Genomic DNA, 144,179 nt, shown 5'->3' on the forward strand with positions numbered 1-144,179 from the left:
TTTGCCAATCATTGTAATATACTTTTTGGTGCTCAGATGAAGGTGCAATGGGCTTCTGAGTATGCGATTATCATTGTCGAATTCACATTACCATCCATGCCTCTTGATGATCATGAAGTTGCTTATTGGTTATCGTTTCTGTAAATGCCAAATGAAAAATTTCAGCTTCTTTTTCATGCCTTGGTTTTTTATTTTCTTTTTTTTTGACACGAGAAATAAATAAGATATGAAATAAGTATGCATCTACTAATGTATTGTATCGTACAAATTGACGTTAGTAATCATTAAATTTTTACCCGCCCTACCCAGGTTTCCTGCCCGGCATCGCTTTCAATGATCACGTGACCCCATGAATACGATTTATCGAATTTACCAATTTTGACGTCACATAGCGTACATCTTAGGGATATACCGTTTCACGGACATCCTTAGGACGTCTCAACAATATACGATGTTACTGATTGGAACGTCCACAGTATATCAGATACGTATATCGAGTTATACTAGTTGAGACGTCGCACACTGGGGCAGGAGAGCTCAAAACTTGGCATAAATTCTCAAACGTAGTAAATATTTAAAAAATGACTAATTTCATATAAAAAAGTTGCCTATAAAAAGAAATGTTATTCCAAAATCTATAATAATAGTGCACATATTTAAAAAAAATGGGTATATTTTTTTGTAAACTTTGTATCATAATAATGTGGCTCAAAATATACTGTTAATATTGAAATCATATAATAATTATTATTAGTCATCATAATCGTCACTATTATGATTAAAATCATGAATATAATAATTATTAGTCATCATAATCATCACTATCATCATTATCATTGCTGGAAGACGGGTAGATGTCATCACTATCAGCATCATTGTCTGAGTCCAATGGTTCTTCGTTGTCAAGATCTTCATTATCAGGTGGGGGTGTAGATACTAGTAAATCCAGAGCTTCCCTTGGCAAACGTTGATATTTTTTTGTCAATATCTTCTTCTTGCTTGTTATTACAGGATCTGAGCTCAATAAAAGTAAATTGAAAATATCCTCATTGGATTTTTTACGGCTACATAGTGTTCTCTATATCTTTTAAAATCCTTGTTTCGCGCTTCTTGAGCCTCTTCGGTTAATTGGCCAATGGATAGTAAAGCATGGGCTAGTATTTCGGGTCCATGAATGAGGAATTTGTGGACTGTGGGGGGCATGTGGTACCAGGGGTACTTCTGCGCAAAAAGTCTTGCAGTATCATGTGCGAATTCTCGGAACTTGTCGACATTTATTTGTTGACCACTAGAAACTACTGTTAATATTGTATGCATGAGCCTGATCAGGTTGATATCAATATTTGTAATTTCGGCATAGAGCTCAGGGTTCTTGAAAAAGCGTCTAGCGGTATTCCCGTCATTCGAGTTGCCAAAACCAAAACAAAACAAAACAAAATTATTAACACTGCAAATTATAGTACTCGCTCGAGTTTTTCACAAATATAAACGAAAATGAATATGCATCCGAAAACACTAAGGCAAAAACGAACATACGACCTTCAGGGCAAACTACTTTTGACTGAGCGTGGCAAGTAGATATAGCGCGCTATTGGCCTAAGGTGTTTGTTTTATTGTAGGCATATATATTAGGAATACGAATAACAATATGGCGATTTTCTTATTGATATTTCATATATTTACTTTATGCCAAGTTTGGAGGTCATTGGCCCCAGTCTGCGTCGTTAGTATATCCGACTGTGAGGACATAGGATCTTATATAGATATACCAGTGGACCTTACTTAATTATTTGGTTATTTCCAACAGCCTATGATAAATACTGGAAAGGTAATGTCCAGTAGTCCGATTGGTTGTACGACTACAAAAATTCTGTCCCAGTATTTGGTACTCGCGTGTGATTTAATTAACCTATTGGGTACGGTTGGTGAAGTCATCACTGGAATAGCAGGCGATATTTGAAAAGCACTAGTTTTTTCCAAATAATTTTTAATTTTTAATTTTGCTTTTGATGGTAAAAGTGAAGGGCTGGCGATTGATACCATGAATAAAACACATTTTCTACACATCTGATTCTTTCTGTTTTAGATATGAAAAAACCTAACCTAAAGTATCTTAAAAATAGAGTAAGATACTATATCTTGAACTTGAAAGAATAAGTAGTATTTGACAGGTTTTCGGTCATTCTTTAAGGAAAGTAGTTTTTTTCTCACTATTTTTCAGCTATAGAATTCTAACATTCTTTTGATGCTTGTGATGAAAATATTTTAGTTTAGACAGGTTTTACATATCTGGTACATGTTGATCTTAGATGCTAATCTCCACGATGATGTAGGATACAGATAAGATCTCTTTTATGGGGGTAGGTACAATCGTGCTCAAAAAAAACTAGAACAAATATGACTTTTCAGTTTGACAGTAAATGCCTATTTTCATGCAATATTTTTTGTGAACCTAACAATTTTCCTAGTTTTTTTTGTTCATGATGGTACCTAACATCACTATGAAAACAAGCCTTAAGAAAATAGGAAACGCGTCTGGAATTAATACTTTGCTTTTGAGGGGTGATTCTTGCATCCATTTTAAGAAAAAATATACTAACTATAACAATATAACTAAAAATATAATTTTGTTCTGGGGGATTTTCTCTAACATGTTTACTTAAATAAAAAATTTAACTGCTCAAAAAACTTGAAGAGAAAGTGGATTTTATATTTTAAATCGAAATGAAGAGAAAGTGGATTTTATATTTGTGTTCAAAATTTAAGCAATAATGTAAGAAAAGAAGTCTAAAATCGAAATGAAGAGAAAGTGGATTTTATATTTGTTTTCGAAATTTAAGCAATAATGTAAGAAAAGAAGTCTAAAATCGAAAAAGATATCTAAAACGGTTACAAAAAGTCAGTCTTATCTTAACCCATTGACCGGATATACTGGGGATATTGTGCGGTGTCTGCGTACGCAGCGAGATGCGACGTGTCGAAGGGAGTACGAAAACCTTTTTGCAGTCGAAAAATGTATTTAAGAATTTTATCTTCTAAAATGACCCAAAATTAAGGAAACCAATATATACAGAAAAACTTGGAACCTTATTACATTCACCGTATATCACTCCATCGGTATCCGTTAACTTCGGCGCTCCCACACCCGAGCGTCGCTGCATCCTCTCTAACTAGAGTCCGGACTTATCACCGAACTGGTCCAGAATCTCATTCCGCCGCTTCCCTCCAGCTAGCGCCACCTGTCCGCTTCTTACGTGCTACGCGATCTCCCACTACCCGTAAGCGCCACCCAGATCTCGTTGCGGCCTCGCGATTGGCCGGCGCTCGTTGGCGCGGACCGCCACGGTTGGTCTCGAGCCTGCAACGAGCTCCGCCTCTCGCCGTTGATCGGATATCTCTCGGGGTAAGTGACAGGTCCCACCCCCGGGGATGTGCTCCGGCACTACAGAGTCCGAAGCAGCGGCATAACGGTGCTAGTCTCGCGAGATAGAGTCACGGGAACAATCCTATCGGGAAATGGCTACGTTGAACTAAGAGTGTGTCGCCTGAGACCGTCTACTACCGTCACGTGGGGTCAGGGATCGGGACGTTGTGACACGTGTGTGGGGTTTTTGTTATTTTTTCATTAGAGTTTCGTTGGTTTTCGGGTCGGACCGGCCGCGGCGGGAAAAAAGGGTTCGGAGGATAGCTGACGGGAATTCCTACAGTGGTAAATATTTTTATCCAATTTAGGCGCGAGGGTTGAAGGTTGTTGGCGTACACCCACCTGGCAGATTTTTCGAAAATAATATTTCAGGGAAATATCGGTTCTCCACATTTGATTTGCAAAATAAAGTAAAAAGACCAAATAAAACAAAAGCTTGGAGGTATTAAATTTTAAGGTTTTTATTGCACATGTAATATTCAAATTCGTTGCTTAAAAAAATCAGAAAAAAGTCCAAATTTTGAAATTTTGCTTGTTTGTTTCAAAAAAAAAACTTGCTAAATTTAATAAGTATATATATAAATAATAATAATATATAAATTTAAATAGAATTATAAATAAATACCATTTTTACTATCTTAATTATTACTAAATTTATTTACGTACTTAGTTACTATACTATACTAAATTTGTAGCATAAAATGGTAGATATAAAAAAGTAGGTAAAAACATAACGAAAGTCCAAATTTTGAAAAAAACATTTTCTTTTCCATTTTCATATTTTGCCTAATAAAATAAATGCAGTGGGGTGATTTAAATAGAAAATAAATTTAAATAGCTATAAATAAAGGATGGTATTGCCATTTTAATTATTACTCAAAATTATTTTCGTACTTAGTTACGATACTATGCTAAATTTGTAGCATCAAATTGTAGATATAAAAAAAGTATTTAACAACATAAAAAAGTAAGCACTGCAGAGAGTCTAAATTTTGAATTTTCGAATAAAAAAATGTTGTTTTATAAAAAAATATATTTTGCTGTTTAGCAGGTTCTGGCAAGCTTAGTAAATTACAGCACATTGCATTTTTACTATCGCGTTTCAAAATACAAAATAAATGCAGTGGGGTGATTTAAATAGAAAATAAATTTAATTAGTTATAAATAAATAATATTTTTACTATTTTAATTATTACCAAAATTATATACGTACTTAGTTACCATTCCATACTAAATTTGTAGCATCAAATGGTAAATATAAAAAAGTAGGTAAACACTGTATTGATGTGGGTCCAAAAAATTGCCTCACATCAATAAATTTAATTTATTTTTTTCTCGTCAGTAGTTTCTCTAATTCGTAAAATATTAAAAATACACCCGTTCTGTCCAAAATTATCCATTATTTTTGTTACTACTAATAAAATGAATGAGACCGGTCTATGTACATTTGATTGGAAAAATCAATGCCATTTTATTAAATTTTAATGTAATTTTTATTTTGTTATTATTAAAAGCAATACGTACCTTTTTTTTCTAAATTCATAAAATAAATAAAATTAACTACAATTTAAAGCTTTACATTATTTTTTTGTAAAATTAATATGTTATTCTGCACCTACGTGTTAAAATGTTAAAAATTAAATTAAGTATAGTGATTGTCAACTAAAGCCGGCGCACGAACGTCGACAAACAACATCACGTCAGCTTCCTCTCCACCGGCCCTATCGCCAAGCGTCAGTCCGTTTTTCTCTCCCGCAGTTGAATCAACAGCCCCAAGACGCGGTCGGACGAGGCAACGCCGGGCGTCCCGACGCCGTCTCCGTGGCCGACGCTCAGTCTGGAGCTGGACGCCGCAGCAGCGTGGGGGCGGAAGCTCTACCCCCCCGGAACGGCACCATCCAGGCCGGGCGCTGGGCTGATGTTCGGCCTTCACCACCATCAGGACGCTGGCGCCGGTACCCTTCACCATCACCATCAGCCCCGCGGTCCGAGCCTCAAAGAGGAACCGCTGGCTAGGGGTTGGATGCAAGGAGGGGTGGCGGATCAGAACGGGTGAGTCACTTTCTCAGCCTCCCATGTATTGACGTCCTCTCTGCGGCTGGATTTAAGGGAGAAATACTGAAAATTGCAGATGTTTGATGGTGAAATTTAAGGGCACACCACAAAACTATTTGACATATAATATATAGAAATATGGACTGTTCTAGGGAAACGTTTTCCTATTATCTTTAGACTGCATTAATAAAGTCAATTTTAAAAGTTCTGACCAATGAAAACTAATGAGCATTAAAAGCGCTTCGCTCTCAATATAAGTGAGGTTTTAGGTGTGGTTCGATAGTTAAATAAAAATACTTTATTCAGACGTTTCCTTTGGTGAACTACAGTTGGTCAAAAAAGTCTACGTACACGTGTTTTTCAGTTTTTTTTTAGTTTCTTCTTTCACTTACTATATATCGGAAAGCTCATTAAGAGTAATAAAAATTCAAAAAATTAATTTAGTGTTCAAACAAGCAGTAAAGGCAAGAGTTGTTAGTAATAAAAATTAATTGGACAATACGTTTTATGGTTTATTTTCTTGTAGTTATCAAGTTCCATTGCAACAGAAATGTCTTCGCCTTTGGCTAAAAGAGTTGACGAAACAGCTAAACCGTGCCATTCGATATTTACAAGGAAAAAACACCCAACTTTTAAAAATACGCTTATTCATTTTTAATAACTCAAGGCTCAAGGCTCCGCACTGTACTCTCGGTGTGACTTGTATTGTACAGTCGGTCAAAGGTCTCCCTACAAATAGTATTTTTTTCAGTGTTCATTTTGTTTCTTCTTTTACTTATATTTAATGAGAAACATATTTAAAATATATATCGGCAATCTCATTAAGAGTAATAAAAACAAAATAAAAACCATTTTAAACACTCTAATTAAACGATAAAAAATAAGGCAGTTTTAGAAGCAAGACACTATGTCAAGTAAGTTTCTCTACAATATTATTTCCTATGATAAATTGAAAAGTTTCATAAAGTCTAATATTCTGTACAATTGCCATATGGCGTTAAGTCTTTTTGGAAGACTTGAAACAAGCTTTCTTGTAACTTCTCTCGATATGCTTTCCCACTCTTATTATATTTTAGAGGTCTTCTTGATGTTTTTTCACTTGTCGCTCTAATTCTTCTCACATCCGGAAATTGTGGTGGTGTATGAAGTTGTCATTATGGTTCATCCAGTGACGTACAAGCGTAGCAGTGTGTTTAGGATCGTTATCCTGTCGGAATAAATAACGCCCCTCAAGGTTAAGTTTCTCAACAATTTGGTTTTAAATTATTCTTTAGGACAGTCATTTTCTATTTTCAGAGCTATTTTCTTCCAAACTTTATCCCGATCATCTGACCCAAAAAGATTAATATTTGTTTCGTCCCAAAGCTCCCTGGTTTTGTTAATGTGTTCTCGGGGAAATTCCAAACATTTTTCTTTTCTAATTCTAATCTGCAAGTTTGGAAGCACTTGTTTTAAAATTAGTTCTAATTTTTTTCACAACAGAAGTCTCTTCTCCTGGGACGACCAGAGCGTGGCCGCACTTTTTAAGAATTTGGAGACTAATTTGACATAGTTTCATGCGTCTAGAACTACCTAATTTTTTATGGTTCAAATAAAGTGTCTCAAATGGTTTTTATTTTTGTTTCTCTTAATGAGATTGCCGATCACTGGTCTGCAAAAAAAATTTTTTTTTCTCTCCTTCTTGTTTTCATGCATGAATTCATCTTATTTTATGCTCTAAACACGGAATCTGATATACAAATAAGTACCACACGTAGGTTTTTAATTTATTATTTATTTCATCAAAAAACAATATTATTAAAGTATAAATTGTTATAAGTAAATAAAAAATGTGGCGGCTTGAGTTTTACAGTAAAAAATCCTAAGTTATATTAACAAAAGTAATAAATATCGTCAGTTATTTCATTATGGAGTGGATAGAATTCAAATTATTTATTAGTTGTTTTCCTCTTCATAGATTCCATTGGAGTTTCTCGGTGAATTGACCAACAAAAATCAGCAAGCATTGGTGCTGACCATTTTCCATTGTAGCGTTTTTCAATTTGCATTTTATCCTGATGAAACCTTTCACCATGCTCATCTGATACAGCTCCAAGATTTTCAGGAAAGAAATATATAAGCAGAAAATAGCTCCCGAATGATTTGTTGATAGTTGTCATTCTTTGCGTTCCCAAGAAAATTATGACACACCTCCGCAAACGCTACCCAAGCTCTTTTTTCTGCTTTGCTCAACTTCGAATCAAAAACCTCATCCTTCATGAGCTCACGTATCTGCGGACCTACAAACATTCCTTCCTTCAATTTCGCGTCACTTTATGCGAAGGGGTGGCAGAAAAATTTTCTCGCAGGGCACTAACGATTTATGAGAAACATTTTTAAGTCCAGGAGTCAAACTTTTTCTTGATGGGCAGGTTTTTACTTTGTAATGTTTGTCTCTTGCGCGGCTATCCCACTCACAAAGAAAACAGCAAAATTTTGTGTATCCTCCTTGTAGTCCAGTCAGTATAGAGACAACTTTTAAATCAGCACAAATATTCCATAGGTATTGAGAATATTTAATTTTCTCAAGTAATACCTCAAGGTTTGCATAATTTTCTTTCATGCTTGTAGCATTGGCAATGGGGACAGATGGTTATTTATTACCATTATGAAGTAGAACGGCTTTCAAGCTTATTTTTGAAGCGTCAATAAAAAGTCTCCATTCACTAGAATCTTCTGGAAAACTTAGTTCTTGAAGAAGCCCTGCAACATCATTACAATATACCAAATCATTTTCTTTGGAGAAGTAACTTGTAAAACTCCGAGTAACTGTGCCTTAGATTTTGAAAGTCCCAAGTCTTTAACAAGATCATTTAAGTCGCATCGTTCAAGTAAATGAGGTTCTGTAGATGGGCATGAAGATCCAGATAAAGCGTATGAAGATGTCGATTAAGATCGTAGACCTGAAATATTTTTATTTTCAGCCTCCACATTAACTGGTGGAACTGGAGGTGGAGTGCCTTTATTACGAGGAATTGGTTTCTTTGCAGATAGGAAGTTCGGATAAACAATCTTATCTCTATTTTTTTTCGAGAATCCTCGTGTAGATGTCATGCAGAAATAACAATCATTCTCCTGATTTTGAGGCTCACTCCAAATCATTGGCATTGAAAACGGCATGGATTTGTGACTTTTGTCAAGCCAACCTCTCAAAGTTCTTGAGCAGCTATTGCAGCATACTTTTGGCAACCAACTTTTATCTTACTCATCGATAGAAAATGCAAAATATAGCTTATAAGCTGTTTTAACCAGATCGGTCATGACATGTCGCTGTGTTTTTAGTATGTATTCCCCACAAATGTAGCGAAAACAATCTGAGGAATTTTTACAAGTCCGTGGCATTTTGTAACCTAAAATCACATAAAATTAATTTTAAAACAACTTTCAAACTCCTATTTTATATTTATTGGCTCTACTTAAAAAAAAAAACTCAAACTACACATCAAATACTTATATCCAATGTAGAGAACATGAACTTTATGCAAAACTTACCAAAATATTTGATATAAAAGATAAACAATTAAACGACGTTTTCACTGAACTGTTGTAGTGTCACAATGAATACTGCGCGTGAGCGTATTTACTACCATAAAAATCACCTTCGGCACTTTCCTCCTTTCTCTTACAACTCTCTGAAACTCATTTTGTATGTATATTTACTTTTTGTAACGTTGACGAATGAAAAAATTGAAAAAAAAACCAAATTTTGAAATATAAAAAAAAATCTAGACGTGATAGAAAAAATCGGCCAACGGGGATAGATTCAAAACGTTTAAATCACTATATTATATATTTATCATAAACATCTTTAAAGGAGGATTTCAATGCCAACCAGTGATATGCTTGAAATACATCACTTATATTTAAGAAGAAACTAAAAGAAAACTGGAAAAAATACTATGGTTAGGGAAACCTTTTTGACCAAGTGTAGGTATAATACAAGTCACACTGAAAGTACAGTGTGGAGTCTTACGGGGAGCTCGGATGGCACCCATAGCAACGCTGATGTCGGGCACTAATCATGTCCAGTCTCGCCGCTAGGGGCGGAATTTGATCTCAACATGTTTACATGACCTTATTTTTATGTACAGCTAATTTCTCAAAAAACTGATACGATTTGAAAATTCCACTTAATATTTTGAGTTATTAAATTTTTTTTAAAGTTGAGTGCTTTTTCCTTGTAAATATCGAATGGTTCGGTATAGCTGTTTCGTCAACTCTTTTAAGCCAAAGGCGAAGACATTGCCATTGAAATGGAACTTCATAACTACAAGAAAATAAACAATAAATGTATTGTATTACTGTTTGTTTGAACACTAAACTACTGTAAACAATTAGATACATCCTTTTTGGTAAATTTTTGAAGATACCTTGCAAAACATGTATATTATGCCTAATATTAGATATATGCGTATTAGAGTATTCAGTATTTCATTGTATTGTTTATCGTTGTTCCCGAAAGTTTTATCACTCAACGTTTATTTAAAAAGACAATTTTCAACTTAAAAATAATTAGATACAGGTAAATGCAAGAACTGTAACAAATTTAGAAGATGGTTGATCCTTATCAGCAGGGGCTCAATATTTTAACATAAGTATTATAAGAAGAAACACTTGGTATCTGCATCAGCACAGATATAAAGTTTTCTTCAAGCGTTTTGAGTCAAAAATAATCTTCCATGCAGCCTTTTCACCATACTTTTTCGATTGTGTTGACGTCAGGACTGTTACTTGGCCGTGGTGAGGTTTTAGTGTTGGCATTTTGGTGCAGTTATGTAACGATGTTTGCTGTGTCGACAGGACGGTTCTCATGTTCGAAAAAATAATTATTGTCCGAGTAGAGCTCTTCCACACTGGGCACCATGTCAATAACAAATCTTCCCCCAATCCGCAATACCACTCCCACTCCTGTGAATGAAATCCATTCCCATACATTTACACTGAAACAGCCTGCAGCTCTGTACCTGTCGACAAATCGTTGGTTGCCTGATCTATACTCTTTGATTCTACAGTTTTTGGAAAACAGGAAGATCTTTTCATCGGAAGGTGTCACATCATTCTTACGCTTGATAGTTAGGAACGAAAATAAGCCGTGCTTGCTTCTGTTAGGAAGTGAGTGGTGTTTTTTGCATTTTGGAAAAGGTCATCTTTGACTATCCGAAACAGTGCGTTCTTGAACTGAACTAACTGTTTGTCTATGGGATCACCCTTTCCTTTCAAACGTATCTTCTTATCCCCACCTATTGTTAATGGAAAAGCGGTTATTCTGCTTACGTTAAAATGTTGAGCTATTGGTGATAGGTTTAGGTTTAGATTTAGCTATATTAACATTAACATATAAATAAAATACAGTTCTAAATAATATTTCTTTAGTCTTCATTCAAACAATTTGATATTACGAATCTTCTTTAGTTCACTCGGAAGCGAATTAAAGAGGAGAACACCTATTCCAAGCTAGTGTTTTTGGATACAAGATGTCCACTCGAAATCTATATTGAAATTGTTCTTTGATCTAACATCATAACTAAGCTTTTCACTTCTTTGGGTTAAGCAGTTTTGGTTAGATATGGCGGCACTAAATCTTTTTAAATCCATGTTAATGGAGAGAAATCTATTTGAGGGTACTAAGCCATTTAGACGGAGTCATTTCAGTCATTATATGCTTGCTCTCAAACACTGATACTATGGAGCTTTTAATTATTGTGCAAGCAAGTTCAAAACATTTTATTCTAATCTTTGTATTGTATCTTTGTATGTATTTAAAATGATATTATCTGTATGAGACACACACTGTATGTGTGACTTGGACTATAGAGTAAATTATTGAGGGTACCTTTATAAATGAAACAAATTGTGTTTTCTACCCAAATGGTGTCCCTTTTACGAAAAATGAAGTATGCACGTCATCTTGTATCGCTCTTATGGCAGCTGTGTCCACCAGGCGGACCCGATTTAACTTCGGTCAACTTTTTTTTTCGGGTCCCAAATCTGGAGCCCCCCCAACCACCGGGCGTGTAAAATTAATAGGAACAAACCAACCCGGACGTTTACCACCTTCATTAACGGCGTCCTATAAATTTTCGCGTCGGTGTATAATTCACCCTCTGCGGACGCAACTCCCGGGTCGACGCTGACGCTTTAACCTCCCCGAAAACGAACTTTTTACCCTTGACGGTATCGGTAGGATACCGGGAGCATTCGGAAAGAATTATTTTTACGACGCCCACACGGCAATATCATCTTTGTATTGTTGTTCCGTCCGTGGAGTTATATAGTATTTCTAGCACCTCCATAGCTTTTGCATTCGATTTCCACGTGTTATTTATGGTGGGTGACGGCAACGCCGGGAAATTCGTGGCAAAACGGTATACGACAGCGAGCGGGAACCTAGCGAACGCCCGGGGCAAACCCCTAATAGAGCTTTAAATGTCACTTCGGGCAGTAAAGGGCCAGTGCGGCGGGGACAATGGCGACGAGCCCCCTCGCCAACCCTTTATGGTCTTTTCGGGCGCATATGGTCAAACGATAACGCTCAATTCGTAATTTTATCTCAAATCTCGGAAATTGTGTGATCGCATTGTCGACGTGCCCGGTTCGAGGGGGAAGGGGATGGCGCGAAAGCGAAAAAAAAAACAACCATTTCTGAATTACCGAGACCGCGGGCGAGTATCTGGATTATTAATATGTGGACCCCATTCACCCCCACTCCCACCCGCTACTCACCTGATGTATTCCTGATGTATGTAATTGCATAGGAACTTATCGCATGAAATCAAGCAATTACGCTATATAGTCGAATTTAACGCCACCTATCTGCGATCTCCGTCATCTTTTTCTATATTTTCGGCTACGCCCGTAAACCGGTTATTGTCAAAACAAAAATCCAAAAGAAAACTTCAAATTTTGGAAGCTACTCGGAAAAACTATGAATTTGGCAGCCTTTTGTCATACATACATTTTTGCTCATCCAATCGACGAAATTTTAATTTAAATTTTTAAATACGGTTTTTAAATGTGCTTTTATTCGATGCTTTTAAAAATCCCTTTTTCTATTCCCTACTCTAAAATACCCAGTGCTGTTTTGCAGAAATTGACCCATGGTACTAGAAAAAAGTGCAGCATATATTCGCTATACAGACATGTTTATTTTAAATAATAATAATAAGTCAGTTCTTACATCTAACCCAATCACGAAGAAGTTTTAACAAATTCAAAAAAGAAATTATAATAACATGAAAAACCAATGATAATAACTAAAATAATAATCTGGCGGCAGTAGACAATTATTCAATAATTATACAAACATATGGAAAATAAGAAATTTCATTGTTCTGAACACTTTTTTCTTAAATTTTTGTTTTGAAACTGATTCTTTAACTTCAAGATGCAATTTATTAAGTATTTTTGAAATCTGGTAGGAGAGAGACCGTTTACATAATTCTGTTTTGTGGAGAGGGGGCATGGGGCGTTAGGGTTCCCTTAAATCGAATCTTTAAGTTGTGAACGTCAGTCCTGAAGCGAATCTGGCGATACAAATACCAGTTTTACCAGTCAAAATACAAATACAATTGCTTGCATTGAATTTTAACGTATGACTGACCGGATTGCGCTTTTGTATTACATAAATTAAGTGCACACACATACGCACATCTTATATATGTGAAAGGACCAGCGAGTCACACATCAGTGTTTTTACGCCTCTGATTAGGACATTTGTGTGTTGATATATCCGTTTTAACTTTATATAACCTCTCTGCATGCAACTTGCATGCTTTGTGCATCGCATATCCTGATCTAAGGTCGGTCTTAGATTTTTTAAAGTTTCATATAATTTAACTGGCTCACCCTGTATTAAAATATCGAGTTTGTGCGTATTTTCAAAATCTTTTATCTCAATCTTACTGCTTCGAGGTTTATTGCATGTTAACGATATTTTCCTATTTTTTCCTAGCACTTACTCTTTTCTCTGAAGATGGTGTCTTTTATAAACTCTGTCGAAAATAATAAATGAAATGTTTCACATAATAAAAAATATTAAATTTAAGGCAATAGGTGATTTGTTACACATGTCAAAAATGAATGTATATTGAACTCCTATTTTCCAAAAGGTCCTACACCTCTTCCTAAAGTAAAAAACGCCACAGAATTTAAGCAACTTTGGCAATTAGCATCCTTCCTACCTCTCTAAAGTTTAAAAAAAAATAACTGATAGGGAAATAAGAAAACTCTTAGCTCTTTTTGATATATTACCTACAAAACAATCTGGGTTTAGAAAAGATTATAGTTAAAAGAGTGTTTCGATCGATATTACTGATGATTTACTGCAGATGGATTTAAGGCAGAATTGGCACCCAAATTTTGTAACACTTAAGCAAGACACGATCAATCATAAATTTCTCATTTCAGTTTTATTGAAAATGTACGCGTGTTTTTAAATTCGTTTTTATCCGATAGAGTTCAACAGGTGTTCTGCGACAATGTGTATTCTGAACCACTCTCCGTTGAGTTAGGAGTACCACAAGGTAGCATATTGGGTCCCTTGTTGTATACAATTTTAACTTTGTCTGAGATTAAAATGAAAACTGATTTAAAGAACTTTTATAAAATTGCATTCGATCATTTACTGCAGTTAAATGTTGATTTTTGGAAATGACTCCCAGGTAAATAATGTCAAAAACAAAATTATCATAAAAATTTATGACACTCCTATCCCATACTCGGACATCGAAAAGTCTAGGATTGATCTTGGGCTCTAGGCTGCGCTTCAAGGATCACATTACAAACAAATTGAGAATAGTTAAAATTCATTCATGTTTTCTTCTAATTTTTACAAAGAAAACGCTTTGTGAATCTGATCAAAATCAAGATCATATTTCTCCTTACTTGGCTGTTTCGGGTTGGCTTAACATGTGGTATAGGTTTAGGTTTCACCGTGCTACATTCTATTTTAAATTGAGTATAAATCTCCTGAATATCTTTGTAACAAAATCACTTTTCGTACAGATGATGTTCTTGACTTGAATCTAAGAGAAAGTTTATTTATTGAGAATAACACAAAATGGAAAAGAAATGTTTAAAAAATCATTTTCTTATAATGTTGCACATGCAATAAATAATCTTACGATTTAACAATATAAACCAGAACTTTTGAAAACCGCTATAAACAATATCTTCTTGGAACTCAATACCTACGACTTCTCTTTTAATTGAATACTATATTTAATGATTAATGTATTATAAAAAGAAGTTTAAATACGCTAAAAGCATAAAAAATTCTCTTCACCTAAGTTTATACAACTTAATTCAAAATCAAGTGACAAATTTGATATTTAAAAATTTGAAAACCAAAGCAAAATCTTTTTTTTGGAACATTGTTTTTAGTCTTTAGAGGAATATAAACAGAAGATAAAAGATATTACCCGATTAACCCATTTTTGATAGTGGCCACTGTTTGGTTGTGTTCGGTATCTTCCTTTTTTTTCATTGTTATTCCTGTTTGGTTTTATATGTTATGTTTTATGCTGTTATACCTTTTATTATTGTAGACTTTATCGAATCGTATATGTACATGTATGTATATAGTTTTTGTTTTTTCTCTTTTGTAGTTAGAGGTGCTGTAAACATACCATATATTGTAATTCAGTGAAATAATAATCTATCTATCGATATCTATCTATTTTTTTAGATGACATAGCATTAAATGTGTTTATTATATATTATTATTATATAATAAGTGCCTTCGTCAGGGTAGTGTAGTTGAATTTCTAGGCGTCTATTTTGATTCTCAAGTATATTTATAAAAAATTGTGTAACTCTTGCAATGTGATGTGGAGATAACGAAAATCGGTTTTCATAGATCTTTTACTTATATTTTATTTTGCCTGAACTATAGTATTGTATGTTGAGGCAACCTATTATATGATGAGAAGGTATTTAAAACCCTTAGAACAATGTTCTTTAACCCTGATTATGTTATGAATGTTAAAAACAATCATAATACATCCACTTCTACGTTCCAACCTATATGTTCAGACAGAACATGTTTTAATTGTATGAACATCTCTTAATAGATTTTGTTTTATCCCAAATCTTTGAATGTGCTATTAAACACTCGCACCAAATCACACTAGTGAAAAAAAATACTTTAAGAAAATTTTAATGACAGTAATTTTAATCAGTATAATTATGTGGTCGTTTTTGTTTCAGCTCGACGGTGGGGAGGGCCCATTTCGAGAAGCAGCCCCCCTCGAACCTGAGGAAGTCCAACTTTTTCCACTTCGTCATCGCCCTTTATGACAGGGCCGGTCAGCCCGTAGAAATCGAAAGGACCGCCTTTATCGGCTTCATCGAGAAAGATCAGGTAAAAATCACTTCAGCAGTTACAAATCGATTATTTTCGAAAGCATACGCGCTCCTCACTAAACTCCAGATGTCGGTAACGGTTGGTCCTAGGAGATCGTCATTCGCACAGTCTGTCCGTTCTCCGTTCTCTGCACACCGAACACATTTATCTCCATAACTTTCGAACGGATTTAGGTAGGGGATTGAAATTTGTCTCCTTTTTTACCGCCCACAATACGCACAATATACTAAATATGGCTGCGATCGGACCTTGGCGTCCATCTTTTTTTTCCATTTTCGACTGTTTTTTGAACTTTGCTATGAAAGATAAGTGTCCGAAATTTGAAACTATCAATTTGAAATTTTGCAAAAATAAAAAATTGAGAGGGATCGGTTAATGGGGAGTATTTTTTAAAATTCCAAAAGTTTTTTTTTGTTCAAAAACCAAAAAGTGACTATTTCTCGAAAATCGTTCATCGGATAGAAAAAATTCTTGAACGAAAAGACGCAGAATAATGACTCCTATAAACTTTTATTCATCACATTTTTTTAAAAATATACAGGGTGTGCCGGTATTACCAAAAATCTGAAAATTGAGTTACCTTCGGAAGGAAAATTGACTGTAAGTGGAATAGTGGTACCTAGTCGGCGGTTTAGCCCATAGAGAGAGCTATATAGTATTTAAAGTGGTGCAAGTGCCCGGAATTTTCAACTATTGACTTCAAATTTGCCACGTTAGTAGAAGTCCACCCCGCATGCAAATTATAAAAGTTTTTGGGCTGTACAAAAAAATTCATATCTCGAAAAATATTAAACCGATCGGCAAAATTCTTGAACCGTAAAACGCAGAAGGTCGAGGACTACAACTTTCATTTAGGAATTTGTGGACAAAAATCTAGAAGACCATGAAAATTGGTTTTTAATATAAAAACTTATTAACCGTAAATCAAAATTCGTAAAAAATTAATTAATTAATCGGTTTAAACAGTGTAATAGGCGGCACCAAGGGCTACAATTTTTGTATTTGTATTTTGTATGTAAATCAATATGAAAATCATTATCTCTCGCTCTCAATCTAAACGCGATGACGTCATTTATTATTACCACGTACTGCATCGTTTCAGAAAACAATCATATACCAGGAAACGTGGGAGATCCAGGGTTATTGGGAACATTTGTTTGAATTATATACAGAGTTTGCCATTTATAGTCAAAAAATCTAAAACATCCCAAAAAATTTCCGTTTTTGTTGGTACATTATTGGGGATAAGTAAAAAGCTACTAAAGATGCGATAATTTGATTTGAACAGTATCGTAAACTGTATCGACATGGAGTTTCGGATTTCATCAATTATACAGGGTGCGCAAAATATTTGATAAAATACCATTGCCATTACAAATCTACCAAAGCTTGCCGTAACTTTGAAGTTAGGCGAGACGTGAAAGACACTTTATACAGGGTGCATACGCAATCAAATTACATCGATTTTGAGAAAGTTCCATAGTGGTCCGCAGGAGCACGATAGAAAAACAATGCGTCCCTCCAGCACATGAAACCGCGAAAATTAAAAGCTGCTTCACCCTACGGGCTACGAACTTGCTCGCCCAGCGACGATTTTTCGAAAGCAATCGTGTTTCCATTTTTTGCTGCTTTTGCTCCACCATTATTATCAAAAATCAGAAAACTAAAACCGCCCGGTACGGTGTGCCCCAGGGAACCCACCCGGGACCGGCTTCGCATTATTATTTCCTTTCGCACTGTCGCCCCTCGTGATTTTCGGCGTTGCCAAAACTACGACGTCCCGTAACCCTTTTATGATAAATGTCCGGCCGAAAACGCAATTAACCGCCCCCGTAGGCGACCGCCGCCGCCACCGCCGCCCCCGCGCTGCCCCCGGGCGCGCCGCCGCGCTTATATTTGCTCGCCTCACTTTCTCTCTGCCATTGTGCACTTGGTAAACGTGGCGGCGTTGCCTTGGCAACCCCCGCGGAGAGGGCGCCCTCCCCGTCACTTGGGTCCATTTTAAAACCTGTATCTTTCATGGAAATTGTGTACCTAAACGATGTTTTCCGTTTTCTTTTTTTTTTCCTCACTCGTTGGGTATTATTTTTCTTTATGCGGACGCGTGAAACGTAACGGCTTCAGGGGTGTATCGGTTGGGGAACTATCGGACGCTGAAATAGAGGTTCTCTAACGTCAGAGTTAAAGGAGACAGGTCAATTTATTGATGTCAATCCGTTCCCGTGGAAAATGACGCGAAAATGAGAGTTCGCGCGTTTCTTGAAACTAACTTATGAATAGAGACTGAATTTGAATGAAAAAAAGACTCAGTCTGATCTAATATCGCAGGTGATCTTCTTTTGTTGCTTCTTAGTTTCTGGGCAGGTATAGTCTGTCTCAATTTTCATCGTGTTGGCTTTTGACGGATTCTTCCCAATATTAACGACATTATTACCTATTGTGGTTGGAAAAAGCCATTAATAAATAATTTATTCTTACCTAAGTAACAAGGTATTGGTGGGCCAGATATATTTCTTTCTTTCTGATATATTTCTCGAGTATTGACTATTCCTAGCAGTGTTATTTTACCAGAATTTAACATTGTAGCGTCGAAATCATTTGTAGCTTGATACACAACAGGTTGTAAAAAATAAATGTGTATGAAACTTTAATCAATAGAGGACTTATGCAACAAGATTGCTTCGGAAAATAGTCACTGGGCGGGGCAAGTTCGTAGCGCCTAGCGCGAAGCAGCTTCGAGGTTTCCTGTGGTAAAGGAACGCGTCGTTTTTCTATAGTGTATGTAATTTTATTGTGCACACACCCTGTATAAAGCGTTTCTTACTTATCGCCGAAGTTCAAAGTCACAACAAACTGATAAATATAAAAAATTCTACAAGTAATAACGGTTTCCAATTATATCATTCCAAGTATCTCGCGCACCCTGTATGATAGACGAAACTTGAAACTCTCTCTCTCTCTCTCCCTCTCGATTTGTCCCATGTTTTATAGTTTTTCAATTGCGGCTAATGATTTATCCACGAAAATTGGAATTTTCAGGGTCTTTTAGATTTTTTACCATAATCGACACACTCTGTACATATTTGAAAAAAATCCGGAAATTGAGGTTATAACTCAGGATCTTCCACGTTTGCTGGTCCAAGAATTTTTCTGAAATAGTAAATGGTTATCGAGAAAATAAGATTTTTCTGAAATCATGCAGTGCTCCGTAATAATCAATGACGTCATCGCGTCTTGACAGCCCCCAGAATAGTGATTTTCATGTGGATTTTTTAAATTTCTCGAGCAGTGTGTGTGATAGACGAAAAACGCAATTACAAAAATTGTAGCTCTTTCGGCCTATGACACTGTATATAATCGAAAAAAGGCTTGAAATAAGTGTTACAGCATTCTGTCAGTTAAAGAATTTTGTCGAAAAACGTGTTTTTCTTCTGGAAGCCAAAATTACCAAAAAAAAAAGTTTTTTAATAGTTTAAATGTGTGTCTGAACTTATACTTCTCTGGCAAATTTGAAGTCGGTAGCTGTAAATTTACTGCACCTATTCCGTTTTTTATTATTGCACACGAACACCCTGTACAATAGGTGAAAACCTTAAATACAAAAGTTTTAGCTATGTATGCGAGATGGAGTCATCTCCAATTTTCAATAATTCTTTTTAATTTAATTTGAAAAATTGTCAAGAATAAAAGTTTTCGAGAAATGATCCTTTCCTTAAACAATTGCAGTTTTAATTTTTTTTTAAATACTTATCGAACCCCCAAACTCCCCGATTTCAATAGGTTCCGCTATTTGTCTGCCAAATTTGAAGTCGATAGCTTCAAATTGCGGACAAAAAAGTCGAAAATCGAAAAAAAAAAGATGGACGCCGCAGCCATTTTTATATCTCTTATGCACCGCATATACGGTTAAAAAGGAGCAAAATTTCAAGCGTGTAGCTCAAACCGTTCTAAAGTTATCGTCGAAAAATTTTGTTGTTAAAATAAAAATTTTAAAAAATTGTTTGAGGGATCAATTTTCCATCATAAGTACTTATAAAAAATAGATATAGATTAATTTTTTGATGATTAAGTGGTAAATGGGGGGGTCCACCTGACGTGATCTTACTCAATATTTAATTCTTTTTCAAAATTTGCTGTAGAAAGTGGAATTCTAATTTAACTTGAGTCAAATGGATTTTCATCAAGTAAAAGCCACCTTAGTCCGATTTTTACTAATGGCTGGTTCATTCTGGCGGTTGGAATTTCTTCTCGATACTTTCGTAAAACGGAACGGGGGACCAGTCGGACGTTAATTACGATGCCGTTTTTGTAGTCGAAAATACGTAAACGGCCCTTTATCAGCTACCGGAAACAACGGAGCGCTTTGTAAGCGATAATGAATCTCTATAAATCTCACCGGATAAAAGGGCCGTACGCTTTGCACAGCGTTATCGATGACTGTATTTAGCTGCCGATACTCCCCACTCTTTGTTCGTTGATTGTTTTGTTGATTTTTCGAACGTTTGATGTATTAGCGATTCATAAACGAGACGATTTTACCGTCGTAGGGGGAGATGGTTTTTAAACGTTTTTTTTTAAGTTAAGAGGTTCGATTTTCGATATACGGGAGAGTCAAATTAAAAAAAAAAGATAATATATGTTTTGGTATACTTTTCTAGCTAAAAATATATATTTCATAGTTGCTGAACATGAAGCAACTAAAAACATTCTTTTTCAGCTACTTAATCAAAAGCAATTATATATATATATATATATATATATATATATATATATATATATATATATATATATATATATATATATATATATATATATATATATATATAAATTAAGGTTTTGATGTTAAATTTTACCTTCTTGAAAATAAATTAAAAAAAAGTTGTAGCAATGTTCTAAAAATTTTGTATTCCTTTTAGATATATAAGGAAGTCGGAAAAACATGCAAAGCAGCCTCTTTGTTGCATACCTATTGATTGTTTGTTCTTTATTTCCAGGAAGCTGATGGACAGAAGACTAACAACGGTATCCAGTACAGGCTACAGCTCTTGTTCGCAAACGGTAAGTCGAACCACAAACATATGTCGCCTTTCACTTGGCAATCGTTCTTAAATAGAGGAAAATACTGATTTCACTTAAGCTTATCAACTACCCTCTTTTTTTATCAATCACTAACATCTTTGGATTCATCTGAAAATTAATAAGCTACTGATACTAAGTGGTACTATTTATAGAACAAATGCATGCAGTGTAAATACTTTTGTGATCAATACAATATGATCACATTATTATAACGGGCGATCTTAAAATAGATCAACTTACTGCTAACTTAATTAATACTTGTTCTCTATTAATTTCTGAACCCACCGGTCGAACTCAGAATTCTCAAAATTTGTTGGATGCAATCTGTACTAATCAAACTAATGTGACTACTTCTTCTTCCAATTTAATCATTTAAGAGGTTACGTGGAATAGGTTTTGCTAGACTTCGCCTCTCTCTACTGTATATTTGTATATAACAATATACAACAATAAAGGCAATTTATTATTATTATTATTATTATATTCTAGCACCTTCGTGGGTGCCTTGAGAAATACCAGTCTCATATATCATTTACCTTTACCGATTTCATCTCCAACGGATCTCGTCGCTATCGAAAAACCCTCCATCCCATTTTCTCTACTCGGTCGATGCAATCAGAAGTGGGATAATCTCTGCACGATTCCTTCGCGGGCAAGTCTTCTCGAACATACGGCCGGGATTGACCACGCGTATTACAAATGCGACCAATTAGCCTCGCAAAAGAGTACCGCGCTGATCTATTTACAATTCTCGGCGCGTACCCACTCCATATACGTCCAAACTCCCGTCAAAGTGTAAATGCGGCGGTGGTTTTTTTCCGGAATTCGCGATTCGAGTCCGACCCGAAAAGGTATTGGGCAGTTCGCCGTCGACCGCCAAGAGGTAATTGACAATTGATAGAGCGTACGGTTCAAAATAATTAATTAATTGCATTCAAGACTACCATCCTCGTTCTCTGCTTGTTATACCTTACGGAAACGTATACCCTGTGTCTCTGAAGGAGAAAGGTTACAAGCAAATTCAAAGTTTTCTCATAATGCCAAAGAATGGCAGTATCAAATTGCTATAAATAAACCTTTTGCTAAACCTAAAAAATGACCTAATTTGGAGGAAGCATTTTGGCCGTCTAACAAAAATGGTTTAAAATTTTTCGAAAAAGTGTGCTTGAAAGCTGGACAGACTAGCGCACACTCATAAAAAAACGAACTATAATCTGCAACAAGAAAGAAAATTTACAAAAAAAGAACGAACCAACTAAAGAGTGGAAATGAACCTAGCTGGAGTTGCAGGAACTAGTTGCAGCAACGATTAGCAGCATCCAATTGTCATGCAGAGAACTTTTTTTTAACACATAAGATAAGTGAATTTCAACGAAGCAGTTTGGTCGTAAGAGGTACGATTTAACAAAAAATGATATTGAAATTTCCGAAAAAGAATGATGGTGAGCTTCCAGGAGCAACAATTAAAAACATTCATAAAAAATATGCAGTAAAAAAAAAGGTGGAAAATTAGCAGAGATCATGGTTTTATCTACAAAAAACACCAACCAAAAGAAAGACTGATACAAGCGGCAGCGTCAAACTGCTTTGCAATGAACTTTTGTTAAATATAAAAAATAAGCGAATTAGGAGGAAATTATTTTGAAATTTCCGGAAAAGAATGATGGTGAGCTTCCAGGAGCAACAATTAAAAACATTCATAAGAAATATACAGTAAAAGAAAGATGGAAAATTAGCAGAGATCATGGTTTTATCTACAAAAATCACCAACCAAAAGAAAGACTGATACAAGCGGCAGCGTCAAAGTGCTTTGCAGTGAACTTTTGTTAAATATAAAAAATAAAAAATAGAAATCCCAAAATTAAATTAAAAAAGGAGAGAAAACATACAACCATCATACGCCAAATGACTTTTCTTTTTTTAAAAATTAAGGTGCGGAATAGCAAGGAAGCTAGAGTACTGGTTTCGAAATATGAGAAAATTCTGCAAGATTTCTTGGCATCGTGAAACTGAAAATTTTTTCGAAATTCCCTTTGCAAATATAGTCTGCCTCAATCTTCATCGTGTAACTAAAATAAAACTTTAACAATTAACAAAAAAAATCTTCTTATTTCAGTGACAAGTCAGGGGTGGGCCAGCTATATTTCTTTCTTTTTGATATATTTCTTGAGTTTTGACCATTTGTGGCAGTGTTGTTTTACGAGAATATAATGCAAAACATGTTGTGAAAAATTTGTATGACACTTTAATTAGTAGAAGACTTATTCAACAAGAAGTACGGACGATACTGATCAGGACCTAATAAGAAGGAAAACAAATTTTCTTTATCAAAGCGAAGTTGTTCCTACCTTGCATAAATTGAAAAATTAGCTAGAAGAAGATGATACCATAAATACAAGTCGTACCACCCTCTAGAGAGATGTTTGTAGAATGGTAGTACCTCAAAATAGACAAAAGCCAAGTAGCAATTGAATCACATAGATTACGCACGGATTTAGTTACCTTCCAGAAATTATACATATAGATTAGACCACAGATCTTTACCTTACTTTGATGAATACAACACTGTATCCAAAAGATGGGTTGACTACACTCCAAACTGTCAGACGAAAGCACCTTCGCGGATGCAACTGTTTTTAAAGTGATTTGAAAACAATCTAAAATCCAGAAATATTTGCTTGAAAATGGTATTTACTTTGAATTCAGTTACAAAAAAGCTCTAAATTCATAGGCAATTAAAAAGCAGTATGTATGCGATAATTTTTCTGAACCGGCTGGACATACTGTTTTACATCTTCCTCCATATCCATTGTAAAACCAAGTAAAATCAATGGTCTGAGTAGACCATGCTTGCTTGCTTTAAGTGCCAGTGCAGCACAGTATAAAAACCGAGGACACGTTCATTTCTATAAAAAACAACATAAATCCTATTATAATAGTGATTATATTTAGACATTTAGAGAGTCCCCCCCTGTCCTTTAATGCCTACCGGTAGGTAGGCATTAAAGGACATACTAGTAAATACGAGTAGGTACTCGATACTCTTGATTCGATACCAAGTATCGATACCGAATCAATCTTGCGATACTTACTCGGTATCGAAACAAAAGTACTTGGTATCAAATCGAATCAGCCTCACCAATAAAAAAAAAACGAACGCATCAGACAAACGTAATCTCTATCTGATCTATGGTGACGCGTTGTCTGGCGCCAGCCAAGCCGAACTCGTCCGACTTCACTCCACCGAGCCCGAGCCAAACGCGAGAAAGACGTCCGCCCTTCATTTTTTTTCATTGTCAACCCAACATAAATTATCAAACATACAAGAGATTGCTTACGAATAATTGTATTTATTGTAATCATCGGCTTATTATTCCAATGTTATCATGGAGTTTTTTATTTAAAGTACGTGCTTAACGTGACGGAAAATTTTGTTTTAATTATTGTCCTTCAAAGTTCATTGTTAGTTTCCTTAAAATAAATAAAAATATAATAAAGTGCTAAAAGTATCGATATGCGTAAGTATCGATACTTTAGGAGTATTTATTTGAGCAGTAACAAAAAAAGATTTGAGTACTATCGAAATGAGTAGGTATCGATACTTTAATGGTATCGGAACATCCCTACCTACCGGACCCGAGTGTTATTGCCGTCGGCAGGTAACTTCCATAATTGCGGAGAAAAGCCAGCAGGATGAAGATTGAGACAAACTATACACATTCTTTCGTCTATTGAGCTGCGTTTCGAGCCACGGTGTACAACGCCTCGATCATCGGTCGTTGGCCATCGAGGATTTTATTCATATAAGTCGACGATCGACGAGCTTTCGCGACTTGTAGCCACGAGTGTTTTTGCCCGAGTGAAATCCCAAAGATTCCGAGAAAACTGGTATACGGGATCGCCTTTTAATTCGCTTCGATCGGAGTCAAATCTCGTTGTGTTAGCGATTCTCTACGGACGGTAAGTCTGGACGTCGTGCAGCTCAAAAGACGTGTATATATGGCGTTGGGGTTTCTCAAACCGCGCCCAGCATATAGCATAAAAAAAAAACTTTTTTGCTCTGAAATTATTTATTTTGTCAAAAAAAAACGCGAAACATACAAATAAATACTGGTGCGTAAACGAAAGGAAAAAACATTAAATAATGTTTTGGGACACATAAGATGTAACATATAATACATAAATATACAAAAGAAAGTTTATATTCGACAGAAAACAACTGAAAGTAGACTGTTTTCCAAATAGAACCTGATTTGATACAAAAAAACTCATAATATTTTATGGTGCGTGAGCTCACCCCTGGTAAAACCCGGTTTAATTTTTGGTGATATTTTACAAAGCATGAAGTATGTAAATGCACAATTTCAAACGTAAATTGTGTAGCAGATTTTACATCTTCTTCGGGCTTTAGTGGAATGAACAATCATGAGGTGACCTTAATTATCATAACGCACTTCATCTATGGCAGGTGCAAGATTTCTTTGAGTAATTTATTTTATTGTCCTCATCCATCGCGATCTCCTCCATAGCCGCCTCTAATTCCTTTTAAAGCGAATACCTCGGAAATGCCATATTTTACGAACTGTAACGTTCACTGCAAAAGGCACACACTATTACTAAACAGCACGCTAATTGTTGGATGTTTATTCTACATGCTCTGATTTGTCTAGACTTGCAATAACAAAGTTTTGTTTCACAGATAGAAACAGTGGTGCATTCACGCACCAAAACAAAAAGCATGATCAATATAGTATTTAAAATGTATGTTTATGTCTATATGCTATAGACTTAACAAAAATGGCAATACAAATCCAAAATATTATTTTTTTACTATTCTGGGTTTACTTGAAAATGTGATACAAATTTATGTACCGGTTTCGTTAATTTTTGAAGTCATAGATAAATTATTTCTACGGTTTTATGTCCTTTAGTAGTGATAATAATAAAATTTCTAAATGGATGTGCAAAAATATTTCCTGGATGTGACAAAAAAAATTATAGAATAGATGGTGCATTAACACACGGAGTTCCAAAGTTCGACTGTAAATCCAGTAGCTTCGGGTACTATCTGGGCGTTTTGTTTAAAGAAATTTATTTTTACTGCCTATTGACATGCCCATTTGACAAATTCACTTAAGTAATTTTGTATATTAAATGGAAACAGTTTAAATCTTCAATTCAATTAATTTTCTAGTACTGGATAATAAATATGACATAGTCGCCCCAGAAATATAAGAAAGTGACAACGACAAGGTGACCATTAATACTGGATATTTGTCGAATTCAAAAATTCACAATATCTGTATTTATTCCTAAATATAAATTTGTAATATAGCTTGATCGATACGAAATATATACTAATATATACTAAAACCCATCATGGTAAAATATCTTTTAGGTTCCCTCTATATAACTAATAAATCCATTGATATGAGTGACCATGATCGTATGAATACGCAAACACACGTACGTAAAATATAACAAAGAAGTAACAGTAAAATAATAATAAATTAAAAAATAATAATAAATTAAAAAACTAAATATGATTTGATAGTAATGGTGTTTTTTCTTATACGTGGTTTTCCCAATGTTTACATACCTAATTTTTCAAAGAAATTTCCACAGGTTACTGTAATACTATTAACAAAACTTCTGGATTCCTCATGCGTTGCTTGTTGTTGACTGGAACTTGCTGACGTTTCGCCAATCATCCTGTTGGCTTCTTCAGAGCTAAATTGAAACTGAAACAGTGAAGAAGCCCTGAAACTCTGAAACTGAAACTTTGAAGAATCCAACAGGATGATTGGCGATACGTCAAGAAGTTTTGGTTAGTTACATTCACGTTAGTTTTAATGTACTTTAATGTACTGGCGAAGCTGATAGGACTGCTGATTTGATGATTGGGAGACCAGTCACAAATAATTGACGCAAGAAACAAACACAAGGAAGTCATTACATACAAATACTGCTGCAGGATTCAAACCCTAACCAGGGAAGACTGGAAAGAATGCCCACCGATTAGGGCAGAAATAATCTAGTACATCGACTGCTAAAATACCGAAGAAGTGGAATCCCGAATATAAAAACAAAGATAAAAAAATCTGTTCTCCAAGCTAGTGGTGCAAAGTCACATTTGGCACTTAACAAGATAGAAAATCATAATTAATATCTGAGAAGACAGCTCTCTGTATTGCCAGAATTTATCGGGAATAAGGCAGTCAGGGTCCTGACAGGATACTGCCATCTAAGAAGTCACCTCCATATAATGGAGGACACATACATGGACTCTTCTAGGGGAAGGAGCGAGTACGTATGTAAAGATAGGGTACCGTAGATAGAAGTCAGCGCAAAGTAACATGTTTATCAGGCGACCAAGGTCACCAAGGAAACAAAAATACAGATGAAGGCTGGTCCTCTTGTTAAACAGTTGTTATGTGGAAGGAACTACTATCGAAGCTGTGTAATGTAATCAGAGTTTCGACCATGGAGGGAGTCCTGTAGATCTCAATGCATCTTAATTGAAATTATTTTAATTTGGGTCCTTGAATGAAACCGACCTTCTTCTTCTTCTTCTAGTGCCTGCTTCATTTTAATGAAGGTTGGCAATGATCCTTTGGAATTCCTCGCTATCTTCAGTCATGCGTATTAGATTTACGGCATCACGTACATGGAACTAATCTCGAAGTTTTTTCAACCATGAAAATCTTTTTCTACCCAGGCCGCGCTGGCATTCTATCTTTCCTTCCATTATCAGCTGTATTAGGAGGCTTTCCTTCTCTTGACAGTGGTTAGAAATTCTTCGTTCTCTGTTCATTCGTCTTAGCACATCTTCGTTGGTCATACGATCCGTCCATGGTATTTTAAGGATCCGTCTAAAGAGCCACATTTCAAAAGTTTAGACCCTTCGCATGCTGGAGACCTTCAAAGTCCAGCTCTCAGCACCATAACGAAGGGTAATCAAAACATAGCATAGCATAGCTTGTCTTAATTTCTTCATCTAGGACCCACTCGTCATTAGCCAGCTTCCCAAATACTTAAAGCGGTGTACTCTCTCTATGGGTTGGTTATTAATTGACAGTGACGCATTTTTAATACCAGTTTTAGACATTACCATGAATTTCGTTTTACTGTAGTTTATTTTAAGTCCGTAATTTTGACTGATAGTATTTACTCTGTTTAATAGCTGTTGAATATCTTAAATGGTGTGGGCTAGTATTACATTAGGATTTTCCCATTAATTTTAATTCCAATTTCGATGTCTTCCAGAGCCTTCTGGAAAATTGCCTCTGAATATATGTTAAACAGAAGCGAGGAAAGAACGCATCCCTGTCTTACACCATTCATAATTTTGGTTTTATCACACTTTATCTGGGCCTCTTGATTCCAATACAGCTGTTTAATTATATTGATGTCTCTGCCATCGTGTCCCAGTTTGATTAATAAGTTAATAGGATATCATGTTTCACATTGTCAAAAGCTTTTTCGTAATCTATGAAGCAAGCTATTGCGGTTGTCTGTTGATCTAGACATTTCTGTGTTAAGACTGGTACTGCGAATAGGGCCTCACGTGTCCCGAAGCCGTTCCTAAATCCAAACTGAGTTTCGCCAATGTTAGCATCCAATCTTCTCCATATTCGGGTGTGTATGATTCTCAAAAATACCTTTAACACGTGACACATAAGACTTATAATTCGGTATTCATTACATCGCTTTGCATTTGCCTTCTTGGGTAGGGTGATAAAAGTCATTCTTCGGGAATATTACCTGTCTCGTATATTTTGTTAAAGATTCTGAGCAATAATGTAAGATGTTCATCATCAAGAAGTTTTATCAATTCTACGTTTAGACCATCTGGACCAGTAGCTTTTCCGTTTTTCTGTCTGTACGGTTGTCATCGAACACTTTTTTAATGTATTTGCACCATACTTCAAGTTGTTCTTGCTGATCTACTATAATTTTGTTTGATTTCGTTTAGTTCCAGTGTTGGTAAACTCCTTCATTTTTTTTATGTAGATGAAAGTTATTGTTCTTCTTCTCCAGGTCTTCAATTTCCTGACATTTTTGGTTTGCCCAGATATTTATGCCTAACAGTTTTTAAAAGTCGCGGCGTTCATCCCATCCTTCGTCTTCGTAACCTCAAAACGGAAATTAAGCAAGCCCCGACGTGCCCTTAGCGTTCTATATCACCAAAGAATATCGCCCGGGTTATTTTATTACAAACAAGGGCGTACGGCCTCGAGGTGGATCGTTAGTTACACGATCGGCCCGATAAAATACAACTCCTATAACGCCCTTACGTGTGTACTCGTATTTTACGGCAAAATCCTATACGTATAACGCTTACTTGGAGACCGATAATTTATCGTCTCTTCTCGCACACGGTCTCGTGTACTAATTTGCCGTAAAATTTCAATCCTCAGACCGCGTGTACTTATTAGGAAGAGTCACGGCAGTAAAAGGGGATTTTGGCCGAGAACACACACCGCCGTTTTGCACGACGACGAAAATGAGGTATTCGGAAAACCCTTGTCAAGATTTAACGTTCGGGAATGGCCGTCATACCGACTCCGAGAAAGAGAACTGAGTATTATCTGTTCTGAATTCCGATTCGAATCGTATAACAAAAGAAATAATGATATCGAAGAACACATTTTTATGCGTCAATCAGAAACAGAATTAACCAGCTCATTCTTAAACATAAGACATGTGCCTCAAAAAATAACATATCAATATTTGGTGTTTCAAAAAAAAAATCTTAAAGTATTTTTTTTTAATTGTATCAAAAAACAACCGTTTCTTGTTGTCAAGGAAAACAATTTAAATCGAAATAACATATACTACTTAAAGTTTCCTAGGCCAGCAGTCATATTGGGTAATTTTTGGATACAAAATCTGAAAGATCCCTTAGATTTTGTTTTTGAGATATATTCATTATTATATGTCTTACTTTATAAATATTATTCCGAGAACAATGTTTTTTTTTATATTTTATTACTCTATGCTCTGCATGTTTGGTTTCTCAAAAAAATGACATTCCACAAATAACTTTTTCTTCTTGAAGATTCATCTGCTATGGATGTCTGGTTTATCTCTCTTGACAAGTCTCTCAGAAAATAGCAGTTCATTACTGACGACCGTATAAACACAATTGCAGCTGAATAACTTCTTCTTCAAACTCCATCTGGTATGGAAGTTTGGAAATACCCATGGACATTTGAATCATGTTGATTACTGATGATGACAGCCAATTTGTCTAATTCTACAGCCTTGTTCCTTGGCTTTTCGTTTAATTTATACCTCTGGCAATTCTTTCAGTATTTAAAACTAGAGCTCATTTTCAAGTATTTGCGAAAACTGACGTCGATACTAATCGAAAATTTACTCATTGCAGGTGTTCGACAGGAGCAGGATATCTACGTCAGACTCATAGATTCCGTTACCAAACAGGTGAGTCATTTTTTTTTCAAAGTTCATTGAACTAATAAAAGAATATCCAAAGATTGTATATAGTCAATATCCCAAATGTTCTAAAGAAAAGCAATATGATTTATAAGAGAGGCTCCAGATAGCACAACGCGTCCCAATATGTTACACAACTCCCCTGGAAAAATCCGGGCACCCGAACAAAAAAAAGGTTATTTCGCAACCTGATCGCGATAAAGGGCCTTAAGCAGCCCCTTTTACAGACGACGGTCGATCAGGCGGACACGTGGCGCGCCACGTGCGCGGTGGGCGGAAGAGGAAACTACAAAGCCCGCCATTACGCCCTTATCGGAATCTATTTAGCCCAAAAGTAAACACGGGGCGTTGTGGACTTCTTGTCCCCGAGAAAATTGACCTTCCTTCGATAAGATAATACATCCACGCTATCGGCTTTGATTCTTGACAAACAATTTCGAACGATTATCTGCAGAAAAAACACATCAAAATATTTTTTCCTCATTATTTACTTTGAACTAGCAGGAACAGCAGTTCTTTTATCAATAAACAAGGGTCTAGAAATATGTCTCAAAAGGTAAATTTGTTTTCGCAATAAAGAAGACAATATACCCAATAAGCAAAAACGAGTTGAAAATAAATAAACGGCACTCTAGACATGTTGTTCATTCAAACAGAGATATTGTTGGCGTAAGAGTTGTTTTCACAATAAAGAAGACTTTAGAAACACGTTGCATTGCTAAAGAGATATTACTTGTAAGGAACATTTTCGAAATAAATTGAGCTCTAGAAACAGAGTTATTTAATCGATAAATTTATAATAAAAAATTGTTTCACAATAGAAGGGACTCTGGGAATAGTTTTTGTTGCAACAGAGATGCCATTTGTCCGCAAGCGCTGCAAAATGTTATTTTCTCCATAAACGGAGCTCTAGAAATAAGTTTTATTGGGATGGGATGTTGTTGGTCCGCAATGGAGCTATTTTCTCAATAAAGCAGGCTCTAGAACAGAGATTCCTATAAAAGCCATTTTTTGACGGGACTCTAGGATTAGTTTCTGCTGCAAGCGCTGCAAAACGTTATTTTCTCCATAAAGGGAGCTCTAGATATAATTTTTATTACGGTTGGGATATTGTATGTCCGCAACAGAATTATTTTCTCAATAAAGCAGCTCTAGAATGATTTTTCAATAGAAATGGAAAGAAGTAAGCCACTTTCACAAAGAAGAAGTCTGTAAATGTTCTGGGAATATATTATTTATCGAAACAGAGCAATTATTTTCCCCAGATAGTTGAGATCTATAGATACTTTTTATTATGGAAGAGAAAGAAGGGCGACAGAGATTTCTAACAAAGTTATTTTATCAATAAAGCTCTTTGGAGCGCGTCAAAACTTCCGTGATACACTTGGCATGTTAAAACATTGTCGTATATATAAAAAAATGTCTGCAAACTTAACCCTTCGAGGAACCAGCGAGCGTTTTTCTTCCTTAAAGCGCGTGTTGAAACAACGGCCAAACTTATGAATTTATTAACTCTTAAGCTGCTCCAATTTGTCTGGCGGTTGTTAAAAATTGCCTCTAACAAAATCAGTTGCCGGAGAATTTGTAAACGTCTCGACGCCTCGCGGCAGCCGGCGGGGCGACGCCCGCCAGGTCCGTACTCGCGGGATCTCGTCGCGGAAGTCAAACTCGATTCGAAAAGTGGATTTTTTCAAATAAGTGTCGATTTTGTCCGAGTAATCCCGCTTCCGATCAAAACCGCACGGCACGCCACTTTTTCGGAAAACTAGGTTAGGAATTCTGGCATAGTTTGGAAATTGTCGTGCCGCCGAGTCCGACTCTGTTGACTTCGAAGCAAAAGCGGGAGAGTTAGCGCTTGTAAGTTCCTACATTTATTTTTATTCGACCCAGTCAGGATGTATACCGTGTGCCAAATAAAACGATCCACGATGTGGAAACCCACAGCAGATACGAAAAGAAGTTTCGTGCAAAAGTTTCTTGGGCTCTCAAAACAACAAAATATCAAAATATTTAAAAATGACATCACAATCATATTTTTTGACGCATTCAGGTGTAAATCATTACATTTATATTTAAAAAGTTCATAGGTGTCAATTTTTTTGTTAGTACATATTTTATATGTATTTTAAATAAGTTAGTGTTTTTTCTTTACAATTCCACAATATTCTGCTCAGGAAGGTATGAATGCTATCTGACCAATAGTAAAGTGCAGCCTTAGCATTAAGTGAGCCTCGAAGAGGCTAAAATACCAACAAAAACAATATTTAATATACCTGAATAAAAATACAGTGTGTTCCATTTGAAAATCTTGAGATTTTGTTCATTGAATTCTACAAAACGGCACCATCTATTTGGGACACCCTGTATAAGCTGAGGCGCATTTGTCGAACTGATTGAGTAGTGCATCATAGTGCAATACCTAGATCAGTAGCGTCACAACACAATTTTATATAGGGCAATCAAAATATGAAGAAAAACACATAAACTCAATTTCTGCCTAAACTGTACAAAATTTGAATAGGAATTTCTTAAAAAAGTGACCTTTATTCTAACCAAGGATTCTAAAAATGTCGAAATATATGGGGTGATAAAATTAAATTAATAAAGTTGATGTGGGGGGTGGGGGGTCGCACTTTTCGGAAACCCTGTATCAACAAAATTATAATATATTATTACATATTATATTGTAATCTTCAGCAGAGAGCTTTCGTATCTGCCATGGGAGTACACTTTCGAAGGATTAAAAATTTCCGAAAATATTTCGGGTCCACGGTACGGCCCTGGACGCCGGAATACATGTTTATACGTCGTTTAAAAATGTGCGTCAATCTCATAGCGTCGGTATATTTCCCGGGGGCGCTATTAGACAACTGCCGCTGCGGCGGATAAGTTCAAGTTTGCCTCAACTTTCGAACCCGATATGAAAATTTTACTTTTTAATGTTGTCCTTCGTGTATATTTGACGTAATCTGTTTCCGCGAAAGTTTCCGTGACAAACGACCGCGTTTCAGGCCGATCGTTTGTAACGTTTCTCGAAAATTCTGAGTCGGAACAAAGGTCTCTTCGAATTGCATTTATTAGTACTCAAGCGTATTGGCATCGTATCCACACAAGTCCCTAATAAAAGTAATGTCAGATTTTCACGAAATTATATATTTTTATATATTATTATAAATACATTATTAATTCCAACTTCTTACAACTAAGTTTTCGTAATTTCAAGTAGCTTTATCATTCATCAAACCCAGTGCAAACCTAAGCGGCTTTGTATTTGTTGTCCTAGATAGTCGCTTTGTTTTTGTATCGTGCTCGTTGCGCACCACTATTTAACTTTCCCAAAATGAATGTTATTTTAATATGCGCACACCCTATGTCAAGCGAATTTCACGATCATCGAAATTGAAAATTAGGGCAAACGTTGGAAAATTTGAAAATTTGTACTAGCAATAGCGACTTACAATAATATTTTTAATCAAATGTCACGCTCATCCTGTGTAATTGGATAGTTTTGGATACTATTTAAACCAAATTTCCCATATTTTACGGTTTTCCCTTTACGGGTAACAAAACGGCCATATTCTGTGTCTCTTAGATCTTTTGCCCATTACCATTAAGGTTCGTTATAATTGAAAAAATGCCAGAAGTAGACCGCCCAGATTTCTGGTAAAGAATAAATGGTTTTCGAGAAAACATTTTTTTTTCTGAAAAAGCAATTAGCCATATTTTTTAAGTATTTTCATTTACCGCTAATAATTATTCCCGTAAAGAACAATTTTCAGGGTCTCGCAGAGTTTTGTCCATAGTTGAAAAATCCTGTATATAATCTAAAACATGCTTGAAATAAAAGTTATAGTTCTGGATCTTCCACAGTTCCTGGTTCAAGAATTTTGAGTTAAGTTTTCGAGAAAATATTTTTTTTCTGTAAGCCCAGATAAACTTTTTCAAAATTAGCAAAAACGATATAGATGTAGGCACGGAGTTTTACATATCTCCTAAATTCGAAGTCGATAGCTGTAATTTAAGACGCCTAGTACATTTCTTATTATAGCACTGAATATCCCGAATGTCTTGTACAATATGCAAAAAATCTTAAATACAAAAGTTTAGCTGTCCGTACGGGGTATATGGTTATGTAAAAGCAACTGACTACTGAAACACAGCCTTTTAGTTATAGTCAATTATCATTACAAGGGTAACTCAATTTTCAGGTTATTACGAATACCTGGCCACCCTGTACATTTTCAAAAATTGTCAAGAATAAAAGTTTATAGCACTGGATGTTGCGCATCTTCTGGTCCAATAATATTTTCGATCTTGTAAACAGTTTTTGATAAATAATTTTTGTCTAAGACCCTTGCGAACGCGATTTTTTATTTTTCACAAATACCCCCAGCTCCCCCAATTTCAATATGCTCCGTCAGAAAACCCAAGCTTCATATGTGTGTAAAGTTTCAAGTCGATAGCCTCAAATTTGGGACACTTATCGTGTTTCATAGGAATTTCCAAAAAAATAATCGAAAATCGAAAAAAGGAGATGGTCGCCGAGGTCCATAGCGGCCTTTTTAATTCACTTATGTATTCCGCGGACTGCGTATGTTAAACGGTTCGAAAGTGATGTCCATTTAACGCCACGTCTACAGTAAACTGAAAACGGAGAACCGACAGACAAAATTAAGTTTTTTGACGCTGATCATTTCTGAACCTATTTTTTAATTTTTCATTTTCATAGATTTTTCGAAAGCAACAAGTGCTTAGCTTGAACTTGTCTAGCTCTACTGGAACATTCACACCAACTGCCTTTATCAAACCTAATGACGTCACTGTATAAACTCTAATAAATGCTCAACTTGAACTAATCTAATGTTAACTTTGCAAATTCAATTCAATTCATTCATCAAACGAAATTCCATCCTGGTCATATAATATTCTAATTGATATCCGTATTGATCATTGATGAAACTTAAACAATTAATTTTTTAGTAAAACTTTTTGTACTAAACTTTCACAAATCCAACTGTCTTTATTATTCGTCAAACCTAATGACGTTATATATCCATACAAGTCATTAATAAAACTCATAAGAATGAGTGCTTTATTTCAGTCCTTTTGCTATAATTTTTCGAAATCTATGCGGCAATCTTATACAAATCATGAATCGATTCTTATATAGAAACTTTGGTTACAAGTTGATAGGGAAACGTGGACCTTCTCGCCAAATTTACAACTAACCAACTAAATTTCTATACCCATTCGCTTTCTCTAGAACTTGTTCATTAGTTTTGTGACGTTCATGCCAAGTTAAACTGGTTGCATTACCTACCGATTCAGTAACGTTCCAAGTCGTTTGGATTCGATTTATTGCCCCCCCCCCCCCCAAAGTGGGCCCCCATAATCAACTAAACCGATCGGCAAACACCGAAAGCGAAAACGCCGCATAACTAATCCTGAAAAATGATTTTTTCATGCCATAGCCCTCCACTGTTTGCTTGAGCTATCGCGATATCATTGTTGGTCCGAAAAAATTATCTAGCGCTCGCATCTCGATTAAATAAATGGAACGTATAATAGTAAACTTTAGCTAAAGACGTTTCACCAAACTGCCGTTCGTCGTGTTGCATAATTTAGACGGTCGTGCCGGAAAAAAAGGGGGCGGGGCTCCAGGGTTTCCGTGTCCCCTCACCGTTTCGGCGGTCCGTCTTAATTTCCAGTGACGGCGGAACAGCGATAATCCGGTTTTCGGTCCGCTTTTTCGTTCGTGTTAATTTAGTTAGCACTACATGCCCGCGAAAACCGAGAAAAGGTCCGTTTTATATAAACGAACGGCTGATTGGTGAGGGAACTCGTTCGAGGAAACTTTATTGTTGGCGTAAGATCTCTCCAGGCGCCGGGTATAATAACAAAAGGTTAATTAAAATTAATAACGCTACTTTAGTTGTGAGTTCTGCAAAGTAGGAAAATTTACTACAAGTAACAACTGAAATACGTCGAAACGCTAAAATCTATCGAACACGTCCACTAGCAAAACCTTGACGTTAAGCCAACTTCTTAAAGTGGATTGGGTAATTTAGAGTAGGAAGTAGAAAAAAATATGTTTCAAGTATAACTAACTGTACTATTGTCGATGTGTCCCTACAGGAAAGTTCGTTATTATGGAAAACCCGTAGTCCTGTAGTTTTGAGCTACGAAGAAAAATTAAAAAATTCGCCGCTTCCAAAATTTGCCATACATTTTTTTGACAGAAATAATTCAATATTTGATTTCAAAACTTGCTTGCATAGGTATCGAATATGCTTTGCATTATATCATCGAAAAAAGATCGATGCAGTAGGTGAATTGGTCGCTAACATATGGACAAAACTCCATCATTCCACCGTATTTCTTGATCTGGCTAAAGTATTCGATACAGTCGATCACGAACAACTTTTAGCTTGAGTGCGCAATAGTCGGTTTAGAGGCATTTCATACCAGTTATTACAAAGTTGTTTAAATAATCGAAAACAATGTGTTCAAATTGAAAATGTTAAGAGCGAATTCCAGTTGATAAAATATGGAGTGCCCCAAAGAACCGTACTTGGTCCTATACTCTTATATCTATATTAACGGACTTTTCAAGTTAGACATCAAAGGACGAGTTATAGTACAGTAAACAGTTAATCACTGGACAGGACTCTAGAACTATATTGAGTTGGTTTGAAAGTATTTTGTTGACTGTGAATTGTGAAAAATCATTTTTTAAACATCCATACGTACAATACATTAAATTGAAACAATATATAAAGCATCTAAAGTGAGGTGTTCAGATTGGATATGTTATGAAAAAGATTATAAGATAAGATAGGGTAAAAGTGGGATAGATGCCCCATCATCCAATGCATACCGTAGATTTGTAGATATTCGGCTCTAAAAAAACATATTGTATGAGGATAGACGCCTACTGTATGGGGTAGTTGCCCCTGGCAAAATTTCGACATGAGTATAGATGCTCTACAATGGGATAGATGCCTCCGTAATAAAGAAAAAAATTCGTAGAAAATTAAATAAAATATTTATTTGCTTTCTTAGTTGCAATAATATATTATAAGGCTTTCTTATCAAAATATACCGTAAAACTAAAGTAAATGGCACTTTTATAGGAACAAATGGCTCAGTCTTTCAATCATTCTTTGGGTAAGCTTAGCAACTTAACAACATCTATTAAAAATTATTTAAAACTTTACCGAACCAAATTTAGGGATAATAAAACTTAAACAAATCCGTCCCTTAGGACTTCATTCGAAAAAAACAAAGCTTCCTTCTTAAAAAAACTAACAGTAATCAAAATTTTCAAATAATCAACAAATGTAGAGATACTGTTTACTTTGGCCAGGTTACTTATTCTTTGAATTCACTTTGGCCAGGTTAGCTTTTAGAGCTGCAAGCTTCTTCTTGTGTCCACATCTATTACAGTAATCGCCATATAGAGTGCAATCTTTGTGTAACTAGAGTTTACACATCTGCCTGGCGAATACTGAGTTCTGGGTGTCGTTCAAGAAATGATTTCAGCCAGTGCTGACCAGCCATACGTGTCTCTTTGTTAAAAGAATTTTCCAAAGTTTCTCGGCAAATTCAAAAGCGAGTCTTCTTACATCCAGTCGTGTTGTGGGAAATCCTGCCTTTTCTAATTTTTGTATGTGCGCTACGAGACGTTTCTCCTTGTCAAAGTCCAGTGTGGGATGTTTTCCTGAAAAAGAAGAAATTAATAGGTACAGAAAAAAAACTGAGGATTCAAAAAGGAAAAAATATGAAAAAACAAACTAAGAAGACAGTGCCTAAATTGAATTTGATTAGGGCAATTTATTCCTCTATTACTTACCCAAAGTAAGTTTTTCACAGCTTTTTTTAGCATATCGCCTGCTCAAAGTTCGAGATGGAATACCATAACGACGAGATATTTCATTTACACCAACTTGGCCTTTATCCGTTTCCCCAAAAGCTTTGCAAAGGGCTCCTTCAGACCATTTTCTTTTTATATTTTCGCGACATTTTGTCTAAAATAAAAAATGAAATTAGGTGATACGCTGCATTATTTTTTACAAGTACAGTGAAGTACGACATGTAAAGGTATAAACAACTCATAAATAAACTGGAACGTCAATTCTCCTACTACCTTACATATTAACTAGAGAGGTTATTTAAAAAAATCTTACCTATAGTCTAAGTACCTGTGAATAAGTCATAGAGGATATATGCCTCTAAGGGCGTCTATACTCAGTCAATAGTGGGGCCTCTATCCTTTTTAGTAGGGATAGACGCCCCAGCAAATAATTTCGTAATTTTATAAACACACCATAAATATAAATGATACATACTACTTAAATAACAATAAACACTTAAAACTTACCTTCGAAAACGAAAGTTCTGAACACGTCAAAATATCACTGTCACAAGAATCACGCAAGCGCGGTAAAATTTTGCAACGTTTTTTTAACTCAAGCGGCGACACGTGCAGTCCTGTCGAAACGCGTGCGCAGACTGTCCTGTGCGGGGCGAGGTTTGTCCGAGGAACTTGGTACTAGAGCGTGAACTTGGTTTTAAATTCTCTTTTTTTAAGGTGCGGCGTCTATCCTCCAAGGGCGTCTATCCCACTCTTACCCTAATCTACAAGAAAACAGTGCTCTTAACAGCACAAGAATTATATGATTTGGCAAAAGTTCCCGATTTGCGTCTAATATTCTGCAAGAATCCGTTAATGCGACAACACCAAAATAAACACGCTTTTGAAAAAATCTACCATGAATACAATGCAAGGAACAAAGCCAACAAATATAACCTGCCAGTTCTTGAAGCGATTATAGCATCGAGATGGCACACCTACCTTGCTGCAAAATCCCATAACTGCCTATCTGAAGATATTAAAAAATTAAAACCTTTAAGTTTTTTTTAAATGTAAACTTTGGTGAACTGAAAAACCACGCAAACTTGTGCAGTAGATAAAAAAATGAATAAAATAATAGATATAAAACTGCAATTAATTTATTCTTTAAATATATTTTTTAAATAATTCATTTAACTGATTATTTTATCTTGGTGGCTCAATTGTATTGTCCATATTTGCTGGAATTTAAGACAAACTTTGTCAATTAAGTAATAATTTTAATCCTATCTTTGGTTGTTTTTGGCGCCCACGCTGAAGAGATTTCTTTAGTGGGTTTGTATTGTATTATAAAGCAGTAGAATAACTGTATATTATTTAATGCTTATTTGGTAATCATATTATTATTATTATTATTATATATATCTAAAAGTTTCTCACATTCGCTTAGGTGTGCTCACGATACCCAGCTTGTTTATATTTTTGACCCGTTCCATTATGATGGGGTCGAAGCAGATATTAATTTCGATCTGCAGTAGATTTTTACTTATAGTGGTAGACATGCTTTAAGGTTAAAACTCAGGTGCTAGTCTTTGCTCACGACTCTGTAATACACTTCCTGAAAAGAAACTTGCATGTTGAGGTAAATGGGAAACCCTTGTCGTTTGCTACCAAGGCGAAAATTTTAGGAGTAACGGTGGACGTATCATTAAGATTTAGTGAGCATATTTCAAATGTAAGTAAAAGAACTTATATTTTACTTAAGACTCTCCATGCCAATAAGCATGTATTGAACTTTAAAGTTAGGAAGAAAACTCTGTGAGTCATTATGTCATATTTCCTCGTATTGTTTTACCAGTGTTTAACACTCCTTGATCGTCAACGCCTCAAAACATACGTAACATCCGTGTCCCCTAAAATTAAATTTTTGCAGTGGTTGAGAATAGACAATTTATTTGAGCACATATTCGCTGTGTTAATATTGAAGATTTTACTAACCCTCCACATTTAAAAGATTAGCTAGTTTTTCGCTGTGAAACCCATAATATAAATAAATACATTTGTGAGAATACGCTAACTGTTAATCACCATAGACATTTCTTTGCCTTATCATCTATAAAACCATTTCGGAAGATCAGATAATTAAAGTGCCTATTGGGTGTTTCGTCTTTTATTTAATCCTAGAATTATTTTTATAATTATTTACTTTCTTGCTTTTTACAAAGCTTCTGGATTCCTCCTGCATCGATTTTTGCTTAGTCGAAAAACTCTGAACTGAACTGAAAGTTTCAGTCAAGCTCTGAAGAAGCCAACAGGATGATTGGCGAAACGTCAGCAATTTCGACCAAGCTAAAACCGACGCAGGAGGAATGCAGAAGTTTTGTAAAAAGCATTACAGTGGCGTGCGGAAGTTTCTTTGAAAAATTATTTACTTTCTTTTTCTTTTGTTAATATATTTTTTTTTACTATGCATTGTGACCACATCTATTTTATGAATGAGTGATACGATCTCTCTTAGTTTTGTCTAGTCATCTTAATATAAGAAAAGAAAATATTCATTCAACCCGTACGCATCCAAATACATTTAGTTTAGCCTAAATGTATTTAAACGGCTGAAACATCCCCGTCGAATTCTACGGACAGCAAACATCGTTTGCAGCGCTAATTACCAACAAAAAGAACCGCTTTCGCGCAATAATTATTATGATGAGCGTTGTAGAATTTCGACCCCCTTACCCCCACGCCCCCGAACGTGTGCGTGGCGGGTCGGCGATTAAAATTTTATCGTTCATAACTCGATTACAAATTTGAACTGACGCGCGCGTTTGTTAACCGTGTTTATTATAAATGCCCCGGCAAAATGTAAATTTTATTATCTACCGCCGTGAATTTTGCAACGCGCTGTATAATTAGCGCGCGGGGCGTCCCGACGCCGCCGGCGCACGTTTTTGTATATATAGTATCTAAATCGCCGTGAATTTTGCATGCGGTCCGGATAAATTTTTGAAGCGGCCATCTCGTTCCCGATTAGTTTCAATTTGTCTCTTTTTTTTTTTTCGACGCTGACCCAAAGCTCGGCCGCCATTTAAAACCCAACTGGCTTGTAATTTTTATTCGTTATTCTCTCTTATATTTTTTAGCATATTCCCAAAATATCTGGTTCGAATTTGTAATTTTAAAAAGAAACATTGAGGTTTACTCCCGTTTTTTATTTATTTATTTATTTATTTATTTGCTACATGGTTCTCTATAAATAAGCAAATATTTCTTCTTGATTAAAATACAATAAAATAGTAAGTGACGAAGTGCAGCTTCTACCTCGCGTTTTGGAATGTGTTAATTCCAATATTATAATTATAAATAAATAAATAAAAAGCCTTTATTTTTCGCCCGGCGAAGGGCAGCTGAGCTGTTGACTTAGTCGAGCAGTTAAAAAAATCCATAAATCAATTTACAATAATGCAAATTTTACAACAAATATAAAAAATAAATAAATAAATGAGCTAAGAATAAAAATAAACGCGGAAAAAAGGAATTACTATTGAAATAGGCAAAAATTGAAATTAAAGTAAAATTGAGAAGGCTAATCTACATTTAACAAAAGTACAAAAATATATATCTCTTATATAATTTCCATTAACACAGGCTTATCTCGTGGTATCGTTTTAGCAACTTAGCAGACACATAAGAATATGAATTCTGAGACATGCCTCTGTGCATTTTTGGTAATTCGGGTATCCAGTTTTGAGCGAATATATGAGTTTGGCTTTAGTGGCCGAATCCAAACAAGGACCAAATACAAAATTGCAATATTTTTTGTGGCACAACACCAACGCTTCAGACAATGATATTTGCAACTTTCTGTTAATAATATATTTCAAACTCTTGACTGGAACCTTCGGCACTGCCCTAACACACAATAACGTGTTTTACCACAAACCGAAACTCAATTTTACGTATTCGACGCCCGTTTCGCCAACCAAGTTGGCATCTTCAGGAGAAGATTAAAATTGTTTGAGCCTTGAACCTTAATTTATTATCAAAAATAACACTCACATTTATGCATCCGGAAACAACCGGAGTTTTAACTTTGTTGATTGAACTGTCAAGCAGCTTACTAGGCCAATCTTTAAAAGGTTCGAAGTAAATAATGGCCGACTTATTGGCAGCCTTAGATTTTGGGAAACTTGCATAAAATTGGATGTCATCAGTGTACTCTGATGCATGTTACAGTGCTCAATGTAATCAATCATATCCGAAGTGATGATAACAAAGAATAAAGGTCCCAGGAGGGAACACTAATGCCCCCGACCTCCTATTATCAATCTCTACTATCTTTGATCTTTTTTTTAGATTTTTGTTTTGTTTATATCTTTTAAATTTGACATTCTTCATGTATCCTATATCATTTATTTTTATTTCTTTTCCATTTTATTACTCGGCGCTCATATATTTATAAAACTGCTACAATCTTTTTAATTTTACGCTATTATTATTTTATAAAAAAAGTTTATAAATATTATTTATTGATTAAAAAAAACATTAATAACATTATCTTAGTTTTTGTTGTTTTTTTTTGTATGAGTCTCACGTAGCGAGGTCCGACAATGACTCGTAGCTCCGCACGCACCAGAACCGGAACAAGCGCACATATCGAATTACCGGAATAATCCGGCAGGACGTCGACGCCGGTTAATCCCGAGCCACGTCATAAATTCCGCATAATTGGACCTGCCGTCGCTATATTTTAACCATAAGTTTCCCGTTTCAGCACCTGTCTTATTAATAATTGTCTCCCCCGTATAAGTCGAGTCGTCTTAACTCCCGGCGTACCTCCGACCGGAGTGCGGAGGTCGTTTACTTTTTTTTTGCGTGACGCAATCCGGCCTGATGCGCGTTTAGTAGGGCCGCGGACTCTTATGCATATTCACGAGTCCATTTCAATTAGTTTAAATGTCCGGGACGCCGTCCGTATTTTCATTGATAAGAAGGACTAATTCCCACGGGAATAATTCGGGGGATCTCTTCTGGGTCTTTAAGGAAATACCCACGAGGTGACGGGCTATGGGGGGTAAGCTATCCGACGGGAGTTCTTATATTCCGGCCTAGTGGGAATTCCCGCACGTTCATCCTTTCGTTCCCGTGTCGGCAGATAATTTGTAAAAATTCGTTAGGGTTCCTTTTTTCGTCCATCCTGTCGCTTGGCTAGATGTTGTACGGAGTGCCCATTTGAACAGGGGAGGTCAAGATATCACTCTATATATTTTCCTTCAGGATATTGTGAAAACAATTTATTATCCTCTCGTGAGTTGTTCCTTATAATCCCTTTATTAATGATTTATCTGAACCTGAAACCCCTTCTGAAATATTGTTAATTCTCATGATGGTCCACCAAATAAAAATCCACGGCACTTTTTTACAAACCTTCTGGATTCCTTTGTTGAGTCGAATCAAATTGTATGTCCGGGTTCTTTGCCGCAAATGCATGAAACGCTGTAAACTGCTGGCATCTCAAATGGAATTTTGTCTTTGAAGGAACAAGAGATTTTTGGACAAGTAGTAAACCTGGTTTTGACGTTATGTTTCTTTAGAACTTTTGATATATGGTCAGTGATGTTTTGAATGTAACTTAGGACAACAGTGCCAAATGTGGGATTGCTTTCGGCCTGATTGCTATTAGCTATGAGGCCTACGCTAATAATCTTAACCGCTACTCAGGTCTTTACCTGTCGTCAATATGGCAATCAGTCATCATTTAGCTCCGCCCCCCCTCAAAAAATATATAAGCAGGTACAGAGTAAAATGCTTAACCTCTGAAGAAGTCAACAAGATGACTTCGAATCAACACAAACCGACGCAGGAGGAATCCAGAAGTTTTGTAAAAAGTATTATAGTAGACAGCGGAAGATTCTTTAAAAAATTAAAAATCCACAGTATTGCTACACAAAACTCAATTTCACCATGCCTGACGAACCTGAAGTATGAAGCAAATGGAATTAAACACTTTTCTATGTCTTTAAAATATAGAATTTTTAAAAACCATATACCGTTTTATAGTTACTAACCAATAATAAAGAAGATTCTTTACTTTTGATAACATCTGGAGTAGCAAAGTTCAACTCTTACTATTCAATATGGTTATTATCGACTAATCTGACCTAAGTAATCACGCATATTGTCTTTAAACATGTCGTCACTTAAGAAGATGCATTTTTGAAATTCCGAAGATAATCCTATTTTTTTTTGTCTGTCCGTTCTCCGCTCTCAGTTCTCCGTTCTCTGTTCCTGGACTTTTTCGACGATAACTGCCGAACGGTTTAAGCTAGATGCTTCAAATTTTGCTTCTTTTCAACAATTCGCGAGGTGCATAATATATGTGTAAATGGCAGCTCTCAAAATTCGGCGTCCATCTTTTTTTTTCGATTTTCGACTAATTTTTGGACATTGCTATGAAACACGGTGTCTGGAATTTAAAGCTATCGACTATCGAAATTTTTCAGATGGATAACGTTTGGTCCTCTCACAGAACCTGTTGAAATTGGGGTGGCTGGGGGGTCCGGAAGTATTCTAAAAAAATGAAAAATCGCGTGTGCAAGGGTCTACAAAAAACATCATTTTGCAAAAACTGTTTACCAAAAAAATTATTGACAAAATTATTGAACCAGAGGGCGCAGAAGATACGGCTCCATAAACTTTTATTCTTGACAAAAATATACAGGATGCGCCGCAAATTCAAAAAAACTGAAAAATGGGTCCCCCTATTATAGAAAATTGGTTATAACGGAAACACTCACTATCTTTTATATTGTTATATAGCCCGCATAGACAGCAACTGATCCGCAGGAGCACGATAGAAAAACATTGAGTCCCTTTACCACACAAAACCGCGAAGCTCTTTTTCGCCACCCTTAAATTTTTCTTATTATTATCTAAACGAAATGAGATGTTATTATGGCATGGACTCTTGGGCCCTAAAGAAAACCGAGGTGAAGAAAATAGAACTATTGGAGCTCTAATGGGTGCATGCAGAATATTACGGATTGCGTAGGTGCAGAGAATAACCAATTCTGAGGAGCCAAGAGGAATGAAAAAAGAGAGCGGTACAGCTGCTATACATGGGAGACATTATGAGTGGACACAAAAATGAAATACTTCAACTCATAATGCAAGCAAAAATAAGTGAAAATCAGTCAGAAGGAGAAAACATTCCTGGATAAGAAATATGCGCGAAAGGTTCAACACCATCAGTACCTTCCGAACAAAGACGGCATTCGAAAAAGAAGGATACATATACGTATACGTATTTTTTTGGAAAACATAGGGGAATTTCAAGTATTTCGAAAGCACCTCTGGATTTTTTTCCAAAAGAGGAAATTCGGTGTACTGATTTTTTTCAGCGGTTCATCCGTCGGACTTTCGCGATTGCAAGTAATTCCCGGAAACAGGCGATCCGCCCCTCCTTCCTGCGTTCATCTTCCGAATACTAAACAACGCTCGTTGATCCAGAAGAGCACATGTTGCGCGGCGCCCGGTAATCCCCCTTGATCCCCCGCTGCAAAGGGGGCATTACATATTCAATTAAACAAAAATCTATCAACTTCTCCAAACATAAGTACCCTAAGCCTACCTAGTGCTTTCGAAATCCCTTAGACCAGTGTTGGGATTTGCCGGTGGGGGACCACTGGCGTTCACTGCAGCGCAAAAATTTTCGAATTTATTTGGATGACGTACCGTAAGCCAAATTCGCATCAAAATTTTTAAAAAATGTTAATTTGTTAATCAAGAGGTAAGGAATAACATGGTGTATATTTGAGAATCTCAATAATATCCACTGGGTGAGTCAAAAAATTCAGGCAGTTGAAAATACTGTATCTTTTTTGCATTAGTCATTATTAGCTACTTGCTACTTGTCAATTTGATGCGAAATTTTGCTAGGGATTTGACCGTGAAACTGAACTGAAAAGGTGTTCTAGAAAAAACTGTTTTACGCACTGACAAAAATGGTGAAACTGAAATAACAGGTGAGTAAGTAAATTGAGGTTAATTCGGTGAAACTTAAATTTCTTCTCAGTGTACCGTTGTATTCACTGAAAATGAGTCATATTTGCTTAAATCAAGCTTTTCTTATCGACAGTGATAATTCAACAGCACTATTGTAATGCTCTGCGTTACGTAAGACACTAAAGTAACTCCAAGTCCAAGTAAAGAAGTGTCAGTGTCAGGTCTAGTCTTAGATGACAAGAATGTCATAGGTCATAGGTTGATTTTTTTAACTCCAACTATAAAAGTTCTGCAATTCAGTGACAACCTCTACGGGCGTAAACAAATTGTCTGCTATAACGTTATGCGTAGAACTCTAGATACATTTTACCAGCTCAAGAATCGGTTGGCTTTTTTAACTCTTTTCCTCATCGGACAAAAATTTTCACAGCTCAACTTTTAAAACGCCATGTAACGAATACCTAATAATAATTAAAAACAAAACAATATAACTAGCATTTAATTAAAAAAAATTAATCTCTCTGGAATTAAGTTAATTAAATTCACTATCTATAACACTCGCGAACAACTTTCCAAAATTCATTAGAATTGTTTGGTGTAAATTTTAAGTTATATATTAGGTACCGTACATTTTCTATGGGATTAATATCGGGCCTGTAAGTTACTTGGATTTATTCATCCAACAGATTGGGACAATATACCTTCTATAACAGACATATAACCTTCACCTCAATCGCAATCAGACACCAAGTCCATAAGAATTTATCCAACACCATACATCATACGCTAGAGAAGCGTACTCCGAATCGTGTAATGTCTAGTCGGTTTTGACTTGAACGAAACTGACGTGGTAAAGCGACCCTTCCCACACACTAGATCGGTGGGTAATTAGGTATTTTACAGACGGGAGTAGAAAATTTTTTTTACCACGTTTTTAGGAGTATTTAGTGGTATTTATATGGTTTTCGATGAATTTCTCTATCTATATATCCTAACTGAAAAGTCTTTTCGTCAGTGAACATCCCTGTGTTCCAAAACTGATGATTGATAACGAACAATAAACGAGACTGTGAATATGTGAATATGTTAAAGAGTTGTTTGAATCTGCTGTTTGACTAACGTTGAGTAAGAAAACTGTTAAATTTTCCCGAAGCGTCGACTCCACTGTTCCCCTCTCGCGCTTCGATCGAGCTTTAGAATCCCACTTCTGAAGTCAGCACGTTCTAAAAATACCGGTTAATTTTAGAACGCGCGCCGCTGCATCAACACAACCGAATCTTGCCCCCTCCTCCGGAGTTGCGGGGTAATTATGTTTAGATTTCCGACGGGATAGGAGTCCGATCGCGGCCAGTCGGCGGGGGTGGCGACTCATTTTTGCATCCAGGGGAGATTTAACTAAATGACGTTTTAAGCCGATTTTATCTGCGCGCGGTCTTATCTTTGTTTTGTTATTGAAAATGGGATACGGGGGGGAAATCTGGGATTTATTATGGACCCGGGAGTAGGGGGGATTGGGTTTTGTTTGGGGGTGTAATTGGCTTCGGATTATACGTTGCTAAACGTGCATCCCGTCGGTTTGTGCAACACGGAAGACTGACGGCGACGTGTACGTCGCCCATTAGTCGGCAAATTGCGGAGTAAAGTAAATTACGTGGTTTTACAAATTGTAAAACAGCGGAACATGCATGGTTGCATGTCGCCAGATCCTTATCGGCCATTTCTTAATTAACAAAATGGGCGCCGCGCCGGATAAAGTAAAAAGAGCACGGGGATGATGTGTATTAATGTGAAAAAGGAGAACCCATTGTTACGACAAGTGCCATTCGTTAGGGATCGAACGCAATATTAGCAATACCAGCGCTGGCTTTTCTACTTCGAAGAAATTATATCCTTATCCCTGAAGACGTGTTAGTATTCAACAGAAACATACTTAGCAACTAAGAAATTAAATTGTAAAAAGCAAATATCAGTTTTACAAATTAACGGTAGATATGTAGGTCGATAAACAAATATAAATACGGCTTTCCGTGAATTTTATAAACTTTTATTATATATTCTATTATACAGGGTGTCACGAAATTAGTTGTCAATATTTTAACCACGTATTCTGTGACCCAAAATTAGTATAAAAGTTTTTAACATACAGGGTCTTAAATATGAAGAGGTGATGTAAATATTTTCGAAACACGCTTTACAATAGGTAGTTTGATTTGTCTTTCGTTAATAGAAGTATTTATAAGAACAATCCAAGTAAAAACTATTTTTTACCAACAATGAACAAAATTGAAAGCTGTGGAATAATTCACATTTTATTTTTATTTGCCCAGCAATACAAATGAAACGCGTTAATAACTTCCAAGGCTTACTAATGATTATCTGCACCTCGATTACATAAAAAAAATATTTCGTAATTAAATTTTCGAAATCATTTTTTTCGAAAACGGTGTGCTAGGATGCGACACATGCAGTCCAAATTACGAAAATTCGACAAACAAAAAATTTGAGAAAAACTTTTCCCACGCCTCCCTTGTGGTACCCACCCCTAAAGACAATCCAATATTAAACTAATAAATAAATAAATAAATAAAGCCTAAAAAGTTTAGTAACTGTACCAAATTTCATTTAAAAATATTTACAAAAAATCGCCATCACCTCTTCAAATTTAACGCCCCCCATGTTAAAAACCTTGACGTTTTGTACCCTAGTTTATAAGAACCTTTATCCGTATGTTGGGTCACAGAATACAGAATTAAAATATTGACGTCTTATTCGGGACACCCTGTATACTTATGAACAATATTTTCTATCAATTTCCTTAATGTATACATGCAATGTCAGGTTATTCTGTACTATTTGTGACTAATTAAATGAGTTTTAATTAAATAAGTTTTAAAAACATTAGAAAAGAAAACTGCACAAGTAAAAATGTCAATTTATCAAAATCCTTGAAAATATTACGCAAATCAAATCAAATATGATCTTATATGTTATTGGTCCAGTACTTATAAAATTATCTGATTTATAACAGAGTGTAATATTGATCTGATAAAATAAATCATTCACTTCTTTTTCCTAAATTAAAATATTATGGTTTTAATAACGCAGCTTCCTTTATTATAAGTTGATATTTAGACGATAGGCTTCAACAGATAGACTTATACAGTATAATAATAATTTATCTGAACAAGTACATACTGCGTCTGGCGTTCTAAACGGTTTCGTCTTAGGACCCTTGTTCTTGTATGTATGTATGTATTGTATGATGCTCAAGCATATTAAATTTGAAATATGGCTATGTTATTTGGTGTATAAGAGGCCCCGTTAGGCTAAAATTATTAAGACTAATGGCGTCCATAACATAAAGTACACTGCAACAAATGTGTGAAAAATTTCGTACAGCTTTTCACTGAAATTTTCATCTAATTTCAACACAATCGAATGAATATTTTTCATATTTTTTTTCATATTGAGAACTGCATTTTCAGACCCATATTTATAAAAATCCTATATATTTTAATTTAAAATTTAAAATATCTCCGTCCATTTTTTGAACACACTGTATTTGTTAATGAAGGCTTAGAAAATCCAATTTTAAAAAAACATGCCTTGAAACTTAATCCTGAGAAATATGATTATATAATTTTTGAAAGCAAGAATACAGTGGATTTTCTTAAAATCAATACTGATATCCCTATAGGCAATACTAAAATAGGTTTAGTTAAAGAAACAAAAAACTTAGGAATAGTAATCTACCATAATCTTATATTTAAACAATACATAAAAATTATATTTCTAAGAACTTTTTTGCTTATAAAAATCTTGTCCTAAAATTTGTATGGGACAAACAGGTAGATCCTTCAAGAAACGCATTAACGAACATAAAAGATCGTTTAAAAACAATAGTTTAGATTCTAATTATGCTTCACGCTTAAACACAGAAAAACACATTTTTGACGACAATTTTGATATTTCACATACAGCCGCAAAAAGTAGAAAATTAAATTTATTGGAAACCATGGAGATTAACAAAATGAGACATTCAAACGTATTGCTTAAAGATCAATTAGACCTTCCTTTATTGAACTTAAATTCTCACAACAACGTTAATTAAGGTTTTATGGTCATTTTTCGGTATATATAGTAGCAGGTAGTTTGTAAATATTACCTTTGATAAAGACAGGGTGTTGTCGAAACAATTGTCATGTCATAATATATAATTTCGGGAAAATCTGAACTTTTAGTTCTTATTTATTTTGATAAATGGATTTTCATCAAGTAAAAGCCACCTCAGTTCGACTTGTAATGGCTTAACATGAATTTTAGACATCCGCATCGTCTTTGCACGTGTGATATGAAATTATTAAAGACAAAGACCTAGAAAAAAAATAAATTGTCGATTCCATCATTGTCCATCAGAATGCTTTATAGGTTCTAGCTTTCGTTTCCTTATAATGCAGCTTTTTATGATAACCCATATATAAGAAACTGCCTTAGTAAGTAAATAATTGTTTCTAATTTAAATTTTATGAGTTAATGTTAACGCAAGTGCCTATTATTGAACAGGGCATTCTTTTCAAAAATTATATAGGATATGCATTCCATTTCCTGCTTAAAAATTTGTACTTAATCTACAACATACTTGCTAGTTCAATATAGTAGCTCTAAGCTAGACTAGACACTAATTTTTTAAAAGTTGTAAATAATAAATAACAACAAATAAATAAATATTAATAAGTAAACAAATATAAACAATAAATAAATAAATAAAAATAAATAAGTCACAATATTTAATTCATACATTTTATTACCATTATTACATATGTAAAATTTATTTATCCAGGTTTACATCTTTGCTCGTGAACTTTAAAAGTTTCTAATGTAAATCCTTCCTAAAATTTATCGTCAAATATAGACAAACTTAATTAATAACAATAAAAATAAATAAATAATTAATATTAATTCAACAAATATAAATGATAAATAAAAAAATAAAAATAAATAACGAAAACAATTAAATTACATTATTTAATTCATTTATTATTATTACCATTATTACATATGTAAAATTTATTTTTCGAGGTTTACATCTTTGCTCGTGAACTTTAACTTAAACGTTTCTAATGCAAATCTTTCCTAAAATTTATAGTCAAATATAGACAAACTTAATTATTAATTATAAAAATAAATAAATAATTATTAATAAATAAACAAATATAAATGATAAATAAATAAATAAAAATAAATAACGAAAACAAATAAATTACATTATTAAATTCATTTATTATTATTACCATTACTACATATGTGCAATTTATTTATCGATGTTTACATTTTTGCTCATAAACTTTAAAAGCTTCGAATCCAAATCCTTCCTAAAATCTATAGTCAAATAATTAACTTGATTGTTGTAAAGATTGTTATTCTAATATACTAATTAGAGGGGGTATTTGTAAAACAAATTTTTGCTTGGTCCACGTTACAGGCATAAATAAATAAAGTAAATTAATAGATTATTTAATATAATTTTATCCCATTTTATTTCTCCAATAACATTTTGTTTGGGGTGGGTCAAAGCTTTTTACGATAACATTTATACAACAAGCTCCCTTAATAAGTAAATAATTGTTTCTAATTTAAATTTTATGAGTTAACGTATTAATGCAAGTGCCTATTATTTATTAAACAGGGCATTCTTTTCAAAAATTATAATTTAAAAGTATATGCATTCCATTTCTTGCTTAAAAAATAGTACTTAATCTACAACGTACTTGCTGATTCAGTAGAGTAGCTCTAAGCTATACTGCGTTAGCAAAGAACACTAAAAATTTTAAAAATTGTGAATAATAAATATTAATAAATAAATATTATTGACTAATATAAATAAATAAACAAATATAAATGATAAATAAATAAATAAAAATAAACAACAGAAATAAATAAATTAGATCATTAAAATAATTTATTATTATTACCATTATTACATATGTAAAATTTATTTATCGAAGTTTACATCTTTGCTCGTGAACTTTAAAAGTTTCTAATGCAAATCGTTTCTAAAATCTATAGTCAAATATAGACAAACTTAATTAATAATAATAAAAATAAATAAATAATTATTAATAAATAAACAAATATAAATTATAAATAAATAAATAAGAATAAATAACGAAAACAAGTAAATTACATTATTAAATTCATTTATTATTTTATTTTACATCTTAGTTTACATCTTTGCTCATAAACTATAAAAGTTTGTAATCCAAATCCTCCTAAATTCTAATTAAAGGGGGTATTTGTAAAACAAAATTTTGATTGTTCCACGTTACAGGTGTAAATAAATAAAGTAAGTTAATGGATTATTTAATATAATTTTATCTCATTTTATTTCTCCAATAACATTTTGTTTGGGGTGGTCAAAACCCGTTTGGTTTCCCCCCGTGGCCTTTGCCCGTCCCTCTGCTGCTATTGTCCAAATTACATTTCCGAATAAAAAAAAATCGTTGTAATAAAATATAATAATAATTAATACGTATAAAATTGGTATAGTTCGTCAGCGTTGCAAATTTACATTCGGACGAAATAATAATTTGCAGTTGGTCGTTATACTAGGGGACTAATTATTTTTGACCGATACGCAAATATTTAAATAAACAAATGCGGCGGAAATTATAATAAATGCGAAATATTTATATAAAATGGGATTCGCCAAAATGCAATTTGCGCCTGCGGGGCCTGAAATTGTCCGTTTTCGCCCGCCTTTCGTGTTCGATCACCGCGACATCAGGACATGTAATTAAATATTTTAATCTTGGCCGATTTTGACGTCATTTGCAATATTTTCCGTTTCAGGCGATCATTTACGAGGGTCAGGACAAAAATCCAGAGATGTGCAGGGTGCTGCTCACCCACGAGATTATGTGCAGGTGAGTATTATTATTATTATTAGTTCTTCGTAGGGAAAATGCAAGGGGTTTTCACTATGGTAAGTTAGAATTACGTGCTGATACTTAGTGGAAGTATCAGTAATTATTGGAATTATAATAGTAATTTAAGAAACTTTTGGATATAATTCGATTAGAGGACACTTCCAGAAATATCCGGTTCTGTAGATATAAAAAATGGTGGTGTACTATAAGATGAAGAAATGACATATTGAGAAGTATTTACTATTTTAAGTAAGTAGTTTGAAAAGTCTTAAATGAGGAGTATATTTTCTCGGAACAACAATTTAGTTAAACAAATCGAAAAATTAACATAATTAAAAAAATATAAACAAAAGACCGCGTAAGCAAGGAAAAACAGGTCTAACTAATCTTCAATTTTATTTTGTTTGTCATGATGAGACATGAATATTTGAAAATAGTATACTAGGTCTTGGCAAGATATTAATATAAAAACTATAAACACCACTAAAGTTCATACGAACGGTATCTAAAATTTCTGTGGGAAACTTAAATTATAAATGTCATTTTATTATTTATTTTATGGATATAGTGAATAACATTTTCCTGTTTATTAGTTTTTGGGTACATTTTTGCAAAAACAATATGAATACATTCACTGGCATGATCGTCAAAATTCAAACAGTGCGGTAAAACCTCCGAAAACATCCGATTGCTCCTAAACCCGGGCGGAAAAACCCCGAAAATATCCGAAGTAGCTCGGTAGTATTTTAGATAGGTATTTTTTCTACTCCCGCCTGCAAAATGCCAAATTACACACCCATCTAGCGTGCGAGAAGCGTCACTTTTCCACATCAGTTTTATTTACTACGGATCCGAGACCTTCGGGCATTTCCGGGATTTTACCGCAGGGGTTTGGGAGCAATCGGATGTTTTCAGAGAAATTTGCCACGCCTTGAATTTTGACGTTTGTCAATCCTGACGGTCATGTCAAAAAGTAACGGTCCTAGATAAAGTATAGTTACCGCACTTGGGAGTAAAAAAAGTTGTTTTACTTACTTTTAATATCACTCTATAAATTTAAAGAAGCCCGAAAGCGGTTTCTTTATAACTGGCTTTTAATCCCCTTTGCAGAAACAAAACGTCAAAGTCGAATATTTTTATCGTGGGATTTCCAAAAAAAATGTCTCTTACTCACAAACCCGACCCCTACCCCCCTACAAAGCTGCAACCCCACTAGCGCGCGCTCTCGACGATGTACATTTCCATCCCTCATACGGCTAAGTATATCTTTTCTTTTCCCTGCAGCAGTCTTGTGTAACGACATGGGGGCCTTAAGGGGTGGGGGACGTTAAGGAACGGGAAGGCAGAGCGGGGTAGCGGCGCGGCCGGGGGCGAATTTCGGCCTTTCCCGGGGGACTTCGTCTTGCCCTGTCCCGTAGTCTTACAAGACGTTGGACCCATCTCTCTCGCGTAAGGGGACCCACCTACCCTCTCCCTACCCCCTCGCGAGAGCGATCATCGATGGCTGATTTTGCTTCTGGTGCTTGCGTGCGTGTTTAATTTATTTTTTTCAATTTTTTGTGAATTAAAAGTAAAATAATTCAAATCGCGCTTTGAAAAAACCCAAAAAGTAACTCCCCAAAAAACACATTTTCAAATTAATATTTTTTTGCTTGTAGTTTGGGTTGTATTAAAATAGATAAATCTCTGTTTTATTTTCAGTCGGTGTTGTGACAAGAAAAGCTGCGGCAACCGCAACGAGACTCCCTCCGACCCTGTGATAATAGATCGGTAAGTTTTTCCCTACCAATTTTTAAACTATAGACTGAAAGTGGCGCGGCTAATCAACAGACATTTCTACGAATCCACAGCTTACCCGCGGATGAGTTATTTGAACGTTGATTGTACACAAATATGGCACCTCGTTGCTCTGACCGGCAGTGGCATGAATTATTACCCCCGCGCACCAGTGGCGTCCACCCCCGATGACCCGTCCGCCATTTGGTTTCTTCGAAACAACTGTAACGTAACCTGATAATATGGGACTTTTATTTGTTCAGTGGTAGCGTAGAATATCACATACCAAACCGCTACTTCTTAGAACCAAACAGATTGACTAGTTGTTTAGCAGCGCTCAGCTACTTATCTCGAGTTAAATTGAGCTGCTATCTCTTGGTCCATTCCTGTGGAATGGAGAAGATGTAGGTATAGACTTCCAAAATATGATATCCATTATTTTCAGAGTGTGCTTCTCTAGACATGGCACCCACTAGACCTAGAGATAAAATAAAATATCCAGCTTCCGGTCTGAGCTGTGTTCTGTAACAGCTTAGGCGTACGAGTCGCCACTGGGGCCCGTTGTCATCGGCGATACCGGTTATGATGGAGTTTGTATGCAGATTCGTCCCGTCAGATGGAATTATCCCGGTTGAATAATCGCAAAAATACATTATATCGCGTTTCATTTGTCTGTCACGCGTGGTGCGTGCCCAGAAATCCCCGAATATTTGAATAGGGTGATAATTTGGTGGGACGCTATACATATACGTTCGCGCCCCGCGAGGGTTGTTCCGGCTCCAATTATCCCGTGGCGGTGCTCGAAAAAATCGCGAATTCTAAAGACGTCGTAAAAGTACACTGCACGTAAAATATATTTCTCAAAATCGACGATTGACAACACCCCAACTAATACGACCTTGTTACCATGAATTGTAGAACTTGAAGATCATCATCAAGATATAAACAGTTTATAAATAAACAGGTAGGATAAGGTAAACTCTTTTACCCCTGATGATTTGGAGTTTCGATTTGCTGTTAGCTAAGCTAACTGGGTTTGTATCCGTAATAGTTGTTATCCGTTCATTATGGTGCTCTTTGTCATGTATCTATCTCCACAGAAGTTATGACATAACAACTGTTTTACCTGTGACGATAAAATCTGCTGATGCCAGTTTGGTTACTTCCTATTGGCTTGAGTATAGCTGTCGGTGCAATGTCAGTATCTAATAGATGTACTCGAGTATTAACTCGAACTGTCTTCTACATCTTTGATACATGATACTACATACAACATGATAGGAACAATTTAGGACTCTCTTTATCCGCAGATAAACATTCTCTCTTAAGAGAAGATCTAACTGTTTCAGCTGTAATAACAAGTTCTTCATATCTGTTGATAGTGTATACTTGGTCTAAAACGTTCGTTTAAATGTTATTATAAAAAAGTCACATCATCAATGTGTCTCTCTATCATCATCGGAGAGATACTTTATGACTCTCTTGTATCTCTCTTTGATAAGAGAGCAGCGGAGATGACATAAACGATTCTGTGATGGCAAGTTATTTATATCTACGGATAATGCCAACTTGGTTGTGGTGTAGCCGTAGTTGTAAACTCAGTATTTCACTGATGTTCTTGAGTATCTGTATGCAGTTACTCTTCAGTTCATAAATCTATCTATCTATCATAGAGATAGTTTATCATTCTCTCATTATCATCAAACCAACATTCTATGATGAACTATTTCACCTATGATTACGAATAGTACCAGCTTGGTTGTTGGGTAGCTGTAAAGTTAGTATTTAACTGTATTTATATGTGTGCAACCTTTTTGTCTAAAACCATAATTTGAAACTTCAAATCATAAATCTATCTAACATTCAACATCGGATAGATGTTTCATGACTCTCCAATCATCAGCAGATTGCAAAGATTACATGGACTGTTTTGATAAATTCTTCATATCTGTTGGTCGTGCCTGTCTATCTGTCAACATAATAGGAACAGTTTATGAATGTTATTATCAGGAGATAAGAGAGGAGCTAAGATAACACAAACTGTTTCACCTGTAATAACAAATTCTTCATTTGTATTGATAGTGTATACTTGATTATGGTGTAGCTGAAGAGTTATTTCTACAACTTCTTGGTCTAAAACATTCGTTTAAATGATGTGATAAAAATAAACTTCAGATCATAAATCTATCTATCTATTAACATCGGAGAGATATTTTATCACCAAATAAAAATCCTGTATCCCGCTTTGGTAAGGCAATGGCGGAGATGTCATAAACTGTTTCACTTGTGATGTCAAATTCCTTACATCTACTGACAGTGCCAACTTGATTGAGGGGTAGCCGTGGTCCTAGTCAGTAAAGTCAGTCTCTACAGGTGTGCAACCTCTTTGTCTAAAACAGAAATTAGATACTTCAGATGATTTTGCATGAACTGTGATGATAAATTCTTCATATATGTTGATCGTGCCAATTAGTTCAAGTGCCTACAAATTTGTATTAGTGTTGAAGTAGCTCACGTGGTTGCAAATTCAATATTTTCATGAGAATTTACACGACAACGGCTGCTATAGCTCCCTCAATATACTAGTAAAAGTTTTTGATACAAAAACGTTGGTAAGATCTCCATCAATAATTCGTTTACGACTTACCAGGAGCTATTTCGAGCAATTGTTATCTTCCCCCCGATTGAACCCGTACCCTTATCGACACCAGCCCGCTTCCTTCCCGGATCAACTTGCTTAATGAACAGGAAATAACACGATGGAAGACGAGCGACGATCAATTGAGCTGCGGAGGGATCCACGGGCAGTTGCGATCCTTTTAATAGATTCACTTACAGTGTAAGTCTTACACCCTTTAAATGTGTCACTTTGTCGAATCGCCGTTTGCATCCCGCTAAAGGCTGATTGCGTCCTTGAAGGCAATGATGCAACAGGACGGCGGGCCTAATCCCAGCTCTCCCCGTACCCCGCGCCGCCCGCGGAGTGCTTGGAGTGGGGAGTAATTTGCAAATTGGTGCTATTACGTGTCGGATAAATACAACCCGGGTGTTCCGTGACTCGTATGGCGATCACCGTCTACTTGGGGCATTATTGTAATCGCTTTTATGGAAAATGTGAAGGCGATGTTGCCACTTTACATAACCCGGGGTCACCCCCTTTAACCTCTTAATGCGCACCTCCGTGACATATATGTTTCAGAATATTATAGCTCCGTATGGGTCACGGTTAATATAGAAATAAAATTTTTCAATTATGTTAAGTATAATTTAATTTTAAATATAATATATTTTATCTCCGGTAAGATTTTTTTTATTGTTGAATATTTCGAAATTTATTTAGAAAAAATTGTTCCACCAAATGTGTTACCAAGATGATTCTGAGTTTGAGCATGCCAATTTATCAAAAGGAGGAATTGACGATAGCGAAGTAGAATCGGAATCGGATGATGAACAATCAAATGATATCGGGTAGTTTATTGGTGTCCCAGGTTATACATTCAATTCAGATAATTTTACAGTATACGAATATTTCCAATTGTTTCTTCATAATGAATTGATAAACTTATCGTTAATTGTTTTACTATTTAAATCGCTATGCAGAACAACAACTACAAAGATCGTCTGGTGTTATATTGCTCATAAAAACAGAGGCAATGCAAATATTTTTATTTATAAATATAATTCAAGGAATACTAAAAAGACCAGAAGAAAGAATGTACTGGACAAATAAAGACATCTTTGCTACTCCAGTATGTCAAAACTAACGCCTTCAAATCGATCCAAAACTAAACAAAATTTGGCCTATTTATAAAGCTCTAAATAGAAAATTTAGTGCATTTTATATACCTGAACGAGACATAAGTGTAGATGAAAGTTTGTTATTGTACAGAGGATGATTGTGTTGGATCCAGTACATCCCTCCAAAACGATCTTGTTTTGGGATAAAAATCTACATGCTCTGCGAATCTAAAACACTGTACTTGTATTCGTTTATTATTTATACTGGAAAAGGAATCATAATATTCCAAAAATATATAAACATGCCTATGAATTCACAGATCGTATGGTCGTTAGCAGATTACAAGTCCTTACAAGCAGCAGATTTCCTGCTGATTTATATGGTACTCTGAACAGAAACCATTTACCACGACAACTTGTGACTAAAGAAACTAAGAAAGGAGAATCTGTAGCATTCCAAAGAAAAAAAGTCGTGGTAATGAAGTGGCATAACAAGAAAGAAATTTGTTTCTTGTTGACAATTCCCAAGGACGAAAATGTCCTGCGAAGAAAGTTAAAGAAGGATATCCCATAAAGTAACCTAAATTAATTGAGGACACCATGGGAGGCGTCGCTAGATTAGATCAACACTTTGACTATCAACTAACTAAAAAAACTGGGGAAAACTACTATAAAAAAATATTTATGCATTTATTTGATGTTGCTCTTTTCAACTCTCTTATGTTGAACAAAAAGCATGTAGGAGCGATGAATAATTTCGAATACAGAACAAAACTGATAGAACAATATCACTTGAGTGCAAGAAGAAGGCAGGGCGACAAAGACATATGGGACCATTACGACTAAAGGAATTTAATAAATTAGATAAAATAAGGACAAATAATAATTATTTGCAAAAAAATAAATCTTTTTTGTGTACCCAAAAATTTGCATTAAGTGGTTAAGATGTAGTTATAATGCGGATTATGGTTACAGTATCACAAAATGCTTTGCCAAGTGTATGGAAGGGATGTAAATTCTGACGTCTGATGCGCTTTGAGGCAAATAAAACGTATAGGCTCGAAAAACCGCTCATTTTCCTTCGCATACTGCAAATTCCTCGTTACCCGGATTTCCTAGTCGATTTGGCAACGCGGCGCCCGATCGACGCGACTTCCCGGCAGTGCCTCATTAATTCGAAACGGCACGCGTCGTCAGTACACTTTTTTTAAACGTGCAAAAAGTGATTAGGCGGGGGTTTATTTAATTCCGCTGAGTGCCCCTTCCCACCCCCTGCGGATGATTATCATTTAACCGGAGCCCGTCATAACCTCTGAAACGTTCACGTATTTTCGAAAAAAAAAAAAAGGAAAGAGGTAGTAAATAAAGCCGCCCTTGTTATACAAACAATAGACGCCGAAACCTTATCTGCCCTTTTTGTTTTGGGCGCGTTGCGGGTTTTTTAAGGGCCGTTTCCCGATTTTATCGGCGTCCCGGAGTTTCGGTGTTTCGCCCCCGCGCACCGAATTAGCAAAAAAAAGCGTCTCTCCGATGTTGCGACGTCGGCACTTTTCTTCTTGCCCTCCCTCAAATAGGGGCATCTAAATGCAAGACCTGACGCGGGCTAGGGGGCGGGTCTTTTTATCCGCGATTTATTTTCCTATGTGGCCGGTCAAAAGTAACGTGCCAACGGAACTCTGTAAAATTTTCAAAAATGCCGGTGCCAGATTGGGCGTCGAATGAATAGAAATTGTAGAATATCGTGCGCTTTCTAAAAGCCAACAATTTGACAATGTTTACAGTATAATACCCCCCGTTACGCTATTCCTATATAGTTATTAACCAAGAATGAAGAAGGTTATTTGCTTTTGATAACATCTGGAATTTTTCAGAGTAGCAAAGTTCAACCTCCATTTTTGAATTTTGTCTTTGACGGATATAAGATGTTCAGAGATTTTTGGACAAATAGTAAATCTGGTTTTGACGTTAGATTCCTTAAGAACCTTGGATATATTGTCAGTGTTATTTTGGATGTAAGGAAGGATAACAGTGGCAAGTGTGGGATTCCTCTCGGACTCATTGCTGTTGGAAGGTTGTGGTGAAGTGTATTTTGTGATGGAACGCTTAATATCTTTAGTGTGGAAATTATTAGAGCGAAGAGCAGAAGTAAGGTGTTTTAATTGTGAGTACAGTGACTCGGGCTGAGATAATGGAAATAGTAATCTTATTTTAAACTTGGCAATGACATTTACAGTACATTTATTGACCAGCAGTATTGATAGTTCCGTCTGATTTGACTAACAAAAGTATGAATACCATTGCTGTAATTTTTTTGTAGTATTATAAAATGTAAAAAATGAACAGTACAAGTACAGCATTTAGTTCATTAATCTACATGAGAAGATTCGAAAATCGGTACTTATCAGATCATCCTTTGAAAATACCGAATGACAAGTTGGTCAAGTTAGTTGCTAAATCTGTAACGAGAACACAAATTCCTCTTTGCAGGTTGAAAAAGAAGCAACATAATAAGAATATATAACCTTTTGCTGGGATACAATCAACAATCCCCTATTACGCAAATGAAGCCCAATGCCAAAGACGCCAAATGCAACTTGAATCTTTTATGCATGTTGAACCAACCAGCAGTTATTAGAAAATTTGAAATTTTTTGAGCTGAGACATCACCAAAAAGTCGCAAGGCGGCCTCTCGGTCTCCTGTGATAAGCGGTATCTATAAGAATAAATTAGTTAGATGCTGATAGAAACGAAGTTTACAAGCCAAGGATAAAGCCAGGCTTTTACTTGAATCATAAAATTGCAGGGGTGAATCATTAATTGTTAACAACAGTAGCTGGTTTAATATCATTCATTTTAATTAATTGGTTGTTGTTTTAAATTTTCAGCAATTTCAATATTGAAATGAAATTAGTGCAATTTATACAGTACAGTAGACACACACGCTTATATAACAAAAAAATCAAGAGCAGAAGTGCTAGTTTTTATTATTTCGTTACATTCAAATTGGCACCGAAGTAAACAAAATAATTTTTATGTCTGTAAGGGTAATAAGGTTAGGTATAAGGGAAACATGAATTTAAAAAAGTAAATCGTCCAAAGGAAAACGATGCAAAATAAATTCGAGTATCTGGAATGGCAAGCAGGAAATGCCAACTTGTTTTTTAAAAAACTGAGACCAATTGAAATAATTACGTATAATAAATGGCACATCTCCTTTGACAGGAACCAGTGATTTCTAATATGTAGGAATCCACAGCTCTAATAGTCCCTAAAAATTGATTTGACATTTAAATTGCCTTATTATTATATTAATACACATTTTGCAATTTAAATTCTTCTATAATTAATAAAATTAGTTACCTTTCAACAATTGATATTGAAACAGTAATAATTTCAGATATTGGGAACCTTTTATAATCCCTTTCCAAGATATTGTAAAAAGTAATAACAATAATAATAAATAATTAATTTGCATTTTATTTGGCAAAGAATTAAAATGAAACTTTTTGTGAGTTTTAGGTTCTTTTATTCAAAATTTTGGTTCAGATTTTTGGTCTTCTCTGGGCTGTTGACCATCTCAATGGTCATATAACAAAGTCGTCGCCTTTATTTCCTTTTGGCAAAATTAATTTTACAAAAACGCTTTTTAAAAATCAAGATGTCAATTTCTCCCCCTGGTGGCCATTTCAAGAACTCAAAAATCATTTGTCGTGAACGATTTGCCAATCCACTTATCTATATTACATTATACGGCTATTTGTGTCTAATTTATTAGCACCCGGTGCAATTTGTTAAGGCGTTACTATTTATTAATCGCGGCGATGTTTCGTAACACTTGTGGGACGTTCATCAAACTCCCTAATGGATGTCGTTGATGGGATACGGTTCCTGGGCCGGATGCGGACATGTCTTGGTCGCCCCTCTCCGCCCCTGACGGGTCATTAACAGAACGCGTCGTCGTTCAAAAGCAGTCATCGCGTTGACACTGTCGAATTTGTCAAAACATTCGTTTTAAGAGGCGTCGCTTGTTCGATATTTCCGGTCGTGGTCTGCAAAAATTATCGGCAAACATTTTCGAAGGAATGTGATCAATTTTCCTCTGTGGTTCTGGAAGAAGCTTTAAAAGGTAGCCCTAATGAAATAAAAATAATGGTACCTATTCACAAAATAATAAAAAAATTAAGGTAGTCTGCGCAAGACCACGTGTGGAAAAAAATGTCAAAGAAAAACGTCACGTCCAAAGAAGTTTCTGTTTAAATATCAGTAGAAAATCGCCCGTTACGAAATTGTTTAAAAAAAAATCTAAATTGGAGTTTAAAATGTATTTGCAAACAATTTTTGTATGGCAAGGGATAAAATATATAAAAGGAAATGCATTAACAACGTATATGATTTATGAAGCTTATAACATTCCTTATTTATTTATTTCCTTTTAGTTATGACAAAAAATACACCATTTTAAGAACTGAAGAGTTTTAATGTCAGTATTAATAAAATAAATAAATACATTACTAAATAAATAGATAAATAAATTGTGTCTCTTAATATTTCTTCTTTCGTTCATTGATAAGACGAACGTTCGTCGTCTTATCAATGTGGCTTGTCGATTTATATATTCGATATGTCTGTTGTGAATGTTGTAAAACTGTAAATTACCAAACAACTATATAGTGAACCGTTGATTTTTGGCTTAAGGTTAAAATTAAATGCCTGAAGAAGGTCTTGAAGGCCGAAACGTCACAAAAAATAAAATGTTTCACAAGTAACGGACACTTATTTTAATTTCACTAAAAAAGGACCAAAAAAAACCCAAGAACCATTTCTTAAGAATATATAAAATCACAAGGATCCAAGAACTCACAAACTAGAAATATATTTATATATATATATATATATATATATATATATATATATATATATATATATATATATATATATATATATATAAAGGAACTAAAACCCCTCAATCTCAACGAACTGTTCGGAGAAACCAAATTTTTGAGATGATTTTTCAATTAATAAGTAATGATCTATACTGTGTAACGCTCAACTTGAACTTGCTTGTTCAGGAAAGTCACAGGCATACGAAGACAGGGAGCATAAAAACCATGTTGCTGGGTAGTTTATTTGTAATTGGATCAAAAATAAATTTATTTAATATAATTTCCAATATTATAGAAAAATTGCTCAATTGCGGTAGTTTTCAACTACCTTTTTTGAGAACAGGATAAACTTTGACAATTTTCCAAGGTTCTGGATGAACACCCGTTTCAAGTGTCATGTTAAAAGTGTGACATAAAGGAGCACACAATGATTGGGAACAGTCTCTCACCATAAAACTTGGTATGCCATCAGGACCGGCGGTAATTTTGTTTTTGCGTGCTTTGCTTGCTGATAAGACATCCTGGATGGCGAGCTTAGGTATGTTGACTAAATCCGGATTATAGGATAACAAAAATAAATAATTTCGAAAATACTTCTCGCAGATTTCACAAAGTTGGTAATAAATAAGAAGAAAAACGACTTTTTGGAGTTCTTTTATATAGCCATGTTTTACATGATGCATATCAGTATTTTTCCCTAGAGAAAAACCAGAATTTTCCATGATCCGTATATCGGCCATGGAACCAGCGCATTTAAAAATGGCGAAATACCACCCGAGACGGAAGAAATCGCGAAAAACAGAAAACTTTTCCTGCCCGTGTGCTCTTTCGGGTCGGTCGTTTTTCCGCCACGCGGGGGCGAGAGAGGGGGGAGCGCTCCCCTCTCGAAGCCGCCCCCCGCGCGTCCCTCGTGCCATCTCTCTCGCTCCCGTTCGCGTCCGGGACGCAGCCCGTGTTCCCTCGGGACCCGGACACAATCCCACGGGTCGGTATTGACTCCTTGTTCCCTTGTGAGCTGGTCGTCAATACCGCAGGGAACGGGCCGAGAACCGAACGTTGCCGAATCTATCCGAAGTGGTTGACGAAGAAGACGACATAAGGGTTTAGCGTTCTAAGGTATACGAGACTCCGGGGGGGATCATGTACCAAATGATGGTATATCATCTTATGGTAGTTGTGGATTTGTTTGCTAGTACCACCTTTTATTTACATAAAATATATGTACAGGGTGTTGTATAATTCTTCAAGAAGATTCAATGCTGGGCATTGTGGCAAATGGAAAAAATACAAGCCATTCTGCTGAAGCAAAATATCTAATATATCAGAAATTTTCAACAGTATAATATGCTACCACCCCACGTTTTTGAAGTTGGTTAAAAATCAATAGAACATTTGTGCTGTCTGCTATTATAAAAATCGTATTCTACGTTAATGTACCCGATAAGCCATTTTGGGCACTTTTATGAGATATCTGGGTTATTTTTTAAGATATGAAGCTCCGGTTTACGCGACACTGTGCTACTTTTTTGTGAAATTATAGTTGCTGTCAACAAAATGATCATGGCCCTCTTGGTTTTTGAGTTACATCCAAAACTATCGATTTTGGGACCACACTCGTATCTCCGTTGTCTTTAAGTTATTGAAGAGTTTAAACTGTTGTTCAAAATTCAAATTCAAAATGTAAAAATGGTCTTATAAGTCCAGAGTTATGACTTGGGGCACCATCTGGCTGAAAGTAAATATCATTATAATATACTGAGTGACTTCCTCAAGAATGTCTATATACCTAAGTGCTGTAAGACCTCGTTCATAAATTTGGTAGGCTATTCATTGTCCCAAAATAAAACATATCAACATATCATATTTTCCAATTCCAATTTTCAGAAAATAAAATAAAATGAAATAAACACAGAAAGAACAAATGGATGGGTAATAAAAATATAATTAAAAAGTGACGGTGCCTTCAGTTTTTGACACATTTGCTTTTTCGTTTCTAATAGATGAGTCATAGCTAACTATCTACTTAACATTAGAATAACGTTTCTTGTATAGTTTTAGTTGATTTGGTTGATTTACAATGGCCTATTGCTACAAATAAAGTAAAAAATGAGGAAAATTGAATTTTGACCTTCATTTTCAGAACAACTTTATACTAATACATGTTTGTGAAAAGATTAAACCACTTCCAATTAACGTAAAAAATAATATATAGGGTGTTGCAATTTAAAAAATATGTTTGCTTCATAACAAAAAAAAAGGTTAGAGGAAGTAAAAAACAAACTACGCCACTGGATTCTGCATAAATTATATATGATTATTTTTTAAACTGTTTAAAAACTCATAAGGCAACTAAGATACGGGGGCGTTCCCAAAATCGATAGTTTTGGCTTCCACTGTGTATCTCAAAAACCAAGCGGGCCGTGATAATTTTGTTGACGGAATCTTTAATTTCACAAAAAAGTAGCGTAAACCGCGACTTTTTATCCTTAAAAATTACTGAGATAAAGGTAAAGGTGTCCTAACTGGGATACCCTGTACACTTTCCTATGTAACTGTTTTGTGGTCTGGGACATTTTGGTTACTTATGAAATTTTGGAGTTTAGTAGAGTTTAGCCTTTTTATTCGTGTAGCCTCTTTTAGAGAATCAAGAAAAAGTATCTCCAAGGGATTTTTTTCTTGTAAGTAGAAATCAAAAAATTGTACTTGGTTTTTTATAGCAGCAAAGTCTTATAAGCTCTATAATTTATTGAAATCATCTAACTAACTATTTTATATATTTTATTTACTATATTAATCAAAACTCAAAAAATCGTTGTCTGAAACAGTTAAAAGGCGCTTTGGTAAATTCTACAAGAAAAATCGGAAATTTTCAGTTTTTACGATGTCGACGAATCGACGTTGCAGAAAAAAAAACGATTTATGTGGCTTGGATGCCGACCGATCTCGATAAAAATTTGTCACAGCGAGCGAATAGTTTTTTTCCCGCTCGCAGGCACCCGCGGACAGATTTATGAAGTGGTACCGACGTCGCAGCTGAGTCGTACGTCATACGCGACAGCGTAGAACGTAACGGGAAAAAACACAAGCGGTTCAATTTTTTCGCGTACCTTCAAACGATCTCCAGTTCGCTCAGCTTAAGTGCAGAACAGCGTCAAAAGGTCTTGACGAACTCACCACGAAATTGCGAATTTATTCTTTTTTAGCTGCTCACAATATCTGCTACCAAATATTACCAAAAACTCCAGCCACTCTATGAAGACGAAAATATTGTGCCTCATTTAATCTCAAATCGGAAAAGGAAAAATCGGCGATGACGACTTATTAGTTAAATAAGGAAATCGTCTCCAAGTTCCATACTAATCACTTTGAAAGAAATTGTTTGCTTCACTTAAAAACACAGATTGGTACCACAAAACAAAAAGGCAGATTTGCTGCCGATTGATGACAATGTTTTTATAAATATCGTTGTTGGCGACAAGAATTTATTTTATGTATCTCTAATAGCATTTTCCCAAAAATGGTTTCCAAGTATTCTTCAGATCTGTAGAAGGGTTAATGAAACACTTTCGTACTGCATACTGACTTTTCTGTACTATTTCACATTAAGTCGTATATCAGTTATCAGTTATGCTGTTTCGTTGTTCCTTGGCGTTGTATATTACTTCTAAAGGCAACATGCAGGTCTTCATGTCACTCGGTCTTGAAAGTTCTTCTCGAGGTGGCTCCTTATAGAAATGTTGGTTGTAGAGGTTACCTATCTTCTTTACCTTCTCGGCGGGACTTATAGTTGTTGAGCGCCGGTTGGTTATCTTTTTCTGCAGTTGCAACTCCGTCTTAGATGGATTCATAATTTGTGACTCTAGCGTCTGCTCTGAACTACAGAAGATTAGAGCTAAGTTTGTAATGTTGTGGTGCTTAGAATAAAGTATTGTCTAGTGTATACTGACGTCAGATGTCGTCTTTGTCGTCTATTCTTTTTTCTTATTAGTAAATTTAGTGGAAAGTCGTAGATTGTTGATGTGGAACACAAAATCTTGGATGTCCTTCCAGACCATCAAAAATCGTTTTGGCTTTTCTCCAAGTAGGTCTTCAAACCATTCCATGCAAATGTTGATTAACCAGAAGAAAACTATTGAGGTGAACGAGAATAAGGCAGTTCTTAGTCTTGACTAAAGCATTGATCTTTTTCCTAGAAGTATATTATGGCTTTTTTGCATGGAGGCGTTCACTCTGATCGCGTCTTCCAGCTTATTCTTGATGATTTCACTGAATTTTTAATGCTCAACAACCGTATAGAATTAATTTTTTTTTGTTGAAATTTTTTACATATATATCCTTTACACAAATTCAGGGTCTCAATTTAAGTTTTAAAACATATGATAGTTTGTATATTATAAAGAATTTATGTATATATTCTGCAGGGGTTTAAGAAGAGATCATGGCCTTTATAACGTCTAAGTGAGTTTTTATTATTCCGCGTTCCAAGGAAACAGACTATAGCGATCCGGTTCTCATTTTCGTCCGGTAATATCGAACCTATCGAATTTCGAATTCAATTATGCGGCCGTACAGTCCTGCGAGTAACTGCCGTATCAGTATTCCCGTCCAATTTGTCCCAATCAAATCAACCCCCCTCGTTGCGAAAATAATTCGACATCTATATTCCCTTTGTCGCCCTCTTTAATTTTTAACGTCCCCCCTCCCGGCTACTAGCCGTAGATAACTAACTTAAAGACATTCACGTATTATATAGTATCGCCCGCAGGACTACCAAAACACCAACAGCAGGACTCCGTTGTTCCTGCCACCCCACCTCTTATTGTTGGACTATTATTTTATTACCGGTCTCCTCGTACGGTCCATATGGCCCCCGGGGGTACTCGTGTCGTATGCCGTATGTTACTGTTGTCTACGTAGAAGGGGCGGTAGGGGGCAGCGGGATCGTGATGTTTGCCAAGTGACGTCACGACGACGCCGCTTTGCGCGATGAGAAAAAACAAAGTCGGCGAAATTTTGAACAACTCTAGGTCTATAATTATCCGCCATTAGTCTTTCCCGTGTCTTTCCCAAATGGATTTGTAAACCTGTCGACGCGTCAGAGATTTAACAGGGCCACGCCGCGAAGCCACGTGCGTCTAAAACGTGGGTTTGTGGGGCTGCGGTGAGGTATAGGGGTCTTATAATCGGAAAACCAGCGAGAACAATCCACCTTCATTGAGTGGAAATCGAATGGAGCACGGATATTTGTGGATTTGGCCAAGTGAATATTCACCAAATCCTTGGTTTTAGTTTAACAATATTTTCCAATTAAAAGAATATGTGATTTAATAACGGCATCGCAAAAGAAACCATTTGGTCCAAGAATCGCGATCTTAACGTCATAGGCGTAATCTTTTAAAACACAAAATCTTGATAGAAATAACAAATTTTACCATTTTACAAATAATGTCTTATATTTGTTTAGTAGTATAATACAACTGTTTCACATCAGTTCTTTTAAAATTCATTGTTTGAAACAACAAATTTTACAATTTTGCACATCTTAATTTCATACCAACTTATGTCAAATAATAATTTCTTGTTACAACTTTACAAATAATCTCCGATTTTTGTTTTGTGGTATAAAACAACTTTTTCGCATCAATTCTTTTAAAATACAAAATCTTGATAGAAATAACAATTTTTACAATTTTACTTAATTTCAACTAAAGAAATGTTCTTAATTGAATAATAATATATGACTTTATTGCAAATATCATCAATTTCCTTCAACATTGTGGAATTTTCTGGAATTGAGTCAGCAAATTATCAATTTGACCTTTCAGTAAGTTCCGTATGTTAGCATTCCTTTGATTTTATTAGCTATCCATTTTCTAACGCAGGGATAAACGAAATACCTCGAGGAAAACATGATTTTAGTTGATAAAGATGATTAACATGAAGATAATGAGACATAATATGGTGAAAGAATTATTTAGAATGTTATAGATAGTGTCCCTTAAGGAAGGGAGTTTTTAAATCAAATCAAACAGGCTATCAATATAAATTACGGTAACAATCGAAGAAGTACTAACCATAACCATAAAAATTGGGGTGCCTTACTTTTCTTTTTTTTTTCTGTTATACTGTTGGTATGGTCTATTTTTTTTATTTCTTTTTCGGATAGGCGTTCAATGTTTTCAGACCTTTTACTATTATTTTATTATTTATTATTCTTTATTGTAATTTATACTAATATCTAATCTTCTGTGACAGAAGTCTAGACAATTAATGTGATAGTTATAATGTTTGCTGTGCAGTAATTATTGTTGTGAATAAGTAAATTGAAATTGAAATTAAAAATTTTGAAAAAAAAACAATATTTAATAATCAAAATAAAAATAAAATAAAAAACCTTTATTATGAAGACATTTGCAATTTATATTGTTCGTATAAATTTATCTTATTTTAAATAAAACAAAACTACTATAACAACAGCAACAAGTATAAGTATCGGTCCGGAAAAAAAACAAATAACGTACCAGGAGCGGCGAGTGTGTGTTTTCCGCGACAGCCGCGGGTTTTATCTAAATGACATAGTCAAAAGTTGTGAAACGGAGAGGGACGTTGATGAAAAAGCTCACGTATTATTGCGCCATGTGTAATGGTCTCCCATTCAATTTGATCTGGTTTGTGTATCGCGCCTCGTTAGTGTCTAATAAAACCGAAAATTATCGTAGTATCGCGGTCGCACTTGTGAAAGTAAATACGTAAACTATACGGGGGGGCAGCAAAAAATTTATTCTGATGTATTCATTTCTTTATATCACTCTCTAGTTGTTCCCTTCGTCTTTGTTGTTTCATTATTAATTAAACCAATTATTAAATACAAGAAATGGTCTACATTTTTTGTATTATTTATTGTGGCTTATAAAAAATTATTAGATAAATGCATATTTTGGAGTTTATCTTTTAGCATTAAATTAATGAGCATGAATAATAAAAATTATTATTTATTAATGTAAACGTTTTTTTATTATTATTTTCTTAAATGCCTGTTTTTTGGGTATAATTGTTACCCGTACTTTAAAAATTGTTGGTTTAATTTGGAGCTAGCTGAATTTAAGTTATCGGTAACGAATTTCGCTTCCTATATGGTACATTAATTAATATAAAGCACTGACATTGTACTGTAAAAATTTGTAAATTTTTTAGTTTTTTCTATTATTTTCGTCTATTCTGCTTCGTTTCCCCGAAAAAACGCTGCTTTGAATTAATATCTGTTTGACTCGCCCTCGTATAATTATTATCAGCGCGATAAACGTAAAAACAACATTATGATGCGACGACACGTTGTTAACAATAATGGCGATATAAATTGGTGGTCTGTTGGACTCGGTTCTGGTTAAACGATCGTCAATAATGGCGTAATCTCTCGTATCCGTTTACAAAAGGCGACGTCGATGATTTTCCAACGCATGGGATGTCAGAAAAAAAATATTAGACAAAAACGTGGCATTAGACGCTAAATAATTAATGAAGCAATAAGTAATTACAAGAGAAGTAACAAAAAAGTGTTTGACACGACTGCTGAAGCTGATTTTGTAATTCGGTTTCCATGGCAACTAGTAAATTAAATATGTTTTCGAGAAATGTAAAGATATTAGAGGCCTTAGAGCTTATGAAGCAAAATTTTTGAGCAGTCAATTATTCAAAATAATATAATATAATATAATAATAATAATAATAACACACATACTTTAAGTTTAACACCTTTACTGAGAAAATGTTTATGAATATACAATGTCCTCAACTTATACAATGATTTTTGTAACACCGAGCCAACATCCTTACAACAAGTCTGCATCAAACCATAATAATAAATTTTTACACCCTTCTGAAGAAGCACAGATAATCTCATCATTTAGGGCAATCTTAAAAAAGGCGTTTTTTACAATATCTTCCCTTTTATTTCCAAATAATAACATCGGAGTTTGCTCGCAAACCCGTGCGTTAAAATCCCGGAAATGTCCGAAGTGGCTCGGATCCGTGGGAAACGAAACTGACGTTCTAAAGTGACGCTTCCCGCACGCTAGATCTGTGTGTAATTAGGTATTTTACAGACGGGAGTAGAAAAAGACATTTATACTACAAAAATTTTTTTGTCGCTATGTCATTACCTAAAAATTTCTCTGGAAAACAAATATTACGTTTCGTTATCGTATTTGTTACAAATGAATACACTAATAGCTAGGGTCGAAGAAAAAGATCTGATAATCTCCTATATAATAAAAAAGTCTCAAATGTGTTGACACACGTGTCATTAGAATTCTTAAAATTTTTGACCAATGTGTCTTGAACGTATGTAAATGCCGATTTGCATGGTTATCACAAAATGGGCAAGGACTTGGGTAACTTTTTATGATGACGGAAAGTTATTACTGATTTTAACCTTGCTCGAAGAGAAAATGTTCTTGCGAAAATTGTTATATCAAAGAGATAATGACGGCCAATTGGGTAGCATTTTGAACAGTATTTCAGAAGAGTAGAATAGAATAGAAAATGTGGCGAAAAGTCAGTTTATATTAGCTCTTGTGAACCTCCTTCGATATGTTTTTTTATGATTAAATTAAGATCTCCAATCTAATGAAAGACTAATTTTGCAATAAAAATATCTTGAGTAAGCACAACTGAAAATAAAAAAACTAATTTGCAGGCAAAATCTGGCATTTTTTGACAATTTTCGCTTTCTTTACATTTTAAAATTTTATTGAAATACAGTTACATTTGTCTATTCGACTACAACATTGCCATATTCCGTAAAATTGAAGGAATAACTTTTTTAATTTTTTGATTTTTATTTGCATTAAGAAGAATACAACCTTATCCGTAATTGCAGTAAAAATATACCGAATTACCCAAAACGAAACGACTTCGAATATCCCCCCAACCCTCGACGCGATCCGCGCCCGCCATATACATTATGGTCCTAAATTACCCTCAAATAAATAAACCACGTTACGTACCATGCATTATCCCGTTTAATGGGTAATACGGCGTTAATTTATTCGGCTGCGGCACGACAATTTGACGAGAATTAATAATAAATTCGTCCGCCCCCGCGGGCTGGGGGGGGGTCGTTCGCGTGACCGCGCGCCGCGCTAATGCGACGCCAGATGGCGCTGACTCTGGCGGACGCCAGATAACGTAAAGCGATACTAATTACACACGTGAGTTATTAGGCAAATAGCTTTTTTTGTGTGTTTCTCGTGTCCAAGAACGTCAGCCGGCGAGGGCGCCTCCTCACCCCCCACCCCCGCCCGTATATACTGGAACGATCTCATTTTATGTTATAAATTTACTTTATAATATCATTTTTCAATTTCAAATCTAATTCGGAACAATGTAGAGTTTTAGAGTAATAAAACTTCAGCAGGTATGCAAAGTCTGAACACTGAAAATGACGTGCCAAAGGCGTCCCGATATAATACTCTCTCTCCAAGCTAGTTTCAAGTTACAACAATAAATTATGTTTAAGCTACGAAAACGGATCGTTCACTATTTTTTCAAGAAAAAAAAAAACGACGACATTTAATTTTAAACTCATTAAAGTGGATCTCAAACGTGATGACATTGTCAGTGACTTGCGTAGCAGCTTAGATGTCAACTTATCATTTAAATTGAAGAAATTGTCCAATAATATGCTAGGACTCATGTAAACAGCTACACGAGGATTTGAATGCTTTAAATCTCCCATCACTACGTTTAAGACACTTGTTACGAGGTGTGTTCAAAAAGTAAGGTGATTCTTAAGTCCCCCCTCCCCAGATATAATACATAAGCACTTCTGGTAAGCACTTTCTGGTATAGTCTTGAGTTCTTCCAGCGATTTTTTTTTTAACTCCCCAATAGTACCAAACATCCTTTCATGGGTTTCTTGAGTTTGAAGAACAGGAAGAAGTCGCAAAGGCCAATGTGAATATGGTGGCTCAGGCATGATTGTGCTTTTGTTTTTGGAAAAAAGTTAGACACAAGCAACGAGAGTGAGCTGATGTACTATCGTGATGCAAGTATGCCCACAATGCTGGACGTTTTCTTCGTACTTCGAATTTTGAAGTTTGTCAATTCGGATGGTCATGTCAGTGAATGTATTCGTATTGTTCTTGCAAAAAAGTACCCAAAACTAACAGTCGTAGAACTTTTTAAATCACTCGTTTATTAAACACACGCTCCGCTCGTGTCAAATAAACTTTTCTTCTTCTTTCTAATATGGATACCATATTAGTGGGCTACTGCCTGTTCATTGTCCACACGTCTTCCCCGGAAGACGAGGTCCAGCATTCTTGCCACCGTTTTGGCCGTCTTCCTTGAGATCTTTTCCCTACTCAGTTGTTCATTTTTGCGTTCTTGACGAATCTGCCACCTTCCACTCTTTTTATGTATTTGTTCCAAAATCTTGGTCTTTGCCTGTCTTGTATTCCGCAAATGGCTCAGATGTCGTTTACCACACTTATTGCATAATAGACTATAAGGCACTCGTTTACTGAACACTCGCTCCGCTTGTGCCAAATAAACTTGTGACATATGTTTTGTGATATTGTCTAAAGACTGTTTTTGAGCCTCGGCGTTTTGAATTTTGAAGGCTGGTGCGTACAAAAAAAAATGTATGCCAATAATTTTTTCTTTTTTTTTTTCAGCAGAAAATCGCCGAACACACAAAACGCGTCTAACGCTTCTTTCTCATAAAAAAAAGTAAACTTGCAAACTGGCTGAAACTATGATCATATGTTAGGGGCATGTGTGTCAACATAACAAAAAAAAGTTAGAAAGTACGTTGCCCGCCCAATTATAAAGGTCACCTTAGTTTTTGAATACACCTCGTAGATCGTATTGAAAACGGAACAAAATACTTTGGCTAGAAAATTGCCTGAATCACGATTCACTAGCTACTTTTCTAATTCAAAATGTTGTCAATGAACAGTCACTAGACCTTTTAGAAATATCATCAGTAGTAATGTTTGACCTTTTTTTTAGTTTTTAAGATATTTTCACACCTGTTCTACGTAAAATTAAGAATTGTTTTTATTAACTCGTGCTGTCCTTTAAAACGGCACAGGCTGCCTATTTGGGTAGCCTTTTGCAATTAGAATAAAAATTCGACAGTACGTATGTAGACTAGGTGTCGTTATTTTTAATTTAATTAAATAATATTTAAAAATCATAATATTCTTCAATTGATAAAGTAGTCAAGATGCTTTGAAGTTTCATTTGGCGCTATGAGAAGTATAATTAAACAATCTTTTTCTTCTATGTCTTCCAGGACCTATTTCATAAAACGATGTTGTGTAGGTTTGCCAAGTTAAATATTTTTGGTCATTAACAAGTCGATAATTTTCTGTTCCTGCTTCCAATACAGAAGATGGTAGAAGATTTTCTTTGTCTAAAAGAACCTTAATATTTGTTGGCAGGTTAAAATTTGAAAAAGGATGTATGTCGTCAAATAATTAAAAAAAATGTTTTATTTTGATTCAATTTATACCACATCCTGTAAAGTTTAGAGACGACAGATTGAGGTCCAAGACCGAGCAACAAACAGCTGCCTCCGGCAACGATCCAACAATATTTAGGAAGGGGGAGGTGGAGAGTGAAATTACGAAATGATTTTTTTAATTTAATGATTTTTTCTACTCCCTTCTGTAAAGTACCTAATTAAACACCGATTTAGCGGAAAGCGTCATTTTACGAGGTGAGTTTCTTTACATATTTCCGGGATATTACATTACATATTCTCGAAGATTTTTCCGCACGGCTTGAATTTTGACGTTTGTCAATTCTGAAGGGTATGTCAGTGAACGTATTCGTATTGTTTTTGCAAAATGTACCCAAAATACTAACGGTCGTAAAAAAAATTTAGTACGCATCACGTTTGGTAAACTTTTTAAGTCACACGTTTATTAAACACTCGCTCCGCTGCGCTCCGCTCGTGCCAAATGAACTCGTTGCATAATATACTATAAGTCACTCGTTTATTAAACACTCGCTGCGCTCGTGAATAAACTCGTTTCTCAAATGCCGTTTACGCCACTTGTTGGTCAAAATAACCAAAATGGTTGCGATGTTGAAATAAAAGAACTGCAGTTTGCGGGACAACAATGTCTAATCCCGCTAATGCACAGTCGATATCGAAAAATCAAATTAAAACCCAATATTGGTAATTCGCGGAGGGAGGCCGGCCAATTTGTTTCCCGTCGGTCACGTGACCCGGTCGCGTGGCACTGTTTTGTTTGGCCACGGTCGTTCGGTTACCCAGTAATAATCGAGTTAGCCATTGCTCTATCCCAGCATACTCGAAATTTATTCAATTCTATCGCAATGTGGAGATAAATTATTAAATTTAATTCAAGCAAATTTAACGTATTAAAAGGCAACTGTAATTATTTGCCCTCTTTTATTTCTCTTATTTATATAATTTGTTATTTATTATTTTGAATCATACCAGCATATTTTGTGTAGTCAATTCTAGCTAGATTTCCTAGACTTTTTGGGGACGTGACCTGTTGCCTTTCTTGCTTTGCTGCACTAATCTAAATCGTTGTAATTCCAGTAATTCTGCAACATTTTTCGACATTTCCTTATACCGTAAAACTATTAACAACATAAAATCGTTTTCATTTGAATGAATGTCGATGACGTACTCGTCATTTTACTAATATTGTTAATACTGTTAACACTATAGGTTATTGGCGCATACTAACATGTTTTGGTGTTAATTTTTAACCTAGGTTCAATTACTTCGCACGAAAAGACTACAAAAAAGTCATTTTATACAAAAAATATAAAACAGGTTTGATAAGGTTCACAAGGTTCGACGGCATTTGACACTAACGATACCACTTTTGCGTGCAAGAAACTCAAAAGTATTTGCTGTAAGTTGCTTCTGTAATGTTTTATTACAGAGTATTTGAAATTTCTCAAAAAGGTAATAAAACTGGGACTAATTTTTGATGTCAAATATCGATAGGGGTTTTAGGGATTTTTTGAAGAATAAATTATAAAATTCATATTCAATACTACTTAAAACCTAACTTTTCTAATTTTAAATTTTGTCAATTCGTTTTTGCTGGATTTTTGAAAAAGGAGAAAAGTTGAGTGGTACATTCTATACATCATACTAAATTAAACGGTTTTTTGAAATAAAAATTCGAAAATGACAACAGATTCGCGTTCAGGACTACCTATGACCAATGACCAAAGTTTTCAACATTGTAAATAACTAGTATTTTATATGTGATTTACGAATTATACGAATTCCAAAAATAATACTTTCATTATTAGATGAGAATTAAAAATTCTTTTAAATTAAAAAAAATACAGCGTTGTAAATTATGTCTAATCCTCTCAAGTCCTATTTATTTTTAAGAAAATGGTTAGTGTCTTTCAGTAAAATCTATCCAACAAAAAGGAATTATCAAAATTGAGCCATAAACAAACATTCTACAGAAGGAGTTATGCTTGAGTCAAGCACCCGCGATATTTCGAGGACCCTGTATTCGAACTTCATGGAAATTAGTATAGTTAGGTTTTATTTAGTCGTTGCATTATATTCTTACAGAAATCAATAATAGCCCTTCCTTATAATTGACATAAAAAATTAGTCCCAGTTAGCCATGACTTCAGGTTGATGTAGTAAGAAACAAGGTTTTAGTGGGTTTTTGAGAGATCTGTCCAACAAATATAATTATCAAAATTGAACCACAAACAAAGATATTAGAAGAGTGTACAGTTCTTAAGTGAGACACACTGTATATTATTGACCTTTTTTTTCATATATGAAGAAATACTGAGTATCACCTCGAACAGAAAATGCTCTTCACATTGCATGAATTATCTCACTGGTGTAGTAAAAATACACTAATTCGAAAACACGCTTAATGGAATTTAATTCAAAATTTTAAGGAATTTCGATTGACGGTCGTTTTAACTGGGTTTCGTAAGTAGATATTGTCTGCTGAAAATTAAATAATTGCTACAACATGATAATATCATTAAAAAAATCACTGAGTAGATCAGATTAGGTCTACCGTGTATTATGCATATGCATATTCGACTCTTAGCTATGGTATAGCCATATGGCGTGGTACCCGAGACACAGATGGGACTCTGGTAGCTCAAAATTCCATTATTATTTGATTTGCCTTTTCGTGCTACCTACAGGCCCGCATCTAAAGAAAACATTATGTTGACGGTAAGAGGGACTTACATTCATCAAAATCAGAATTTATTTATATTAAGCAGCACACTCAACCTTGGTATTGATAAAAAAAAAGGAGAGAAGAGACTATTGTTGAGTGGTACATTCTAATCATCATTGTAATTTAAAGATTACTTAATGGGCAATCGGCTTTCGTTTGTGGTATTTAATGCATAACATGTTTATTTAGTTTTAGGTATTTGATTTGTCTTATCTGCATTAATATAACCGAAAAGATTAATAATAAAATAATTAGTGCCTGTCAAAAGCTGGCTACACTTTTGCGAACTTAAAACGGCAACAAACCGTGTTTTTGAAAATGGGTCTCAAATACTTGACGGCAAAAACCGGCATCGTGCGCTACCATTTCGGGATGTTCCGCTACCGGCAGTATTAAATTCCGACCCGATCTCGTATGGACGTTTGGCGAGTTCCTTTCTCCGTTTAGCCGACTTACCCGGGTAAAAACTGTTCCAGCGCACGACATAAATCATTTGATAAATCATAGTTTATGTACGAATGCGCCCGTGCTGGTATGTTTGATTTAGTATTCGGCGCGGGGTGCCTCGAGGTTCCGACACCGGGCCCTGTTTACTTTCTTGTATAGTCAATACATATAACTCTTTCATAAGCGTAAATATGTACTAGCAATGTATAAAAATTACTAGGTATTATATGAATAGAACTATGAGCTAAGGTGGGTCAAAAAAAACAAACATTTTTTTTTTGGATCTGACACACAAAATGTAGTTGCAAGTAAGGGGTGTTTTTTTTTTCGATGTATAGAACTTTAAGTTGCAATAAAACAACGATGGATTATTCGATTGACATGAATTTTATTTATCCGAAAGATAATCTCGTGGCATTACATTTTAAATATGATTTCTGGCATATGACCGCCACGGCTGGCGCGGATGTAGTCCAATCTGGACGTCCAATTTTCGATGACTTTTTCCAACATTTGTGGCCGTATATCGGCGAATGTTGCCTTCCAAATGACTTTACATAGCCCCACAGAAAGTAGTCTAGCGGTGTTAAATCACAAGATCTTGGAGGCCAATTCACAGATCCAAAACGTGAAATTAGGCGGTCACCAAACGTGTCCTTCAATAAATCGATTGTGGCACGAGCTGTGTGACATGTTGCGCCGTATTGTTGAAACCACATCTTCTGGACATCATAGTTATTCAATTCAGGAATGAAAGAGTTAGTAATCATAGCTCTATACCGATCACCATTGACTGTAACATTCTGGCCATCATCGTTTTTGAAGAAGTACGGACCAATGATTCCACCAGCCCATAAAGCGCACCAAACAGTCAGTTTTTCTGGATTTAACGGTGTTTCGACATACACTTGAGGATTAGCTTCGCTCCAAATGCGGCAGTTTTGTTTGTTGACGTAGCCATTCGACCAGAAGTGCGCTTCATCGCTAAACAAAATTCGCTTATGAAAATCGGGAACAACGGCAATCTCGTTTTGGGCCCATTCGACGATGATCGTTTGGCTTCAATTCTTGCACGAGTTGGATTTTGTAAGCACATAAACCAAGATCCTTCCGCAAAATCTTCCATAAAGTGGATGGACACTTTAGGCCTAGCTTTAGGAAAAAACGGCTGCCACCATTTGAAAGAACGGTAAAAACCCCTTTACCTCAAAATTACATAACAATTTAACAAAAAATAGACCAAATACGGGATTTCGAATTTTGGAAAAAATGATAAACATTTAGCAAAAATAATTATTTTTCACCTTAGCTATTTAGCAGTTTTATAATGTTGTATTTACCTTTTGCCGTGTTTGCTTTTCTTTCAAACATGGAAAAGGTCACTAAAAATCTTTGTTTTAAAAATGATCAAAACACGTGAAATGAGAAATGTAATGAGGTTTTTTAAATGTAACATTCGTTTTTGAACATTTTGGTAAAGTAAATAACAGACAAAATATTTGGTGCTTTTGGTGGTGTGTTTATAAATACTCTTGTAGAAACTATGTTCTTACCTATGTTCCTAAAAATAACGGATTATTGAAAGGCCATATTAACAACCTTATATTGAACTAAAAATAATACGACCCAATATTAGATGACCTTTTTGGATATAAATTCCTCCAAATTCATAAGAATGGGAAATGTTTATTCCATCGGTCGCTTCTTTTATCGATATTTCAGTTTTTTCCCCTGAATTGCTGATTTTCTTTTATTTATCTTATAGGTAGTATTATTATAGAAGTATTGCATGTTCCATCTACATTATAGGGAGAACTTGAAAAATGATATTCTTATCATGAATATTAGAATAAATTATTTGACAGCTATTTAAAATGATTAAAAATTACACTGTAGAATGTTCCAATCGAAGCACTTATTTCTCCTTCCACATAATTGAAACATTCCGTTTCCCATTCTTTCAGTTCAACCCTTTTATTTGCCGTTCGATTTTTATCAGTATTCCTTTTTAGGTTGTTAATCTTTTTTCATATTCCAAATTGACTTCATAGGCATCCTTATATTTCAGAAATTGCATTTGCTTTTTTTTTTTCAATATCGGGTAGTTTTGATTTTGACAAAAGTATGGGAAATTTTTCAATAATATTAACATTTTAGATGATTTCCCCAATGTGTCCTCTTTCATATCCATGATTCTCGATTATAATGCCATTTATTTATAAGACAAATACGCGGTACATATTATCACTAATTAAATCTGTATATTAAATATTATCGCGCTCGCTGTGATCCTGAACACTTACTTCAAAATCTAAAGCACATGCTCGTTTCCATCCGAAAAGTTTATTCATACCAAACAAAACTTAACTAAATATACCCAAATTTTGGTGAAGCTTCTGACCGTCGTTCCCCACTCTCCCTTATTTATGTTATATGTAGTAATTGTAATTTTTTATAACAAAGCGTTTAATTAAAAAAAAACTTATTGATTAATAATTATTTTTCTGTGGATTAAAAAAATTGTTATTGGTATTTATAATATTTTTGAAAGCTCTGACCTTAGGCTAAATCCATAGAATTATCCAAAAAATAACACTTTCAATAAATTAATTATGATTTGGTTATAATAATAATAATAACAATGTAATATTATAATATAATAATATATATAATATAGTAATAATAATATAATAATTAGCTTTTTCTTAGAGTTTTTAAGCTTTCAAGCTTTTAAGCAAGGGGCTAAGAAAGTACAAATAGAAAAAACATTCTGGTTAATTTTTGAGGTGGACCTCCTAGCCCATGTTTTTTTTTTCTATTTTTTCTTTCATTTAGATAATTTTAGATTTCCAAATTATATCACGCGCGTGTAGGAAAAAAAAACGCTCGACAACGCCCCCCTCCTGTCCCCACCACTCCACGCCTGCTCCGCGAGGTGCTCATACGCTATTAATCAAGGCCGTCGGTCCCGGGGGAGACTTTCCCGCGAAGTGATACAAGCAAAAATGGCGCGGCTGAGTTCCTCAAAACTGCCTGCGTCAGTTATCGGGACGAATTTTAAACGGGAGTAAGCGGGAGTATAAAACGCTTAAGGGCGGCGCGGAACACCTCCCCGGGGGGCACCGAGCTCATGTTCCCGTGTCTCCGGCAATGTTGCCTCTTATAGGGTGGCGCGCGCGCCGGGTGGTAAATAATCTTACGAGAAACTCGTCGGTGTTCGCGGCGAGTCGGGGCACGAATTTATGCCCCCCTCCCCCACCTCCACCCCGCACAATCACCAACGGTTTCTTCTTCTTCTTCTTCCTTTTTTTTGATATCACCTAAGGCTGTTTCATTCATCGTCCCCCTGCCTGGTTCTAATTATGTGGTAGCGGAAGGTGATGGTGATTTGTCACTCGTTACTTTAATAATAATAATAGTCTTGAGAATTGAGATACATGACTACATACACAATACCCAGTATACAATACTAAATTCTCAAAGGGCTAAGTCTAGCTGACTAAGTCAGCTGCTCAACATTAATTCAACACAATTAATCTGTATATTATACACCTTTATGACAATATAATTTGTAACAAAAGGACCCGGTTCAAAGAAAAATGAAATATAAACAAAAGAAAAAGTTTGGTGATTAATTACAAAACAAAAAACCCAATCAGCACTTTATTTATCTATTAACACGCCCTTAATGTTCCCCCGAAATAAAAGTTTTTGGCGGATTATAGGTAAACCACTTCGCCAACTTTCCTCACTCCTTTCCCTGTCTATCAGTGTTTTGCATGCTAGCACGCTACTCTGCGGATCATTTTCATTTCTGTGGACTCTAGCATTCTTTTGGTCTTAGATGTTTCGGGTGTTTTTCTACGGTACACGTCGTTATCGCTGTTTTGTATATTCGCGATTTCGTTTCCACTTTTATATGTTTCTTCGACAATATTATATAATCTATGCGCCTAGCAATTTTTGTTGCTTTTGTCGTTTGACTTCTTACCCCTTCTTGAATTGAATTCTTTTGCTGTTTTATCAAATTGGGAAAGAAGTGTTTGCAAGTCATCTTCATTTTCTGCCACTAGAACGGCATCGTCGGCGTAACATTTTATTTTTATCTCTCTAACGGTTTAGGGGGTTAATTTTTGGCTTTATCGACTAATTGAAAGTTGCTTGATGTGAAATTTTTTCATATGGAGGCAGAATTTCCTTCATTAAGGGTTCCAAATTCTTCAATATGGGTATTAAATCCTTTCAAACATAATCTCCTTCGTTTTTGCTTTGGCGAACCACCTCCCTATAAGACTGCGGGTGGCGGAGGCGGTATGATGGCGGAATACATGGTCCTCAATAATGCACGCACGATACGGGCGTTATTAATTGATGACAGGGCGCCGATGCGATGCCGATTTGCATAATCCATGACCCTGGAGATGGTCGGAAGGGGGAGTCGAAACGCCTGCCCCCCGCGGCGCCATACCTGCTCGTGTCTTAGAAGTTTCTCAAACAATCCCTTAATCGAATTACAGTACTTGACTATATTCCGTTAAGCCGCCGCATACAGGGCAATATTAATTTTTTTATCAGACATACTGTAGACGGATTTCGCTGGCGATTTTGTTTTCTTTAATTTTCGTTTTTTGCTTGACTAGTTTAAGTAAGAAATTTTAAGATTATTGGAAAAGAAAACTTTTCTTTTATTATATTCCTATGCATTTTTTTCAAATTTTCATTTGGACTTTCAATTATTTTTTGTTGTTTGTTTGTTGTGGTTTTTTTTTTGAGCAAGCCTTAAGAATGATTTTCCGATGATTCCACATCATTATTTTTCTCTCTGGATCTTCTCAATTTCTTTTCTTTTTGACCTTGTTACTTTTCTCTACATATTTTCCATATCGCTCACTTTTCTTACCTTAATCGTATTGTTTATATTACTTTTCCCCAATTACATCGAGTTTCTACTCCCAAAAAATTATAGTCAAGACCTTGTTTGCCTGTTGTTTTTATTCCTTGCTATTCAGATATACCAGGTGTGTTCAAAAAGTAAGGTGACTTAAGTTTTATGAAAAAGTGTTTATTTATTTTGTTGTCGCTTTCAAATTAATCCCTGCCAGATATGATATACACAACGTATTTTGCCAATCTCGCAGCACTTTTGTTAAGCACTTTCAGGTATAGCCTTGAGTTGTTCCAGCGATTTTTTCTTTTATCTCCCCAAATGTTCCAAACCTCCTTTCTTTGGGAAGAGGAAAAAGTCGCAGGAGGTTATATCCGGTGAATACGGTGACTAGACCAATTTAGACACAAGCAACGATGAGTGAGCATGTGCATTATCGTGATGCACAATCCATGAATTGTTTTCCCACAATTCCGGACGTTTTGTTCGTATGCCTTCTCGCAAACGGCACATAACTTCAAGGTAACACTCGTTATTGACCGTACGACCTTGTGGTAAGAACTCTTGATGTAATACTTCACGATAATCAAGGAAAACAGCAAAACCTTGACAGTTGATCGAACTTTTTTTTGGGTCTTGGCGATTCTGGGTGCGTGCTTCCATTCACGTCGATGCTCCTTCGACGGCCATTTTGTTCAAAATTAAGCAGTTTCCGAATAAATTTTTTGTTGCTACATAGTTTCATGCCCAAAACTTCGTAAAAAAATGCAAGGCAATAGGGATGCCGACATCTTCAGCCACTTCTCTAATAGTGAATCGACAATTTTTCAACACCATTTGTTTGACTTCTTCAGCGCTTTCATCAGTTATTGACGTGTTCGGGAGTCCAGAGCGAGGTTCGTCATCGGCGTTTTCTCGGCCATGTTGGAACAGCTGGTAGCACTTATAAACATTTTTTTGCTCAAAGTAGATTCACTATCTGTCAACATTGTCAACAAAATTGTATGCAAATTATTTGTTCCATTTCTTTCTATAACAGAAAATCATGTTATGTTATGTTAAAGACATGTGTACTAACATAACAAAAGAACATCTACAAAGCCCGCCCAATTAACTTACCTTAATTTTTGAACACACCTCGTTAATAAATACTATTTGTTCTAAAGGTCAAAGTTGATAGATATTCAATTGAAAGAAATCTTTTTGGTGCTTTCTATTTACTTATCAATTATTGATTTAAAAAGCGACAATCTAGGTAACATATATGCCAATTCATAAGACATATAAAGTTAAAAATATATTTCTGTTTTTATACCTATGCATTACATTTTCATTTCAAGTCTTATGATATTGACCTTTTCTATTCATTTTACATCTCAGTTATATAACAGGTTTATCGATTTTTTAATAATAATAATACATAATTTCCCAAAGAAACTTCCACAAGTAATACTTTTTATAAAACTTCCGGATTCCTCCTTAAACAGTTTCAATCAAGCTCTGAAGAAGCCAACAGGACGATTGGCGAAACGTTAGCTGGTTCGACTCAACAAAAACCGACGCAGGAGGAATCCAGAAGTTTTATAAAAAGTAATAGTAATACATAATAATAAAACTATTGATTCTTTTTTGACCAAATTTAAATTTAATTACCTTCAATGAAGGTAGTGGACATTGATTCAGTAGACATACGAACAGATTGTCGAGCTTGTTTTTATTTTTTGTTTAGACAACGCCTCGGGCCGATGTATCACTACACCTACACCACAAATATTGACATTATTGATGAATATTACGATAATAAATTAATCAAGAAGCCATAAAACACCAGGCAAGAAACCGCAATTAGTACAAATATTTGATGGGGCCCGTCTCTCTCACTTCACGGGACGAAGATGGTGCGGGTCGACAAGATCGCCTGACTCGAGACACTTAACTTAAGCAGACAAGTTTATACTTAATGACATTTTTTATCGGACGCTCGCGTGATCCTCCCGGTCGTAACAAAAGGGGACGACAAATTCGTATCGCATTCGATTGGATTAATCGCAGTCTCGCCCCCCCACCACACCCATATAACGACGCTTTTCAATTCCCGAACGTTCTTTGTAGGTATTTACGCGGTGCGCGGGCCTTTGACGCCCTGTATACCGACAAAACGTGCGGCTATACCCAAAATATTAGAACAATCGGTTGCCGAAATATTTAGGGGTTGTACACACCGCGGGGGGCTGTTCCCCTTTGCGGCTAATTTCGACGACCGCCCGAAACAAAACCCGATGAGTGACGGGAGAGGCGAAACGTATCGACAGAACTCGTTCGAGTGGAATCGTTCGTTTTGTCCTCTTTTTCCCTTTCTTTCTAATTAATTTTTTTCTGCACTTTTTTCCGGAATTTTCAAAACTTTTAACCGAGAAAAATCAGGAAGTAGGAATGTTCAGAAACAAAACGTACTCGGCAAAGCCAATAATGTTGTGAAAAAAAATCCTCTCCATTCTATTCCTTTGCATTTTCTCACTGACTTCTTTGATGGTTTCTTTTGAGGCTAGCTATCGTACTTTATAAATATATTGTATTTTGCAACATTTTCAAAGGCTTTCCAAATTTTCTTCCTATTTTGTATTTTATTTATATTCATTTTTCAATTATTTTATAGCTGTTTCCTTTTTCAGTCGCGTAGAAAAAATGTAAAAAGGGCCAAAGAAGAAAAAAAAATTAATACCAAAATACAGAGTGCTGGTTTTGGAAATTTTATTTTTGGATGCGTTTCTTAATGTTTACATCCAGTTTTAGTTTTTTCCTTGTTTCCTTAGTTTTCTTATATTCATACTAATTCATTTATACTTCCTATAGTTTTTCATTATTAATATATTATTTTAGCGCCATGCTTTTCTTATGTTTATTTAATTTGGCTATTTTTCTCAGCTTTCATCTAGTTGTTCTATTTGTTTCTGTTGCTTTTTGACGTTAGGTTTCTTTTTTTAAGTTTCATTTTTTCATCTCATTTTATCACTGATTTTTTCCACCCTACTTCGGGTTTTTGTAATTTGTATATCTTTATTTTTCCTTTTTTTATCTCGTTTTTTATGTGTATTTTCATATCATTATTACTTTTCTGTATTTAGTTAGTATTAGATGTTTGTTTCCTTTTCCCGTGTCCTTTTTTATTTGATTTTTTCTTAGACGTGTCGTAACAATAAGTATTTAGATTTTTAAAAGAATGCTTTTTGTTGTGTTCTTGTACGTTTTTATTTCAACTTTCCATTATATCTTTCAATTTAAAATATTACAATCTGGCATGATTTTTTATTTTATTGTTGGTTTTCTCATACTTTCAATAGAATTAATTTTCCTCTCTCTTAACCTTCTCTGTTCTTAATCATGTATTAATTTTCTTTCGTTAGGTTTCTTTCAACGTTTTTAGACCTGTCGATCTCAGATCAGAATCACCCTTCATAAATGTTAGTTTAATTTTTTCATCTCATTTTCTGTATCACTCATATTTCCCAGCTTACTTCGTGTTTTTGTAGTTTCCTATATCTTTATTTTTTCTTTCTTTAAGTTCGTTTGGTTATATATTGTCATGTCATTGTTACTTTTCTCCACTTAGTATTGGGTATTTCTTTCTTTCTCACCGTGTCCTTTTTTTATTTGACATTTTATGTTATGTTCTTGTACGTTTTCAATTCAGCCTTCCCTTATAGTGAGTCTTTGTTTTAAAGATTGCTTCAAAAAGTCATTTCGTCTTAATTTTCTTTTCACATTATCTCTTACTTTCTATAGAATTAATTTTCCTCTCTCAATCTTCTCTGTTCTTTATCACTGTTACTTTTCCATAATCGGGTATAAATTTTCTTTTTTTTTTTTTAATATTTGACGTTTCCATTTTTCCTCTCTTTCTCAAGAAACGCTTTAATCAACCAAAAATTATCATCAACATGAATCGACGTAGTTCGGTGCTAGAAGAGAGGAGTAAATCACGGCAGATTTCCAATTTGTCACGCGCGTCAAACCGCACACGGCGCGTCAAAGGGAAAAGTTAAGGAGAGGCGCAATCTACGAAGTGTACAGTTTTCGCGGGGAAAGTTACGTCCCGACTTTCACTCAATTTTCCGTGTCGCAGAGTACCTCGTTTCGTCTGTCTCGCGCCTCGCATTTAATGGGTATAAATCGTTTACAAATTGTGTGTTTTGCTTCGAGACACTTTCCCTCCTCCATTTCGCGCAAGTTAAAAATCGAGTTTATTAGCATCCCACTTCTGAGGTTTCAGGAATTCTCTCGCTCGCGCGCCGCGCATTTTCCGATTTTGCCGACCGTTTGTTTTCGTCCCGGTCACGGGGCGTGGACGAGATAATTCCGAAGGAACCTTTTCGACCTCTCCCGTCCTCTTTTTCGGACCACTTGCTGACCAAGGACGTTGCTGACCCTCGAGATTAATGCCTTGCTTCCACCGTCGTTAATACGCGGATCCCGCTTCTGATGTCGCATTTTTCTTGCGCCGTTATCCTTAATAGAGTTTCTAAAAAAGCAGTATTTAGAATAGTGAAATAATTTTTTACTTTAGTGCGTCATGTCATTCTTTGAAATTATTAGGGTTTTTTTTTATGTATAGAACTTTAAGTTTTAATAAAACAACGATGGATTATTCGATTATCCGAAAGATAATCTTGTGGCATTATATTTTAAATATGATTTCTGGCATATGGCCGCCACGGCTGGCGCGGATGTAGACCAATCTGGACGTCCAATTTTCGATGACTTTTTCCAACATTTGTGGCCGTATATCGGCGAATGTTGCCTTCCAAATGACTTTACATAGCCCCACAGAAAGTAGTCTAGCGGTGTTAAATCACAAGATCTTGGAGGCCAATTCACAGATCCAAAACGTGAAATTAGGCGGTCACCAAACGTGTCCTTCAATACATCGATTGTGGCCCGAGCTGTGTGACATGTTGCGCCGTCTTGTTGAAACCACATCTTCTGGACATCATAGTTATTCAATTCAGGAATGAAAGAGTTAGTAATCATAGCTCTATACCGATCACCATTGACTGTAACGTTCTGGCCATCATCGTTTTTGAAGAAGTACGGACCAATGATTCCACCAGCCCATAAAGCGCACCAAACAGTCAGTTTTTCTGGATGTAACGGTGTTTCGACATACACTTGAGGATTAGCTTCGCTCCAAATGCGGCAGTTTTGTTTGTTGACGTAGTCATTCAACCAGAAGTGCGCTTCGTCGCTAAACAAAATTCGCTTATGAAAATCGGGAACAACGGCAATCTCGTTTTGCGCCCATTCATCGAGCGTTGTTATTCATGATGAATTGCCAAACCAAACTAAGAATAAATCAATTGACAGCTGTTAAATCGGTCGCCATCTTGAACAGTAATGCCAACTTAAAGCTCTATACACAAAAAAAACACCCATTATAAGAAATTCCTATTTTTGCCATAAACGAGTGCACTAAAATATAAAGTGTGTTACATCATTGTAATGGGAATAAAGACATATATACATATAATATACACATATATAATATACAGGGTGTCAGAAAATTGATTATGTTTTATACGTCACTCAGAAAAAAATCTGGCTACTGACTCTACATTTCTCTAAAAACAAAAACGTTACAGACAATTAAAATGTTATCAAGATTGATTGATACAGAGTCAAACAAATCGCCTTCTTATGGGAACATATATTATCACTGATTATCTGAAAATGATTGTTTCAAAGAGTTTTATAAAAAAAAAATGTTATTTGCAAACGTCTCGCCGCTATTTCTAAAAATTCTGCAAATTCAACAATGGTATATAAGTTTTTTATTTTTAAAAATGAGTTAAATTTGAAAAAAGAACATTTTTTATGTGCAATACGGGATGTCCAAATTTGTTATACAGGGTTCCGTTTACAAGTTATTGATACAAAATTGTATTTTTTTTTAAAAGCTCTTTTAGTCCTTCCAAAATGCTTACATATCCTCCGCTTTGTGTGACTTAGTACTGCGGCAGTACGATTTAAGCAATCGTTAAGGAAATTGATTATCCGTTGCCACACATTCTGTCCTAATTTCTCTTCCCGGAGTTCCACAGTGATCCACGTTAGGACCTTTATTGCATACAATTTGCATTGGACGATCGCAACCGCAGAAAATTAAAAGATGTAAACCGGCTTAATGTGAAATGCAATTTAATTTAAAAATCAACAATACCTTTTTGAGTTTAGTACTGATATTCACAATTTGGACATAAAATATACTGGATAATATCTCGATTAGACAGAACAGCAATTTTTGAAATTCGCTATTGGTATAATGTCTAAGCTTTGTATTGTTATTTTCCAAACGAGCTTAAAAAAAATCCATACCAAGTTTACATTTGTATGTTCTAATGCTCAGATTTCAATGTTGATCTCTTAAAAATTAATACTCACGCTTATTTTCGATTTCGATGCATGAACTAGTTACAGGGCCCACTCGAGTTGCCGGTAACTCTAGTTTGCTTCTTGATGTACTGGTTACCTTTAATTTATCCATATGTGACAATATAGAAATTTATGATATGATATGCTATCTCACATCACTGTTTTCTTTCTTATAATTTCAAGCTGGAGAAAGACGGTCGGTCATCCAACTCTTTTTCGTACCTTCAGAGATTTTTCTGGTGATATAAACGTACAAGTGAACTTTCTTTCGAATAATATGAATTCTTTATTTGATATTCATGCTTTTTGGCGTATTTTGAGGAGACTTCAAGTGTACAGTAATCCTACTTTACTGTTTGAAAACAATTTGGGACAACCTAAGAGTTTTAATGTTGCTTTGCTTCTTTTGGTGCTGGTATTGATCCTGGTTTGTGTCTGCAAATTTTATTAATAAACAACTTGGTTCCAATTCATTCCGTTTCGCTAAAGTTTACCCTGAAAAAGTTAATAAAAGTTTGGTTAATGTTAAAACAAAACGCTTGTTTCGACTACTCCGTGTTTAATCGATCGTATCACTTTCCTTGTTAGCAAGTGTCTTATCTCTGGGGTTTTCCGGATTCTTGGAAACCTCAATCTGGTTTTCGACCTCTTAACAGCACTACTTCCGCCATGCTTCATGCTACTCATGATTTATTGACAGCACCGGATTCTAAATTAAACTCTTGTCTCATAGTCTTGGACTATGGCAAAGCGTTCGACATCCTGTATCATTTCTTTCTCGGGATAAAAGTTACTGCTCTTTTATTTAAAAAAAAAATCTGGGTCAGAGATACCATAGAGTAGTTATTCAGATACTATTGCATTGAAGAGAGGTGTTCCCCAGGGGAGTATTCTGGGACCTATTCTGTTCTCGGTTGATGCAGCTGACATCTCTACTAGTTGTTGGTACTGCTGTTGTGGTTACATGGAATAGCGCAATTTTCAAATGTTGCCACCGTGGTATTATAACTTATATTGTTAATATTTTGATTTTCAATAAATTATTATTATTCGCAACACAAGAAGTTAGGTTTAATTTTCCAGATTTTTTACACACGGCCCTTAGCGGCGAAGTAACAAGTTTCTCTCTCTTCAAATATGGAAACAACAAACTCTAGGAAATCATTTCATAAGAAGTAACATTCATCTGAACTGCTTTGTTTCAGTATTAGAGTTCTAAGAAAAAAAATCCTTTTCTCGGCCTATTTTCAATATTAGTCGCCTTTCATCTCCAGTGCCGCGCCGAAGAAACGAATCTTTGAATTGTTTATAAATGTTCGGTTCAAATTGACATCAATTGACTCAAGCCTTCGACAATAGCGCATAAAAAAAATCCAACAAAAATGCGCATAATTTGGACATTGTTCCGGTGCGCAAAAACGTAAAAAAAAATCGACGGTCAAACATTAAAATCGTTTAAAAAGTAAAGGGCATCGCTTTGGTAATCAATTCGGCTTTCCCCCGCCCAACGTTCGATTCGCCCCCAATTTCCGCGTTTTTTCCGGTTTCCGGTATTCGCATTTTTTTTGTAGCCACGCAAAACGTCGGACTTTCGATTATTTTTCGAGTTTCGAGAGTTAATCGCCCGCAATTTTTGTTCCAGGTTCTTCTTGAAGTTTTTCCTGAAGTGTAATCAGAACTGCCTGAAGAACGCCGGCAATCCTAGAGACATGAGAAGATTTCAGGTGCGTAATAAGAAAAAACATATATTTTTAAATTTTGCCTAATGCCTTCGGAATTTTTCGAAATATTGTAATAATTTGAGTATTTGGTGGTCTTGGCATTAATATTGTACACCGTGTGCCAAATAAAACGATCCACTATACAAAAGTTTCTTGGGCTCTCCTGAAGATTTGAAATATTATAGTTCTGTTGATACAGGGTGTCCCAAAAGTGTCTCCCCTCACATCAACTTTGTTATTTTAAATGAAACACCCTGTATATTTCGACATTTTTTGAATCCTTGCTTAAAATAAAGGTCACTGTCTTAAGAAATTCCTATTCGAATTTTGCATAGATATATGAATAAAACTTATTGCTAACAATGCAGGGTGTCCATTAATACGTGCAAATGAGAAAAATTGACTCTATACTACACGCTTTAATAGATTGAATAAAACCTCAGAGGTCATATTTAACGAATCATTTAATAATAACAAAAATAAATAATTAAATTTATAGGTTAACATAAAAGCTATATCTTTTAAAATTACAATAAAAAATACAAATAAAATATATATTAACAAAATACTTGACAACTAAACTCGGGACGACCGTTGCCTTTTTGAAAAACTTTATTCAAATTTACAACTGTTTAAAATGGTCTGTTACAATAACATATCTAGACAGAATTCTGCGTCGACACCGTTAAATTACGTTTTTATATGTAGAAGTAGGACTGCTGGGTCAGCATTCTTGAATCTTCGCTAGTGAGATAACTACTATGCACTTTTTAAATAGAAGTATAAAAAGCAACAAAAACAAACAGAAATGTCAAAGTTTGTTTATACCTTAATGCGTCAAAAAAAAAAGTTTATGATGTCAACTACATTTTTTAATATTTAGATATTTCTTTGTGGTTTTGGTGCCAGATGGAACGAGCATTTTAAGAGGAACATTTTCAACTAAACCTTATAGACCCAATTAACGAACCCTTTTTTGTTAACTTTTTTTTAATAGATTTATTTATTCAAATTTATTACCTTTTTTACGTAGCCTAAAAGATTTAATTATTTATTCTTGTTCTTAGATAGATAATTAACTAGTAATGTTTCTTTAAGTAGTTTTGTTAACTGAATTTTTATTAAAGTTTTGTTAAAGTATGTAGTATAGGGTCGATTTATATAAAAATTTCCACGTATTAATGGACACCCTGTATTGTTAGTAATAGGTCTATTATATCTCAAAAAGAAGTAATATCATGTTTTTGCTGTGGGCAGCTTTAAATTCAACAAGAATTTATACGGGTGTTATCTTGAACCTCGAATACCTCAAAAAGTACGTAAAATTTTAATATTAGATAAATTACAAATTTACCTCATTTTTTGTCCTGGAATTGATATCTGGATAAAAATATAGGATGTTAAATTTGAAAATCTTGAAACTTTGTTAATTGAATAAACTATGCGAAGTTCGAATAGGAGTGTGCTAAGAAAATGGCCCTTATTTTAAGCAAGGATTCAAAAAAATGTATCATCAAATTATAATAGTTTAAATCTTCAGGAGAGTCCGAGAAACTTTTGTACGAAATTTTCTTTCATATCTCCTATCGTCTTATTTGACACACGGTGTGCCTATGATGATTGCCAAGGGTCCTCAAAAATTGTTACTCTTGTTTTAAGTCGACAAGTCTTATCGTTTAGCCACAAATCGATTTTCTATTCTCTGCTTCTATTCTTTTACCTGTAAATATGATTTTACATCTAACAGGACTTAATAACATTTCAAAGATTCATTGTCGCAATCCGTTAAAAATTAGTTTCTAACAAAAGAGCTTATTATCCAACTGCTACTGTGATAGTCCATCAGGAATATTCAAATACACCCATTTGCTACGGACGAGCAAATGGAAGTACACGACGTCTTTATGTCAAGACTGATCATAAGATACATAAAAGACTTGGTAAAAGAGGTTCATTCAAACCTGATATTATAAATAAAAGGTGACCAAGGTATAAAAGAACCCCTGCAAGAGAAGAAAAAATACTTCAAAATGCGGAGGCTGACCCGTTTTGCATGAAAATGATCTTCGGCCCTTTCAAGTTCAAAGGGTTCACTGTATGAGGGTGATGAGCAATTGTGTGTAATTTTATGTAATCAAATTTTAGGAAAAATTCAAAATGTTAATTTGTTCACTGACGAGGTTGCATTCAGTGGTGTTGGAATTATAAATTTTCGGAATATGAAAACCCACATGCAAAAACTGAAGGAAAACATCAGCGCCGGATTTCTTTAAATGTATGGACAGGGATTATAGGAGATAATCTTATAGGACCTAATTTCTTTAACGAATCGTCTAATTAGGAAATATATTTGCAATTTCTACCACCTTTGTTGGAAAAGGTACCCTTGCAGTGGAGACAGAACACGTGATTAATACAAGATGGCGCTCTACCCCATGTACATCGATAGATAGCTCGGTCGCCTCTCTCACAAGACCTTAATCCGATGGACTTTTTTTTGAGGCACTATTTAGTGTACGAAAGACCTGTAATCTACTCAATTTGCTAACACCCTGTAGATAACGTTTTAGAAAACACTCTAGATCCCCTTCTTATTTCTCGGGACTCCAACGATTATAGTTTATTTTGAGTTCTTGGAACATAATCACTGAAACTTATAAATAAAGTTTGATTGTAAATAGTAGATTTTTTATTTATTTTTGCAATTTATCTACTTTCATATTCTTCTTACTTTTATATAAGTTTTTATTTTTCTAGGAGTGATTAATATTAATTAAGTAATTTATTATTCTAATTAACCACCTGTAACTCTTTTGGCAGATTACTTGTCTTGTCTTGTCTTTCCATTTTATGCAAATTAGTGTTACCCTAATTTTAGAGTATGGGTCTTAAATGCTAGAGTAAATTTTTCGAAAAAAACCCCATAATTTTATTAACTTTCTTATGAAAATTGATCACCAGTCATTTTATTTCCTTAGAAAGTGTTCAATTTGGCCCACTCAATACAATCTAAAATATTTTTTTTGTGTAAACAGAATCTCAGCCCCACTGGGTTTTTAATCAACACGCTCACAAGAAAATTCGTTCGCCACCGCTGCCGTTACCTTCCTAATCATGTTCAGCTTGTCCGACAATCGAAACAAATGACTGCGAGGGAAGCGACTGTTTCCATTTTTTTTTGCGCGCGCCGACGCGCTATTTTACGCTTCTCACTTTAAAAAAAAACTGCGTCAACGCAACTCAAATTCAGCGCAAGTTGGTGTCAGGTTTGGGGTTTGATAAACCCAATCACCCAGCTGTGCAATTTTAGCGACAAATTCTTTACTAACTACAAACACTAATGCTAGTAGAAGAATTTAGAAGTTTCTTGATTCTGTTTTTACAGATAATCGACACTTGAGATGACATGAATTTCTCAATTCTTGCTGGGCTGGATTTTGGAACAGTGCTGGGGAACGCGGTAGAGGATAAGGTGGCACAAAGTACCCCAAGTTTTTTCGATGAGGACAAATTTTCTCAAAAATTATCTCAGATATAATTAGATATATTACGGCCCATGAAATTATCTACAAAAATGGTCCTTATAGTTGTTTATCTGGGAATGCACATATGTATATGTCACGTAGATAATAGTGGGAATATATTCTCAATAGGACAGGAGTCCTCGGGCCTTAATCAAAGTCTCTCTACTCCATCGTCCACATGGCACCGCTTGAACGTCCCACTTATTTATTGCTAGTGTCTACCATTACAATTTATGCCGATTAATATATTTTGTAATTATCCGATTGTATTTTATTTGCAAAAAAATTTTGAGGGAACGTGAAACTGTTAGTGGGGATTTCAAACATTGACCGACGCAAGATTAGAAAGCGGTGAGGAGTTTGTTGTTGACGTCGACTTTAAAGATTAAATAATTGGATTAGAATATTAACAGAAAAAGGAATCAATCAATAATCAATAAAACTGTACCATGATGGAACGTGGAGTAGGTCTACCGGGGCAACGTTCAAAAAAACTGCACGGATGAAAATTGGCTCATCTGCAAGATGTCACTATTCCAACTTTTTATAGATAACTTTATGGTCTACAATTGATGCATCAAATCATTTGTTATAAGCCGGTTTCGCGAGAAACCCAAAAAGTAAAAATGTTGTCTTTTGATCTTGAATAATAGCTTTTATAGGATCGATAAACACTACTACTACTAACTAAAATTTCCATTAAAACCAGCTATATTGAAAACATTTTTTTTATTTCTTTAATTCATTTGTAAAATCAGTATTTAGGTTTGAACTAGTTTAAAAAAATCCTTTTTGTTTTTTTATTGTTGATTAATTTGAATTTTATTTGTATAGTGGCTAAATTTCCTATGAACATACCTTTAGGTTTCACACCGCGAGCCTAATTAACAGCAAACCTTTTGTTGTTTTGTAGGTAAGATGCCACCATAAACATATACAATAAAGGTAAATTATTAGAATTACCTTTAAAAAAAAATCAACATTTTCTTTTTGATACTAAACACAAGATAAAAGCAAGGGACAGGATCAAGACTATAATTTAAGTTTTAGTTTTAAAATTATATTAGATAAGTAGTTATATATTTAATCAAAGACGCGTCCACTCTCCCCATAAATAAACTAAAATTAATTTTAAAATTTTGGTGTCAGGTGTGGGGTTTCATAATTCCAAAAGACTCTTGAACTGATTCCTTACGACACCCCGTATACGAGGCTTTTAAATATATGGCGAACGTTGTCCATGCACCGGAGCTACAAATTTCGCATCCCGGAAACCGAGCCGCTCCCCCCGCCCGTGTCCGTCTGTCATTTGTTTCTCGCCCCGGAAAACTCGCCAAGACGAATCTCCCCTTCCGGATCCAATTTTCCGAGAGGCCATTTTCCCTCGGCCGGGGAGAGATCCGGGCGCGGCCATTCATATCGGGAGTTTTAGACCGGGTTAAATATTGAATTTATGGGCCCGAGTGGAGACCGGGCGATGATGAAGGAATATCGCGCTACGGGTTCCGGGTAAAAGGATAGAGCGGTCTTTTGTTTTCCGGGCATTGCCTCATCGAAACGAAATCCTCGGGATCGCGTTTACGACCGTTACGTCACGCGGACCCATTAAAACGTCATCAGAAGTGGGATAATTTATTACGTCAGTCAGCGAATCGAAGGAGTTAACGAATATTAAAAAAAAATGGTAGGGTTGGGGGCAGACGAAGCCGTTTAGAGACCCGGAAAGGCTAATTGGTTAAAGTGGCATTGCCGCGCTTTCCGGGCAACCGGATTTCTTGCCCGCGTCTTACAACGCGGCAGTTAATTTTCTCGAGACTCGAGGATTTCATTAAGCCTAACACGGCGCCGCCGCCCCCGCCGCCCCGCCGCGTTTTCTCCGGTCGTTTTAAACGCCCGTCGTCGTCGTCTTTTGTTAAAATTTCAGAGCGCCGCCTCGCCGGCTGATAGAGACGAACGCCGTGCACGTCAGAAGTGGGATTAAAATTTGGATTTTTTATTTTCGAGACGAGCGAAACTTGCGGAAAATCACGTTGTAATGATAAAATTAAGTTCCGGGAATATTTAGGTATATTTAAATTATAAATAAGGCTTGCTTTTGCGATTTAAGGCTATAATGAGATGCGAGAAGAATCCAGAAGATTTTTAAACGGTATTCCAGTGGAGGTGCTTCTGATGTTAGGTCATTATCATGCATTATGCATCAAAAAATGTTAATCACAATTCTTCATATTAAAAAACACCCGTTTGCTCACTCATATTTTTTTAAACGCACATAACAAAAATAGTCAAGTTGTAGCCTGTTTCTGCTATTATTTATTTATTTATTTATATATAAACTCAAAGGCTAACGAACAAAAAGATGCGGCTGTCCAATTACAGGATAGCGCGTAGTGAAGACAAGATTACATATGGTCGGGAATACAAAACAAAAATTGAACTGAGGTGGCTTTTACTTGATAAAAATCCATTTATCAAAATAAATAAGAACTACAAGTTCAGAACACCTTGTCTTTTTTATAAAGAAAAATCTCTGTGTGTTTTAACCAACGTCAATTTATAAAACAGTAGATTATTTTCATACGAAGACTAATGTCTATGTCCATTATATCTAAAATTGAGGTTTTTTTGGACACTCCCTATCTGATCGATATACTTGCGATATATCGGATTCCATGAGTATTCCAAGATGGATTTGATGGCGCTATTATAAATAAGAATGACTGATTTGTGGCGGCGAAACCCTTTGGTGTTACGTAATATGAAGCCAAGGTTTCTCAAGCCCTTCTTTACAATATTTCCTACATGTGCTTCAAATATAAATCAGAGTCCAGTATGATGCCTAAATCTTTCACTTGAGTAACTCTCTTAAGTTTTATATTGTCCAATTTGAAGTCAATGTTAATAGGTTCTTTTTTCCTTGCAAACTGTATTATTTGGCATTTATCGAGATTTTAAAATGTCTCACTGAATGTTGAAAACAGCTTCCAACATCAAATGTAAAAATATTGAAAAGTGAGGGTCACAAGTATGTCATTCTTTATCATGAGAAATAAAAGGCTTTGGCGTCACATCATCATCGTAGCTTATTTTAGAGGGTAACGATTTTGTATTCTTGCTGTTATTTTTATATGACCAAAATGTTTTTTTTCCTTTTTTTTATGTTATTTTCAGTTATTTCAGATGTTTTCCTTATTTTCCTAACTTAACACGCCAAGTTAGCAATTTTTTACTTTGTTGAGACCTACCTAGGTAGAGAAAATTGTTTCTTAATATTACTGTTGCAAGGAAGTTTCTTGAATACTTTAAAATTGAAAGTTATCTCGAGTGCAGGATAGTGGATGTGGATGTCTTCCTGTACAAATGGACTGTGGCTTCTGTTGACATAATGTGAAATAACTAAATCTAAAATCTTATTCCGGGTATTGTTAAGCTTCTTAAGATATAGCAAGAAAGAGCTATGGCAAATGGGGCTTCGGGGCACAAAATCAGAAATATCGTGGTCCCATTTTCAATTTAAGTATAAGAAATAAGCTATCCGCATATCTATGGCAGATTGTTTCCAATTTGGATGGAAAAGCAACATAATTATTTAATGAGGCGTGCTGAGGCATATACACAGCACAAACAAAGAGTTGCTTACCGCCCTCCAAACTCTGGGAGACAAGCAAATCCTCAATAATATTGGCGTTACTACACCACTTGGACACCTGTTCAGCACCAAACATTATTAGTCCTCCAACATCTTTTTTTCACTGGTTGTTAAATACCGATCATGAGGAAAAGCACCATAATTCTGTGGGAAAATTTCTGTATCATTAATGTTTGAATTTAACCAAGATTCAGTAATACACACAAGATCAGCTAAACAGAACTCACTCAATTTTGTTCGAAATCTTCTCGTATTTTGGTAATATATTGCAAAAAGATCATCAGGCACCAGCGAAAAAGAGAAAAAAGAAAGTTGTGTTGTAACCATACACATTCGATAGCAGACTTTCGCGATCGATGTAAAATTTTCATATCTTGTGGCCAACAAAATTTTTAGCTGCTGTTTTTAACGAAACCTCTTGCAGTTTTATGTAAATTCTTTTCTTTTCGGAGAAACTAAACGTAGACGTGTTGAGTTATTTTTCTACGATAAGACTTTTGGCTTACTTGGCGACGTTTACTCTGCAAGTGTACCAAATTTAATTAAAATTAATGCTGCATTAATCGATAAAGGCCATGTTGTTTGTATTAAGCCTAAGCTTTAATTCTTACTCTTAATTCTTAATCTTACGTCAAGGCATTATCATGCATTAATGGTAAAGTAAGCGTCATACGGCATTATCACTATGGGTGTGCAGGAGAAAAATAACGTTCGAATAATCTCCCTCTGTATTTTAACGTAAGCAAATGTTTCTCTCCCAATTCGATTGCCTCAATTCGCGCCGTTCGACAACGAAATATAAACCAACCCCAACCCCCGCCACCAAAAAAAAAACTTCTTATCTGAATGCCATTACGCCTTTAATAAACACAAACCCGACGCTCCCGTACCCGAAATCCCTTCACCATCTTATTCTTTCGTCCCCCACGCCGCCCCCGTTCCCCCAGCACATACAACATAAAATCGCACCCCCCTCGATGAATGGCCGCCCCCCTTATCGAACGCGGTCCCCCCACGCCCCTCGGCCGGCACGACGTCGGGACGCCGCCGACGCCGGTCCCCATGGGAACGCGTAGGGGAGAACCTCGATCCCTGGGGAGCGCGTGCCTCCCCAGGGAGGAGTCTCCGCTGTCTTGAAATGCACTTCGGGGTAGCCGAACTCGGACGATCGACTGCCGCCGCCGCCGCCGTCATATTTGGGGTAAGAATATGGCCGCCGGCGTAGGTTGTTGCCGAGGAATTTCCGTTGATCTCTATGGTCTGATTTTTTTTTCTAATTTTTGGTCTAGATTAATTGTTAGGACGGTTAGGAATTCAAAATTTGACGCGCTGAAGATTGGAGGAATTTTTTAGCCACGCAATTGAAGATTCGCGCATCGAAATTGGTTATTTTGAAGTATTGAAGTATTCATAACAACGATAACATTTAATTAAAATATACATTTAATAACAAATAGTTTCAAATATAGTTAAATATTCAAAGGAGTACAAGGGAACTGAACTAAACGGCCTCTAAAGTGGGACACCATAGAAGTTTCCCAACTTTGACCAGCTATGCATATTTAATGCATATATAATCACCCCCCTTAGGTTTTTCGCATTGTAAAAAAGTGAAGGAGAACATTAATGTTTTATAACATATATTTTATAACAAATTATATTATTAAAAAAATATGGGGGACTAAATAATTCTTAATTCCTAAAAAAAAAAAAATTAAGTTACACTGAATATATAAAACAATAAATAATTATTAAATAATTATATAGTCTGGAAATTATTTTCAAGTTCGTAAAATGTTCGCTAGGGGGCGTAAAATAGAAAAAACGGGTTTTCTCAAAAATATTTCACGTTAACCTGTATCAAAATCAGTTTTAACGTTTTGTTTGCATTAATTTTTCCTACCTAGTCAAATTTAGGGCGGCGGAAGGGTCAAAAGTAACTTTTTTTTTTAGATTTCTAGGATCTTAGTTTAACTTTAAGGAGTATTTGTAGGAGCCTCGACTGGCATGTCAATATCACAATATTAATTCTTTTACGCGTCGATAGGAGGCGCTTCACATCAAAAACAGCAACTTTTTTGATTATCTCGAAAATTTCAAATATAGTATAAATATTTTTAGCTATAATGAAAGGGCGTAACAAGCACAGCAAGTAGTGGAAGCAGCATGGCAATATCGGTTCCTCAGATATGTCCGGCGTCCTTTATTAATGGGCCACCCGGTACATATACTTTTTTATTGTTTTATATATTCACTGTCACTTTGCCAACAGGAACCTCGCATGTAAGCATTTAATGCTTCTATGATTTATGAATTTTAAGAATTCAGAATTATTTAGTTTGGCTGTAATTTGTTAATAATATGATTTGTATTTCATGCAATTTCTTGTAAAATATATGTTATAAATAAACGGTAATTTTTCATTTTGAGCTTCCACCGAAAAGATGTACATGTAGAACTGATATTCATTTTAAAGGAAAACGTTTTTTCTAGATTGCGGGTATTTTAACTTAATTAGGTGGTTGTTAGGTTCAGTTTGTTTTTTAATATGCGCTGACCTCACTAGTTGGTAATAATAGAATAGTATAAGAATGGAGTAATACCAACAGATAGTTTTACGAAAAAAAAAAAAACAAAGAAATAAAAGAAACTGACAAATATCCCAAAATCAAAATAGTATATTATGCAAAACGTGCGATAAGCGGCATTTGACTCACGAGCGGAGCGAGTGATTAATAAACGAGTTAAAAAAAGTGCGATTTAGCGTGGGAAATATCTCCGAAAACATCCGATTGCTCGCAAACCCGTTCGGTAAAATCCCGGAAATGTCCGAAGTGGCTCGGATCCGTGGGAAACGAAACTGACGTGGTAAAGTAACGCCTTCCGCATACTAGATCGGTGTGTAATTTGCTATTTTACAGACGGGAGTAGAAAAACTTTTTTTTAATCCTGAATTTTGTATTAATTTGTATTTGTATTACGTCCTCCCACGCATCGGTGTGTCCGGAGACAACCCCCGAGCGTCCCGAATGAATTAAAAGTTTCGAAATCAGAAGCGGGATGAGCCCGCCGACTCCAATTACAACTTGGAAATTAATCTTCTTTTTTCCCAGGTGGTCATATCGACGCAGGTATCGGTCGATGGTCCCCTGCTGGCCATCTCGGACAACATGTTCGTCCACAACAACTCCAAACACGGCAGACGGGCGAAACGGCTGGACCCCACCGAAGGTAAGCCCCAAAGCTACGAGTAAGAAGAAATTTTCGTCAAAAATGGTGGCCGATGTTGGGGTGTCGAAAATGAATAACTGAAAAAATACATAGTATTATCATGAGACACTCTGTAGGTATTCGATATTTTACGTGAAATACGGACCCCATTCGGGACGGTAAACAAAGCGGCGCAGGGAAGGGGTGAGAATATATAACGAGATGAAACGTAATGAAATCTGGTGCGGGGTGGAGGGGTAAACGACGACGTAAAGCGTCGTTGTTTGGGAGGCCCGTCTGGGGGGTTAAAAAGAGAGAAAATTAAACCGGAAACGGATAAACTAGAACAAAGTGAAATATTAGTGGGGGGTTGAGAATGGCGCGGGCTTAAAGCCGGTTTGTTCCGGTGAGTTCGAGCTAATATAGAGCGGCACTGCGAATTTCGGAGCCAGTGCGGTGCATTTTTTTTCCAATGAGATTCGGTCTTTCTGCTTAAGTCCTACTTCTTTTTTTTTGGTGTTTTGATAAGTCGTTGTTGTTGAAATTATTTATATAAATTTATTATAAATAAATAACTATGAAACGCTTACATTACTTTAAAATGCTTTTTAGTTTTTAAAAATCTGATATAGGTGGACCAAAATTATAGTGTTTTACAACCGTGATTAACTTTGACTACTATTTATTACTCCAAAATCGCAGCATATCCTACCGAGCAGACCCTTACCTGTAACCGTCCTAGGAATTTATCTACCAACACCAACAAGCGGGATATAAGTATGTTTTCAATCTTTTTCGCTGAGCAATTCTTGAAACATGTACCTAAAAAAATTATTAGGTTCGACTATCATCTCCACTTCGTCATCAAATTCTGCGTTTTTTTTTTCATGTCTTCTTTTAACAGGGGAACATCTGCTTCATTCCACAGTTTACACATTTTAAAGTGTTAAAAAACAGGAACCCTTAAAAAATGCTCAATTGTAAGATTCTAATAAATATTTATTTGTATTCTTGTGACGGTCCTGTACTACTGCGAATATAATCTGTACATTTAAAGAAGACCGTTGTTGTTTACAAATCGAAGAACTATGTAGGAGACACAAAAGTACAAGAAGCATGTTGTTCATCGACAGGCACACAAGACAAGAATGATCATTTTCATTTGAGCTATCCATTGAAGATCAAAACTCGAAAATCAGGTACATAAATACGTACTTAGTGGAAGGATCACATATTGCAATTTAGATTAAACTCTTAAGAACGATGTTAAAATAAACGCCTCTACTTATTCGAAAATACCCCGCAGCATCAATGCTTAATTAAATTTAAAACGGTCCATTTAGGTTTCAAATAAAAGTTTCTAGAAATATTCGTTACGGTCCATCTCAGACCTAGTTAATGCAGAATAAACATCTGTTGGGATGGGTTTTACCATGGTCCTGCGGTTAAGGTACTGTAAAATACTTAAAACGTCTAAGCAACAAATGCACTATATTTTTGGTCGTACAATACCTCACTTTCTCCCAGACCAAGACGCGAACTTAGCGCCGACGCCACTGTTTTTTCACGGGCAATATAACTCCGCGCCGATTGCGAGGGGGTCGGGAGGTGCGGCCGGGCAAGAAAAAGGATTAAGATTCCGTCGCTAGGTGGCGGTAGCGGCAGTTCCGCTCCGGGTTCCGTTTCCGTCCTCCGGTGAACCGGAGCCAATTTCGCAAAGTTCCGAATAGCGGCGTACGCGACGGGCATGCGAAACGGCCCCCTTTTTCCCCCCGCGGCCGCACTATTAAAAAAAGGAGAGGTACATTGTTCACGCAAAAGAAAATAAAGGCGTTCTCATTTATTTTTCGCCCACAAAAAACTTGATACCGACGAACAAATTATCGATATCTTTTTTTCTCTTTGCCCCACCTCGATCACCCGTAAGGTTACCTCATAGAAGCAGGTCAATTTCCAGGCCTCTACCCGCCCCTACCCGTGGCCACCCCGTGCATTAAGGCGATTAGCCCTAGCGAAGGGTGGACCGCGGGGGGCTCAACCGTCATCATCGTCGGCGACAACTTCTTCGACGGCCTCCAGGTGGTGTTCGGCACCATGCTGGTGTGGAGCGAGGTACTACTACCGGCCTATCACTCCTATGGTGCCGAATAATGAGGTGTTTTTCTTGTAGCTGATCACCCCACACGCGATACGGGTTCAGACGCCACCCCGACATATACCTGGAGTCGTAGAAGTGACGCTCTCGTACAAGTCGAAGCAGTTCTGCAAGGGAGCGCCGGGTCGCTTCGTCTACGTCTGTAGGTTACTTCAAGAAGTCGTTAAACTAACCCTCTCCTAACCCATCTCGTTTGTTGGCAGCTTTGAACGAGCCGACCATAGACTACGGCTTCCAGAGGCTCCAGAAACTCATACCGAGGCATCCGGGCGACCCGGAGAAGCTTCCCAAGGTAAGAAACGTGCGACGCCGACGACGCTGACCAATCTACTTCCTCCTTTCCTCAGGAAATTATACTCAAACGCGCGGCGGACCTCGCGGAGGCGCTCTACTCGATGCCGAGGAACAATCAGCTGTCGCTTTCCGCCCCCAGATCACCCACGATGGCGAACAACGGTATGGCGACGTCCTTCAACGCGTACACAGGGCAGCTAGCTGTGAGCGTGCAGGACAGCGGAAACGGTCAGTGGACAGAAGGTTCGACTATAGTTCCTTCTTTTGTTGTTTCACTAGTGCTAGTTTACGAACCTATGTGACTATGAAATTGGCGATCAGGATCGACGAGTAACTCTGGAACCATCATTGATGTTTGTACTCATTTGGAATTTTTGCCATTATTGCTTGATGCTAACAAGTGAACAACAATTCCTGACTTATGAGCTGTTAGAATTGAAAATTCACAGTCTTCATTCATGGAAATGAAAAGAGGTTAGAGGAAGAGGAACGTTCAAGCAAGTAGTTTGCTATATAAGAATAAGATTGAGCTACAGCAGTACAAAGATTTCCAAAATTAGCGTTGGAAGAAACTGAGATATAAAGTTCTCCTGAATCGCTTAATGGTCTAAGGCGGATTAGCTTACTACCTGTGTTGAGCAAGGTTCTGGAAAGGGTTGTCCACTTACAGCAATATAAAAATAATTCCATCCTATCTGTGTTTCAATCGGGTTTCCGTCCGGGACACAGTACTACAATAGTTTTGTGACAGATCGAATTTTTTCGAGTTTAGATGACAATACAAATTCTACTCGACTTTTCACGAAATTGTAATAATTTGCACCATCTGACGCAATTTTGCCAATCTCAATCATATGCTAAAGATAGCCAGCTTGTTTATTTTTTTGACCCGAAGGTTAAGCAGGGCCAATTTCTCTCTGCAATGCACTTCCTGAAAAGATACTTGCATCTGTAAATAACCTGCTGATTGGGTTTTTTTCGTCTTGTAATTAATCACAGAAATATTGTCATAATTACCTACTTTCTTTTTCTTCTGTTCATATTTCATTCTTCTTTGAACCGGGGTCTTTTGTTACAAATTGTATTGTCATAAAGGTGTATAATATATAAATTAATTGTGTTGTCAAGTCAAGTCAAGTCGGCAAGACTTCGCCTTTTGAGAATTTAGTATCTTAATTCCCAATAAGGACTATTATTATTTCTTCCCAAATTAAGGTTTTTTATTTCTTCCTGGCGAAGTAGCCGCAGATATAGTTTCCCTGCTCGCACCAGACTCAAAATTTTTATCACGTGTTTTTATCACGATACTGATTCAAATTTTTACCGGTAGGGTTTTTCTTTTAGAGGAGTACGGAGGTCGTGCGCAAAGCAGCAGCGCCAGCCCGCGCGGGGGCGGCTACTGTTCGAACGCCTCCACCCCCCACTCCTCGAACGGCGGCGGTTCCTACAACGGCAGCGGAGGGGGCGGCAACCAAATGAACGGCTACGGCGGTACCACTCCGACCAGCACCACCCCCATGTCGACCATGTTGCCGTCATCTCCGTCGGGGGGCATCTTTAATTCAGCACCAAGTAAGTCGTCGAGGGTGGGGGCACGCAAGCGGTAGCTCACAAACACACGCGCGCGCGCTTTTAGTTTTTTGACTCCCGCCTCCATTTTTTTTAGCAGCCCTCGACAATTTCCCGCCAAAATCGTCGCACGTCGATAAAGGGAAAAGTGCGTTCGCGCCCGTACTAAGGGGCGTCGAAACGCCGCCTCCCGCCGCTTACCCACCCGCCCCCGCGTTGTTCCACCACCAACCGTTGACCGGGTGGCACCACTTGGCCGTTCAGTGTTAGTATATTTTTGTGGTCTGTGTTTTTTTTTTACTTTTTGCTTGCATGCAGCTGGCTTTCGTATGATGCACGCGGGTGGTATAGCGTCAAAAGGTATTGTCGTTTATACGAGGTATTTTAGAAAATAAAATTTTTCATCAAAAAAATTTATACGTAAAATGTTTTAGAAGAAATACTATTTCCTCTAAATTCCTTATAAGGTCTTGTCCAACATTAAATTAAGTTTAAAGTTACAACCACTATTATATTTTGTGGCGTATTCCCATTAACAACCTCAGTATTCTTTTACATGCCCTTTAATTTTTTGGTTAAATTTAGTAGTACATTGTAGTACCAATTATTTGCTTTTTTTCTTAGTTGCGTTCTAAATTTTCTCTTTATCTAGTGTTCCTGCAAAAATTTTTTCACTCTTCAATAAAGATGAGGTCTAAGCAGAGCTCATTATTGAAAGTGCAATAATAAGATTTTTTACTTCTTTTTCTTCGGCATTTTCCTTTACGAGTTCGCCGTTTTTATCCTCCACAGTTCTCTTATATTCGAGTCCCTTACCCTCAGATCTCTAGAATATTGAATGAAGAATATTGTTCCATATCAGTCCATGCTTGTAGCTTTTTACTTTCGAAAATCGATGAAATCGAATTTTTCGAAAGTATCTACGCTCGTATAAAAATTTTATATTTCGGTAACGATCACCGTCAAAAAAAAATTTTTTTTTGTCTGTCCGTTCTCTGTTCTCCGTTATCGTCTTTTGGTTTTTCCTAAATAACTTTCGAACCGTTGAAGCTACAAAATTTAAATTTGCCTCTTTTTTAACCCTCCACGAGGCACATAAGCTTATAAGAAATAGTCCTGATCCGACGCCGGTATCCATCTTTTTTTCGCGATTTTCGACTGTTTTGTCGACATTGCTATGAAACACGATGTGTCCAAAATTTGAAGCAATCGACTGACGGAACCTATTAAAAATGTGGGCTGAGGCTGGGGGGGGGGGGGGGTCGGTAAGTATTCTAAAAAATGAAAAATCGCGTGTACAAGGGTCTACAAAAAACATCATTTTTCAAAAACGGTTTACGAGAGCAAAAAAATTATTTAACCGGACGACGCAGAAGATACGGCTCCATAAACTTTTATTCTTGACAATTTTTCAAAAATATACAGGGTGCGCCGCAAAAAAACTGAAAAATGAGTCCCCCCTATTATTGAAAATTCAGGTGTCATTTAACTTTTGCCATATAGCCCGCATAGACAGCAAAAATTTTTGCATTTAAGGTTTTTACCTATTGTACAGGATGTTCCCGATATTCCATGCTAAATGAGAAATGTGTTAAGTGTCCTAAATTTGCAGATATCAACTTCAAATTTATTTTAATTATTTTTTGAAATTTTTGATTTTTTTTTTTAGTAATAATCCTTCACCTGATCGGCAAAATACTTTAACCAGCAGACGCGGAAGATCCAGTGCAATAATATTTATTTCAGGCATTTTTTCGATTACATACAGGCAAAAATCTATTAGACCTAAAAAATTGTTCTTTTATAGAGTAAATCAAAAGTCGTAAAAAATATGGCTAATTGGTTCAAACATTGCTATAGGCTACATCAAGAGCTACAATTTTTGTATTTGCAGTTTTCGTCTATCACATACGCTGCTCGAGACATTTGAAAAGATTCTATTTCAGGGGCTCTCAAAAAAACCTTATTTTTTATTTTTAAAAGATCCTAAAAATTTCGTAAACTTTGTCGACGGAGAGTTTCAGGTTTCTTCAATTATACAGGGCGCGATAACGCTATTATTTTTACAAATTTTAATATGTGCCATTGTTTGCTGTAACTTTGAAGTTCGACGAGATGTGAAGGACACTTTATTCTGGGTGAATGCACAATAAAATTACATCGATTTTGCGAAAGTTCCATAGTGGTCCGCAGGAGCATGATAGAAAAACAATGCGTCCTTTTACCACACGAACTTGCCCCGAAAGCAACCTTGTTTTCCTAGTGCTATTTTTGTCTCTATATCCCTTTAACATGTACCATCTCAGTGTATTGTCGATCTTAGACAAATTGACAGCTATTATTAATCTAATTTACAACTTGTCCAATACATAAATATGTGGTTTTATACATATTGATTTTCAGTCCCCACAGTTCGTACTCGTCTTTTAGATTTCTTGATTTTTTACTTAGTTTCTTTAATATTCACATTAATTTTGTGGAAAAGAAAATGATAAATAATAGATAAAATGATAGTGCAACAAAATTTCAATTTGTCTTTAATAACTCTTTCAATAATAATAATTTTCACTTGCATTCCTTAGTTTTCACGTTAATTTTGTAGAAGAGAAAAGAGATAGATTATTATTTAGGAAGAAACATGTTTTCTGAGTTAATTTCTAAATCTTCTCTCCTTCTCTAACGTTCCTTTAATTGAGTCTCAAAATATAATCTGTCCTTAATAAATGTTTTAAATAATAACACATTCGACTTTTTCATAAATAATAAAAATAAAAACATTGGCATAGCAAATAACAGAAAATTACGTTTTTAAGAATTAATTAATATTATTTTTGAACAAACAAAATAGCACTTTCCGACCCCATTTTGTTCATCGACGTCGACTGTTTCCGGTGGTATCTAAAAAATGTTTTTTTCGCTTGTAGGAATGAGTCTGGTGTCGTCGCCATTCGCATCGATGAACCCCTTCGCCCTACCCACGTGTAACGCACAGGGCTACGGTACCGCCGCCGCTGCCGCCCTTGTGGGATCCACCAAATAGGTCGGAACGTCATATAGTTACCAGAGTGTGCAATAATCCGCATAGCGCCGCCCCCTCTCCTGGGGGCCGGTACCACGTATCGAACGTTACTAAGCTGTGATCATTAATATACTTACGAGGTGATGCCACGACGGGAGGGGGGGAGGGGGTACCGCAGCCCCGACCCACCCCCTTCGGGCGCGGTGGACGTTGTACCCGGATCCGAGGGGAAAGGAGATACTACATTTTTTATTTTAATATTAATTAAATTATTTTATTTAATTAATTAAGTTAGTTAAACTTTGCAACAACTTTGACGATTTCCATAGATGCATTGGAAGGTTTTCTTTAAAAGCGAAGAAAAATTTAAAATAAAGTGTTCAGTCTAGTATTTTGATTCCTAGTTCTTTAAATTCGGGTTTAACAAAAAAAGTTAGATTGGAAAAATGTGAAAAAGATTTTTTTTTTTGAAAATTGACACACCGAAACGATTGACGAAAAAGAGGAAACCTTTTCCTATAAAATTTTTCTACATTGTCCAAAAATAGTGAATCGGTTTAATCATTTTTTATTTGAAAAATTACAACTTTGACACGTAAAGGAAAATGTTTCAAAACTTTCGTAAATTGATTTTATTTTTGAAGCAGATACTGTCTATTAAAATTCCAGGCTTAAAAATAGTGACATCATGAAAAAATTAAAATTTTAACCAAGATTGGATCGTGTATCTTTTGAACCGTTAAAGCAGCAAAGTAATCACAGATTTTAAGATTTTTCTTGCGTTGTTGTATTGTTTTACATTAGGAAATAATAGTCATAGCCTTGGATTTCATCCCCTCTAGACCCCCAAAAACGTCTACCGTGCGGTCGGAAAACAAAAATCATCTCCATACAATGAGGAAAATATCACAAAGAAATTTTGCATATCTTTGAATATTAAAAAATTTATTAATTAAAAATAAAACAAACCGAGTATACATATCGCTAGAAAGCTGGGATTCTAAAGTAAACTTTAAACGAAAATATGAAGAAAGATCTTATATAGTTTTGTAAATTAATGGCTATGTAAATACTTGTACACTATTATAGCGAAACCATATCGACATTTGGAAATCCGATCGGCTTTGTACGGAAAACCGCTTGCGAAGGTTTTTGTTTTTCCCACACCTAACCTCAAACCTTCACAACTGGTATCCAATCGTCCGATTTTTTGTGTACATATTTAGAAAATGGCGGACGCGATGTATTTGCGCCTGTGTACAAAAACATGGATCACGTTTTGCTACACAACGATGTTTAAATGAAAAAAACGGTATACGAACAAGCGACTCTATTGGTATAATTTACGCGAATTAGTTATCCCGGGAGCGCGGGACTTTTAGAGGAAGCGGCAACGGCGCCTCGAATTGTCCTGTACAAGTATATGATTTGTTGTATATTTTTACGTACTATGAATTTATTTTGTTAATGTGGAATTTTATTTATTTATTTTCGATGAAAACAAAATACACTAAAATGTAAAATAAAAGTTTTTATGATATATATTAAGCGTTTTTCTTTTTAGTTCCACCGTAACGCGTGGTCGAAAGCGTTTTTCGGGGTGTCTGGCTGTCGGAAATTAAACTAAATTTTAATTCACAAAGTCATGTGAATTTTTGACGAATTATCCATTCAAAAATCTATTGAACATACTAAAGTCTGTTTATAAAAGGTGGGGAGTAACAAAAAAGTGGTATTAATTGCCATTTCAGAATGGTGTAGAGTAATAAAACCCTCATCAGGGACTAGTTCTTATTGAAACCTATCCTGATATCTATCTACAATCTTAGTTAACATATTAATGAGAAGATCAACTGCCATTCCCTTGAAATGAATACCTAAAATATCATTCCGGTTCAAATCATTCGCTAATCTACCAAGTTTCTCTTTTTGGTCCCACTGTTTTGGTGAGCTGAAAGAAATACTTTACCTAAGCATAATCTTATGGAAAATGGATAAATTTATGGGTTTTGCTTATTGTTATTCATTCACCAACACTAAAACTGGTCTGCTAAAGAGGTCCAGGTGGGATATTCGTAAAAAGCAGAAAAAACCACAATAAAAATTACTCGTTATGAATAGGGTACCCCTATTTTTTACAAAATTCTTTGTCATCCGAACGTCATAATTAACGTTCCGTCGAACAACATTTTCTCATCTTCTTTAATGTCATGCTGGGTGAATCTTCTTCAGTGCTCCAATGTCACTTCTCTAATGGCATGATTTATGGGATTCTATAAGAAGTTACGCAGAGTCGCGCAGCGCAGTTGCCTTATCCTTTTCTGTTATATCTTTTGGGCGCATTTCATAAAAAGGTGTTACTCCATTATCAAAGGACTTCTAGTGAGTAACCGATCGATCGAGAGGTTAGCAAACTTCCTTTTAAAAATTCCTCTTCGTTTCCAGTATGGAAGCGCTTTTTCTGAAAGCACCTTGTTAGTTATAATTTGTGATACCAAATTTTTTGGTACTACTTTACACTTGTCAAGTAACTGGCAACATATCAACTACCAGCTATAGTGAATTTACACAAAAATCGTTTTTTGAAATATGGCGTGGAAGACACCGCCAATCAACTAAACCAAGGTGGTCTAAGTAATTTGATGAATTTGAAAAAAAAAGGACCAAAGACATATTTTATTTAAATTTAGAACAAATTTTAATTTTTAATTTTTTAAAGATTAAAAAAAAAATTATCCTAAAAAATGGTAAAACCGAAAGCTTCAAATTGTTTTTATGAAGTTTCTATTAACAAATTGTAAAAAAATGTGCAGGTGAAATAAATTTAGTACATCAATTTCGGAACTCCCTGCATCGCTGGTCTGTGACGTCATTTTCAGCTAAACGTTAGTCCACTTGTTTTATAAGACTTTTCTTGGATTAACGATTGACAACAAATATATTATATAATATCTAAACATTTTTCCTTGTCTCCTGCGGAGTTTTCAAAAAATCGCTCCCGTTTCGGGGTTATTTTGACTTGCGGGTGGGGGTAGGTCGGGTTATTTCCGGTTTCCTGGTCCCAAAAGAAAACCGGAAACCGTTTGGGGCCCGAAATTAGTCGATTGACTTTGGAAATCGACCTACATTATTTCCGATTTTATTTATTATAAATTTAAAATAAATTATTGTAAATTTGTTGTACTATTAGGTCTCCATACAAAGCTATGTATTAATGCACTCTCTATAACGAATTTCTAACTCTCTATACCGAAAGAAAAAAGAGCACATCAAAGTAAGGAATGTAGGCCGACTTGTGATTAATAGAGTCTCTTACGTTCTCAGAATTCCTTACCCTAATAATCTAATTACCGAGTCCTAAGTGTTTTTCTCGTAATAAGGGATTATGTTAATGCCTTTATCGGTATGTATAAAAGCACAAGAAAAGTTTGCTGAACAGCTTGGCATTATCGATTTCAAGGCTTCGGAAGGATGGTTGGGGAAGTTCAAACAGAGACATAAAGGTATAAATTATGGACAGATAAGTGGCGAAGCCAGTGATGTCGACAGAAACGTCACTGACGATTGACTGGAGAAGGCGTGGCCAAAACTAGCAGAAAATTCCCCTGCCGACGAAATTTTTAATGGTCACGAAACTGGTATTTTTTACAAAATGTGTGGGTGGGAAACCTTCTAAAGAACGAGAACGAGAAAAAAGAAAGCTAGTCCCCAAGATGTTTTAACAACATCAAGCATTTGCCGGTCACTCAAAAGACAAACAAGTCAAATTTCAAGATTTTATGGTCATAGATGATGATTTGCCTACAACAGCAGACTCGACAGAGGAAGCCATACACAAGAAGCAAGAAAGGGTGGGGAAGAGCACCAAGAGGAGAAAGAAGATGAAGTTTATCTGGGACCACCACCAACCATTCAACAAGCCCTACATTCAGTTAAGCTGCCAGAAAAAATTTTTATGTGTCATGGGGAAGATGCCCCTCTCGAGGAAATGGTGAAAATGACCGATTATTTACTGATTTCATTAATTGTAGTTCTTAAATATTTATACAAAATGTTCCTAAGTAGATCTTAAAATATGTGTATAAAATAATTAAATATTTCGCTGTATTGAGTTTCGACTGTATATTTAAAATGCTTGAAGCTATTGTCGCCCTTCTAGCTCAGCACCATTTAAAGAGGGAAAATCATTTTAAAAATGCTCTAAATTCTTCTTATTTTCTTTATTCAAGGGTCGCCTTATTAAAGCCACTTTGTACCCCTTCGGGTTGGTTTGCTTATCTGTATCACGATCACCACCACCATGCCCAGACGGGGGATGATGCGTTTGAAGTGGCCCCTCGCAAAACGAAAGCGCCATATGTGATCCCTATTAAAAACCCGACACCAGGGCTACTGTTAAAACCCCCTATTACGCGATAATCTCGGGGCACTTTTTTGCAGATGTGCTTCGCGTAGGGGGCGATTCGCGCCGGCTCGCCTGTGCCGATTTTGATGATTTCAAATTTTTTCGAAAACCAAGTGTCAACTAAAACCAAAAAATACACGTTAAATACCAAAAAGCAAACGATTCATGTTCAGTCTTCACTTATTATTAAATGCACAAAAATGTATTTCATTGTGTGGTATTATTTTAAAATTTTAATATATAGGTATCATAACGTAGTTTTAGAACACGTTTTTTTCGGAAAAACTCCTTATTAGACTCGATGTGCCGCAAAGTAGAATTCTTGGGCACTCTACCTCCTTTAAACGAAGTCAATCAGTGTCAATTACGGCAACTTTAGACCAATTCATTGAGATTACACTCAAAGTTTAAAATTTACTAGCAATTGCTGGAATTTACATTTCCGAATGCATCCTGTTCTTAAAAAAACTAGCTGTATCTTTGACGTATTTCAAACCTTGAGAATTTATGATGTTTGCGTTTATGTTTATATTTATCAGTTTTTCCGAAAAACTCCTCATTTGACTCGATATGCCGCAAGGTAGCCTTCTTGGGCCCTTGCCCTTCATCATTTATTTAAATTACCTCCTTCAAACGCTGTCAATTACGCTAACGACACTAATATATTAACAAGAAGCAGGAAAGTACTGAATCTATTGCATCTACTAGACCAGCAATTCATTGAGGTTACACTCAACGTTTTAAAAAAAGCGAAATATTTAATCACTTTTATCTTTTATACTGCATTGGTTTTTTATAATACATACTTTTTTATTTTTACCTGTGAATTTGAAGTATTTCAAATTTTGCGAATTCATGTATGTTTGCGTATATGTTTTGAACTAAATGACTTTCCATATGCACCTCTAAAGCAAGCATGAGAAGTGCCTAATTTGACTAGTTAGAAAATGCAGGATATTCAACTATAAGAAACATATTAGGATTGTACAAAAAAGTTCTATAAGAACGAGCTTATAGCTTTTTCATAAGTCAAAAGACAACCGTGATAGTGTTAGAAAACCACAACCTATCTTTAAAAATAAGCGAGATACCCGTTGTCGAAAATCGGACAACGCGTACAAATTTCCTGCAAATTGTGAGGCAGCCGAACGCGACAGGATTAACCCAAAATCTCCTGTAAACAAACCCCGACGACGCGGACCAGCTTCGTGTAATATTTAAAACTTATTTGAGCTCGCTCCGCCGCCGGTTACCCCAGACTTAATCCCTCTTAACCCAAACACCGACGGCCCAACAACAGGTCTCTCGCAGGCTCGCACAAAGGCTCCCGAATGACATAATGACATGACAATCACGCGCGCTCGTGCGAAAACGAGTGTTTCCGTCGATTACTGGTCACGTGGCCCCCCATTGGGAAGAGAGAATCCTTGCCACGCGGCGTTATCTGATTCCCGTTGGGCGCGACGTACGGGGAGACGCGAAAGGATCGCGTTTGAAGATCGACGTACCTGGTGGCCCATTAATAAAGGCCATATCTCAGGAATTGTTAGTCCTACATCTTAGGCAAAAAAATATATATAGGTAAATCGATCAAGAGAAAAAGCTGCAAATTATTTTCAAGTTTATAAAATGGCCGCTAGAGGACATAAACTTCACTGTAAAATAGAAAAAACGGTTTTTCTCAAAAATATTACAAATTAACCGATATCAAAATTAGTTTTAACGTAACCTGCTCTATATAACGAAACTGTTTTCTTGAACTTTTTTTTTCTATGACGTCCAATCAGGGGAAGGGAGGGTCAAATATTGGTTTACAAAAACTTGAATAACTTTTTTTTGGCTAACCGATTTCGACGAACTAATTTGAAGAGGAGCTTCGACTGGACCAGAAATTTCAATGTCTGAAGTAGAGACTGCTGCTCTTTCAACACAGAGAAGGCTGCAGCTTTGTATTGAGAACGATGGACGCCATTTTGAATATTTTTTTATGTGTGTATTTTTATTTTGTTATTGTTTGATTTTGTTTAGCGTTAGGTTTCGTTTGAATTAAAATAAGTTTATTTTCTGGATAATTCTTTCTAACCTAATTTTCTCTCAATTATGTTTTATATAAAAAATAAAATAAAAGTAGTATCGAACCTTTACTATAAATTATCATCCCGTCATAATATGTCATCTCTTGATTATCTCTAATACTGCTTCTATTATACCTACGTAAAAAATGTATTTTTAAATAAATTTTTATTTATATCTCAAACAGGAAAAACAATATTGCCATGCTGTTTCCACTATTAGCTGTGTTTTTACGCTTTTTCATACTAGTTAAGAATATCTATACTATTAGATATGAAATTCTCCAGAAAATCATAAGAATATCTGTTTTTGACATGAAGTGCCTCTTGCCGACTAGTAAAAGAATTAAAATCGTGATATTGATATGCCAATCGAAGCTCCCGCAAATACTCTAAAACTAAACTAACTTCGTCAAAATCGGATTATCCAATACAAAGTTATGCAACTTTATTCAACAACTTAGAAAAAACTAGTTCAAACAAAACAGGTTCCTTATCTAGAGTGAAACTAATTTTTCTATTTTATAGTAGTGGTTACGCCCCCTAGCGGTCTTTTTATAATTTTTTTCTAGGTTGTAATGCTAACGGTAAAGGCCATTATGGTATTTTTTGACATAAATAAAGTGAACTAACCATTCAAGGTGCAGAATGTGAAGTTCTTGTTGTTTTAGGAGAAAAACCCCACAACTGCATTAAAAATTTGGTTCTAAAGGCTTTAGCGACGTTGTTTTTGCCTCCGTCTGCGGTTCGCGTTTTGTTCCCAATGCATTAACGCTAATGTTTGTTTATGTTTATTGATTACGCGTGTTCAGCGGATTCCGATGGTGTGCAAAAGAAAAGGATAACAGGTCGCATAAAAGATCTAATGAAGGTATTAAGGGCACAAAGAGACAAGGTCGGTTTTTGCAAGAAATTGCTATGTTTTCAGACAGTTAACGGATGAATCCAAAAAAAAGAATTTAATACGCTAGGTAAACAGAATACGTATCATGTCTAAGAACATGATGATGTGCTTACAATTGAAACAGCAATAGACAATGGAAAAGTTGAACTGTCGTTGTTGTTGGTGAAGATGTTGATTTGGTGAGACTATTGACGGCGAAACCTGGGAAAGCTCAAGTAGAATCAAAAATACATTTATCACAAAGTCTGCATATCCGAAATCATTTTTTAGAACAGCGAACAGAACTTATGCAAGAAGAAGAAAATGAAGATGAAGAAATAATTGTTGAACTAGACAATTATCTATTGTAACAACATTTAGAAGAAAACCTATTCCACTTTGAAAATTATCAATATAGATCGTGAAGTATAGCTACTGGGAAAACCACGTTAAAAAAAGGAGCCGAGTACATTGTCGCATAGGTGGTGCGGAAATCTGTGCATATCATGCAAAATGTGAATTTTCTAATAGTGGAAATTGGCATATCTCACGAATGGTGAGTCGCGAGAAAAAAGTGCCTTACCGAAAATGGTAAAAACCTCAATTTCGTACGCTTGACCTTGAATAAAATTTTTTGCGCAAGGCGATATCGATGGGGATTTTTGACGTTTCATGTATAATGGTCCATTTAACTTCCCTGCCAATTTTCAGTTCCATGCGAAGTTTGAGTAAGTTTTGACTTATTGTTGTCTATTTTGAGTGGACTATGAAGGAGGAAAATTACACTACCAGCTTCAGGATTCTCAAAGACTATATCTGCCGGCAGAATTGAATGTTGCCAAGTTTCAAAAACACCATGCGAGTCTTTCCGTGATTTTTTCAATAAAAAGTGCAATATTTCTTTTGGCTACCCTAACAAAGAAACTTGAAGTCTTTGTGACTCTTTAAAGGTTAAAATTACCGACCAAATGGAATGAAGCACGAATGTTGTGGAAAGCTGCTAAGGACCGTGAATCAATACGTGAGAATATATATATATATATATATATATATATATATATATATATATATATATATATATATATATATATATATATATATATATATTGTTTTGCCCTGTAAACTTCATATAGCACTTTTACACAAAAGCGATGAAATTGTTCACTGCTGACGAAAATACTTGAGCAACATTTTCAGCAAGTTTCCATCAGCTTTGCTGATAGAGGCAAATTACATAATGAATAAGGTGATTAAAACTATCTCTGATTACTGGGAACCACAGATCAGACTTAAATAGTTTTACGGAATGCTGTGAAAGAAACAACTTGAAACCAGCAAGTGCTTTCAAATAATCTTTTTAGTTACAATTCATTGTTGAAAAAAAAAAACGTCAAGCATTTTTGCAAATGAAATCATTGCCAAGCAATGAAAGTGGCTACAGGTTTTACTACTCTACACCTTTCTGAAATTTACTAAAGTGTCTACCAAACTATCAAATCTAATACATTTTTTCTTCTTTCAAAATTTAATGATGAGACATTTTACAGACTCAATTTCAACATTCCTTCTTTATGGATGGTAAGGCGTCTGCAGAATCAAAATTCGACAATTCTGTTTCTTATTGCTCACGTGGATGAGAAATAAAGGATTTACTTTCAGTGATTTTTTTCTTCGTCATATCTGGTTTCAACACAAAGTTTGATTGTCCTAAAGCGATATGAATATGATGATGATGATGAAATTAGAGTATACAGTTTTAGTGTATCCATGGCTTCTAATTAGCTACCTAAACTAAGCAAAGCTAACCACAGCGCAAAATCGGAGAAACAAGCCTACATAAAACACTAGTCGCCAAAGATCCTTTGGAAAAGGAAAATGGTTAGTCTTCGGGGCAGGTTACTTTCGCGCGACCCCGTATAGCGCGGTGCCTCGTGTGTCGTTGCAAGATTGAGCGAAACCCGATCGCCTAATCCGCCGCTAATGCCGATTGTAGTTTGTTTTTTTACGCGTGTCCCTCGCCCCCAGACAGGGGTGTGGTTCTTCCAAAGCAAATACGCCGATGGGAAATTATTTTTATTGGATGATTTTTCAAGTGGCCTATTCCGCACTGCGAACCGCCCGACGTATACGAAAATTAATTTTTTAATAAGACCAGTATAGGCGTGGGAATGATAAATAAGAAGGGGGGCGGAGGGGGGGGGGGATGGTTGCGGTCGAAGTTGTCTCACGGGGTCTTGCTTAACGAAATTAATTATTCCAATTTCGGACAAAGCCTTGGAAAGAATACTGGTAAGACTGGTAAGACCGAAAGGAATGGAAACTGGGAACCGGAAGGCGTAAGACGCTATAGAACCGGACAGAAACACACAACACAATCCTAAGTTCTAAAAAAAAACCATATTATGATATTTGATATTAAGATCGCGTTGAGATATAATTAGAAAATTAAAAAAAAAATCAAGTTCATGAAATGGCCGCTAGGTGGCGTAATCTCTAAAACAGAAAAAGCTGGGTTTCTCAAAAATATTCCAAATTTAGGTAAGGTACTACTTTTATTCTATTTTATATATAAAACATAATTAGGTTAGAAAGAATTATTCAGAAAGTATTTCAATAAATTGATGCTTCTCTGGATATCCTACAGCGTAGACTCTTGCAGCAATATATAGCATTCAAAATACACCGCAAGCAAATCAAAAGCGATTTCGTCTCTAAACTCATTTTGAAGGGATGTAACGCGCATGAAAAAAAAGTACTTAGTTCAAGCGGATTCTTTTGTTTTGTTTCCTTCATCGTGCCGTTACCATGCCAACCGCTAAGCCTATTTAGTTATTTTGTCCTTTACTCCAATATTGACAATAACATGTAATGTATTAGTAAATTTTTTTTAACTATAATTGATTATTGGCGATTATTATGGACATATTAGAAAAAAATGAAATTTAGCTCGAGTAGGAAATATAAGCATCTACGTCACACATTTTTATTTATATCTCAAAGGGAAAGAAAGGTATTGCCATGACGTTTCCACTACTTTCTGTGTTTTTTTTTTCTCTGTCTTCTTAGCTAAAAATATTTATACCATTACATTGCAAATTTTAGAAAAAATCGTTGAAGCTACTACAAATACTCCTGAAAACTAAACTAAGTTATTCGACTTTTTCTAAACCAATATTTGACCCTTCCCTCACCCTTCATTTGGCGAGATAGAAAGAAATAGTTCAAACGAAACAGTTTTCTCATCTCGAGTATTGTTGAGAAAACCCGTTTTTTCCATTTTACAGTAGAGGTACGCCCCCTAGCGGCCATTTTATGGACTTGAAAATAATTTCCCGCTTTTTGCGATTAAACTTAATATATAATGATTGAAATAAGTATTTTAAATCAGTTCTAGTATTTAGGATGTGTTTATTAATGTGAGAGAGTTATAAACCATTATGTATCTGTAACACTTAGTAGTCTTGGCCGTATTCCAAATTAAGTATACATTCCATGCATTACAATTATGAATGACAAACGGCCAATGTTTTTAAACTTGTTGTTGAGAAGCGGGTTAGCAAATCCGCGCTTTCTCAATATAAGAAAAACATTATGAGTAGCAAAAATACCAAAAATAATTGAAGTGTGTTCGAATGTGACCGTAATTGGACAGTAAACAATATACCGACTTGTGCACGCCGCTCAATCTTAAAGAAGTATAGTAAGAAAAAATACTGTAGTACATGAAAAAAATAGAAATACCTTGGAGAAAATAATGTCTGCAAGGAAATAGGAGAAAGAGTGGTTTCATTTTTATTTTTAAAGGAAATGAAATTTTGCGTCTCAAATTCAAAATTATCTACTGCTGACGACGATATTTAAAAGCAGTTAGACAGTTTCGCATTAAAAACGATTACTACTGTGCTTACTACTAGTTTGTAAAAGAGCATTGAAGTACAGCAAAATAGACAAAAGTCAAGTAGTAACGGAATCACACAGATTGGAGATTTAATTACCCTCAAGAAATTGAAAGATATGGATTAACACATCCATAATTTATGATGAAACATGGTTCGATACACACGGCACAATTTCCGAAGTATGGGTTGATATAGAATATAGAATATTAAGAATTCGAGCTTGGATTATCATGAGGATACAAGTGCCGAACTTTTTGAAAATTGGTTTCAAAACAATGTTTCCAAAAATATTCCCAATAACAGTGTTATTCTCATGGATACCACAGCCATCTGCTACGCAATTCACCAGCCTTACCAACTTCAAAAACTTAAATCCAGGGATATTTTCTAATAATGATAATAATAATAATATTTATTTAAATAAAAAAATATACAATTTAACAACTTATAGTAATGTAAACATTAAATAAATACTAATACATTAAAAGCACGTATATTCAACTTGAAAAAAACTTGACAGGCATCCTTGAACATAACGCAGATTAATTTGAATATTTTAAACATAATTTTCTACGAAAAAAAGAAACGATTTTATATAGTTACAATACATTAATGAATCTGTGAAATTGACTTAAGTTACAATTTAACATCGACTTAGTTAAATTTTTTTTAGTTACAATACATTTTTATATAGTTACAATACAATAATGAATCTGTGAAATTGACTTAAGTTACAATTTAACATCGACTTAGTTAAATTTTTTTTAATGGTTTTAATTTAATTTTATTTTTCAGTTCTGGGGGTGGGGCGTTATACATTTTTTGACCAGTATAAAAGTAAAAAAAATAATTTTAATTTTCCCCAAGCTTAAAGCGTGTTTCATACTAGTGAGTTTTTGAATTAACCAGTAAGTTATTTTTTATTAAGAACAAAAGGGATGATTTACAATACAAATTTTTTATATGAAGTAATTGAAATTAAGTAAAAATTAAGTCGGATTGATATTGCAGATTTAACTTAAATCTAATTTTCAAAATTCTTCTTTGTATTACGTTAAGGGGCTGAAGAGTGGTGTGATAGGCAGCACCCCAACCAATTATTCCATAAGATATAAGTGATTGTACCAGTGAAAAATAATTAGAAAGGAGTAATTGCTTATCAGATATTGTAGTATGTTTAACATAAAATGATATTTATTTTGATAGATAGATAGATAGATAGATAGATTTAGATATGTTGATCTAAAATTCGTGTTTGACCGAAAGGATGTATTCTGTAATTGAGTGAAAAGCATGCTCCAGAAGAAACAGTCTAACTTCTCTGAAGCATTTAGACTGTGATAAGTCTCTGACATGTTGAGGAAGAACATTGTACAAGTCGGTGCGCGGCTTATTCCTTGCCGAGGTCGTCAGTTTGGAATAGTATGGTACGATGAGGTCTGCCTGTCTGGTGTTGTGTGCATGTCTGTCAGAATGTCTTTCAAAAGCATGTATATTTTCATAGACGTGGGTCAGTGCACGGTAAATGAACAGACTAGGAAGTGTCATGATTTTTAGCCTCTTGAAGATAGGGCGACAATGTGCCAGAGGTGTTGATTTAAGATACCTCAGTAGGTAAAGTCTAGTGGACAATCTGTTACAAAGGAGTTCGATATGTGATTGCCATGTCAACGATCTATCCAGTGTGACGCCCAATAGATTAATTGGGACTTGATTCAGATGACTCACTCTACTGCCTGAGAAGGTCATACGCTGAGTTTTGCTGTGATTAAGAACAAGATTGTTGAAGTTGAACCAGGTTTCCGCGACTTCCTCTGCGCGGACACACTCTTCCGCCAGATGAATGGGATTCTTTCCCCTTTTTAGGAGGGCAGTGTCGTCTGCCTAGAGCGTAACATAATGGGGGATGTTTAAGGGAAGATCATTAATGTATATAGCGAAAAGTAGGGGGCCTAGGATAGAGCCTTGCTGAACACCATACCTGACGGGAAGGTCGTCGCTCCTAGTTCCGTTGATTTCGACTAACTGAGATCTATTGTTCAGGTAAGACTTAAGCAATTCGAGCAGAGTGACCCTCACACCATACCACACTTAGTCAAGTCAAACAATGTGGCTGTCACCACCTCAGTGCCATCAAGACCAAGTGCCACCTCCTCGACAAAGTCCACAAGAGCAAGAGTCGTAGATATCCCCTTACGAAAACCAAAAAATCCATGAGCCTGCTCTTCAATATATTCTCCACCACCTTGGCCAGAATCGGGATGATTGCGATTATACGGATAGCCTTGATCGCCCTTTTTATGGATAGGCACAATTTTGGCAAATTTTAGAATTCAGAATTCTGTTTACTATGAATGTAAGGGGACCCCTTAATAATAGGCAGCACAAGGAATTGATGCTGTAAACATCGAGAGAAGAAGAACCACTAAAAGAGCGAATAACAAGAAGAAGCAGGACTTTTAGTCTGTTTAAGAAAAATGGAAGTGTCACTAGTTTTATGTACACCACTGGTGATACCATACTCGATCTCCGCGAAAAGGCATTTCAATTCAGTTATATGCAACTTTTGGCTGTTCTAAATTCATAGGCAATTAACGAACAGTCCCAGTCCCAGTGATTTAATAAGATTATACCCACCTGAATAAACAAAAAAATTATTATTTTATTTATTATTACCAAAACTGTCCTTTAATACCTACCGGACCCGAATTTAATTGCCGTCGGGAGGTAACTTTCATAATTGCGGGCAAAAGTCAGCAGAATGAAGATTGAGACAGACTCTACCTATGTACACGTAAAAAATTCCTTAATTATATAATATACAATGCTTGGTACAAACGAATGTATGTTAAATTCAAGTTTTCCAGTTTTATACCAAGCTGGAAAAAAATGCACTTTTGATTTCAGCAGCTAACTAACCTGATTCTCGAAAATACATCACCATGTAGAAAAAGTTTCAACCAAAATATTTTATAAACCCTCGAATTTGCTAAAAAAGACAAAAAAAATGCGTACTATCGACTTTTCTTTTATTTTTATTTTTTTTACTTACTTTCTTCGTGTCTTTTGATTGGCAAGGCAACGTTTTCACTCCCCTCCGTAACCCCCATTTAAATTGGATATACGGATTTCATTACCGGGTACAAAAAACCCATTAGGGGACAAAGCCCGGAACAAAAATTGAAACTGACACCGTAAAGGGGGCAGGGGGTGGTCGAAATTAGACCGGCAGCCGGGATCGGCAGATGGCGACGTCTTCATTTTTACCGCAGAAGTTCGGAATTAAGAAAAATAGGCCGATCGAATGCAAATCCTCCCCCTTCCACTTTGTCAGCCGCCCCATGGGCCTTGTCAGATCATCTTTGCGTGCGCGCTCAAAATTGACGACTGTGACGTTTGCCGACAAGTGAACATCGTTCAAAGATGAGTAGATCCGAATTCGACGCATCTCGGCGAACGTTATCGCGAACGTTAATCTAGGCGGCCTTGACGCGCGTTTGCCACGTCTTCAACGATTTCAAGACCTTCGCTGATATAACGGGCCGAACGACCACTTTTTATGAGATATTGGGCCAGGAAAGCAGCAACAGGGCAAACTATGTTGCAAATTGGTTGGTAATTGCGTTTCCGTGGAAGGGAACGTGAATTTTTCGAGGGTGGCATAACGAGATTTCTGAATGTGCCGCAGGACTAAAGTTCGTGACGAATCAAGAGCGAATGATATCGAATTTCAAGCAGCACCAGTACGCCCTGTATATTAAGTTTTATTTGTCATTGTTATTCACTTTCCAATGACAAAATTAAACGGTTTTTCTTTATTTTTGATTTGTCGGTATCCAAAAGTCTGAAATTTGATTAATACATGAAAGAGCTACGGAGGGACAGGGAATTACTAATTAAAATGTTTTAATATTGCGTTATTAGTGTTCGTTTATTTTTGTACGTAGCCAGGGCGGATTAAATCTCTGTTTAAACATCTGTACAGCGGAAATTTTACAATTGCGCGGCAGCATCTAGCGTTACACGATCAAACTTACGTCACCGGCTCGCAAATGACTCTGTAAATTTGTACCGCAGCATCTGTGGGCGACGCCGACAACTTCCAATTAGAAAGGTTGGCCGTCAGCGGCCTAGATGTCGCGCAACGACTGTGATTTTACGTGGTCCGTTTTTTAAAGTTGGCCTCCTATCCAGCAGGCGTCGCTAGTGTGATGGCGTGTCTCGAAGTAAAATGACAGTTTCGTGTAATTTTAAAACATTTTTGTGAAAAATTAATGATTTTTGCAAAACTGGTGCTGCCGTAGCGGTCCGGCGCGGTTTCTGCGGTAAGTTTAACGTTGTTTTTAATTAGATTTGCGGGGAAATATGTTTACGATTTTTGCGGGAACCATAGTTTTGTTAGCAAAGTGGTTGTCTTATATTATGTAATTCATGTAAATCTCCAAGCGTATCCTAAATTATGGTTACTTCGAATAAATTTCATCACATAGATGCGACAATGTGGCAATAGCCAGTGGCTTAATCTTCTCGACAAATGCCAGCGTTTGATGTTTTCAACTCAATTCTTGTGTTAGTTGAATCATACCAACTTAACAGTCGTAGTAAACCAATTGTGGAAAAAATTTGGAAATATGTTTTAATTCGCATTCTTCCGTAAGGAGGTATCATCGCCATTGAAAATTTTGCAATATGTAGATTGTCGGCTACTACAACAGAGCATGATTGTGGTTTTACGTAATGTCTGCCGTAAAACGATAGTACAGGTATCCGTTGTTGTCGCTAGGGGGCGCGATTTAAAATTAATTGAAATTTTCTTATAGATTTATCGCTATTATCTACGGATTTTATTTTTTAGAGTAAATTAGGACGTTTTAAAGTTAATGTCGATTTATAATTAGTGTGCTTCTGGTGGCCGAAAGACGATTTTTATCGGTTTTGTTCCTTCGACGCCTCTTGAAAAACACAAACGAATTCTTCGACGCACCGACCGGACGGTACACGTCGCATACATCATTCTAATTAATTTTTTTTTAATTCTCTACGTGTCGCGACATTCTTTGACCATTTTTGGTACGCGTTAATCTGCCGTGTAAAAGTCGAAAAAAGAAAAATACACGCACACTAGCGCGCGCATCTATCGGAGTGAAAGCCCAAATATAACGCTCGACCGGGCGGTCTTTTTTAAACAAATATGACCATAACAGGAAAACGAGAAACTGGCCGTAAAAAAAAAATGCCGAGGAATCGACAATTTGTACCGTTGCATTGTGGGAAATTCCGTGTCGGAACTTTGCGAATTTTTGATTAACCCATTTTGTCTTAGTGGTGCGTTAATGCACTAAGATGTTTTTGTCACATCCAGGAAATATATTTGCACATCCATTTAGAAATTTTATTATCATCACTACTAAAGGACACAAAACCATAGATATCGCTTATTTACGTGTAAAGGAATGATCTTATATATGACCTTAAAAAATATTTTGGATTTGTATTACCATTTTTGTTAAGTCTATAGCATGTAGAGTGCATCGCAGAAAACATACATTGGAAATACTATATTGATTATCTGTGAAACAAAACTTTGTTATTGCAAGACAGACAAGTCAGCGCATGTAGAATAAACATCCAACACTTAGCGTGCCTTGTGTAGTGAACGTTACAGTTCGTAAAATATGGCATTTCCGAGGTATTTGACTGAAAAGGAATTAGAGGCGGCTATGGAGGAGATCGTGATGGATGAGGACCATAACAATGGATTTACGTATTCTCATGAATTGTAGGATTCCATTCCTTGCAAATTTCCACGAAATATTCCACCCGACGTGACTGACGAAGAAGATATGAACGACAACATAAATCTTCAAGAGTTTGGGGAACCAACTGATATAGTTGGAACTTTCGAGTGACGTACACCGAATGATACAGCTGTCCTTCAACAGTCCTCATCAGTGATCATCATCAGCCTCAACAGTCAATGCATTAGATGCAAATGACAGGCTTGCGTCTACTGTCAAGTGGAAGAAAGGTCAGATTGAGTACACGCACACACCTATATCCGATGAATTTAGATAATGTGAGGAATTAGAAAATAAATAGCCTTTCTGGAAAAACTCCGCTTGCAATATTTTTTATGTTTATTGATGACGAAGTGATTTATTTGATTTTAAATCTTACATTGGTGGGCGACTTTTAAAAACTGATAAAACAATTACACTCAAAGAAATCTTGCACCCGCCATAGATCAAGGTAGATCAAGGTCACCTCATGATTGTTCATGCTAATAGAGCGCGAAGGAGATGTAGAATCTGCCACAGCTACATAATTTACGTTATAACACCAAAAATGAAACTGGGTGTTACCATAAAATATTATGCGTGTTTTTGTATCAAATCAGGTTCTATTTGAAAAACAATCTACATTTAGTTGTTTTTTGTGGAATTTACACTTTCTTTTGTATATTTATTTATAAATTATATGTTACATCTTGTGTGTCCCAAAACCTTGTGTAATGTTTTTTCCCAGTAGTTCGTTTACGCACCAGTATTTTTTTGTATGTTTCGAGTTTTTATTTATTTATTTTGACACATGTAATGTACTCTTAAGTGCAACAACATAAATAATTTCAGAGCAAGAAATTATTTTTAATTTTATTTTAATACGGGTTAATATCGGGAACCTAGCTAGCTGCCGGCTCGGTCGTCATCGTTATTTGGAAATCCGCAGAAATTTGCATTTTTAATTGGCGAACTAGCAAAGTGGCGAATAGACGTGACGCGCCTCAATAATTGGGTAAGGACGTGTCTGGGTCAAATGAAAGTTTCGTAAAAAAAAAACACGATGTTTAGATAATACATTCGCATCGAAAATTGATTGAGTTTATTAATTCGCGTTGGTTAATATCAGATAGTTAATAATTAATTATATTAATTTATAATTAGTTTTTTGCCGCTTTTTTCGCATTCGCTAATTTTGGCTAATATTAATAACTATTGAATAAATTTAATTATTTGAGCTAATTATTTGATTGATTGATTATTTAAACAATTATAAGTTATTATTTATCTTAATTAAGTATATAGATATAATTTTACAATTAAGTTATTCAATTGCAGTTAATGTATGAACAAATTAACAGTAATTAATTAATTTAATTAAACGTAATTCATATAATAAAATATAAATGACCTCTCTATAAACTAGTATAATTAATTTCCTATAATTAAATCTGTGTAATTAATGGTAATTATAAATATTTTATTTATTTAATTAGTCAATTAATTTTATTTACAAGTATTGAATTAAGTTAATTAAAGAAAGTTATTTTTATTATTTACACAGGTCTACAGTGATTTTGATGTTTGAAAGTTCTTTGCTTATTTGCACATTTTTGGGTGCCCTTTTTCCAAAAAACGCAATACATTTCTGTATATTTCAAAAATGTTGTTTTATTAATATACATACCTATGGCATGAATATGTTGTTTGAAGAATCCAAATAACTTGTGTTATATCTTTTTTGTGAAAAGTGTATACCACGTTTATTTTTTGGTGCAAAAATTGGCGACCAAGACAAGTCTAGGACTCCTCATACTGTTTGTTCGGTTTTGCGTTGATGTGTTAAGAAACTGGCAAATAGGTAGGAAGAAATGTTTGGTGTTCCTGTGGTATAGCGAGCGGCTACAAGCAGAAATAAGAAACAAATTGTGTATCCCAATCTTGACTCTGCTATTCGATCAGTATCGGTATTGGTACCTACCACCCTAAAGGTTTAGAAAACGTCATATCGTCAGAATCAGAGAAATCTAATTCCGACCCAGGTGACACCAGATTTCAGAGAGCCCGAAGTGTTTAACCAGAACGAATTAAATGATTTAATTAGAGATTTGCACCTTCCATAGGATGCATCCGAATTATTAGGGTCCATTCTTCGTGACAAGCATTTACACGTCACATCAAGCCTTTGCCGTGATCGCGAAAAAGATTTATGTCAATATTTTCCTCAGGAAAGACCGCTAGTGTAATATTCCTCACTTAGTAGTTTAAAAGGCATTTTATTGCACAATGGTAACGAACTGGCCTCGGCTCCCGTTGCACCAAGAACGTGGTTGTTTCCTTTAGGTGCTGTGCTAGGAAAATAGGGGGTTATACAAAATGTCCCTGCTTTATTTGCGAGTGGGATAGTTAGGCACGAGATAGATATTGGATTCAAATACACCAAAAATGTGTTAAGAGATAGCTTAGTTGACCCCAAAAAAGTTTTACTGCCTCCTCTTCATATCAAACTGTATTTGTTAAACCCTAGACAAAAATGGATAGCCAGAAATTTCCAGCCATATCTGATGCCAAGATAAAATAAGGACATACCAAGACAGATGGAGCATGACGATGATGACTGACTACTGCTGGATGTTAAAACGGGATATGTCCGGACAACGCAGCTACCTGGTAAAAAGATTAAGATTTCAAGTCTAAGCAAAGTTTTTTTTTCACTTTTTTAGGAATTCCACTTTTTTGCTAAATAAAAAAATAAAATTAAAATTAAAAATAAATATTTGAACAAAAACCATACCTGATAAAAATATATAATTTGATCAAATAAATACGGCCTAGCAATCGACGTATATTTGCGAGGCGGCTCTACCCCGAGATTTTATTATCGTCCAAATATAGGCCGGAGTCGCAACTCGATCCGCCATAATGCAATAATCGCTAACGGGGCGATTCGTTTCGCTCAAAGGTCTCGAGTGCCAAAAACGGCGGGTACCGGCGGAGTTGTAAATCGTCGCCGCCCCCTCGCCGCCGCCGTCGCCGTCTACAATTACATTGTTACGGTTTAAGCCACAGCATAAGTTATTGGTCGGGCACAACAATGGTACCGTCGTCGTGGCGGTCGTAAACTCGCGAGACACAGGGCGTTTGCCGCGCCGGATTTCGTCAATATCAAAAGTGGGAAAAAAAAGTTTTTTTTGCGTAAATTTTACACTCACATGACAATTGTAATGCGTTTTTAGTGGGAAGAGGTTTTTAAGCATCGTAATTAATCAAGCATAATTTTTATCATGTTCTTCAACAACTTAAATAAAATTGGGAGAGACTGTAATTAAAGTTTTCTACTCCCGTCTGTAAAATTCCACACACCGATCGAGCGTGCGGAAAGTGCCACTTCGGACATTTCCGGGATTTTACCGCACGGGAACACCAAAACACACGTTCGGTCCCGTTTCGGAAAGTCTCGGTGAGCCTCGCCTCTCGAGGGATCTGGATGTAGCAGACGGTCAAATGGTATACTTTGTGTAATTTGACAGTCGATACTAGATAAGTAAAATCCGAATACGAATTAGGAAAACGGTGCTTGTTTTAAAGATACAGGACGTACATCGGTTGCTAAATCTGCACAGGGCACATGAATTCCTATGCATACCATCAATTATTGTTTCCAAAAAAGTATAGGTTAATAGGGTGCTCTAACCCGCATTCAAAAGAATATTTTTTATTAAACCGTGAGTATTTTTTGAATATTTTGTTGTCCCCTAAGCTAAAAGCTGACGTGTATCAAATCATTTTTACCAAAATTTTATGACAACGTCCACAACAAAATTCCTTTTTTTAGCAAAATAGGTAGGGTTTACACCTGATGATGGGAATAAAACTGATTATAAGCTGACTGATTTCACTGTGCAATTTGTCCTAGCCAGTTATGAGTGAGCCTTGGGGTAACACACATTTTTGGGCCCCTACCCCTAGCCTACTTTACAAATAAATCAGTTCAAATGGTTGAAATGAAACAAAAATTGTATGCACAAGCATTTTAATAATTATTCCCAAAACACAGTATTTCCGCCATATTTTTTTTCCATCCACATTGCCTTTTATTTGACATACAATCCACAGTCAAAGTAAAATCCTTTAATAATAACATTTTTTATTTTTATGACTACCTTATTAGGAGTTCCTAGTAATTTTTTTAATAAACGTCAAACATATTTATTTAAGGCTTCAAAAATTACCAAGAAAGGTCATACCTACTGCCACTTTGATATATATATATATATATATATATATATATATATATATATATATATATATATATATATATATATATATATATATATATATATATATATATATATATATATATATATATATATATATATATATATATATATATATATATATATGATGACACTATATTCCGGGATATCATCCGTTCGCTCGTTGAACTCCGACTGGAATCCTGCATCCGACTGGAATCCTGCAAATCTTGCATCCGACTGGAATCCTGCAGACGTTTCGCCAAAATCTCACTTGGCATCTTCAATGCTCGCGCTCCGAAAACACTTCGAACACTGGGAGGTTATCGGCGGTGCGTGAGGTATTTATACTCTGCGCCGGAGATGGTAACGGTGCTGCTTGTGCGTGGGGGGAGGTGGCTCCGCCCCCTGAATTGTCGCGTTGTTAATTTCGCCCGATCGTAGTTGCGATGTCCCCGTTGGCTGCTGCGCATCGCTCTGCTGTTTGATTATCGTTCTCCACGTGTTGGATAAATGCAGAGCGTCGTCTCTCGTATTGAGGTGTCCGGACTTTTCTATTTCGATGGCCTCTCGTATAATCCTAGTCCTAAAATCAGGAATATTAGCTATTTGTTTGCAAGTGCCGAAATCAATTTTATGGCCTGTCTGATGTTGGTGCTGAAACAAAGCAGATGTTGTTTGTTTGTTTCTTATGGCTAAACGATGTTCCTCGAGCCTGGCTGAAATCCTTCTGTTGGTCTGTCCCACATACGTCAGGCTGCACGATCCGCATGCTACACTGTATACTCCTTGGTTTTCCAGAGTAATTTTTTGTTTTGGGTTTCTTAGTATTGCTCCGATGGTATGGTCAGGTTTGTATGCCGTTGATATGTCGTGTTTCCGTAATATTCGGCCGATTTTGTCAGTAACCCCCTTGATGTATGGCAGGACAGCGATCGATCTTCGTTGGGTCTCGTCCTGCACTCTCCGCTGCGGCTGTTGTTGTCTACTGATTGCCTTGCTGATGGTGCGCCTTTGGTATCCGTTTTGTTGAAGACAGGTACTAATTTTCTTCAGTTCTTTATCTCTGTTCCTCTCGTTTGTGAGCCTGAAGGACCGAGCAATTAATGTATTTGCCACTGCCTGTATCTGTGATGGGTGGTGATGAGATTTAGCGTTCAGATATCTATTAGTGTGTGTTGGTTTTCTATAGACAGTGTGTTCCAAGTGTCCATCTTCGGTCCTTGTGATGTGCACATCTAAAAAGGGCAGACTGTTATCCTCTTCAAGTTCTATTGTAAATTGAATCCTTGGGTGAATGGAATTCAGATGATCTAGGAATTTCAAAAGCTCCTCCTTGCCAAAAGGCCATACAACAAATACGTCATCAACGTATCTTGTCCATAGTTTTGGCTTCAGATTTGCCTTCTCTATTGCTTTCTTTTCGAAGTAAATCATGAAGAGGTTGGCAATCACAGGTGAGAGAGATGATCCCATTGCTGCTCCATCTATTTGTCGGTAAATTTTCCCGTTGTGCATAAAGTAAGCGTTTTTCAGGCAATGTCTTGACAGATCCATTATGTATGGCGGAAGATCTTCGTTTTCTTCTATAAGCAAGAGTGCCTCTTCTACTGGAATACTCGGGTAGAGGGATTTGACATCGAAACTTGCCATAATGTCGTCCTTGTCCATCCTGAGAGAACCTAAAATCTGAGTGAAATGTTCTGAGTTTTTAACATAGGAATCTGCCTTTTCCACTATAGGCTGAAGTGCACTGGCCAGATGTTTTTCCAGCTTGCATAATGGTGAGTTAAAGGCGCTTACGATTGGACGCAGGGGAACCCCGTCCTTATGGATCTTTGGGAGCCCGTAGAATTTTGGGCAACGACTCGATTTTTCCCTCGGAATAAGTTTCTTCTTTGTATCCTCGTTTATTGATGAATCGAGAATTTTGGACTTAGTTGTTTTTTCCAAATATGTCGTGGGATCTCTGGTGACTAGTTTGTATATTGGGTCGTTCAAAATATCCTCCAATTTTGCATTATAATCCGACGTATTCATGACGACAGTGGCATTTCCTTTGTCTGCTGGCATTATTAGAATGTTTTCGTTTTTGTTTAGATTCCTTAAGGCTTGCATTTCTTCTCTGCTTAAGTTTGGTTGCGGTGGTTTTGACTGTCTTAAGACTCTGGCGACATCTTGCCTAATTAACTCCGCATCTTGTTCGTCTATGGTGGAACAAGATGCGGAGTTAATTAGGCAAGATGTCGCCAGAGTCTTAAGACAGTCAAAACCACCGCAACCAAACTTAAGCAGAGAAGAAATGCAAGCCTTAAGGAATCTAAACAAAAACGAAAACATTCTAATAATGCCAGCAGACAAAGGAAATGCCACTGTCGTCATGAATACGTCGGATTATAATGCAAAATTGGAGGATATTTTGAACGACCCAATATACAAACTAGTCACCAGAGATCCCACGACATATTTGGAAAAAACAACTAAGTCCAAAATTCTCGATTCATCAATAAACGAGGATACAAAGAAGAAACTTATTCCGAGGGAAAAATCGAGTCGTTGCCCAAAATTCTACGGGCTCCCAAAGATCCATAAGGACGGGGTTCCCCTGCGTCCAATCGTAAGCGCCTTTAACTCACCATTATGCAAGCTGGAAAAACATCTGGCCAGTGCACTTCAGCCTATAGTGGAAAAGGCAGATTCCTATGTTAAAAACTCAGAACATTTCACTCAGATTTTAGGTTCTCTCAGGATGGACAAGGACGACATTATGGCAAGTTTCGATGTCAAATCCCTCTACCCGAGTATTCCAGTAGAAGAGGCACTCTTGCTTATAGAAGAAAACGAAGATCTTCCGCCATACATAATGGATCTGTCAAGACATTGCCTGAAAAACGCTTACTTTATGCACAACGGGAAAATTTACCGACAAATAGATGGAGCAGCAATGGGATCATCTCTCTCACCTGTGATTGCCAACCTCTTCATGATTTACTTCGAAAAGAAAGCAATAGAGAAGGCAAATCTGAAGCCAAAACTATGGACAAGATACGTTGATGACGTATTTGTTGTATGGCCTTTTGGCAAGGAGGAGCTTTTGAAATTCCTAGATCATCTGAATTCCATTCACCCAAGGATTCAATTTACAATAGAACTTGAAGAGGATAACAGTCTGCCCTTTTTAGATGTGCACATCACAAGGACCGAAGATGGACACTTGGAACACACTGTCTATAGAAAACCAACACACACTAATAGATATCTGAACGCTAAATCTCATCACCACCCATCACAGATACAGGCAGTGGCAAATACATTAATTGCTCGGTCCTTCAGGCTCACAAACGAGAGGAACAGAGATAAAGAACTGAAGAAAATTAGTACCTGTCTTCAACAAAACGGATACCAAAGGCGCACCATCAGCAAGGCAATCAGTAGACAACAACAGCCGCAGCGGAGAGTGCAGGACGAGACCCAACGAAGATCGATCGCTGTCCTGCCATACATCAAGGGGGTTACTGACAAAATCGGCCGAATATTACGGAAACACGACATATCAACGGCATACAAACCTGACCATACCATCGGAGCAATACTAAGAAACCCAAAACAAAAAATTACTCTGGAAAACCAAGGAGTATACAGTGTAGCATGCGGATCGTGCAGCCTGACGTATGTGGGACAGACCAACAGAAGGATTTCAGCCAGGCTCGAGGAACATCGTTTAGCCATAAGAAACAAACAAACAACATCTGCTTTGTTTCAGCACCAACATCAGACAGGCCATAAAATTGATTTCGGCACTTGCAAACAAATAGCTAATATTCCTGATTTTAGGACTAGGATTATACGAGAGGCCATCGAAATAGAAAAGTCCGGACACCTCAATACGAGAGACGACGCTCTGCATTTATCCAACACGTGGAGAACGATAATCAAACAGCAGAGCGATGCGCAGCAGCCAACGGGGACATCGCAACTACGATCGGGCGAAATTAACAACGCGACAATTCAGGGGCGGAGCCACCTCCCCCCACGCACAAGCAGCACCGTTACCATCTCCGGCGCAGAGTATAAATACCTCACGCACCGCCGATAACCTCCCAGTGTTCGAAGTGTTTTCGGAGCGCGAGCATTGAAGATGCCAAGTGAGATTTTGGCGAAACGTCTGCAGGATTCCAGTCGGATGCAAGATTTGCAGGATTCCAGTCGGATGCAGGATTCCAGTCGGAGTTCAACGAGCGAACGGATGATATCCCGGAATATAGTGTCATCACATTTTTCCATCCGTGAATCAATACGTGAGAATATATATATATATATATATATACACTATATTCCGGGATATCATCCGTTCGCTTGTTGAACTCTGACTGGAATCCTGCAGACGTTTCGCCAAAATATAACACGAACACGAAGTGTTTTCGGAGCGCTAGCATTGAAGATTCCAAGTGAGATTTTGGCGAAACGTCTGCAGGATTCCAGTCGGAGTTCAACAAACGAACGGATGATATCCCGGAATATAGTGTCATCACATTTTTCCACCCGTGAATCAATACGTGATATATATATATATATATATATATATATATATATATATATATATATATATATATATATATATATATATATATATATATATATTCTCACGTATTGATTCACGGATGGAAAAATGTGATGACACTATATTCCGGGATATCATCCGTTCGCTCGTTGAACTCCGACTGGAATCCTGCATCCGACTGGAATCCTGCAAATCTTGCATCCGACTGGAATCCTGCAGACGTTTCGCCAAAATCTCACTTGGCATCTTCAATGCTCGCGCTCCGAAAACACTTCGAACACTGGGAGGTTATCGGCGGTGCGTGCGGTATTTATATATTTATATATATATTTATATATTTATAAATACCGCACGCACCGCCGATAACCTCCCAGTGTTCGAAGTGTTTTCGGAGCGCGAGCATTGAAGATGCCAAGTGAGATTTTGGCGAAACGTCTGCAGGATTCCAGTCGGATGCAAGATTTGCAGGATTCCAGTCGGATGCAGGATTCCAGTCGGAGTTCAACGAGCGAACGGATGATATCCCGGAATATAGTGTCATCATATATATATATATATATATATATATATATATATATATATATATATATATATATATATATATATATATAGACAGAAAATTATTAAAAACGTAAAAGACAGAGCGAATTAGTAAAAACGCAAAGGACAGAGGCAATTATTAACTTCGCAAAGGACAAAGGAAGTTATTAAAAGCGCAAATGACAGAGGAAGTTATTAAAAACGCAAAAGACAGAGGAAGTTATTAAAAACGCAAAAGACAGAGGAAATTATTAAAAACGCAAAAGACAGAGCAAATTATTAAAAACGCAAAGGACAGAGGAAATTATTAAAAACGCAAAAGACAGAGGAAAATATTAAAAACGCAAAAGACAGAGGAAATTATTAAAAACGCAAAAGACAGAGGAAATTATTAAAAACGCAAAAGACAGAGGAAAATGTTAAAAACGCAAAAGACAGAGGAAATTATTAAAAACGCAAAGGACAGAGGAAATTATTAAAAACGCAAAAGACAGAGGAAAATATTAAAAACGCAAAAGACAGAGGAAATTATTAAAAACGCAAAAGACAGAGCAAATTATTAAAAACGCAAAGGACAGAGGAAATTATTAAAAACGCAAAAGACAGAGGAAAATATTAAAAACGCAAAAGACAGAGGAAATTATTAAAAACGCAAAAGACAGAGGAAATTATTAAAAACGCAAAACAGAGGAAATTATTAAAAACGCAAAAGACAGAGCAAATTATTAAAAACGCAAAGGACAGAGGAAATTATTAAAAACGCAAAAGACAGAGGAAAATATTAAAAACGCAGAAGACAGAGGAAATTATTAAAAACGCAAAAGACAGAGGAAATTATTAAAAACGCAAAAGACAGAGAAAATTATTAAAAACGCAAAAGACAGAGGAAAATATTAAAAACGCAAAGGACAGAGGAAAATATTAAAAACGCAAAAGACAGAGGAAAATATTAAAAACGCAAAAGACAGAGGAAATTATTAAAAACGCATAAGACAGAGTAAATTATTAAAAACGCAAAAGACAAAGAAAAATATTAAAAACGCAAAAGACAGAGGAAATTATTAAAAACGCAAAAGACAGAGGAAATTATTAAAAACGCAAAGGACAGATGAAATTATTAAAAACGCAAAAGACAGAGGAAATTATTTAAAACGAAAAAAACAGAGGAAATTATTCAAAACGAAAAAGGCAGAGGAAATTATTATAAACGCAAAATAAAGAGAAAATTATTAAAAACGCAAAGGACAGAGGAACCCATGCTACACTGTATACTACTTGGTTTTCCAGAGTAATTTTTTGTTTTGGGTTTCTTAGTATTGCTCCGATGGTATGGTCAGGTTTGTATGCCGTTGATATGTCGTGTTTCCGTAATATTCGGCCGATTTTGTCAGTAACCCCCTTGATGTATGGCAGGACAGCGATCGATCTTCGTCGGGTCTCCCAGTGTTCGTAGTGTTTTCGGAGCGCAATCATTGAAGATGCCAAGTGAGATCTTGGCGAAACGTCTGCAGGATTCCAGTCGGAGTTCAACAAACGGACGTGACGGACGGGGTATCATCCGTTCGTTCGTTGAACTCCGACTGGAATCCTGCAGACGTTTCGCCAAGATCTCACTTGGCATCTTCATTGCTTGCGCTCCGAAAATGATTTATTTATTTATTTATTAATGAACCTTTAAACCTATAAAGAGTTGAATAATGTTATGAAATACCTGTTATGTTATAGAATTCCTGTTTAAAAAAGTAATAAAATGTTAACTTAGTAAGATAAATCATTTTAAATAAGTTTCAGATTTGATATCCCTATAAAAATTGCTTGTTCTAACCCAAACAATGTCATTCGATCAGGTATACGTCACGTCTCAGCTGTTGGCGGATCGGCTATTACAAACCACCACCCCGCCCGAACCCGAACACCGTTCGAGATTTTCGACCATTTGAACATTTGCTACCATCTCTACCGCACGAGTTTGAGATCAATCTGATGTTTTCGGAGATATTTCCCACACCTTGAATTTTGACGTTCATTAATTCTCACGGTCATGTCAGTGAATGTATTCGTGTTGTTTTACGAAAATGTACCCAAAAACTAACGGTCGTATGCAACACGTTCGGTAAACTTTTTAAGTCACTCGTTTATTAAACGCTCGCTCCGCTCGTGTCAAATAAACCCTTGAATTAAATGCCGCACTCGTTGTATAATGTACAATTGCTTAAAAAAATATTAGTTATAAAAAATGGCAAATGGTTCGGGACGGAGTTGCAAAGAATGTTTTAAATCTTCGATACCCCGCGGAACGCCTCTGGCCGCTCGCAGAGTCAATATTTGTCGAAGATGTCGCGAAAGTCGTATCTGATGCCGATGCGGGTCACATTGCGTCTGTAAAAAATTTATATGGGAGAAAAAAATCACCAATAAATCAATAAAACCTTCGAGACACGTTAAATAATAATATACAGCGTGTCGTTATTTTAAATTACACGTTGGCATTCGAAATGTCTTCTACCATTTTCAAATTTAAACCAAAGTCATTAATATAAAATTATTTTAATTTAGATAATACCATTGGGAAACAAAATACGTATACACCTAGTGTACTACTTGACACACTTAATCGTCTTGGATTTGCCTTCAACTGTTTCTGCTTGGAACACTTTGTGAAGTTCATGTCTAAAAACGTGAACTTGTGAGACTAAAATAAATCAATAAATTCTTCTTAACCATAACTTACAATCAGTCTTGGACAAATTTTAATTTTTTTGAACAAATCAAAAATCGGTTAAGACTTTCGCGGCCCGTTGATAAGCTATTATCTTCATTCGGGTTTAAAGGCCGTCGTCGATTGGAATTACTTCCTAACGTTTCGCTAGCACGAGTGGCGAGCTTCTTCAGAGGTCCTTCCATCTCCGATGTTGGACGTAGACTGACGATTTTATCTTCATTCGGGTTTAAAGGCCGTCGTCGATTGGAATTACTTCCTAACGTTTCGCTAGCACGAGTGGCGAGCTTCTTCAGAGGTCCTTCCATCTCCGATGTTGGACGTAGACTGACGATTTTATCTTCATTCGGGTTTAAAGGCCGTCGTCGATTGGAATTACTTCCTAACGTTTCGCTAGCACGAGTGGCGAGCTTCTTCAGAGGTCCTTCCATCTCCGATGTTGGACGTAGACTGACGATTTATCACTTGCATTCTTGGACGTACTAGTGAGGAAGCGAGGTAACAAGCTGGGCCACACAGTTTACAGAAAACCAACCCATACGGACAGATACCTGCATGCTCTATCCAACCATCACCCAAGTCAAAAGTATGGGGTTATCAGAACCCTGACAGAACGAGCCCGAAGGATTTGCGACCCGGAGAACCTCCAGATGGAACTCGAACACCTAAAAACTGCGTTCGAGGCAAATGGCTACAGTAAGAGGGAGATCGAGAGATCAATGAACTCAAGATCATCAAGATCACGGGATACCGAACAACGACCCTCCACCTCCCACGCATATCTGCCGTATATTCCGAGTGTCACCGACAGGATTGGCAGAGTATTGAAAAGACACGACATCAAAACAATCTTTTAGCCTACAAAGAAGATCCAGCAGACCATCAGGTCAGCGAAGGACAAGAGGGGCTCACTTTCAGCTGCGGGAGTCTACCGCATTCCGTGTTCATGCGGAAAGGTCTACATCGGAACTACCAAGAGATCAATGGGAACGAGACTTAAGGAGCATAAAGCAAGCTGGAGGCTAGGACATACAGAGAAGTCTGCAGTGGCTGAACACGCACTGGGCAGCGGGGAACACAGGATACACTTTGAGAGCAGTAAGTTACTAGCATCGGTCAACGGCTATCACAACAGACTAGTCAGGGAAGCCATTGAGATTCAAAAACACCCACACAATTTCAACCGAAAGGAGGAGACCCTTAGACTCAACCAAATCTGGAACCCGATCCTTAGGAACGCCCGAGCAGTACCGATCGATATTCCGAGACCAACCGAAGCGGAACAAGCCCCGCCCTCCACCAATCGGCATAAATACAACCTGCGCAGGAGAAATCGTCAGTCTACGTCCAACATCGGAGATGGAAGGACCTCTGAAGAAGCTCGCCACTCGTGCTAGCGAAACGTTAGGAAGTAATTCCAATCGACGACGGCCTTTAAACCCGAATGAAGATAATAGCAAATCAAAAATCATTGACTCTTTTTTTAAATCATGATTTTTTTTATGCCTACGAATATGTTTTTCCCGTTGCAAAGCCACTATAAACAATATAATACAATATACACACTAAAGCTACCAAGGCCTACGCCGTCATCAAGAAAAACGTTACGAGCAAGGTAACATCTATGAGCCGCTGTCTGTCTTTTGTGACAGATAACGCAGTAAATATGGTCCCTGATGAGAAAAACTTTGGAGGAAAAGACAGACTGAAAAGTTATAACATATGTTTTGAATTTACCGTGCAAAGAATTGCAAATACCAGGCGTCAAAGTGTTAAGTATTTTCGCGATAACCATCCAGCTAGAGTGTGTCACTCGGTGATTCGACATCTATCAAAAGGTCTTAAATATTGTGCTTAAATATGCAGCACAAGGATATTTAAAATCATTATCAGTTGCCTTTGATATTTTGCAGAGAAAACACACTAGTATCTCAGATGCTGTAGAGCAGTGGGCAGACATTTACAATGTATGTTTGAGAATGTTGTAGAATTACCTTTATCAAAAATACAAAAAATTCTGGATCGATTTAAGCAGGCACTCACGCCATGACCTTTTATAACCTCAAAAGCAAAAATATGAGTTAACACACAAAGAAACGAATCTGGCTTTAGAAACAATTAATAATTTATATGGAAACACTGGACTTTTAGCAATAAAGTTGAATGCCCGTTTTTTAAAAAAATAGGAGATTGATTTAAATTATGATTTTAATAGTGATTTCAATCACCTGATTGACTTTTTGTTGACTTTTAAAGAGTCCGTATCACTGAACTGAACTTTTAGTTCTTATTTATTTTGAAAACACCGAAAGACAAAATATTCATAACATGAATCTGAGCCATATTTCTTATCAAAACTCAAGCGTGTTTAAAAATAGAATCCCATTCAAGTGTTTAGGACAATGGTGCGGTTTTTAAAAGCCAATCGGTGTATCCCCTCAGCTATCGTCGATCAATTAGCAATCGAAACGCAATTTGCGAGCAAATTTCTGGGGCGCCAAATCTCTAAAACCGTCATTTGTTTACATTGTCATTGTCTTTTCCGCGAATCGAGACGCATTTCTCATGAATCGGGAGAGGCTTTTGCCGCCAGATCCTATCGGTTCGATGCGTTGTAATAAACTATCGCTTCAAAAGTCGAAAAATTTGAAGTTTCTACGCGCTATAAAGACTGAAACAGGGTTCCTCGATACTCGCAAGTGCGGATAGAAAAAGTTTCTTTTAATACCTTATTCCCAATGATAACGTAGAAATATTTTAAATATTTTTATTACTCCTCGTAATACTCGGCTTGCAGAAGAAAATACCGAAATATTGTTTCCACACATTCTCAATTGAGGTCGGATTTTTGTTAGCTCCTTTTGCTAGCCAGAGCTCCGCAGATTATGTAGAAAATGAATTATGAGAATACTTCAATTACTCGTTTACTAAAAACCGCTTGCAAGTCTTAAAACGAACAAATGCAACTAGTCGGGCGTGTAGAAAAATGTAGAATTTTCAGAAACGACGTTTTTTAGCAGCTAGAAAAACTTTAAGCGCTAGAAAGATTGCATCGAATGGAAAACCTTAACCAGTCGGTTCAGGTTTAGCATGTAGAAAGTTTTTGCAAATTTCTACCTTGCAGTGATAAAAACCTTAGTTCAATAAATTAAATAGAAAGATTGAATTTAATAAAAAACCTTAATTAGTCGGGGGGTTAAGGTTTAGCATGTAGAAAGTTTTTGCAAATTTCTACCTTGCAGTGATAAAAACCTTAGTTCAATAAATTAAATAGAAAGATTGAATTTAATAAAAAACCTTAATCAATCGGGGGTTAAGGTTTAGCATGTAGAAAGTTTTTGCAAATTTCTACCTTGCAGTGATAAAAACCTTAGTTCAATAAATTAAATTGAAAGATTGAATTTAATAAAAACCTTAATCAATCGGGGGTTAAGGTTTAGCATGTAGAAAGTTTTTGCATGTTTCTACCTTGCAGTGATAAAAAGCTAAGCTAAAAAAATTTAAATGTTTTTAAGTAGCAAAAGGATATAGAAAAAAAGTTTTCCACACGATGTAAGTGACAGGCTCGTATTTGTATGTATTTGTACGTATTTTTTCTAAGATTTTGAAGTAGTTGCGGCGCCCGTAGATTTCACGGAAGTAACGTTCCTCATAAGTTCGATTTAGATTTCGAGGTAATCTTTATGTTATTTGGCTAATTAAAATTTATATAAGATAGTTTGTGAGTCCCCCTCATTTACGGTTTACGAGTTTGATAACGTTCGTATTTATTAAAACCGTCGCGTCTGCCAGACGGACGCGGAAAAGAAAATCAACGTCAATAAAGAGTCGCGACGCGGTCGAGTTTTTCTTTTTGGAAAGATGCAACCCCCTCCGATATGGGGGAACTCGGTCTTCGAGTTTCCGAAAGCTCATTACATTATTTACCCGGGCGGAAGCCTTTTGTGTTCTCCCAGAACGGACGAGAGAGGCCGATATGAAATAAGAGGTTAAGTCTGAGTCTGTTATCGCTTGACTTCTGCTTGCCGCTTGGGGAAATTCAACGCTCGAAACGTTGCGGGCTTTCCGGTCATCGTCTTTTTGCAAAATTTGCTAACGATCTAGTCGGGAAGTAGATGTTACACTTTCGTGAAGGAAAAACGGAAATAGCACTAAAGAAAATGCCTTTTCCGTATCAAATTTAGGTATCTTTTAAATTTAAGGGGCTTTTTAGTGTGGGGGTTCGAGCCCGCACGGCTGGATCGTCGTTGGAGGAAAGAAATCGGGAACGAACAGCGTGCAGTCGCATTCTCCGTTCCGAGCGGCAGATATTTCTGTTCCCAGTTCCAATTAGATTCGGTTTGTCCCTGTTTCTGCTGATGTTTTTTTTTTAGTTTTTTCAAACGGCGACGAGGGCGCGGGGGATGAAAATGACCTTTCTTTTATGGTATTTTAGTATTTTTAATTTGGAAAAATTACGTTTCCTGCTTGCTCCATGTAGCAGGTAGAATGTTTTATTAAAGACGGAGAATAAAAAATTTGCTAAAAATTACGCACTATAAATTTTTCATCCCGTTGGCTTCTTCAGAGCTTAACTGAAACGTTAGCAAGTTCGACTCAGCAAAAACCGACGCAGGAGGAATCCAGAAGTTTTGTAAAAAGTATTACTCGTTATATAATGTGTTTCTTTTGGTATTTCAAAACAAGATTGCTTTTAGAAAATCGTCGCTGGGCGGGTCAAGTTCGCTTTTTATTTTTAAAAAGACGGCACTTCGCGGTTCCTTGTCCACGAGGGATGCAATTGGTTTTCTATCGTGCTCCTGCGGACCACTATGAAACTTTCGCATAGTCGATGTAATTTTAGTATGGCCTGTATAAAGCGTCTTTTACGTCTCGCCGAACTTCAAAGTCACGGGAAACTTTGATAAATGTTGTAAGTTGTACAAATAATAGGTATTTGTAATGATATTTTTTGAAATATCTCGCGCACCCCGTATGATAGACGAAACCTGGAACTCTTCAATACAGTTTACGATACTGAGTAAATAATTTACCCACGGGTTTTTTTTGATTTTTCGTCCATAATCGACTCACCCTGTACATAATTGAGAAAATGCCGAAAACAAAGGTTTTATCCCTGGATCTCCCACGGTGCCTGGGCTAAGAATTTTTCCAATGGTTTTCAAGAAAATAATTTCTTTCTGAAACTATGCAGTCTGTCGTAATAGTCAATGACGTCATCGCGTCTAAATTGGGCGCAAGAAACAGATTTCTTCAAATACCGTAAATCCAAAAATTGTTACTCTTGATGCGGCCTGTAACACTGTTTGAACCGACTGGCCATACTTTTTACGATTTTGATTTGATTAATAATTTATTAAGGAATAATGAGGCCTAAATAGGAAAATATCTTCTTAGAGAATTGTTTCTTATGTTGCGGAACTCAGTCATGGAGTCAGTTAATACTTAACTGTAATTGATGGATTTGTGTTTTTATAAAGATACTTTGGTATTTCTGAAACTGGTGATCTTAATGTAATATCTGTGTTATACGTAAAGGGATTTTAAAAGAAAATATGCCTTTTTTAACTAGAGGATAACATGATTGGCAAATTTGAATGTTGTATTAAAAATTCGACCCAAATTTTTGACGGAATGTTGAAAATTTAGAACATTATTATCTATGCAAGATATCGTAGTGGGAGATAGATGATATCGCTTTGATTTTCACCACAAGAGGCCATCTTATTGCCGGAAATTTGTTTCAAATCGTTAATGTTTGTTTCGGGATAATATTCTAAAAATATTAACTCGGAGAAAAAAAATTACAGCGTGTTGTATTTCAAATTTAATTTTAGACAGTGTTTAATTTTTTTCTACTCCCTTCTGTAAAATACCCAAAAACTAACGGTCTTTCTTCCGTTCCACTTTTTTCTGTAAAAATAACGAATTATATGCGGAAAGTGTCATTTTAACATGCCAGTTTCGTTGGATGCGAGCTACTTCGAATATTTCCGTTTTTTTACGGAGAACAATTATAATAATTGCCGGGAAAATCCTAAAACCAACCCTTTTCTTTTTCGCATATAATCCAAAAGATTTGTGCTTTAAGTATAGAGATGGCATGTTTGAGGATGTTTTACATCGTGTGCGCCGTCAAATATTTAATCCTGCACTACAAATGACAGCAGAAATTTACAATGAGACATTGATCGTACGTGTTTATTGATGGTAAATAAAGTATTGTCGTGTTTGGGAATGACACCACCAAATTGTCATACGCACGCGTTGCAAAAAAAACAACGGTACGCTATTGAAGCATTGGCCGAAACAGTTCGTACAAGTCTCCTACAATTAAATCGA

The 144,179-nt window shown here is 36.0% G+C and overlaps 1 protein-coding gene across 3 annotated transcripts; it reads left to right on the forward strand.

Annotated features, from left to right (window-relative positions):
* Nucleotides 1-3,579: 3,579 nt before the first annotated feature.
* LOC132701996 (transcription factor collier) lies at nt 3,580-110,156 on the forward strand. Of its 3 annotated transcripts, XM_060670383.1 has the most exons (15): nt 3,580-3,709; nt 5,183-5,476; nt 15,725-15,878; nt 20,876-20,939; nt 30,352-30,407; nt 53,122-53,195; nt 54,900-54,968; nt 91,227-91,308; nt 101,592-101,709; nt 103,634-103,800; nt 103,859-103,985; nt 104,047-104,135; nt 104,191-104,380; nt 105,482-105,709; nt 108,631-110,156. In XM_060670383.1, exons 2-15 carry the CDS (start codon nt 5,343-5,345, stop codon nt 108,744-108,746), a joined length of 1,668 nt encoding a protein of 555 aa, XP_060526366.1. In that variant the 5' UTR covers nt 3,580-3,709; nt 5,183-5,342; the 3' UTR covers nt 108,747-110,156. The 3 variants fall into 3 exon arrangements, with proteins under 3 accessions (XP_060526366.1, XP_060526367.1, XP_060526368.1); XM_060670384.1 differs by lacking the exon at nt 108,631-110,156 and having other exon boundaries at nt 105,468-105,614; XM_060670385.1 differs by lacking the exon at nt 108,631-110,156 and having other exon boundaries at nt 104,191-104,365; nt 105,468-105,614.
* The last annotated feature ends 34,023 nt before the right edge of the window (nt 110,157-144,179 follow it).

Source organism: Cylas formicarius, unplaced genomic scaffold (assembly GCF_029955315.1).
Source record: "Cylas formicarius isolate icCylForm1 unplaced genomic scaffold, icCylForm1.1 PGA_scaffold_5__7_contigs__length_24384050, whole genome shotgun sequence".
NCBI lineage: Eukaryota > Metazoa > Arthropoda > Insecta > Coleoptera > Brentidae > Cylas > Cylas formicarius.

Bases quoted from the DNA above. Each gene is read 5' to 3' on its own strand.
- LOC132701996 (XM_060670383.1), top strand. From the start codon at position 5,343: ATGTTCGGCCTTCACCACCATCAGGACGCTGGCGCCGGTACCCTTCAC. The intron at 20,940-30,351 runs GTAAGTCGAACC...TACTCATTGCAG, and splicing joins ACAGCTCTTGTTCGCAAACG to GTGTTCGACAGGAGCAGGAT. The intron at 103,801-103,858 runs GTACTACTACCG...TTTTTCTTGTAG, and splicing joins CCATGCTGGTGTGGAGCGAG to CTGATCACCCCACACGCGAT.